Genomic DNA, 120,905 nt, shown 5'->3' on the forward strand with positions numbered 1-120,905 from the left:
CAACTCTTTTCTTCCCGTTTGGGATTTGTGCTGGACCGAGAAGGCTGCACCCACCGCCTTCCAGACGCTCGCGATCTCGTTAGGACCCTCTTCCCCCACCCCCACCCTCCCCCAGACACCCCACTCCAGCCGCTCAACCCTGACATTGTTTGCAAACTGGAGGGACGTTTAGGGCAATTGCCTTTAAATAAGCAATTGAAGTAAAACGCATTCATTGCAAAGGGCTTCCGTTCTGGGCGGGGGTAAGGAGTTTGTTAATGGAGGATTAGAGGAGAAGCTAGGGGAGAAGGAGTAGACAGGGAAGGGAATAGGCCAGCTTCTTTTTGTCTTTCTTTTTTAGATGTATCATTCTGTAAAACACCGGGAAACAGTACATAAAGAATCATCGCTATTTAAGCAACAATATGGCTCCTTCAGAATTGGTCAGGAAGTTTTGTGGTCTTTGCTAGACCTGCAATGGAGAGGCCGCGTCAAATCGGAGGCTTTGAGCTCTATGGAGGAGCTGCAGCCGTCAGTCCTTCCCGGAGTTGTGCTAATGGCAGTTCTAGAAGACAGCGAAAAGACCCGTTCAACACGGGCCAATTGCATCTTCTTTTTGAGAAGGCTTATCTGAATCAAGTGTCTGTTGTACAGGCCCGAGACTGGGGAGACCAAGGGCGCAGAACAGGATGTGGCAGGGTGTCTGCTACTACGCTCGTGGTCAGTGTCTGGGCTAGAGAGCTGAGGTCGTGGGAGCGCGCTGTCCAGGCAACCAGAAACGTCCCCTGGACTGGCTGGGTGAAGGCACTCTTTGCAGCAACCCAATGGCCCTGGTTAATTGGCACAATCCAAGCGTCAGAGAAGTCCCCAGATCCCGCGCAAGAGAGCACAAAGGCCAATGGAGCCAAGGCCTGAAGGAAAGAACTAGCTCGCTTTGAGATCAAGATCCTGGGAGTGGAGGTGGAGACTGACATTGTGAGGGGTCTTCAGGGACAGAGATAGCTGCCATCAGGAAATGCGGAGTTGCATACATGGTGGGGGTAGAGTGGCAGGTACAAAATTTCTATACTGGAGGAACCAGGAGCGGGTGATCCAGATAGAGAAGCTGGGGAACTAGTCTCAAACTTGCGTTTACAGATGAAGCCGTTTTATATGGCGTATATGTTTGCTTAGAGGAGCTGATGGAGATTAAAAGAAGCCACCCTTTGGCGCCAATGAGCAAAGCGTCTGCCAAGGGGAAGAAGCCAAGAGATGGGCCTCTCAGAGAGGGCAGAGAGTCATGCTGTCCTGGAGGCCGGTGCCAAGGCGAGGAATCGAAAGGAGTGAGGACTCCTCACTGCGTGCCTCAGTCTCCCCGTTTCTTTCACCTCTGCCCCACTTCCCGTGTGAATGCAGGCCACTAGCTCTGACCTAGACCTAGGCATCGTTAGCTTTTCCCTTCCTTCCCTCAAATCCCCTCCCCCCCATCCCCTCTCCCTTCTGCCGCCTGAAAGGGTTAATCTCTCCTGCGGGTAAAAACAGGTCCGCAGAGTCTCTAACTGGCGACAGATGGGCCACTTTCTTCTGGCCACAAAGGGGCCGGAATGGAGCGCTCCGCGGCATACAAATGGGCAGGTCACGTGGTTCCCGGCTCTTGGCTGGACCGGGAAGACCATATGGCGCATGCCGGGGAGGAAGGAGAAGGGGCGGGGGTAGGGGTGGGGGGTGAGGGGAGCGGTTGCCGGAGGAGGGCGGGAGAAGAGCAAGGCTCGGGGGAAGTGGGGAGGAGGGGAGAGCAGGGAGCGTGCAGCCTGGACGCGTGCGCAGGCGCCCGGCGCAGAGACCTGCTAGCCGCTCAGCCCGCGGCCCCGCCCGCGCTCGGCATCGCTAACTCGGCTATATAACCTGAGCGCCCGCGCGGCCGGGACACGAGGAATTCGCCCACGCAGAAGGCAAGGCGTCCGGAGGCCCCAGGGTTATGAGACCATCACTGCTCAGGACTTGCTAACAACAAAGGTAATTACAATCCTTTTATTTTTTGCTCGAGGATAAAAGCAATAATTGAAGACCCCATGCACCTACATATTCTGTATGTGCGCGTTTGTGAGCGTGTGTATGTGTGTTGAGAACAACATCCCTCCAGGTAGTCGCCCACAAGTACTCACACATAATGAGTCGTGTCACTCAAGTACCCCTGCAGGCTTTCTAATTTGATTTTTAAAATTTTTGGTTTTTCCTTTTTTGCTAGTCTAGGAGCTTCCTGGGTTTTTTTTTTTTAAATACACAGTAACTTTGATTATTTGCTAGTGGTGATTTTAAAGTTCTAAAAGCAACTAACTACTATACTTTTTCACTTTTTCCAGTCAGGAAAAAAAAAAAGCCCAAGCTGTATTTTGTGTGCATGTATTTTATGCGTATTAGGAGTGTCAAGTTATGTTTTCAGTGAATGAAAGGGAGGTGGATACCTTGAGTATACATGCCCTGGAAAATAAATCAGGTTCAGAGATAGTTGACGGGGAAAAGTGCAGAAAGGGAGAGGGACCCCACTCCTCGCACTCCTGCTACCTGTTACCGCTCCAGAGGCGGCCAAGTCCTCCACGGCCACTACTGGAGCCAGAAATTCAGTCGTTTTACTAAAGGTTTTTATTTTCCTTATTAGGAGCGGCAACTTCGCCATTGCCAATCGCTGACCATTATAATTACTCAATCTTTTAAAGGGAGGTTTGAGGCGAACTTTGAAAAGCCCCAATAAAGAGCGGGCAGCCCTTTCAATGGGCTGTTTATTAGAGAGGAGCCTTCCGCACCTGATCCCCGGCGCGTGGACGAGCGCTCTGCGCCGCGCCCCCAGCCCTCGCCCCGCAGCCAGCGCTTTTGTACAAGGTGGAAATTCGCGGCGGGATGGGAGGCGAGAAAAGAAAGGCGAAGGAGGGATGGAAAAATCCCTGCCCATTTTTGTTATCAAATGTTATGTTAATGGTGACATAATTTTGGTTGAGACTACTTTTCCTCTTTTCTGCATTTGCTCTTCAATCTCTGGTCGGTATAATCTTCTTAAAAATCACTGCCAGTATTAGTAAATTACGTAATAGCTCTTCAATTTAAATCGCTAAGTACTCAGAAGCCAGGACAGAAATGGGAACAGAATGTACGATGTTTCAACTCATCATTTTTGTGGAGTTGTGAGTGAGTTTGAACACATTTGGGTAAACATGAAGTCGCTGAAAGGTACACTCATTTCCACACACTTTAACGTGCTAGACAATCACCATGAACACATTTAAGTTCGTCACTAGGAAACACACACGCGCGAGTGGTGTGCACATATACACACTCACTGCCCTCCCCCACCCCTGTCCTCTCTCCTACGTACCAGCCGGGCACACGCACGCCATTATAAAACACTGCATTTTAACTTTTTCTCAGAGGCATTCATTTTATAATGAACTGGCACTTCTCATACATTTGTGTAGGTTAGGATGTGGGAGCTGAAGGCTATGTAGTTTTTGAACATAGCGGTTTTTTTCCCCTTTCTTTCTGTTTGCCTCTCTCCCCTGTTGAATGTAGGAAACCGAAACATGACCAAATCATACAGCGAGAGCGGGCTGATGGGCGAGCCTCAGCCCCAAGGTCCTCCAAGCTGGACAGACGAGTGTCTCAGTTCTCAGGACGAGGAGCATGAGGCAGACAAGAAGGAGGACGACCTCGAAGCCATGAACGCAGAGGAGGACTCACTGAGGAATGGGGGAGAGGAGGAGGATGAAGATGAGGACCTGGAGGAGGAAGAAGAAGAGGAAGAAGAGGATGATGATCAAAAGCCCAAGAGACGGGGCCCCAAAAAGAAGAAAATGACCAAGGCGCGCCTGGAGCGTTTTAAACTGAGGCGCATGAAGGCTAACGCCCGGGAGCGGAACCGCATGCACGGGCTGAACGCGGCGCTGGATAACCTGCGCAAGGTGGTGCCCTGCTACTCCAAAACGCAGAAGCTGTCCAAAATCGAGACCCTGCGCTTGGCCAAGAACTACATCTGGGCTCTGTCAGAGATCCTGCGCTCAGGCAAAAGCCCCGACCTAGTCTCCTTCGTTCAGACGCTTTGCAAGGGCTTATCCCAACCCACCACCAACCTGGTTGCGGGCTGCCTGCAGCTCAATCCTCGGACTTTTCTGCCTGAACAGAACCAAGACATGCCCCCACACCTGCCGACGGCCAGCGCTTCCTTCCCTGTGCACCCCTACTCCTACCAGTCGCCTGGGCTGCCCAGCCCGCCCTATGGTACCATGGACAGCTCCCACGTCTTCCACGTCAAGCCGCCGCCGCACGCCTACAGCGCGGCGCTGGAGCCCTTCTTTGAAAGCCCCCTGACTGATTGCACGAGTCCTTCCTTTGACGGACCCCTCAGCCCGCCGCTCAGCATCAATGGCAACTTCTCTTTCAAACACGAACCGTCCGCCGAGTTTGAGAAAAATTATGCCTTTACCATGCACTATCCTGCAGCGACCCTGGCAGGGGCCCAAAGCCACGGATCAATCTTCTCGGGCGCCGCTGCCCCTCGCTGCGAGATCCCCATAGACAATATTATGTCTTTCGATAGCCATTCACATCATGAGCGAGTCATGAGTGCCCAGCTCAATGCCATCTTTCACGATTAGAGGCATGTCAGTTTCACCATTACCGGGAAACGAACCCACTGTGCTTACAGTGACTGTGGTGTTTACAAAAGGCAGCCCTTTGGGTACTACTGCTGCAAAGTGCAAATACTCCAAGCTTCAAGTGATATATGTATTTATTGTTGTTACTGCCTTTGGAAGAAACAGGGGATCAAAGTTCCTGTTCACCTTATGTATTATTTTCTATAGCTCTTCTATTTAAACAAGAAAATACAGTAAAGTTAAAAAAAAGTGCACCACGAATTTGGTGTAGCTGTATTCATATCATATTAATTATCTGATCGGGATAACAAAATCACAAGCAATAATTAGGATCTATGCAATTTTTAAACTAGTAATGGGCCAATTAAAATATATATAAATATATATTTTTCAACCAGCATTTTACTACTTGTTACCTTTCCCATGCTGAATTATTTTGTTGTGATTTTGTACAGAATTTTTAATGACTTTTTATAATGTGGATTTCCTATTTTAAAACCATGCAGCTTCATCAATTTTTATACATATCAGAAAAGTAGAATTATATCTAATTTATACAAAATAATTTAACTAATTTAAACCAGCAGAAAAGTGCTTAGAAAGTTATTGTGTTGCCTTAGCACTTCTTTCCTCTCTAATTGTAAAAAAAAGAAAAGAAAAGAAAATTGCACAATTTGAGCAATTCATTTCACTTTAAAGTCTTTCCCTCTCTCTAAAATGAAAACCAGATCCATAACACTCAAGAGAATAAAAAAAATCAAGAGATGCATTCCCTATCAAAACATATCAATTCATTACTTGCACAAGCCTGTATATACATATAAATAAATGCCAACATACCCTTCTTTAAATCAAAAGCTGCTTGACTATCACATACAATTTGCACTGTTTATTTTTAGTCTTTTACTCCTTTGCATTCCATGATTTTACAGAGAATCTGAAGCTATTGATATTTCTAGAAAATATAAATGCATGATTTTATACATAGTCACACAAATGGTGGTTTGTCATATATTCATGTAATGAATCTGAGCCTAAATCTAATCAGGTTGTTAATGTTGGGATTTATATCTATTGTAGTCAATTAGTACAGTAGCTTAAATAAATTCAAACCATTTAATTCATAATTAGAACAATAGCTATTGCATGTAAAATGCAGTCCAGAATAAGTGCTGTTTGAGATGTGATCCTGGTACCACTGGAATCAATCTGTACTGTAATCTTGTTTGTAATCCTGTATATTATGGTGTAATGCACAATTTAGAAAACATTCATCCAGTTGCAATAAAATAGTATTGAAAATCAGAGCAATTGTTGCATTTTTTTCTTAAAGTGATTTTTAAAGTATAAAATATTCCTGGGGAAAATATTTTCTTTATTTGCTGAGTTAAAAAAAATACTAAACACTATTTGTAGAATAAAAGAAAAGAAGAAAAGTTTACTTTGTCATATGCTCTAATCTGTTTATCTTGCTTGGAGAGTCACCAGCTCTTTGCAGATAATGAGAAAACCTAACTGATATTTCATTGTTTGGAATATGGGGATAGGGGCTGGGACAAACAGTTGTATTTTTGTCTTTCTTTGTTTTAAGTGGCTTTACCTTTAGGTTTTTTTGTTCACATTCTTTTAAGTGATTGTGTTGAATGTTTTCTTCTATTTTTAGAAAATATGAATTTAGTTAATTATTAACAAGCAAGTACTCTAGCTTAGTTTGTCTACACACATAAAACATAAAAACTTTACCATTTTCTTGGTGGTCTGTTACCTGTACATTTTCTTGAACCAAACAGGTTTCTCTTATAAACCAGTACTGTCCCCAAGAGAAAGTTACAGACCTTTTAAAAATACCAGAGGGAAATGAGTTAATTAATTTAAAGAATCCAAGCAAAGTGGCATTTTATAATCATTCTATAAATATCTTGCAATGATTTCAATAAATTTCCTATCAGAAAAGGTAATGAATTATTTGTACTTCAGAGCATACTATTTGTAATATAATATATTTTAGGAAGGTGTAATTATTTCCCTCTCCCCTTTGGGGTACTATTCTGTTGATTCATGAATGCAAATCACAGGAAAAACTTATAGATGATTCTGTCTATTGTTAAGTCCACTTTTAAAAGAGTTTGGTGTTTCTCTTCCTCTGGATGTATTGAGTGACAGTCATAATTCCTAGGGAATATCATCTTGGCACTTGTGTCCTGGCTCTACTGTGGTGCTCTGATTACTGTCATTAGTAACTCCATTGTTTCTACTCTGATTCGGATGCCACATTGGATGACTACCCCCCTTCCCAAGCTTGTTCCTTTAATCTCCTTCTCATTGGTGATTTAGGGGTTCCAGAAAGCTGACCTCATTTAGCAAGCTGCTCCAGAAAAATGTGAGTAATGTAATGGACGGGAACAATTAGCCATACTAATAACATTGCCAATGGGGCTGCGTCAAGCTGTGACAGTAGCAGTAAGGAATATTTCAACATTAAAAAAAGTTCGAGTGCAATTTAAAGTACATCATCTTAACATGTTTTCTATCAGGCTTCATCACATGACAGAAATACTTTTAAGTTAGTCCCAACTTTATCCAAAATGCAACAATCTCATTCCAAGTGAATCAGAGTTGTTATTTTGGAATCAAGCTGTTGCTTCCTATATCCCGGATTGTTCTCACTGTTCTTACTTTAAGAGACATAATACTGATACGATATTTGAATACTAACAGCTTTCCAGCATACGAGACCATGAAATGAACATTCAGATCTATCTGATCAGATCTATTAAGCTCAATTTCACCTGTAATTAAAATTAGACATCTTCATACAAACTAAAAACTGTTGCTGTAGTAAACAGATGAAATAAGAGAAGGACGTTTGAAGAATTCCAGCTTTTAAAACAGCAAGCAGGGAAATCTAGACTGGATTCTTTTGTAAGGTAGAAGAAATGAAGACTGAAAGTTAGGTTTGGTTTCTTTTTTTCCATTTTGCCTATAGAACTTCATTCTAAAACATAGGGATTCTTTCAGTCAGTCAAGGAGTAACTCACATGCCACCATCTTTTATTCAAAGGCAGGCACAGATGTTCCTTCTGCAGGGGAGGTTTTAATTTATGAAAATGATATTGTTTATGCATGAATGAACTGCATGCACTCTGCATAACACATAGCACTTCCATCTGATCAGAGAAATACCACAGAACCAGTGCCAATGTCAGAAACATATTCTACAAATTTACTCACTTAAATGTTTAATGAATATTTGGAAGGCATTTTCAAACTGCAAGAAACCTTTTAAATGATCTTTTCCTTTTCTTTTATGAATTGCTATCCATATTTAAAAGAGATTCTTATAGTTTTTAGAGTTGGCCACTGCTTATATACATCTGGTAAGAAAAGAATATGTTTTACTAAGTGAAAACCAATGAAAAAGAAGAAATGCTGGGAACTTTGGCTTCAATGGGGAAAATATTTCTTCTAGTTTTGTTGTATAATGCTTGTCAGGAGTAATATCTAGGGTTCTATGTGTTCCTTCATCTTGAGCAATTACTATTCCTATCAATAAGCTGCTTAGGTCTACTTATTTAATGTGAAAATTCCCTGAAGAGTGATTTCCAGAAAAAGCTGATATTTAAAATCAGACAATTTCATAGTTGGAGATGAAATTTGGCTAAATATCTTAACTGATGCATAATTCCTATTGAACAGGAACACTCTACATAAGTTAGATTTTATATATATCACCACATGCAGTTATACAGTATGATCTATGTATCTACTTTTAATTCTTAAAAAGACAATTATATACAAATAAATATGGAGGATTATATCTTTAAAATGTGCTAATTTTTAATTTATAATATGGTATAGTAAAATAACATTTGAAAACAAATTTTAAGTATTCTAATATATTAATCTTAAAATCTCCCTATGTTTTTCACATTTGAAAGTCTATATGTTCTCACAAAATTAATGTATTTTCTGAAAGAAGCTAGCAATTACTAAAATGATGTATGGATCATTAGTTAACAGTTTGAACCAAGCTGTTTTAGTTCTATAATTATACAAGAAATTTAAAGTGAAATATCTACTAAACAATTAATAAAACTAGGTTTCAAAACATAGGCTGATTTTGTCCTAATGGGAAATGTAAAACAGCAAAGCTGTTTCTTAAACTACCTTCTCACTTTTCCTTTTCTCTTCATCCACCGCTGCTGATTTCCTGAAAACCATCTAAATAAAATCTTTAATTCCAGGGTCTGATAAAGAATAAAAGAGCCAATGCAACATCTTGTGGAACACCAGGACTGAGAACTCTTGTTGTTACCATTGCAAAGAGGCGTTCTGGCGTCAGATGCACAGTGATTTGTACGGTGGCATAATCGTTGGCTCCTGGCCAGGCATTATGTTTCAGAGGACACTATTGTCAAGAAGCATTCAACTAGAAATCTGCACTGTATGCACTCAAAAGTTGAGATCATCTGCCTTCCTATGTCAGGAAGAATTCTGTGCTGGCAATTGACTCGTGGACACTCTTCACAGACACTAACACTTGGTTCAATGGCTCTGATGGAATTAACTGTACAGCCAAACTAGTGGCATTGTCAAGACGAGGCCACAGTCTCTGGAGATTTCTGGTTAAATTGCTAATTTTAGAATGCCTCTAAATACAGAGTATTAAGTTAATGCTGGACTAAATCTTCAGATAGGTTGAATATGGATTTGGCCATCTAAACTTCATTATGTTATTTGCCTCACTAATTTAGAGGTAGATAGATAGTGACAATAACCATCTTCACAGATACCCAGATATGGAGCAATTCAAAGAGATGGATCTGATTGTGAAAAGACATTGAGAGATAAAAGAATAAGTTTAATCTAGCATACATGAGGTAACTTGGTAACTTATTTTGCTGTTAACAAGATTAAAAGCTAACTCTGCTTGAGACTTTCATGTCTAAGGACAGCTAGCCAGAAACATGGCCTAATACTAGGCCAGTGCTAAGTGCTGTTCATTCACTTACATATTGCATCATCAAAGCAGTTGTGTGCCTTATTTTACAGATGGGGAATCTGCAGGAAGCTGAGTTGGGATACCTAGATATTTGCATTCCTGACTTACTTTCTTTATTCAGGTTCTTGTTCCAATGTCACTTCCTCAAAGAAGCCTTTCCTAATCCCCATCTAAAATAGTAACTGCTTTCAACCACACCAAAATTGCTATTATATTACCTCTCCCTTTTTTTTAGAGCACTTATCAAATGTTATCTTGCATATTTATTTATTTAGTTTATTTTTTTATCTATTTATCTATCTATTCTACCTGGTAGAATGTGGGCTTTCCAAGAACAGGAACCTCATCTCTTTTGTTCATTGCTATTTCTCTGGTGCTTGGAAGACCTAGAAGATCCTCAATAAATATTAACTTTCCAAGGGAATCAAATCACACTAATATAATGCTAATGCCTGTTGCCTTAACCATTATGCTATAAATCAAATCAGAGAATGGAGAGGACCACAAATTATTCTCAGCCCAGTGAATGTTATAAATATTCATTCTATAAAAAGAGAACAATTGAAGCTAATTTCTTATGCTATTGTATGGCACCAAACTTCCCCCTCCATTTCTGAAGAACAGTAATCATGACTTATCAGTTGTATTTTCTTTTTATTGATATCAACTGGTTAAATATAATCTGGAATTGGAATAATAGGAAAACTAAAATATTATGGATTCTTTCCAGACCATGAATTTTTTTACATTCATTAAAAACTCTCTTGCATGCATGGTTTTTCCTTTCTGTTCATCATTATTTCAGCAATTGTTCTTATTCTATTTTTAGTGCTATGTAAAATTACTCAAGCTCATAATTTCTATTTTAAAATGTTCAGTGTATAAACTTAGCATATCAATCCTATTTCTTTAGTGTTCTCTCTCAATGACGTCAGTTAAGAGAGCACCACCACTACAGTGACGGCAGTGAAGGGGTATTACAATGCTTAAGAGAACTGTTAATTCCTTACCACTGATGTCACTAACAATTGTAGTACTTGTCTACTCATAGTAGGGAATTATAAGTTTATAATCTATGGTAGGTTGCAAGTACATGACTAAGTAATGTTAACATCAAAGAATAAAGAGGATAATAGAGTATTCTAGAAAGGAGATTTGGGATAACATCATTTGTCATTGTTGACAGATAACTGAATAATCTTTATTCCAGCCAATGACCAAATATACAACAAACAATAAATAAACAATAGTAACATATGCATGTAAATTATAGCTAAATCTAAGTAGTGAGATTTATTACAATCTTTCTTTACTAAAAGAGTTTCTTAGTTAATAAAGGCAAGTCTACCTGTTTACATATTTTAAAATATCAAAATGAGATTTTTGGATAAAGAAACTATTTTAATATTTCCTTGAGTCTGATTGGCATATTAAAAATGTTAAGCAAAGAGATCTTTTACTTCCCAAAGTTGTATTCTTGCCTAATTAATAGTGCATTTATCTTATTGAAAGTATATTATCAAGGAAAATAATTGTTATATTTATATATAAATGTATATATGAAATATATGCTGTACTTGGTTGAGTAGTGTCCCCTTCCCCCAGCCCTCCCCTCATTTATGTGCATCCAGAACCTCAGAATGTGACCTCATTTGGAATAGCTGCTTTCCAGATGTAATTAAGATGTGAGATGTAAATTAAGATGAGTTCATGCTGGATTAGGGTGGACCCTAAATCCAATCACTGATGTCCTTATAAGGAGAGGACAGAACATGGAGACACACAGCACACAGGGAGAATGGCATGTGAAGACAAAGGCAGGGACTGGAGTGATACATCTACAAGCTAAGGGACCCCAAGGATTTCAGGCAACCACCAGAAGCTAGGAGAGAGACAGGAATTCTCAAATTCTCCCTCTGAGTCCCTAAGAAGGAACCAGCCCTGCTGATGACACCTTGATTGCAGACTTCTGGTCTCCAGAACTGGGACACAATACATTTCTGTTGTTTTAAGCTATCCAATTTGTGGTGATTTGTTGTGGCAGCCCTAGCAAACTAATACATAAAGTCTATAATTAATTGATGTTAACTCTATATAAATATAGGATGGTTCATTTAAATTCTTCTGAAAATGTCACCATGAACTTTTAATGACATATAACTACTGGTATATTTAGTTAGTATCAGGTTTGATATTTGAATGAGGTGACAAAAAATAGCTATATAATAAGCATTTGAATTGTATAAAAGTTATATTTTTTATTCATGTTAATAAACTTAAACTGACATCTAAATTTAGTGAAGTATGAATGGATCCAACCTATAAACTAAGGGTAATTTTTTAAAAGTCTTACCCTTGAATTCATAAAAAGTATCAAATATTAACTATTACTTACTCTTCATATAAAAAAAGGTCACATTTATTTGATTCATGGGACAGAATATATACCAATAAATAGAGGCTCTGAAAAAACAAATGTAGCATTTCCTTGCTTTCACAAACACTGACTTAACACACAATATTAATTGTAAAATTATATAATCTTTATTTTTAATCATTATGGTATAAATGAATTCAAGTGACATGACTTCTAAAAGCTCTACTTCTATTTTTGGGTTATGTAGAGCCTTGATCCAGTATTCCTTTTTTGAGCTTAAAATCCAGAGGCTAAGACTCTAACCTTAGTTAGTTGACAGGTTACCAGAATAAGAGGAGCACACTCAAAGAGCCACATCCTTGAGATACTAAACTTTGCATTGATACCACAATTGGATGACACTTGGGGGGCATTGAAAGGAAGTGAGGCTATTTTGCCTAGGGGAGGGAAGTTAACCCCTGATAACCACACCCCAAGGGTGCACTGTGTTAGCCTGTCTACAAAGATGGCTGCCAACAATTCTTTCTGTTCTCATATATGTGCTCCTTTATGATGTGACACCTTAACCTATCCTCAAGGAGTGGGCTTTAGTTCCCTTTCCCCTTGTAAGACTTGCTTTGACTAATAGCAAGAGGCAAAAGTGATACTATGCCTGTTCCAGGTCTAGCCCTTAAAAGGCCTGGCAGCTTCTGGTTTGGCTCTCTTGAAATTCAGTGTCATTTTTAAAAAGCCACTAAATTAAAGCCACAATGGGGATATCACCTTACTCCTGTCAGAATGGCCATTATTAAAAAGGCAAAATACAATAGATGCTGGCATGGATGCAGAGAGAAAGGAAGGCTTATACACTCTTGGTGAGACTGCAAATTAGTACAACCTCTGTGGAAAATAGTATGGAGATTCCTCAAAGAAATAAATGTAGACCTACCAATTGATCCAGCAATCCCACTTCTGGGCATCTACCCAAAGGAAAGAAGTCATTTTATCAAAAAGACATCTGTACTCATGTTTACTGAAACACAATTCACAATTACAAAGATGTGGAATCAACCTAAGTGCCCATAAATTCATGAATTGATAAAGAAAATGTGGTGTGTATACACACACACACACACATATGTATACACACTGCAGAGTACTACTCAGCCATAAAATGTGATGAAATAATGTATTTTGCAGCAACTTGTGTGGAACCGGAGACCATTATCCTAAGTGAAGTATCTCAGGAATGGCAAAACAAATACTACATGTACTCGCTAATGATTGGGAACTAAACAATGGGCACACATGAGCACAAAGAGATGTAAAGGACATTGGAAACTAAGAAGGGTGAGGGGGTGAGGGGTAAAAGCTTACTTATTGTGTACAATGAACACTACTCTGGTGATGGGCACGCTAAAATCCCTAACTTAAGCATTACACAAGGTATCCATGTGACAAAAACATTTGTACCCTCCTAATATTTTGAAATAAACAAAACAAAGCTAAGACTAGTCTATTGAATGTTGAAGGACCACATGAGAGATAGGCCCATTCCAGCTACCACAGCTGAAATGCCAGAAATGTGAATGAAGCCATCTTGATGTTTCAGCCCCAGATGAGCATCCAGGTAAATGCTGGTGCATCCAGTGGATATTCCATGGGTCAGAACTACCCAGGTGAGTTCAGCACCTCACAGGATCATAAGAAATAATAAACTGTCATTGCTTTAAGTCAGTAAGTTTGGGAGTTGTTTGTTATCCAGTTAATAGATAAATTATATAGCCTGAAAAAAAAAAAAAAAAGAAGATAGGGCAGAGTTAGTTGCCTCACCAATAGTCATCCCAACTTCTTCCATGCTGGTAGCTCTCACTTCCCATCTGGAAGCTGAGAACACCTTTCCCAGTCTCTCTGGAAGGTAGAGCACAGGCATATTGCCCAATTCTAATCAATGGGACCTGGGAGAAAATCTGCTGGGTGAGATTTTAGAAAACATTTACTTTTCTGGTTAAAAAAAAAAGCAAAGAATAAAAGAAACACCCCAGCAAAGACTTCCCCTTACCCTTACATTCTAGCTTGTGGACATTTTTGGGGAGAGGATATGACACTTAGCATCCCTGTAGCCATCTGAGAGCCACCAGTAGAATCCTTGTTGCTACCTGGGTATAATGAACCAGAAAGTTGCAAAGCCCTTGATTTCTTAACGACATCACATGAGATATGCCAATCCAGGAATAGCCTGACTCTGGACCTCTTTTGATGTGAGAAATAAAATCTTATTTTGAAACCAACGTTAATTGTATAGGTTGTTGACATAGGCACTGAAGTGCCTTAAAATGGTGACAGATAATGAAGGAAAAGTCAAAGACGGAGAGTCCAGTACTAAATTCTGTGATGCTATGGGTAAGAAGCCTGAGAACAGTGAGCTATTTTTAATAGTGAGAAGGGACGTTGCCTCTTCAGTATAATGCCTTTTTGGATAGATTTCTGATTTAAACCACCTATTTCATTTGTGTGCCTGGTTATACCTAATTTAATTCTACAATATAGCACTCCTTAGCAGTTACAGTGAGAATCTTTCAAGCTCTCTTATTTGGTGGAGATACATTTCCAATTTGGGGCTTCAAGGTTTGTGAATATCAGAACCTACCTAAAAAGGGGCTTCAAAAAACTCCAGGACAGGTAAAGAGAGGGCTACACTTCTTCCCTGTGTTACTTCTTTTCACTGCTGATTGAGGTGCTGGGAGAGCACATCAGATAAGATGTGCCCTTGAATACAACTGAGCAATCCATTTTAAATCACACTTCAATCTGAGTACAAAAAACAGGCACATGCATATAAAATTTGGTATTCTGACTTGGTGAGATTCTAGGATTTGTTCTATTTTTCTGTAATTGTTACAGGAACATATGGCCCTCTACCTTTTAGGCAGCAGGAACCAGAGTAACAGGAACATTCTGACAAAATCTCTGCTCAGCATGAGAGGGAAGTAGTCCTATTGACACATTGAAAATGTGCCCATTTAGCATCAGAAATGACTGAGAGGTGTACACATTAAAACTCTCTTTATACAAAATATATGTTGACATGGAAAAATAAACATGGTCGGCCATCATCAATCTTTTATTTTCACCCATGAGACATAATGTTAAATAATAGCAGAAATTAACATAGGAATTCAATTTTAAAAAGTAAATTTACTCATTCATGTATTCAGCACATTTATTGAGCATCTATTATATTAAAAGCTGGCAGAAGAGATAGAGTTATAAAGAAGCAGACCAGGTCACTGTTCTCACTGAGGTACTAACCTGATGGGAGAGAGTAGACAGACAGAAATAAGTAAACAAATAATTCAACTACATACTTTTACATAGTGTGAAGTACTATGAAGAAAATAACTTTGAGTAGGAGTCAACTTTTGATTGGCTGGACAGGGAAGACCTTCTGAGAAGGTGGCAGGAAGCTGACCCAGGCACCATACAAAGCTCTGCTGTGGTGAAAAAAGTGTTCCAGGCAGAGTAAGCAGCAAAAGCAGAGACCCTGGAAGAGAATGAACATGGCTTATCTCATTTGTTCACAAAGAAGGCCAGTGTGGTGGGACACAGGTATGGTAACAATGGAAGAAACATTAAAAAAAGAAAAGTTGGGTTTGAGCAGGTGGGCAGGAATTGGATCACGCCAGATCTCATAGGTCATGGTGGGATCTTCAGTGAGCAGTCCTTTAAAAATATATTCTATAAACTGCAGCTATAAGCTGCAGTTTAAAAAAGAACTATGTTGATAGTAATTTTATAACATAGGCACTCAATCATTTGTCACATAAATTCTAAACTTTGAAGCTAGCAGAGACTTTGGGAGATGAAATGAAGTGACATAGGATTACCCACTGGCCAAAATTCAGATCCATAGCAATTGGTTCTAACTGGAATTAGACATCCTTGTCCATTACCCCCATTGCAGTGGATCTGAATGTCTCTATTGGCTGCGGATTCATTTGCCTCCATCGGTGGCATGGAGAAGGTGGCCCAGACTTCAGGAGGCTGTCCCGTCAACCTATGTCCCTGGGATTTGCCTTGCTTCTCCTGGAAGCTTGGATATTTGTTTTCAGAGCATACTTAATGGCGTCCTAAAAATAATGTTAATAATAGCAGAGTGTTTTTCATGGTCTTCTGTTCAGACTTGGATTTCTAAGAACCAGGGATGAAGACTGTATTTCTAGATCTAGCCAAATCCTTCCCAAACATAAAGCAACTACGTGACTGTTAAGCTAGTATTCTTACTGTTTAATGCTCTGGAAACAAATACCCAAGCTTTAGCCACAGTAGGGAAAGCAATGTTTAGGAAGCTTACCGAAAGTTTTTTGAAAGCAATTTTCATGTATTAGCATTTTATATATAGAAATCACTAATGAGACAATTGATTTTCAAGAACTAAGGGGGAAAATGGAGGTAGTTTGGCAACATTGTTACTGATAAATGTTTAAGGAGTACATTCATCCTTTGAGATATTTATTGAACATTTACTATGTACTAGGAACTATGCCAAATGGTAGGAATTCAATGGTGAACAAAATAAATTCTCTGCTTTCAAGGAGCTTATATTCTAACAATAATACCACCAACACTACTTAACACTTACTGTTTCTTATATTCTAAACTGTTACTAATTGCACTAACTTATTCAATGCAGAAGTTAGATAATATGAAAGAAGTAAATATATAATAAGGAGTAATAATATAATAATAAGTGCTATAAACAAAAATAAAGCAATGGTTGAGAGGTTAATGGCTGTCTGAAGAGGTCCAGAAACTGTGATTTCCAGTACCTGTGAATATGTAACCCTACATAGCAAAAGGGCCTTACAAATGTATTTAATAATGAAGCTAAGGATTATCTGGGCAGGCCCAACATAATCACAAGGGTCCTTAGAAGAGGGAGAACAAAAATCAAAGTCAGAGAAAGAGAGAAGATATAAGGATAGAGGCAAAGAGGAGAGAAGATGTTACATTGCTGGCTTTGAAGATGGAGGAAGGGGCCAAAAGTCAAGAAATGAAGGTGACCTCTAGAAGCTGGAAAAGGCAAGGAAATAAATTCTTATTTAGAGCCTATAAAAGGAATGCAGGCCTGCTCACCGCTTGATTTTAGTTCAGTGAAACTGTTTTTGGATTTCTGAACTCCAGGAATGTATTATACAATAATACATTTGTTTTATTTTAAGCCACTAAGTTTGTGGTAACTGGTTACAGCAGGGGTAGGAAACTAATACACAGAGTGACAGAATGGTGACTGATGGAAGGTACTCAGGAATGGCCTCGTTGAGGAGGTGGCCTTTAAGCAGAAAAGTGAGCAAAGTGAAAGAATTAGCTGTCTGATTGGCTGGGGCAAAAAGCATTTCAGTCAGAGGGAACAGCAAGGACAAATGCTCTGAGAAGGGACTCTTCTCAGTGTGCTTGAGGACTAGTGAAAAGCCTTGTGTTAATGAGCAAGCAGAAAAGTGTTAGTAGGTGATCTTGGAGAGGGAGCCAGGAGCCAGATATGTAAGGCCTCTAACCTTGCTAAGCATTTTGATTTTATTTCAGGAGTGATGGGAAGTCATTGGAAGGCTGTGAGCAGGAAGTAGTATGCTCTTGTTACTTCTTAAAGGAGCAATATAACCACAAGGTGGAAAATGAGCTCTAGGCTGGTGGTACCAGCACAGGGGAAAGAGAAAGCAAAGAGATGGAAATTGTCCAGCTGAGAGGTACAGAGGTGCAGACCAGGATGAGAGCAGGCTGGAAGGAGTATATTTTGTAGATGGAATGGACAGGATTTGCTGGAGGTTTGGATTTGGAACATTCTGGGAAAAACAGGTTTATGATGGGAACTCAGGAGTTTGGTTTTAGATATGTTTCAGATGCTAATTGGACAACCTAGTAGAGATGTCGGGTAGGCAGTTGGATGTAATCTGAAATTCAGGACAGTGATTGGGGCTGGTTTACATCATTTGCAGAGCCCTGTGAAGCATGAGACAGGGTGTCCAGTGTGTGTGGATAAGGCCTGAGTACAGAGTCCTGGGGCATGACAACCTTTAGAACCCTGGAACAGGACACCTCATCAAAGGGAAAGAATGAAACATAACCTTTATTACTTCCCTTCAAGACAATACAAAGCCAATGTTTTTGACTGCCTGGCCTTGACTGAAGCTTGAAAAATGGCAACTTGCCCCTTTGCGAAGGTCCTAAGAAGTAGCCAATGCCTCGGCCTGTTTGCCCTTGCTCTCAGTGAGGTTTTAAAATGCCAGTGAGCTCTAATTGTGTTGATTGCCTGACAGCTGTGAACACAAGATGCTGAATCCACAACTGCAACTCATTCTTCCAAGGGCACCATCCCTCTCCCGCTAATGACTGCTGAGCAGAGCCACCGGAAGCTTGCCTGGGGTTTAGCAGCAGCTGCACCTCTGCTCTAAGAAACAGCTTGCTGCAGTCAGACCAAACTGAAGCTCTTGCTTGATTTCCCTGGAAGCTTGGGTATGTGTTGTCAGAGCATTAAACAGTAATTGTCCTAACTTAACTGGCACACAATTACTTTATGTTTGAAAGGGATTTGGCTAGGCCTACAATCTGAGCCAAGAACCTTGAAAAATCCCTACTACGCTTAGCTCTTCTGACTTCGCAGTGTGACAAGGGATGAGGGCAGAATGAGAAGTGGCTGTCTGTCTGATGGAATTGTTTAGGCACTGGCACACTGGAACTAGATGAACAACTCTATGAATTTAATTTCCTCGTTACCTCCACCACTCCTAACTTTTTCTCAATATAATGAGAAAGATCTTATAAAAAGCCTTCTGCTCTACCTCCCATCCTTCCCGAGGACTCGCTTTCTCCCTGTTTCCCTGTCAGTAGTAGTCAGCTCCTTATGTGATTACCCTGCTTACCACAGCTTTGCTAAACAGCCTTGGCTAAACATTGGAATTACCTGGGGGACTTTTAAAAATCTGGAAGTCTCGGTCCCACCTGGAGATTCCAACTTAATTGTCTTCAAGTGTGGCCTGGACCTGTGGGTTTTAAAAAGCTCCCCAGGTAACTCTAATGTGCAGCCATGATTGAGAATCACTGGCCTCCAGACCTTCTGTGCTTTGCAAATTAACAAGCAGCTAATTTTAGGAATCCCAGCTATCTCGAGAAAGTTAAGGGTGACTCCTCTCCTCCAGCCCCCAGGGCTCTTCAGAGCAAGCCCTGCTACTTCCGGTCTTTCTCAAGGGAGTGCAAAATCCAGGCAAAGAGAAGACTGCAGAGGAGCTGACTTGGGGAAGGTAGGGCCCTAAATACTTACACCATGGAGGCACTTTTAATACTAAATTTGTCAGATGCAAATTTGTCTATGCAAACCAGGGTTTACCTCTGGCATCCCCTCAGGGGTTTTGGGAGATAAGCTCCCACTCTACCCTGCGGTGTACAGATCAGCTGTTGGTGGCTTGCGAACACAGTGGTAAAGCAGTATCTCCGCTCCCCAGGGGAGCCCGCTGGAAAGGAGGTGGAAAACTGGCTTCGGTCCTTGAAACTCGAAGTGTGTTCCTCGGCCAGCGGCGTCCAACTAGTAGCTTCTTAGAAATGCAGTATTTGGGGTCCCATCCCATACCTATTCAATAACAATCTGCATTTTAACAAGATGCCCAAGGGATGTGTATGCGAGTGAAAGTCTCAGGGGCGCTGGTTTATACAACTCTGGGTATTGCAATGCGCTAAATCCTACTGAACAGCAGGGACTAGGCAGGGGAGCCACTTATTCCCCCTTCCGGACGTGGGTCTCTGTGGTGAGCGGCGGAGAAGCGAGGCTGCGGGCCGAGGCGCTGGACCAGGCCCGGGGCCGCCCCGCCTCCCTCCTGGGTCTCTGCCCTGCGCGCCGTTGCTGTGGCAGCGCGGGACGCGGCTAGAGCGGTGGCGCCCGGGCCTCCGCCTCCTCCAAAGGCCTCCCCGGACCCCCGGCTGGAGCCCAGCGTACTGCTCCCCCATGCACCGGAGGAGGCGCAGGAGCCGGGTGAGTGCCCTGGAGGGCTGCCGGGAGGAAGAGGCGCCCCCGGAGGCGGCCGCTGTGCCCCCGGCGCGGTTAACCTCGGTGCAGCAGACCGAGGCGGCGGCGGCGGCGGAGCGGATTCTGCTCCGAGGCATCTTCGAGATTGGAAGGGGCAGCTGCGACGTGGTGCTGAGCGAGCGGGCCCTGCGGTGGCGGCCCATTCAGCCCGAGCGCCCGACGGGTGAGTGCAGGTCCCGGCGCCCCCGCCTCCCCCCGCGCCTCCCCCCGCGCCTCCTCCGGCTCCCCCGCCCCGACAGTCACCCCTCCTCTCCCCGCCCGCCCCGACAGTCACCCCTCCTCTCCCCGCCCGCCCCGACAGTCACCCCTCCTCTCCCCGCCCGCCGCGACAGTCACCCCTCCTCTCCCCGCCCACCCCGACAGTCACCCCTCCTCTCCTGCCCCGCCCCGACAGTCACAGCGTCCCGAAGCCGCCGCCGCCGCCTCCGCAGCGGGGACCTTCCCCCCCGCAACCGCAGGGTCCCCCGCTCCCCCGCCGCCTCCCGCCTGGCTCCCGGCCTCCGGGTGCGTTCCCGGGACAGACGTCGCAACCTCTGCTCTGAGTCTTAACAGAAAAACTTGAGCCCCAAAGGGGAGGTGATTTACAGAGGCGGGAAGGTCACCTGCTCTGCCCCTTCAAGTTGAAGTTTTAACCCACCAATTTTTGACGATACACCGAAAGTATAAGCCTTTTACAGAGTATGCCTACACATGGTTCCGAATCCAGCTTTCATTTTGCTGACCTCTGAAAATTTAACCCCAGAGGTTTGGGGTCTTTCTGATTTTTCCAACCCTCACATTTCTTGCCATTGTCTAGAATCAAGGCTTCTTCAGGGTCAGTCTAGAAACGTTTGATTTTTAATATTGACTCTAGAATATTGAATCACAGTTTTGCGATAGTTACATCATGCGGTTTGCTTGCGTTTGCCTCTTATTGACATAAAATTTTAGTTAACCCAGAACGTGTTATAGTGCTGTAGTTTACAATAGAAATATTTCAAGTCTTGGTCTATTTTCATGTCTTATTCAAATAGTCTTATAAATAGACATAAGTATCTTATAAAGATCTTACAATAGCCTTATAAATAGACTTTTAAATAGTCTGATTTTCAAGTCTGCATGTGAGAAATATGCCCTGTTGTTGAATTAGTTTCGATGTGAGTGGTGAAAGACAGATGACAGGGAGGAGATACTATGTCCAGGGTACTGCACTTGGGAGGGGATGATTTAGGGGAAACCTTGGAATGTGGTACACAGCCTCTTAGCTACATACAAATTTATGAAATTAAAAAATTACCTTCCCTGTTTGAAAACAAGATACAATGTGCTTTTTGTCTTACAGAATAGAAAAAAGTCGCTGTCTTAAAGTTTCTTGTTCAAAAGTCTAACAAACTGAAACCAACTAGTCAGGGACCCAATACTGGTTATGACAGTGAACTCTGGTGCTGCATATGCCGTGCTTGCTCAACTAAGACTAAAACTCTTTGGCCTTAATTAAAATGTTATCAGGTGTTTTGAAACTTAAGGTGAAGTATTTTCTTGAACCTGTGAAATTAAAAGCTAGGATATAGATAGAGTTATTGTGTTAGTCTTTAAGTCAGTTTGAGTTGTGGGATGTAGAAGTTTATAATTAGAGTTTAGATTAACCCAAAGAGCCAATTTAACCTACAACAAAGCTAAAATACTATAAAATTAGTAAGAAATGAGACATTGTGCAATGAGAGATCATACAAATCAACATTGCAATGCTGGTACACAAAGAACCAAACAATGATACGGAAAAAGAAATGCTGTTTTGTATTGACAGTGGTGATTGAGGAAAAATAGGTTTAATTAGCATCCCTGGCAGCAGAATTTTAAAAGATATCTTGACAGTTTCATAACTCTAAAGGTTGCAAGTGACAATTCTTTAATTTTGCCTTAAAACCCTTTGGTTTTCTTTTCCTTCATACAGGTGTACCACTTTTTCTTTGTAAGTAACACCTGGTATTTAAACCACTTTGGGCCTCTAAAACTGGGACACACTAGTAAGTAATTCTACTTATAGAAGTAACCAAGAGATGTTTTATTTAGATAAAATAATACGAGTGGAGAAAGAGAGGGAAGTATTAAGAGATGATATGTTTAAATGTGAGAAATACTCCCTGTTGTTGAATTAACTTAGACGTGAGTGGTGAAAGGTGAATGAAATGGAGGAGAAACCGCATCAGGGTTACCATACATGGGAGGATATGGTGTGGTACCATATCATGAAGGGCCATGTCCATTGCTGGTTGGCAGGTGACTGGCTGTCCCAGCAAAGGATGGGGGAAGTCACTTGGCACTGTTAGATCATATATATGAGATGTTTGCCTCATAGTGCCTTACTTGTTTTCACTGATGAAATAAAATACCATGTGATCTTCCTCTAATTTTCCATCTTGAGTAATGAGCAAAGACACTAATGTGTTTATGAGGGCTATCACTGCCAAAATTGGGACTAATTGATGGTCTTGTTGGCAGGGTAAATGAGTATAACCACAGTGATTATAGTTGTCTTTATTGGGTTCAAGGGTGACTTGGAATAATGGATGTGTTAACCTTCCCTGCAGAAGTGAGGCTCATGGAAAAGAGCCTTTAAGTCAAGATGAAAGGCACAAAAGCACTAGCACTATTGTCTTTTTTTATTGGAAATAGAAAAATATTTTAAATCAAATGTATGATATAGTGTTATACATATGCTTCTGTATTAATTCAACTAGATCCAGCAGTTAGTCTAATAATTCTTTCAAATATTTTGATACATTATAATTGTACATATTTTAGAGATACAGATTGATGTTTCAAAATTTATATCACATAATCCAGTTAGGGTAGTGTATCCAATCACTTCATGCAGTTACCATTTCTTTGTGGTGAGAACATTCAAGACCTTCTAGCTATTTTGTAATACATAGTATTTTACTGTTAACCATAGCCGCCCGCTGTGCTTTAATAGAGCACCAGAATGTATTCCTCCTATCTAACTGAAATTTTTTACCCATTGACCAACCTCTATTTATCTTCCCTCCCCTCCCCTTTCCAGTCTCGATAACCATTGTTATACTGTCTTCTTCTATATCAACTTTTTAAAAAAAAAATTCTACACAAGAGTGAGATCAAGGCATCTTGTCTTTCTGTGTCTGGCTTATTTCACTTAATGTCTTCCAGGTTCATCCATGTTTTCACAAATAATGGGATTTCATTCTTTCTATGACTGTATAGTATTCCATTGTGTGTATATACCACATTTTCTTTATCCATTCATCTGTTGTTGGACACTTAGCTTGGTTCCATATCTTGGCTATTGTGAATATGCTGTAATAAACATAGGAATGCAGATATGTCTTCAACATATATTTTTGGGGGATATGTTTTAGGGAATATGTGATTTTTCTGTTTTTACTTTTCTGAGGAACCTCCATACTGATTTCCATAATGGCTGTACTAGTTTATAATACCAACAGTATGTGTTTCTTTTTCTCCTTATCCTCACCAACACTTGTTATCTTTTTGAGAATAGTCATTGTAACTAGAGTAAGATAGTAGATCACTGTGGTTTTGATTTGCATTTCCCTGATAATTAGTGATGTTAAGTATTTTTTATATACCTGTTGATAATTTGTATGTCTTTTGAGATGTGTCTATTAAGGTTTTTGCCCATTTTTAAAATCAGATTTTTGTGGGGTTTTTTTTTGTTGTCGCTGTTAAGTTTCTTATGTATTCTGGATATTAACCCCTTGTCAGATTTATAGTTTGCAAATATTTTTTCCCATTCTACAGTTCTCTTTAGTGTTAGTAGTTTCCTTTGCTGTGCAAAAGCTTTTCAGTTTGATGTAATCCTATTTGTTTTTGCTTATGTTGCTTATGCTTTTGAGGTCTTTTAAAAATCCTTGCTCAGTTCAATGCCATGAAAAATTTCCCCTATGTTTTCTTCCAGTAGTTTTATAGTTTCAAGTTTTACATTTGAGTCTTCAATCCATTTTGAGTTGATTTTTGTATATGGTGAGAAGTAGGAATCTAATCTCATTCTTCTGTATGTGGATATTAATTTTCCTAGCACCATTTTTTGAAGACCTAGGAGAGAGTAAAATCCTGAAGAAATGAAAGTGATCAGATGAGTTTTTTTGAGGTCAAATGTAAAAGGTCAGACAAATCTGGGTCACGGGCAAGCCAAGGCAGTGCAGTGCCTCCGTGGGGCCAGTCCCTCCTGTGGTGCCAGGGCCTGGGTATGAGGTGCCAAAAAGCAAGAAGAAAGCACAGAGAGGGGAGGGGACACGGGCAGACACCACAGAATAATTTGTATATTTCATAATTTAGCCTTGTGGTATTATCAGATCAGATATTTTCAGAGTTCAGTATTTTCAGAAGCATCCTTGCTCACCTATTGGCATTGTCTTAAACCTCAACCACGGGCAAACTTTTATAGGACCGTGTACTTAACAAGTGGCAAGGTTTTATTTGAAATATTAGATTGAGGCAGAAGATACAAGGGTTTTTGTGCATCCTCAGAGCAAGATTTTATTGTCCTATGTGACTAAATATATTGTCTTAACCTATTTCCCTCATACAGGAAATGCTACTGATGGGAAGAGTAAGTAATGGGTAGGATTAGACAATATTAAGCTCATATTTTAGTATATTAAAGAATGATCAATTTAGGGATCTCTGTACAGAAATGCCAAATGTCCACAATGCTATCTCACACTGGGAATGCATGTCTCCTCTACTCTTCCTTGGTTCTCTGAAATGATGGCCCTTTAGGGATTGGTAAATACTATACACATTTCTATGCTGATATGTGATTTTCCTAAAGTGAAATTTCACAAAACAATTCTTAGCATTGCTTTGTGAGAGTCACCGTATGATCTGTTTTCATTACAAGCGAATACTGATTGCGATTCACTAAATTAACTTCATAATTTCCTAGTGGATAGATAGCACCTTGAAGTATGAAAAGCACTACAGGGTGTCTTACAGCTTCCCTTCTCCAGCTGTCTGTAATCTGCTCTCCTTTGTGGTGTAGGAAAGGTTTCAGGAGTGGGCACTGAAGGTCCTGAGGTCTTGTCTCAGCAAACAGCGAGGTGTGTAACTGACTTTGGGCAAGTCATTTAACACCTCTGATTACAGGTTCAGTCACCTGCAAAATGAGGGGTTTATATTATATTGTCTCTATGTACTATCAACTCTGATCACCTGTGAAGTTTCATTTTAAAGAAAATATCTATTTCTATGGACTTTAAGTGCTAGGGCATTATGTCAAATTAAATAATTCTGAGTAAGTTTTGAATGGTCAAGAGGGCCTACCCTCTGGTGTGTGTGGAGGGAGATGTTGTATTTTACAGCAGGAACTTCATAGTCCTAATGAATTTCTAATTAGAAGAACCACATGGGAAATAGAGGCCAAAGCCCCTTGCTTCCCTTCTACACCCTCAGGGCACAGTGATGAGAGGTGGGCAATCGCTTTGGCACAGGTCTCATCTTTGGAAAGGAAGAAACCATTTTCTGGAAGAAAAGAGTTGGTCAAGGCTTAGTTGTAAGCCGATGTTTCATTATGAACAAAAGAATTAGCTCATTCTTTCATTTCATACTTTTGTCAAATTTTTGAGCTGAGATTTTATGTTTGATTAGCATTTGAATTTTCCAAATATGTTTAAAGATGAGAGTTTCAAATGTTAATCATAGTTTACTGGACTCTATTTTTTATATGCTTGTTATCTCAGGTTACTAACTTCATGTTGTTTTTTCCAAAGGGTATCCCTGACTCAAGTCTAAGCTCAGCTGAATTAGAGCAGCGACTAGAAAATCTGAGAAGGCTGGGCTTCAAAATAAGATCTTGAAAGTGTTTCTTACTGTTATAGGAGAGTCAAAATCATTTTCTTGAGCCCTATGTTTATATAAACATTTACTTTCTGGAAACTTAGCACCATGAAAAGTAATGTGGAAAAATGTGAAAAGGAGGGAAAAACATTTTAAAACAAGAGTTAGTGATTATGTGGGACTTAGCAGAACAGAGTATATTCTAAGTAATAATCTGCGTAAGCTGTTTGGGAACAGATGTACGTGAAACAGATACCCGGTGTTCTGTTGTGTACATCCAAAGTGAGACATCTGTTGGTGGACTGTGTGGTCAGGAATAATGGCAGCTAGGGTTAAACCCCAAAATGACCTGCTACTCATGTGAATTATTGAAGGACTGATTACTCAATAAGCCATGATGCTTTGATTCATCAGTCTACACATTAAGGAGAAAATGCCTCTTTAGAAAAATTTAGTATGTTTCTACACTGTCAAATTTAAAGGAATTTTTAAAGATGGGTGTGAAGATTAAAGTTTATCTGGTAACTGCATATACTATCTGCTTGTAAAGTTTTTACATGTTTTGATAAGTCCATTAATCTAGCATAAAAACATTCTCAAAGGTTTTAGCTTTTTATTAAGGTAAGTTGGTCCTCACAGAAAAACAAACGTACAGTGAATGTTCCAAAGCAGGACTGTCCGGTTAGACTTTCTGAGGTGGAGAGAATGCTCATATCTGAACTGTCCAGTGTAGTTGCTGCCAGCTACATACGGCTATTGAGAACCAGAAATAATGACTAGTGTGACTGAGGAACTAAAATTTTAATTATATTAATAAGTTTAATACCTACATGTGGTTAGTGGCAATTGCATTGGACAACACAGCTCTAACATATGGAGAGTTGAAAATGTTCATTTTCTTTATTCCCAGACTTTAGCTTTAATCTTTATTTCTATATATAAAGGAAAGTATAGCTTATAAAAAGTTAAACCTAATGTAGAACTGATATGGTCATACAATTTGAGATATCTAAAGATAAAGCAACTGAGTCCAGAGATGCGAAAGTGGCAGAGCCCTATAACATATTTTGTGTGTACAGAGAATGTATTTGTGAATTAATTGGCTAGGCAAAGTTAAAGCCTTGTCTATAAAAATCTTTGTATCCTCATGGCCATTGTGATTTATTATAGGCAAACTTATTCTGTTTCTTACTATGAGAATAATATATTTGAAATGGTAACTATCCTAGCTTATGTAAGCTGACCCCATGAAAGTCTGCAAGTTAATGTTATTTTAATATTTCTAAATATGCTACAACCATGTGGCACCATCAGAAGGCAAGTGCAATTTAAAACTGATCTACTTTTGTGTTCCCTCTCTTTCTCCCTTCCCTTACCCTTGTAGGGCCCCTTGGGGCTGGAATTGGCACAGAATTATTCCCCTAGGAGTGGGAAACAGTATTCTCACTGAAGCCAAGGGATACGCAAATTGAGAGTCTGATAGGCTGGGCCAAGGTCAGTAAGCCAGAGAGGGTGACCCGAATGGGACTGTCCAAAAGCAAGAGGTCCTGAGGTAAATTGCAGAAAGCTAAACATGATGAAGCTAAAGGATTAGAAAGCCTTGGCAATGGGTATTGGAAACAACAGAGCAATTGGGTCTGCAGGGAAGATATTATTGCCTAGACTGGACATTTTTGTCCCCAGTGCAATTTGGGAAAGTGGACCATCCTTGTTTAAAGGGCCCGGGGATATAGTAGATATAATTCAGTGCAGTTGTGTGATCTCGGCACCAGAATACTCATCAGAACCTTGTTGCTTGTTATCCCACCTACCCTGTTACTTGACTGGGTTATTAGATTACATTTCAGACATTGACAGGTCTACAAGCATCTCATGGAAGTCCTAACACACACCTCTCTAAGGCCTTCTATATGATTGTATTTCTGCCCAAGTTTTAGAAGTAAAGTACTGATGATGGGGATAACAGATAATGAACAAACGAGTCCTGTGTGTGTTGAGCAAAGGGAAAGATCTCCCAGTAGCTGTGGCTTTTTATATGCTTTTGTGTTTTCTAAAATCAGTGTGTGTTGGAGGAAGTCAAAAAGAAAGTGGGGAGGAGTGTGGAATTGAAGGAAATTACACCTTCTGCCAACTTTTGTCATGGGAACTAGAAGTTGAGGGATCCTAGTGTAATAATGACTGAATGAAGAGGTTGGCTGCCAACACAACAGTATACATACAAAAAAAAAATTAGTAGGTAAGGTTTTTTTCATCATTGTGCTACGGACTTATGGTAAGCCTAAATATAATTCTAAAATAATGTACCAGCTGGCATCAGGGAATTCCTATGTACATTCCAAGATTTTCATCAGAAACAATGTTCTGGAAACAACCACTGCTGCTACACGATAGTGCCCAGCACTTGAATAAAAATAGTAAACACTTATTGGTGTTTTACTCTGTCAGGTCCTGTGCTAAGTAGCTTATCTTGCTTAACCTTCCCAGCAAGACTAGTCTAGATAAGATTTTATCCTTGGGGCCCAGAGATGTTAAATAACTCATCCAGGGTTATGCTAGAAACAGAGTTTCTAGGATTCAAAGCCAGGCAGGCTGACTCCAGAGCCTGTACTTGGAGTGCTTTCACAAGCAAGAATTCCCCCTGTGGCCTTCAGGGGTCTGTCTGACATCTGAGTTAGTGATAGTTAAGCATTTTGGTCCAAATCAAAAAACCTTGAGACAATATTATCTGACTTCTTTCAGGTTTTTAAGACAGATCTATCATAGACAGTTCATTCATTTCTTTGGCCACTTCTAGTTTCTGAATAAACAAAGAAAACAGGAAGAATAAATGAGAGTTTTAACAAGTTTTTCTTAAAAACCTAGTTCTTTATTATGGAAACACCAAACATACCCAAGTGTAAGAAGAATAATAAGCCTCCACATACAACTCTAAGAGGGATGAGGTTCTATGTGTAACACACTGAGTTTAAACAGTTCTCAATTTACAGCCAGTCTTGTTTCATCTATGCCCTACCCATTTCCCTTCTTCTGGTATAATTAGAAGCAATTCCTAGGCATCAGATAATTTATAAACATCTCCGCATGTATCTCTAGGAGACAAAGATTTAAAAAATAACAATACTACTCTTCCAATTTAAAATAATCCTTTATATCCTTAAATATCCGGTTAGCATTCAGGGTCCTCTGATAGTTTCTCTCTCCTTGTCTCTTTTTTATGTAAGTCAACATTGAAATAAGGTCCACATTGTAGTTGATTGCTATGTCTTTTAAATATTTTAATCCACAGATTCTTCTCTCTTTTTCTTCCTTCTTGCAATTTATTTTGTGAACAAACTGGTTTGTCTGGCCTGTAGTTTCTCAGAGAATATGAAATATTTATTGGGGGAAAATGTCTGTGAAAAACAAAAGGGAGAGGAAGCAGGTTGGGCAGGGAATAACCTTCAATCGGGGGTGTTAGTGTGCGTCCTGTAAAGGGGCTGAAGCAGGCTGGGGCGGGGAGAGCCTCGGACCATGATGTAGAGCTGGCAAAGTCTTTGCTTACCTGTGGTCAGCGTTGGGAGAAAAGACTGCCTGTGAGGAGTCCTGCCTTGGGCAGACATGGCCGAGCCTCAGCTGTGCTTGGCCGTGGGCTGCGGGCTGCCTGGGAAGCAGCTCAGCTCTGAAGCTGAGGTGGAGCGTGAGGGTGCCAGGAACTTGGACTGCTGTAGTGCTAACTAGTCACCGTAGCAGAATGAGCAGAATGGCAAGTTCCTCCTCAAAGGTAGATCCCAGCAGCCACAGTGACCAATAAGATATTATCATCATCATTATGAACTCAGGGATTTAATCATGAAATGTATTTCAATTCACAGCAATGACTATTTTTACTGATTTTCAAATCACTATTTTGAATTTTTGGATCAATGGGAGCCCCTTCAACTTGATTTGAGTCCTTTTGACATTCCCTCAGCTGTCTCTGATAGCTTCCTTGCTTTCTGGAATGGCAAGATATTCTAGACTCATCCTGAACATTTCATGCCTCAGATGTAAGCCAACCCTATCACCAAAGAGACTGAGTTCCTGTCATTGGGTAGTGGTATGTTTTTACAGACCACAATTTGAGCACTAAGCATACTCACTGCTGAAACTTCCCCTGTGTGGCCCTTGTTACCAATGTTTTTCAGAAAAGCTAGGAAGTATGTTGTTTTTTTTTTTTTTTAAATAAAAAAATGTATTATGGGATTATGCTGATACTTTCAATTCAAGTTCAGGACTAAAGTATTTTTTACTTTGTTTCCTTTCTCCCACCCTTAAAATCCTGATTTCTAACTACAGCATCATTACTCATTTGCTTTGTCTTGTATTACATATACATAATAGAATAACACCACCAATGCTACTGTCAAAAATACAATTACCGAAAGCCCTTTAAGAACTATAATTTTTTTATTCATAGAGTGTACATTGCTAGGGACATGTAGTCAAATTGTGTTTTAAGTACACTTGGAATAATTCCTGTCTATGAAGTTATACCTCCGACTTATTTTTCTCTGAATTGTTTCATTGTGTTTTTCATTTTTAGGCATTGCTTTGTTAAAAAACCAATTTTAAAGTATTTGTATGGTTCCTAAGTCAAATCTACCAAACGAGCTCTATCTTATGAAGTATGGCTTTTATCTGTGTCCCTTCTACCCCCTTTCCTTCCTTCCTATTATAGGAAAGCTTATTTGTTCTTTCAAGTTTTGGGTTTATTTTATTTTTAAAATATAAGAAAACATGTACATATATTTTTTTACCCTGCCCCTCCCACCTTCTTAAATGCATGGTGACATACCATATATGCATTTTTCCACCTTGATTTCTTCTTCAATTAACAATATACTCAGCAGATCACTCTGTAGTACTATACAGAGAAAAAGTCCTCATTTTCTTTTATATCAGTACAGCAATCCATTGTGTACTGTAGTTTATTGAACTCTGTCAAAGGATTTGAATTTTTCTAGTCATTTTTGCTAAATATAGTGGTTTAATGAAAAACCTTATTTATCATTTTGTATTTTTTCCCAGTGAATTTTTGGGATTGATTCCTAGAAGTGAGATTGTTGAGTCAAAGAATAATTGCCTTTATACTTTTACTCAATATTACAAAATTCCCTCAGAAAGTTTGTTTTATTTTGCTTTTCTATCATCACCATATAAGAGCATCTGTTTCCTGAAAATTTCTCCAAAAAAGCATGTTGTCAAACTTTTTTTTTAACTAACCTAGTAGGTGAGAAATGATATCTCAGCATAGTTTTAATTTGCATTTTTTTATTAAATCATTTCTGTTTTTAGTTTATTCTTCCTAACATTTAGTGAGCACCCATTATGTGCTGGGGTCTTTGGTAGGCTGTAGCATGCTACAATCAATTTGACACAATTTCTGACTTAAGATATTCACAATCTACAGGAAGACATATCAGCAAAAGAATAACTAGGTGATCTATTTTGTGTAATTGAGGTATTACAGAGCATTATAAATGGTCATGGACAAATAGGTAAAGGAGAAAATCATTCTGTTGAGTGGGCAGAGGGAGGAGATCAGCTTATGGAGGATTTGAGGGTAAACTTGCATGTGGGCCTTGAAGCATAATTAGGAGTTAGTAACACAGACAAGAGTAAGGAAACCATTCTAGAAAAAGAATATTTTGGGAAAAAATTTCTCAGAAGAGACTGCTTTAGTCTATTTGGAAAATAAGACCGTAGTCTTTGGGGAGAGCATATGTTTATGGGGGGAGATGACAGTGCTTTGTAATTAGTCAATAGTTTGTACAGGGCCTTGACTAGCATGCCAGGAAGTTGGTATCTCAACCTGAGGGTTGAGTTAAGGGGTGACAAAGGCTGGGTGTTAGCAGAGATCAAGTGTTTTTTTTTTTTTTTTTTTAAGGTAAGTGAGTTTGGGTTTTTGAAAGGCAACCATGGTGGCAGAGTAGAGTTTAAACAGGCTCCACATTGAGGAGCCCAGTAGAATGGCCCATATACCGGAAGATCAGGAGGCAGTGTGTACAAGGCAGGGAGGAGGGAGAGGCGAGCCTGGCTGTAGGGGATACTGGCTAAGATAGAATTTGGAGGATGTGGTCTTGAAAAGGAAACAGACAATGGTGATGCTGAGATTTCTAGCTTGGTCAGTGAATGGATGGATAGTGGACACTGCTAAAAAAAAAAAAAATTTTTAAATCAGAATGAGAATCATCTTATTTGAAATGTATTCTACCAAGCCTTAGCATCAAATGTGCCAGTGACTAGCAAAATGTCTAAACAAGAGGCAAATAGTGTGAAAAATGCACAAACTGGAGAAGTTGCTATGGAAGGACTGTAAGTTGAACCCTATCAAGCCTACAATCTGTGTTTTCTATAAGCCTTAGGCTCTCTCCTGTATCATGTTTCTTATTACAGTAGAGGCTACTTAAATATCATAGTTTAAAGCTTTCTCTTTTCAGACAAATATTATTCATTAAATGTTAATAAATTTATAATCTATGTACATTCAAGATATTCAGGTGGTATTGAAATGTAGAAAGTTCATGAAATAGTAATTTGTAAAGATGTCTATTACTTTCCATTAAATGTGGAAAATAACTGTTTATACCATTTTGAACTTAGAAAAATTATTTTAAATCTTATAATCTTCATGTTGGTATTTTTTTGTCTAATAAAAATATTTACCTAAAATGAAGCTTTCATATTTACTAAATGTTACACATAAAGCACTTTTTAGTGTCCATCTGTGCAGGAAGCATAAGATCAATAAAGTTGAGCAGCTGTTAGTGTGTATTGGTTTCTTTATATTTTAAGCATGTTTTCATGTTTTCAAAATGTAAAGGGATTATAGTATGGTTGTGGTTTTCATTATACAGATAAAAACTTACCACAGTTAAAATCTTGGTGGATTTGTAATGCGTTTTTTAAAGTCATATTCATAGCCCACTTAGATAATATTTAGATACTTATAGTAAACTAAACACTGTGGATACATTTTTGTCATGGGATTTGATTTATAATCTCTTTTTCAATAAAAAGCAATAAATTTTTCTCGAAATTATATTTATTAATCAAGCATTTTTCATATTTTTGGGAAAAACACATCTTGGTACCCTGGCTGCTAAACTAAAGACACATGTATCATTTTCCAGGTTGTCTGAATGTTTTACATTGGGACGAAACCTACTGTTATTGGAAATAATTCATGCATGAGCTTTATTTTTGTGAAATCTTCTTGATACACGAACACCTGCTTAGCTATATGTCAGACTCATCTTGCATCCAATTCTTCTGCATGAAAAATATGTACATTGAAAGGCCAAGTGCTTTTTCATTTCAACATTCTTAGAGTATAACATGATTCTCAATGATTTGTATGGAAAACTATGGAGTACCTTTTGGCTTTGACTTTTCAAAAACCAGTCAGTAACATTTAATTAACATCCATTGCGTGCATTGTACACTTTTGGGTGATATGATTAGTTCCAAAGGAATATTCAGGAACTTAGCCTTCTAAGATTGAAGGTGATAATATACTCACTAAATTATGTGCTGCTTTACATTAAAATGATGATTCAGCAGTTACTTATTGCTTAATTACTGAGTATAGGACACCAGGTTGAAACCATTAATTTTTGAAGTGAAGAATTCATGTTCTAAACTAACCAATTTATTAGCATTAGCTTTGAGAATAACAACTATCTTCTCTATTATTCATGGGTGGACTGGATAAATCAGAAAACCCCATGTTGGAGGTCCCTATAAAAACTTCAATATTCTTATTTGGTTAGTGTTCTGCCTTTATAGGAGTCTCATTAAAATCAGTTAAATGCAAACTCTGAAAATTCAGCATACTGTCACATTCAATTTACTGTTAAACAATACTATGCACTGGAAAAAAAATTTTTTTTTTCACCTTGATGAAAGCACTGGTCATTACTGCTGACACTGATGCTCTTTTGTCTGCACATACTGTTGCAACATAATGTGTTGTGCATTTGATACGGATATTATCATATTGCCATAAGGAGCTGCTATTATTTTAGACACCAACTGATTCCATGATAGTGTCAAATTTCTTTAACATATGCTTATGTTTTTGTACAAATGACCCCAAGAAACATCTGCTAGTTTTGTGGTGGTATCTACTGTTTTCTTTTTAGAATTTGACCTGTCAGTTACTTTTTAATGTGAATCTACAATATTTCCTTAGAGTAGGCTGCCTTTCTGGTTTTTATGCTATTGATATTAAGTAACAAAATTGAGTTAGAAGTTTTATGGCACGATTCAGAGAAACCGAATGTCTGTATAATTTAAAAAATAGCTTTTCGTGATTGTGCTTTTAACTTTTTGTCATTGATTGACACTTTAAAATAGAAAAGTGCCCTTTCAATGGATCTTCCAGCATTCAAATTTAAGTCCAAAATCGCTTTATGTTGATCCTTAAATTACTCTTTGAATTTGACAATGTGTGTGGTAGTTGTGTTATACTATTGTTCAGTTTATATCCTGTGGTAGTTGCTAATCTTCCTTAGTATCTTTGAAGGGCAAGCAAAGAAGAAATGAAGTTTCTATAAAGTTGTAAAATCTTTGCTCTATGGAGATGAGAAATTTCTAGATAATAGATGCTGTTGATTATAGTATAGCTGGGATGCCTTCTTTTCCTCGCCTTGGCATGATCTTGACTGGGAAGCAGCAGTCAAGGATTCCCGTTGTCTGACACTCCATCTTCTACTTTCCACTTTGCTTCTCCTACATTTTTAAGGACATTGCTCTTTATCTAAAAAAATAAATAAATAAATAAAGCAACATGACCTTTTATGTATGGTACTTAAACCTGGAACATCAATAAAATAACAAAACTTTCTTTGAATAGCAGTATTTGTCCATGCTTTTCAGAGGAAAATGTATAGATTCTTTACAACTTTTATTAGAGGATGTTAACAATAAAATTTTGTGTTACCTACACCCTCGATACCAAACCTAAACCCAGTGTAGTAAGGATGCCTAAGAGGTCTAGTCCTTAACCACAGTACATACCTCTGTTAGGATAATAACTGTTATTTCCTTCTCATCTGCTTTCAGTGCATCAGCTGTTGTCCTCCTCAGCTCTAAACATGTCATCATTTACATCTCCATGCTCATTCATTCGCCTTGCTGCTCTTAGTCCCCCTCTGTCCCTTGGGTGACTTATGTCATTAGGACAACCTTCTGTCCCCCTGCTTGCCACCACTTGGCTGACACTGAGCCGAGGCCCTTGCCAGTTACTTTAGTTGCTACACCTCTTGTGGCTCAGCTTTGGCCTCTGTGATATCTGCGCACCTTCTACTCCAAAATTTAATTCTGCTGGGGATGGCAGGATTACTGAAAGCTTTAGTTTCGGTGATAAAACCCAAGCATGGCTGTGCGGAGTGCCTAAGTAGCTTTTCGTTTAGGTCTGCAACGGGAGAGCCAGGCGCCTCTATGTCCCTTGAGAAAGAGGAATTTCCCTCAGCCCTCAGGCCCCAGCACTCAACAATTTAAGTGGGCTGGATTCAAAGGGGAATGTAACTCCCCGAAATTGTGGTTTCGTTTTCCTCTGTGTATGACTGCAGTAGGACCACATAGGGGAAGTTCCTGGGGACTCTTCTTGCTTTGTGAAGAGCAGGCCATTTACTTTCAGCCATAACTTCCCACCCCTTTGTCCCCACTACCCTATCCCAGGTGCCCAGGGAACCATAGGATGGAGGAGGACATTCATGCAAAGGGTCTTCAGGTACTGGGTATAGCTGGAGTAATATTTGAAGTATAACAGACGATTTAGTGATTTTCGTTTGATAACTTATTACTGCCTGTACTTTTTGTTGTTAGTGCAGATAAAATTCACTGTACTAGAAACTGTCATGGGGGTGAGGAAAATAAAAAGAAATATATTCCCATTAACTGTGTATGTTGCCAGGTATGATACCCTGAACAGGTGGGCCCATAATTGTTTACTTGATGCTCTTTTTAATAAGTCAATTATATCATGGGAAATTGAAGAATAGCAAAATTAATTTGTTTAAGCATTCTTTAGGAAATCTTGCATGCATGTTCACTAGAGAAACACTGGGCTTCTGCCTTAAAGGACAAGGCTTTGTTTTGTTTTTAATAAGACACACTCTTTATAATTAAAACAAAATCCCAGTGTTAAGGGATTACTGTTTTAAATAATTGGATTTCTTTTGTTTGTTTCTCTGATCCCCACATATGAGAATAAATCTAATGGTGTCTTAGGATAATAAATATTTTCAGATTAAAAAGTTCTCTTAACCACTGAAATTTAATAATGCTTTTCAAAGTTTATGATAGAAAAGAATGTAAAGTCAAGAATTTATATTTGGGAAAGATAAAGATACAGAACCTGGTTAAGGACAACAGAAGCTGTGGAAATACTCTTTTCAAATGGTCATATATTTTTCTTTATACTTTTGAGTAACTTATTGTAAATAAACTCAGTATTTACATAATTTAAACCTGTCCTCAAAATGCTAAATTTGGTGCTCTGTATTTCTTATTTCAGATAAATGCTTTCCTAAAATGGTATTTTAATATCTGAAGAGATGGTTTAGTTTAAAAAATGGTTGGAGTTACAATGATATAGGGAAAAGCAAAGTGTAAATGTCTAGTTTTTGTTACTTGTACAAAAACTTTCCAAAGAAGCTCTGTTGACTTTTTCTTCTCTTTCCTCATTCCATACTGCAGAGCCCTTTTCTGAGGGCTCATGTGTGAGCCCTGGAGAGGATAAACATCAGGGTGGGTGGTAAGAAGGGGGAGTGCTTTGCTTGAGGCAAAGTCTTCCTCCATCTGGGACCTTCTTAAAACCCTCCAGCCCCTTAAATCGGGGCTTGAGCTCCCAGGGAAGAGGCTATGTTGGGAGCAGCAGCGTTGGCAGGAGGGGAGGGAATGAGATGTGCAGGTGGTTAAAGGGACATTTTCCATTTGGTCACTTCTGGGCTTTGATGAACCTTTTCAAACTGGTCTGTTTCTCTACTAGTCAGGGTCTTGACAAATTTCCAGATGTAGCTATGCTATGTCCTCCTGGGTTTGCAAGCCCAAGGAGGCACTGGTCCTAGTTCCAGCACAGGACTTTTGAAGAATTAGTAGAATTCCGGGAGCAAAAATATCAAGGACTTTTGAGAGATTTTCAACTTGATCCTTCAGGCAGGCAACATGAGAAATATTATAAATGGTATTTTGAAATCTTAGCCTTCATCTTCTTAACATTCATCTTCCTCTGTACCCCCTAGACCATATTGCATCTTAACTAATTCTCACCTAAAATAATTTAATGACCTCCCAATATAACTCTAGCATTCTAATTAATAATCTATGCAATTATTTAGTTTTTTCCCCCTTTGGTATTAAATATTCTTCAGTGTTCACATTTGGAAATATTGGAACATATTTCCAATATTAATTTTCCTTGGAAAAAAAAGAAATGATCGTTTTCTGTTTTCTGTGTTTTCCTTGAGATGGTAATCAAAAAATAGGTCACTCCATGAAGAAAATTCAGAGATGCCAAAGAAGAAATTAAAACTGAAGACAAGTTGAATGAGGACGGTGTATTAGTCTGCCATAACAAAATACCACCGACTGATGGCTTAAACAACAGAAATTCATTTTCTCACAGTTCTGGAGGCTGGAAGTCCAAGATCAAGCTGCTGTCAGGGTTGGTTTCTGGTGAGGACTCTCTTCCTGGCTTGCAGATGGCTGCCTGCATGCTGTGTCCTCACATGGCCTTTGCTCCCTGCCTGTACTGAAACAGATCTCTGGTGTCTCTCTTCCTATAAGAACACCCGTCCTATCAGATTAGGATCCCACTTCAGTTACCCCCTTAAAGACCCGATCTCCAAATACAGTGACACTGGGGTTAGGTTTTCAACATATAAATTTGAAGAGGACACAATTCAGTCCACAACAGATAAATTTGCTATAGTACTCCTTTAGCTACATTTTTTCCCAACCTTGAAAGTGGATTGTACTCCTCCCCCCAAATTCCTGTTAACAGGTGAGGCTTTTTGTTTTAATTTTTAATACAATGATTAGTGTATGGTTACTTAAAAATGACATAAAACACCAAGAAATAAGAATTGTTAGGAGAGTGAAGTGGCTTAGAAAGATGGGTCATTTTGGACATTTTTAACTAGGTTTCTTCAACTCTAAATGTCTGTGGAACTTGGTCAATCTAATCAGTCTCAATGCAGCACAACCACCACCTTCTACTTCTTTCTACAGACAGGAGACATGGCAGCAGTAGCCTCTCTCAAAGGTAGTAAAATACATCTGAGTATCACTGACATTGTCGTAAGTTTGCTGTCCTTCTAAAGTTTTCTGGGAAGTACGAATAACTCAAAGCTGCATCTTGTTGGTCGAGATTATTAATGTTTGGGGAGAGTGCTGTTTGATCCCCGCTGTTTATTAAGTGTTCATTTCATATTTTTGCACTGAAATCGGTGTTCACGTATCTCCATGTCTCCCTGAAAAATCTTTCCAATAAATACCTTGGATATTGGGATGTTCTTAGACTATCAGGCTGTTGAGGGCAACCTTAAAAGGCCGTGCAGAAAGTGACTTAGGTTGTTATAGCTCTGCTTTATTCAAGTCTGAGCAATTTACTTTTTTAATGCAGTCAGAATACTGACCTACATTTAAAAGTGCAACATTGTCCTAGCTGTTATCTAAATCCACGGTGCTGGATTTAGGAGAGTAAAATACAGAAAAGAGGCCACCGGTATTACTTTCTCTGCTGTCTTTGATCATAAGTGATCACCTTCTTTTTTTTTTTTTAATTAGGGGCTCTACTTTAGAAAGAAAACTGAAATAAAAAAATTCACTAAGATTCTTATATGAAATCGTAAGAAAGACAATTTTCAGGATCATGGAGTCATGTTATTGAAAAATGCCAAAAAATGATCTAAATAAGTACTAAAACGAGTTAATTTCATTTGGAAATAGTTAAATTAGAATTAGCTTCTTTTGGTGAATCCTTTTTTTTTTTTTTTTTTTTAATCTTCTGAATATTTGCACTTTTGCTACAGCCATTCCCCCTAAAGTAGACATGAGACATGAAACTGTGTCCTTATCTTGGTTCAGGAAGGCTCTGAAAATGCAAAGCAACAGATGTTATACCCAGGATAATTATATGTATCCTGGAAACATATCTTTATTGAGTGGAATTTGTTCTTTGGGAAAACAAAAATTTGGCAAACAAAGGGCATTAACTTGCTGATCTCAGCAGTAATTACTTGGGCTAGATTATAATAATCTTGTGGGGGTGGTAACTGCATGCATGTATTGGAAAAATATAATTATAAAATATGTACATTAAAAGGAAAACTAACCTGTATAAACTTTAGTTCATTTATCCCCTTGAAGAGCGAAAAAAGAAAAAAGCCCTCAATTTCAGTTTTTGGAAGTTTTTTCAACAGCATTTTGGAAGAAGTTTCCAGGATTCCAACTCCTAACATATGTTGATACTGAGGGCTTTGCCCATATCCTCGGTAGGTTCTGCCTTTGTTTTCTTAATTATGCCCACTAAAAATAGAGCATTTTAAACAAATGAACCAATCACTGATCTTCAAGCATCACAGTAACTCTCTGAAACAAGTCCAGTTATTTGTACCAATGACTGTACTAAAGCAGTGGTTTGTATAATTTTTGATCTTTTCATTCCAATGGCATCTTAAACACCTTCTTTCTCCTCTCCCAAAAGAGAAATCAAAGCAGAGCTGTTTAGGTCCATGCCATAGAAGAATTATCTGGAGGTCAGTTTGAGAACCACTGTGTAAACCATTTCTTAAATAGGTACCTACAAAATTGTGAGAGTCCTTACAAACATTTCTGAAGTTGATGGTGTTGGTTTTGGAATCTGAAGTTTAAATAAGAATTTGTCAGTGGTCAAGTTCCAAATAGCTGGTTAGCACCAAGGTCATCTAAATGTAGAGTAGTTTGTTTTTCACAAAAAGATTTAGAACACAAACATTCAGGACAAGACATTATTTATATTTTAAGATTATACAAAATATACGTGACAATTTCAGAATATCTTAGATAATAAGCATGTATTTTTGTTGTTGGTGGTGATCTTATAGATATGCCGTCACCTAGTTTCACATTCTTAGCAACTCTTTCACCTGTAAACTGTTACTATGACATAGTTTTTCACATTGTTGAGAAGCCGCGATGGTGGATAAAGAGTGGCACGCTTCAGAGCTGGTGAGCTGCCGCAACGTGTTTTATGCTCACGTCAGGGATGTATGCAGTGTCCCTTCCAGTTACAGAGCATGAGAATGTTTTCCTCCTCCGCAACGTCTGTGTATTTCCACAACAAAACCCAGGATCCAAAGAAAAACCGCTCTATTAAACCAGGTGTTTGTGATCAAATATCTGTTCCACACTACATGATCATTACTTTTTGTCAAAAAGAAAAACAAAAAGCCATCTCATCCTGGAGTGGAATTGATAAAGAACTTTGCAGATAACACTTTTTGGATGAATACAAACTGAATTTGGTACATTTCCAAAAAATGTCTGGGAAGATTTGTGCCTAAATAGGAACGGTGACAGTAGCAGTAGTGCATGAGTCAACTTCTGGTAATTGTTTCCTCTTACTCTTATTTCAAATGTATCTTCCCATTATTGTCTATATCTTGCAATTCCTATTTTTCTCCTCCTAACCTATTCCATAAATTGCTTAGTGGGACCTTTTTACAAGGGAGATTTCCTAGTCTGCTTTAGGGAGGCCCTTAGGATGCCCGCTTTTGTAAGGCAGTAATTTGGAAGTAGGAATGTGGTGAAGTTCCACATGATGGTTAGCTCCCTGCCCTGCTTCCGTTCCCCAATATCCAATATACTGAACTGCTACAGGGACAGAACCATATCTAATCATCCTGAAATCCTCAATATTTCTCAATACTCTATCTAGTATACAGCAGACACTCAAATTTTGAAACTAAATAGATTAGTGATGGAAGATATATTTCCTGTCTCTACAATTTGCAAAGCAATATGATCTCCAGATATTAGAATGCTAGGTGAGATACTATAAGAATAATTATTATAAGAATAATTCTTCAAAATGAAAAATCCAGTTACTATTGTCACCATTCTCTGTTGAAAGCTAGGGAAGATAAACTGGTTCCCAGCAAGGGAGGGTCCATGTGTGCCTGGTGCTGGCCAGAGATCCCTGATGCAAAGGGAAGAGCAGACCCTGGTCGTCTACTGAAGAGCAGAGGGTGACCTCAGTGGCAGTAAGCACAGGCGACTCATCTCTGTGTCCTCTCTCCTCCTCTCCTTTCTGTACGGATTTCATCCCTTTCCCCAGAACCTTGTCAAAAACTGGTTTCCTTTTTAATACTCCAAAACATGACAAAGTACCTAGATCTCCTTTCTGAAATATTCAGGGAGCGTGTTTACTAGAAGTTTTGCTTCTCAGTAGGGTTGTTAAACGGACAACATTTGGGGGATTTGGGAGAGAACGGGAGAAGCGAGGCCCCTGTGATAGAGCAGCCCTGGGGAACTGCAGTTGACCAGGCCTGTCACCTGTCCTGTACAGTGGGCACGTGGCCCCTAGTGGGTCACTGACCAAGTCACCATCTCGGGGGCTATTCTCTTTCCCTCCTGTGCCTTCTCATGTTTCTTTTTTGTTCATGTTACTTCTCTACATTGATTATTTTTCCTTATTTTTTTCTTTATATTGCTATTCACTCCTACTGCAGTTTCTTTCGTTGTTCTTCTCTTTTCTTTCTTACTCTGCATTCATTGTTTCCCATTTGGAATATTTAGAGATCCATCAAAAAAAGTGAAATAACAGGAGAGAAGTAAACACCAGTAAAATGAGGTATTATAATAGTATATTACTATACTCTTGAGAGTGGTTGAAACATTGGTTTCTGGAGTCAAAGCTATTGATTAGAATTTGGGCTTTGCCATTCCCTGTGAGACTGTGGGGCAAGCTATTTAAACTTTAAGCTTATCTGCCCCTCCTTCCAGGCTGTAAAATGGGATATAGTAATAGTATCCAGTTTATGGTGTAGTGAGCATTCAGTGACATAATGAATCTAAACCTCTTTGCACTACATAGAACAGAATTTTTTGTCTATTATAAAGAATTATTATAGCATTTTAGAGGCTAGGTACAGTGGCTCAAGCCCATATTCTCACTTTGGGAGGGTGATGGAGGGGGATCACATGAGGCTAAGAGTTCAAGACCAGCCTGGGCAACATAGTGAGACCTCATCTCTACAAAAAATAAAAAATAAAAAAATAAAAAATTAGGCAGTCATGGTGCACATGCCTGTAGCCCTAACTACTCAGGAAGCTGAGGCAGCAGAATAGCTTGAGTCCAGGAGTTGAAGGTTTCAGAGAGCTATCATTGTGCCACTGCTCTCCAGCCTGGGCAACAGAGCAAGACCCTGTCTCCAAAAATAAAAATAATCATTATTATTTTAGAGCTGGAAAAAAATTTTAGATTAAATTAAATAGAATATTTGTCATTTTTCTTACTAGAGGGCAAGTTTGTTTTGTTCATCACTGTTCCTCTAATTCCCAGAACAATGTCCAGCAAATAGTGACTCCACAAATATTTGTTGAATGAATGAATGAATCTATTCTAATCTTATTTTAGGGGAATGAGCTATCAGACTCAAAAGTTAGAACATTTTCCTGAGGGTTGGTGACAGAGTGAGGGACTAAATCTAAGGCCTTCTAATCCCTGCAGTATCCTCTCTGGGAACACTGTGTTGTTTTCTCAGTATTTGTTTAGTTTATGTGGTAAATGGATAGGAAGCGTGTGGTAGTATATTAGGATAAACTTTGATAATGAGATATACTTGAAGTTCTTGTTAAAAGTCATTGGCACAACCTTTATCTTAATTTCTGTATCCTTATCTGTGAAGTGAGATAATTTCTAACTCATAGCACTATTATGAGGATTCCTGTGTCTTCGTAGAGCACTTGGTCTCATTTCTTTGCCCGCCCCACCTCCAACTTTCTAGCTAAACTTATTATACATTCTCTTTGTTTCCTATTCTTTCTTGAATGTTCTATAATCAGGCTTTTGATTCCCATCACTCCACAGCTCACTTGTGTCAAGGTCAGTCCTCATCTGGCTTGACCTGTTTGACAGGTAATCACACTGTTTTCCTTCACTAACTTTCTTCACTTATTTTCTAGAATGTTAATCTTTTGGTTCTCTCCCTACCCCACTAAGCTGTTCCTTCCCAGTCCCCGTTATTGGCTATTCTCATTTTCTGGAGCCTGTCCTCTGACCTCTTATTATCTCTGTTTCCATTCTCTCTCTTGTTGGACCTCCTGTAACTTCTGACATTAAATGTCTAAATGCTGTCAACATGCTGATGACTTTCAAATTTATATCTCTAGTTCAGACCTCTCCTCCAAATTCCAGATTTATCAATCTAAATGCCTACTTAAATATTAACTTAGAAGTCTAATAAACTTCTCAAACTTATGTTTCACAACAAACTCCACATTCCCCCCGAACCCTCCCAATATGCACCTCTTATGGAATTTCTCATCTCAGTCAATAGAGACTTCATTCTTCTGATTGTCCAAGCCAAAAACACTTAGCGACCTTCTAGATTCTACTCTCTCTCTCACCCCATATCCAATCCATCAAAAAATCCTGTTTCCTCTTCATTTGAAATATATCCTAGATTGAGTAGCATCACTGCCATCTTGGTATTACACACTGCACTAAGCTAATATGGGGTATATATGATATAACACCCACAATCGGCCTGTAGTAGCATCTCATAATCAAACATTAATATTTTTTAATGGAACACTAAGAATACCCATGCTAAGAGGGTTAAGTAAAGACTTAGAAACCTCCTTGTCAGTTCAGGCCCAATTTGGCTGAAGAATGAGGTCAGCTCAGGTTTTATTTACTGCCAAATGATTTAAGAAAAAACTTTACATTTTCAGAGCTTTGGGGATTTTGGAATTGCAGATGAGAGATTCTGGACCTGTACCTACATGGCTTGCTCCCATATTTTTTTCCAATCTTTGTTCAACCATCATTTATTGGGTAGTCAGAGGAGATCACAATCTAAAAGGCTTCTCTCTGTAGAACAAGTCTGGCATGTGGAAAGTGGCCAGTTAACAATCGTTGAAAGAAGGAATGAAGCACAAATCATTTTTCACTCAAATATGTGTTATTTAGAAGACAGTGGCCAGTTTAAGAACAGTTAACCATTATTGGAAACAAAGTACTATTTGATTATCAATAGTTAAACACTTAGTATTAGAAATATCAGAAATACTTAATGGACGAGTCATCTGCTGATACAAACCCATTACCTATTTTAGTGCCTAGTAGCGTTACCAGTTGGACTCTGTTTCATTGATCTGTTATTGATTTGGCATGTAACTTTAAATGTCATTCTAGTGTAATTAGATCCTTTTCTGATTGCCCTGTGTCTTTAAGCATTTTCAAACTGTTGATCAAAGATATTATTGTTTTAATCTACTTAAAATTAAAAATTTTAATAGTCATATCCATTTTATGTATCACTTATAGAATTAATTGAAAATAAGGGATAGTGAAAAACTTATAAAGATCACCTGAAATTTTAACATTAATTTATATTTCTTACATAAAGGAACTTATTTCTCTCTAAAGAAACTATGAGTAATAATATATTGTAATGATATTTGTCTTAGTTTTGGTTGAGTATCCACAAGAGAAAGTTAGACGTGAGTAGGAATTATTGTACTACAACTTTCTTAAATGGCTCTCTTTTAAGAATTGTGTACTTCCAGAAATTAATCATTTTTCTCTTCTTTTGAGCTTTGGGACCATAATTGTATTTAAATTGCTTATCTATTTTAAGGATGCATAATAAATTATTTAACATTTATGTTCGATCAACTTTGTAATTTGTATGATTTTTTCAGGAGAACATTTACAAATTTTAGGAAATGAGAAAAATAGAAGTATTATAGTTTTACTGTATTTAAAATTGGCACGTGATCTACTGACTGAAATCCTTCAATCATGAATTTTTATTGTTTTTCTGTCCAAGACTAGATATGGCAGAAGTGATTTTATTTTTTTAATTCACATTATGAAGAGAATTTTGTTTTTGGTGTTCATGCAAAGGCTTTTATTTATTATGGGAGTGAAACTTCAGTTGCATAAGAAAATGCTCTTTTAAATACAAGTGATGATTTGCTTGCAGCCCTACAGTTAGCAAACATGCCGTTAAATAGTCAGTATTTTTGAAGGTCTTTATTTATCTCTGATTGCAATGGCTTATATTCAACAGCACTCCTATTAAATGAGATAAAAATGAATGCCTCTTCTGCCACAGAGGCACAGGTGGACATCTTGGTGGCAAGCCCCATGTGGTGTGACACATGGCACTACCCAACATGGGGGCAAAGAGCATGCAGCTTGAGCTGGGAGTCATTTTATGGCTACTTTACTGTAGATTTGTGTTTTTCTGTGTAACAGCCATATTTGAGACATTTACATAGTATGGTGTTTATTTTTTTTCTAATTAAATGTTTATTATAATTTCTTAAATAGTCAAGACCTGATTAGCAGAACCTATTTAGAAGCCAAAGTTCCTCCACCCCACCCCTTGCTATCTATATAAATGATATTTTTGACTCTGTCCTTTATAATGTTGGCACCCTGTGCATATTAGATGTAATCAGGGCTGAAAGGAAACTTGAATCCATCTGGAAGCAATAAACTTTTCTAAAAGACTGCACAGTGTTATTTAATCCTGTGACTTCTTACTGTGAGTGAAATTAAGGTTTGATGCAGTTGTGTCACATCGTATTGATATCAAATTTATCTTTCTAAAAAAAACCTGACAGTAGTATTTCAGCACAGAGAGGATGGCTTGCTGTAATCCTATAAGCTATTTTACGTTGATTACTACATGCTGCATAGTGTAGCTAAATATATAAAACAACTTGATCCCGAATGTTTGTTTTCTCTAACATTTTCACATTATCAGGTAATATTTTCTCACCTTCACCTTTAATTTTGGCCTCTTTTAGTGCTATGTGGTAAAAATTATGATGAGAGGCATGGAGAAGAAACTATTATTTTAAAACCATTTAATATTGGTAACATACTTGTATAAATACCATAATATGTAGAATGCCGAGCTAAAAACATTGAGCTTATTTTAATATGATACCTTTGAATCAATTTAAGGCTTTTTCAAGAAAAATTTGACTTCTAATTTCTACTCCAAAATGGCTTTTAAAATTTGGTTTGACTTCAAATACATAGGTAGGGTATCATATTTTTTGTGACTAGGATCCTAAATTATATCAGCTGACTAGTATAATTTATGAAGTGTGTATGTTTATTAAGACATGTTTTTATTAAGACATAAAAACTTATTTTATTAAGACTTAGTTTTTTTTCTTACGTTTTTGCCTAAGTCCAGTTGAAAATAGAGTGAGGAAATTTGACTACATTTTACAGGTAACTTCCTTGCAATTTTTCTTTCTTATTGAATCACTTCTTACTGGATTTACTTAACTAGCATTTTTCAATGCCAAAAACAAAACAAAAACCAAACATATCTGTCAACTGTATGCTTTTAATGATGGAAATGAAATAAAGGCTTCTATCTCCCATTTGCCTAGCATATTAAAAATAAACATGAACTTTGTCTTGAATGTTATTAAGTTGGATTCTTTAAATAAAACTATGATAAGCTATATTAAAATTGCTTATCATTTTGCCTTTGTCTCCAGTAAGTCTAGGCCTAAAAATACTCATCAAATGAATAAAGATTTACAAATACTTTTGAGAACAACTTGCATTATATGTATTTGTTTGAAGTTCACTTTTGGATGTTCAGTATATGTAGCTTCTGACAATTTCTCTTTAATCCTCCCTCTCCTCCCTGCCACCCCTGACCCTGCAGTGATCCCTGGAGCACAGTTGTGGTGTCTCTGGCACCAGGAAGGTGGACTGATAAGTTCAGGTGTCCTGCAGACTGATGAGGGGAATCTCTTGTAGACTTTTTCTGGATGGTCAGGATTGTGGCATTCTGTTCCTGGTGACTTTGGCTCTTCAGATGAACTTCTTTCTGGTCTAGTCTTCACCAAGTAAAAATGACTACTGGTTTAATCTCTCGGGTAATTGTTCTGCTCCCTTCCAACAACACAGATCTACCTGTGCTGAGCTCACAGACCCTAGACTCTGAATGGTTATTCTGAATACTCTCTTGTCGTCTTGGATCAAATGATGAGAGTCTTGAGGGTAGAACTGAATGGGAGTGGTATAAAAGTGAGCCTTTTAGTATGTCTGAGTAGCAAAACCCTTTGGATAGTCTGGAGAGCTGTGTGATGTCTCACTGTGACTCCTGGGTGGTGGTGGGGGATCTGACAGTAATGGTGGAGGTGAGAGCAAAGTGGGCGAGACCACCCTTGAGCTCCTGAGAAGAAATGAGAATCAGTGAATTGTTTTGGACTGTAAGACAGAAGGACCTTTCCTAAGAAGGAAGCCCGTGCTCAGACATTATCCTCAGACCATGGTGACAGAAGACATCATTGTGACTTAGATCTAGTCCTATTTCCATAGTCCAGCAAGTTCCAGGCCACAAAACATTAAGAACTTTTTATCCTCTGTTGCCATAGAAACAGTTGCCCTGGAGGTTCAGTTACATTAATTTTAGCATTTTAATATTCCCCCAGAAGTACCTGGAATATAGTAGGTGTTCATGTTTGTTAAAAACAAGGGGTAAACTGAGCTTACCCTAAACTACTACGGTCTCATTCTTTCTCTTCCCCTTCCTCACCACCACGATTTTCAAATCACCATTTAATTAGTATGGGAAAAATATATAACAAGTTATTACAAAGTTTTCAAAGAGCTTTGTGCCCTTACCTTCTGGTAAGTTAGAAACTACTAATATGTGACTAAATGTCAAGCAAGTAGTAATGGGCCTTAAGAGTTCAAACAGACTGAGAAACAAAGGTGATTTCTTGGAAGAGTGGCTCTATGTGCTTTGACAGTTGGTTAATATTTGAAAAGACTGGAGTCCATTCTCCAGTCTTTCCATTTGCTGGGAAATGAAGGAGCAAAGATTCAGAGGTAGAAATGCATATAGTGTGATTAAGGTATCATCTGATTGATAGTAAATACAGTCAGTAACTAACTTATTGGAAGCCTAGCCTGTGTTTGAAGCATGGAGCCAAGTGCTGGGATATGGAGATGAGAGGTGAGGATAACGATGAGGATACTGTCAAAGTGAATTGCTGAGAAGCTAGAGAAAGGAGGACCAATTACCGTGCTTTGAGGCTCATGAGGAATCTGTACAAAGATTATCTGGTATGATACATATGAACTTTATATACAAACTGACAGGCATATCTGAACTGATAATGCCAAAGAAATGGCTAGATCTTAAGATGAAGATAAATCCATTAAGGTTATATTTTCTGTTGGTGCCATTATCAAAGACCCCCCTGACCCATATATAGATATTTTGCCTGAGGGATTGAGATAAGAGTGGACATATAAAAGGACCATAATTAGATAGTAAAGTCAGAGAATAAATGGTCTGAACAAAAGTAACACATTAGTGCTCTTCCTGAAGGGAAAATGACAAAATTCAATAAAGTCAGGGTAGAGAATATGAAATACTCTGAGTTGCCTTTTTATTCCATTGTGTTTCAGATGTAATAGGGACTTGTATGGATAGTTTAAAAGTAATAAAAACAAAATCTTACAGCTATTTGATACAAGGTGATGAAAAATATAACTCGTAATGCCATCTTTCCACTGCATTTTCTTATGGTTATGCCTGTTTTAGCAATACTGTATACCAGGAATCCTCAAGATTTTGGGTCTTGAGACCCTAAAGGGGGATCTCAAGGGGGGTTACACTCTTAAATTATTGAAAATCACAAAGAGCTTTTATTTAAGTTATACTCATTGATATTTATTGTATTAGAAATTAAACAGATAATTTAAAATATTTACTAATTAAAAAGAGTAAGTCCAAGGCATGTTATCATAAATAACATTTTTATTAAAAATATTTTCTAAAATAATCAGAAAAGTAATGCCACTCTTCTCATTATTTTATATTTTTGCAAATCTCTTTAGTGTCTGGCTTAATAGAAGATAGCTGAGTTTTTAGATTGCTTCTGCATTTAGTATATTGTGTATATGTTGTTTTGGTTGAAGTATGTAAGGAAAATCCAGTTTTCCTTATTGAAACTTTGGTTGAAGTATATGAGGAAAATCATTTGTAATTGGAAAAGGAGAAGTCTTTTAATAATGTTTTCATATAATTGTAGATATTCTCTTTTGACAAAAACTTGTCAAGGACTGATTTCTTAAAGGCTGGTTATAATATAGAATACGAAAACATATCAATTTTTTTTGTAGTTTGCTATTTGAAAATGTACTGGTCTGTCTTGGACTTTGAATCAATATTTTACCCATGCATGATTTTATAACATCCTGCATTGGCCATGTGGAAAATTTGGTGTACTGATTTATACAGAACTTCTAAATGCTAACATATTTTATTATATAATATTTTAAAAAGTCAGATAGTAATATCACTACAAATCTCATCAGAAAATTCTTTAAGACCGGGAAGCTGTCAAGCTCACTGTGGCACTTAGAAGTTTTACAAAATTCTAATTTTACTTGAAACCTTGTATTTTATCATTGCTGATGCTCTCAGTTGCTTTTCTTGAGTGACTGGTTCACTTTGCTCATTTACCAGAAAATATTTGCCAAATATTCATGCCTAAATACCATAGTCACTTGATCTCTCAAGTAAAAAATGGTGTTCTATGAAAAACAGCTAGTTCATCTGTAACTCAAATGGTACAAATGCCTTTCCTGGAGAGAACCACCACTACCGTTTGAAGCAGGATTGCTTTATGCACACTTCCCGTGTCATTTCCTATTATATTAACAAGAAATGTCCTGAAGGGTAGAAATTTTAAAAAAGTGTTACTGCTTCATCAAGAACAGTTAAATGAAACTGACTTTTTTTTTAAACTGAGAGTTTGAAGTAGTGAAGAATGCAGCGATTATTAGTAAAATTCGGTGCCACTGCCTTGATTCATACTGACACCAAGAGTTTAACCCACTATTGCTTTTGCATTACCAGTACAAATGTCAACGTGGTGGAAAAGGTAAATAACATCTTTAGTATTAATAAAAATTGTTTTGCCCCTGTACTACTCCAGCAATTACATCTTGAACTGCTGATGAAGGTGTTTTGGTTCATTTAAAGCATTTAAGTGATTTACTTAATTTACCAATTTATCCTGAATATTCGTCTGTATAAAACAACTCTATAGGTGTAGACATACTTTTTACTCATGGTAAAGATTTAGGAAAAAAATGAATTCTAAGAACTAGCCAAGATATTTGGAACATGAATAAATTATATATCAAGAAAAATGATTTAGAACCGAAGATTGCCTATGATTAGAAGTCAAACTGCTCAAACTTTTCTATTATACTGTTCTTTTTAAAAATATCAATTTTATGTAGTATTTATGATTAAACATAGGCCGCATAATTTAAAACTGTTAACATCACTTTGTACATGGTAGGTATTAAATGTTTTTCATAATTAGCATATTTATGTTTTAAAATTCAAATCAAAGAATAACACTTAAATTTTCTTGATTTTTTTCATTAGTTCATTTTGCACTTCATGCAAAAATACCTGTATATCTTCAAGTGCTTAAATTCTTAGGAAGCATCTGAGCTGTTTATACATGACAGAAATAACTAAATAAAAAAATTGTAGACAGAAATTCAATATTAATTTTTTACTTGATAAACATGTGACATTTGGGCATTGGATTGGCAATTTCTCTATCTCTTTCTGAAAATGATAAGTTGAAGATTTTCTAATTCTTTTACTAGATAAGAAGGCTGTTTCTTCATTGTCACTCTTGATATATGCATGTATTTAGGAACTTAAGCTTTTCTGCTAACAAACGTTATGTCTTGATTCTTGAGGATAGTAATACATTGTGATGCGTTCTCAGTTAACTACAGGAGCAGCCCTATTTGTTTAAACCCTAGTTTAACCTGATTATTAACAATTAAATTGTGTTTTCTTCTTACAATTAAAGTGTATTCAAATTTATTGGTCCCTTGCTTCACAGATTTATCTCAGTATGTGGTGTATTCAAACAGAATTTTGTATTTTTAATTAGGGGATTAGATAACTAATTCTGAAGAGCCAAAAAAAAATTGTTAGACATCACATTGCTTAACCATCTAATATACCATAAGTGTGTGTACGCACTATGTTGTGGGAGCCATCTACCAGGCAGGCCTGTTTTTCAGGCAGTATTTTAAAAAGTGGACATGTGCAGAAACTGTGAGCACAATTAGCGCCAAGCAGATAAATCCAGCTCTAATCCTGTTTACGGTCTGCATCAGACAGATGTGCCAAGATTGATTTAGACAAGCCCTAGGCTTACAGTAATATTTTTAAAAGTGCCATTCCCTGTTCTATTTTTGTTAAACCTTTGCTAAATATTCTTAAGTGTTATTGGTTTTGCTCTTCTTGTTGACCACCGTAACCTACTTCAAGCAGGTCCTGCTTTGCCCTCATGGCGACAGGGTAACCTGCCAGGAGAGGTTATCTTTATTCCCTGTAATTAAATTGACTTTTTCCCCCAAGAAAATACAACAATAGGAAGTGGGTGCTGAATTAAATAAATAGCATGATATCCAATAGACGTATACTTAAATCCCTTGCAAGAACAGATGGTCCCCAGTATCTCTGTAAGTAATGTGAGAGGACAGTTAATGTTCTGAAACAACTAGCTATAACCAGTATGATACTAATGAACCCATAGACTTCAAATAATAAACCACATGCCACAAAGCAAAATTACATATCATTCATAGGGATCTAATGCTTATAACCTGCAAAACAGTGTCTATAGATTTCCATATTTTTATGTACTGATATCAAATACAAATTTATGAATAAAGTTTTACTTTACCTTTTTTACCAATAAAGGTATGTTTTAACATTAAGGTAAAATTAAAGTTATATTTTAAAATACATGCCCCAAAGTATGTGGTGGTGGTGGTTCTTTTTTAACTCCTCTTTCAATATACTGTCTGTGTATGTTAGGTTTGTATATGGAAATGTGGCTTTTGCATACAGTTATGGAAACAATTGCTTTCTTTGTGGCAGAAGCTTGTACTGTATAAGAGATGGCTAGCATGGGAATCAGAGCAGCTATCTTGTAGATGAAAATTTAAGCAGAGATATAAGACCTGATTTTTTCAGCACTTACAAATTTATAAATATTTTATAAATAGCAATATTTTTTGATTCATATTTTTTGATTCATTCAAATGAGCCTGAGTCATTAAGGTAATATCACAAAGGGGTGTAGATAGGTAGTCTATTTTTATCAACCCAAAACAATAGTCTAATCTCAAAATGGTTTATTCTCTTTAATCATATTTCTTATAAATATTTGTATTTTCTAAGACTGCAAAGAGTAAGTGTTTTGAAGTAGGGAGATGGGAGAGGAGGAGAAACAATGACCTTCTTAGATTTTCAGCTTATCTTATCAGATGATCTCCAAATCTGTCAACCTTCACTGAGGTTAGCCCCAGGGCTTTCCACCTAGAAACCTGAGGACCTCAGCTCTCTTTCAAGTCTAGGAAGCCAGTGTCCTGCTGCCCCACAGAGCTAGCTGGTCCACTGCTTATATCTTAAGAACTTCAAAAACAAAACAAAGACATAGGGAAGCACCACCTAATCTGGTGACTGATTAAACAACATTTAGATGGTTCTGATCCTTTAAATACAACATTTCAAGTTCACAGAATTCTAACAAGTTTTATTCCTGAAGACCACATCCAGAGTGAGAAAATAATTTTCCTTAAAACTCATACTCATATTCCTAACATCTTCACATATGTTAGGAATTAGTTAGATTCAAAATCAAGTGAATCCTATGATTAGAACTGGACAGATTTACTCATGTGACCTAAATGACTAACATTGCCAAAATGAGCAATATATCAGAATTTCTACGTAGGATATTGGCACTTGAGAGATTTACTGTATATTTCTCCTGAGAAAAACAGTGGTGTAGAATGTTTCCTTATTGTTAGAAATTTGTAAAAATTGTTTTTTTTTCCACAAACCAATTATCCTTATTTTCATTTCAAATAAAAACTAAATATTCCAAGTCTAGCTCTTCTTAGCTTCTTGTCACGTTGGCAAAAGACCATTCATGTGAAAACCTCAGATTTTAGTCTGTGAGCAAATGCAGGAGAAGAGATTGGAAGCCTGAGCAGGGAAAGCGGGAAATACCATTCAGATTGTCACAGGGATTTTCAGACTTTTCACTTCTAGGTGTTCCTGGTTGCTACAATCTAACATCCCATCTCCTTGAAAGCCACCTCAGTTTCTGATGAAGCAGTACTCAGTTAATTTATACCTTTGCTGTCTTGCTGCTTTCCTAAGGACTACAGGCAGAACTATGATTCACTGACTGTTTTAAATTTGATTGGACTTAAAAAGAGATGATCTTATATTTGTATGTGGAATTTAGAAAGAGTGGAGCTCATAAAAGCAGACAGTAGAAATGGCAGTTGTCAGGGGTTGGGGGAGGGGGAGGTGGCTAAAGGGTACGAAGTTTCAGTTAAACAGGAGGAGTAAGTTCTGGATCTATTGTATAGCATGGTGACTAGTTAATAGTGTATATGTGAAAATTACTGAGATGAGATCTCAAATGCTCTTACCACAAAAAAAGTATGTGAGGTAATGAATGTGTTAATTAGCTTGATTTAATGATTTCACATTGTATACATATATCAAAACATCATGTTGTACACCATAAATATATATAATTTTGTCAATTATACCATAATAAAACTGGGAAAAAATAAAGCTATAATTTAAAAAATATTCTGATGAAAAAAGCAAATGGTTGAAGATTGGGGAAAGTGGAACTAATAAATCCTCCAAGGAGAGGCATACAGTAGCTCTTTTAAAAATAACACTATCCTTCATTATTAATCTTATTAATATGGGTAATTTCTTGACTCCCATTAATCCAGTTAAATATCTGAGAATGATATGGGTAAATCTAAAAACCTTAAAGTTGAGTAAAATACACCAGACACACAAAAGCACATACTTTATGGTTACATTTATATGAAGTTTTAGAAAAGGCAATAAGCTATAGTGATAATCGAAATCATCATGATTGTGAGAGATTACCTGGAAAGTGGCATGAGGGAACTTTCTGGTATAATGGAAAAATTCTGTATCTTTAATGGGATAGTGGTTACGTGATATGCATATAAAATACTACACATATGTACTTTATAAATATATACAAAACTAATGGGAATGTGCTACACTATTTTGGACACTTTGCTAGTCAGTTATACATTTTGGTAGCTGAATAGCACTTTCCATTATATGAATATATTTTATTTTGTATACCCAGCACTCTATTATTGCATATTTGTTTCCAAGTTTCACTAAGATAATGCTTGGGTAAGCATTCTTTTAGCTAAATTATGCATATTATTTATTCTCTTAGGGTAAATTCCTGGAAGTAAATTGCTGGATGAAAACCATACATATTTTAAAGCCTTTTCCTTTTCTATACTTTAAAAAATTATAACATGTAATTCTGATAAGACGAAGGGAAAATTATGGAGGTTTATAAGAAAAAAATTAATCTCATATTCCCTATCTCGTATCTCTTTGAATAGGTAACCAACGTTAAGTTTGTTGTGTTTTCTGCTGGGGTTTCTTTTAAATTCTCCTTTTAATAAAAATGGATCAAATTCCTCAGATTACTTTGTAACTTGTTCTTATTCTACTTATTCATATCTCTTAGCATGAATGTCTTTCCAGACCAGAACAGAGATCTCACTTACTCATTCATGAGCTGTAAAAGATGACTACAATTTATTCAGCTATTCTGATATTGAAGAACATGAATATTGCTTCAAATATTTTTGCTGTTATAAATATTACTGCAATTAACATTTCGAAATCTTTTGATATGTATTCCTGACTTGTTCTCCAGCAGTTACCATTTTTGCATTCCCACCAGCACTGGGAATGCTTCCCTTTAGCTGCACCATCATTGAGCATTATTTTTGATCTCATGCCAATCTAAAAGGCAAAAAATGGTATCTTGTTGTTTTAATTTGCATTTCTTTGATTACTAATTAGGTTGAACTTTTTCGTATGTTCATTGGTCAATTTGCATTTCTTTTGTGAAATGCCTGCTTGGGTCTTTTATGTACTTTTTCATTAAAGTGTTTCTTTTTTTGATTAAATAGATTATATAACTGTCATATGCTGCAAATACTTCTGCCCATTTGACCTTTGCTTATGACTTCTCTTTATGGGTCTTTAGGACGTTATAGGCATTAAATAATTTTTATATTCAGTATTTTGATGTCTGTATGTCTGCCTCTCCTGTCATGCTTAGGGCTTTTCTAACTTACAGTTTTATAATTTCTAATCTAGAAATATTGGTATCTATTATGAAATAGGGCTCTATTTTCTTTTCAAAAGATTAGACAGTTCTAAATCATCTGTCTATTAATATTTCCCATGGAGCTTAGATCCCACCATTATCACATTAGTGAATTTTTAAATGTCTGTAAATGTTTCTCTGGTCCATTCACTTCTCTATTCCTAGATGTTTTAATGATTATAGCTTTACCAAATATATCTGATAGGGCATATACTTGCCTTCATTACTTTTAAAACATTTTCTCAGTTAATATATTATTCCAAGAGAATTTGGAAATCATTTGATCAGGTTCCTTGCCCCTCCCTTACATCAAAGAAAATAGCACTGAGATTTTGATTGAAGTTATAAGTAGTTTTTAATAATGAGAATACTAGGATGGAAAGTATGTAATCTTGGAACTTGGTATATCTCCATTTATTCAAGTCTTTGTCTCAGTAAATTTTGAATGGCTTTTTTCCCCATACAAGTCCAGCACCATTTTGCTAAGTTTATTTCTGGGTATAATATGCTAATTGATATGGAATCTCTTTATCCCCATTATACTTTCTTGGGTATAGACATAACCAGCTTCCTTACTGCATATTTTTTTAAGTTGAATGATTGTAAGTTTATTTTGGATTTTACAAACAAATTGTGAGATCATCTATAAATAGTTACGGTTTTTAGCTCCCCCCTTTCTCTTACCTCCATCAATTGCTGTCTTTTATTTAATTTTCCTTATGTATGGTGTTGACTGGAATGTCTAGAATAATTGGGAATAGTAAGAATGATAATAGGTATTCTTGCACTGTTTCTGGCAATTCTTCTGGTTTACTACTAAGTGTGTTGTTGACTATTGCCTTAATATCTTCAAATTTACAACTCATAGGACATTTTAAATTGAAATATTCATTGTTAACCAAAGTAAAGCACACACATATTAAAGATTTCAGACTGTAGTACAGGAATTCAAATGAAGAGTGAGAAGAATTTTTTTCATCCCTTCTATTTTTTCTTTCCCTCGGTGGTGGTTTTTCCTTCCCTCCCTCCCTCCCTCCCTTCCTTCCTTCCTTGGTACTCTTATTTGTTTTATATTTTGCTACATGAAAAAACCTAAATTTATGTGACACAAGGTGATAACCAATATTATAAGATTAGCCTAGAAGAAGTTATTTGCAATATATGTAATAAAGGACTAATTTCAAGATTATTTGAAGGACTCTAAAAATTAATAAAAATAGACAAACCACCAATAGAAATTGGAAAAGCATGTGTAGACTCTTAAAAAAGCATGTGCAACTCTTAAAAAATATAAGTACAAATGAGCCGGGAGCAGTGGTGTACACCTGTTGTCCCAGCTGCTCCAGAGGCTGAGGCAGGAGGATCCCTTGAGCCTAGGAGTTCAGGGATGTAGTGCACTGTGATCGCATCTGTGAATAGCCACTACACTACACTACACTCTAGCTTGGGCAAACAAAGAAAGACCCTTTCTCTTTAAAAGTGCAAATGAAAAAGAAATAAATGAAAAGATGTTAAATTTTACTAATTGTTTGACTAACTGGTTTTTGGAAAGACACCCACAGATTTAACCAGAACTACAATTTTCTTTAGGTAGGTGATACAATTTGTCCCTATGCATTTGGCAATATGAAGCGGACACCCAGCAGCACCCCCACGTGGAAGACAAGTGTTCTTAAACTTCACAGGCCACTATTTACCATCTAGTCCATTACACACCGTAGGGTGAGGATTTTTCCTTGATAAGCCTGCCTCCTTCCATTCTTGAGGGTTGCGGAAGAGTGTAAGATCTCCTTTGGTTTCTCCCAGGTGTTCTGGAGGAAACCGTGGCCATATGCTTACCTGCTCAACAGGTACAAATATATTACTGATGATTTACTGTGAATGAGTTTGGCTTCCTTTATATATAAAACCATAGTGTCCAGATATTAGTTTTTCATATATTCTTCCTCAAAAGGAACCAGGACTCCTTGAAGAATGCCGATGAGCTTGAAACACTACATTGTTATAAGCAAGAAAGGCTATTTTCAAAGACATCTATAGGTTGGAACAAAGCATCCAGATTGGAGGGATGCTTCCTGGTTAGTCGGTGACAAGTTTAAGTATTAAAATGGAAACAACAATTTTATTTAATTGAAATGTTGAATCAGTAAAAGGGCACAACTTCATAACATGATCAAAGGGAACAAACAATCTCAATATGTTAAAGTAGCATTTTCAAAGTGTGATTCAGGGGCTCTTTCAGAGACTTAGTGAGGTCAGAACTGTTTTCATAATATTATTATACTAAGAATGTATTTCACTGTTATTGTCTCCCAAGCATACAGTGGAGTTTTCCAGAGGCCATGGGATACATGGTGATACCCTTGCCCTAATTGGAGTATCTACTTTTAATCTTGTGCTTTAAAAAGTGTTGGTTTTAATTTCTAATACAATAAATGTAGGTAGATATTACCCACATAAACCAAAGTTCTCAATCTTTAAGAGTGCAGAAGAGGCTATGAAACTAAAGAGCCTGGAAACTACCATACTAGAATCTTACTAGTGTAGGTTAATCAGTTAGTAGTTACAGAAAAGGGATAGAGTGAATCGTTCACTTTACAAAGGCACACGGAACACTTTGGCTCAAATACTGTCACTCTATTGATTAGTTTAAGTGGTGATTATAGTAATGGTGATGAATGTTTGGTTTTCTAAGGCATATGAAATGTTTTGATACTCAAAGGGAAAAAAAAAAAACCTGTTGAAGTGATACTTTAAGGCTGTTGCTAGTTCACTGGTTGATTCTAGAAGTGGACTCCAGGAAGACCCAGAACCTGAGCCTTCTGAGAAATGACAGGCCTGAAAAATGGACTTTGGGTTCACCCCATCCCACTATCGTAATCATTGAGAAAAAGGGCTTTTATTCCCCTTTCTTTTTTAGTGGTCCATTTACCTTGTGAGCAATCAGGCTATAGTTTGCAGAATGGTTGGGCCAAAAAACCAGAAAGCTCCCTGAGAATGCAGGCCAGAAACATCTTAAAGCACCTGAAAGTCCTTGCTCCAATCTGAGAAGACCATTGTGCATAATTCCAGGGCTAAAAGGCTGAGAGAGGTCTCTGCTTTCTGTTGTTTTTGGCACTCAGTCGTTTCTGCATCTTTCTGTGCATTTCTTTTTCTCTTCTCATGCACCATATATTTTTCTAATAAGCCTCTTTATTGAGGTAAGTTATACATATATAATATATAATTCACCCTCTTTACCATTTTTAAGTGTACAGATAAGTAGTAATACATTTATATTCTTTCTTTTCCTTCCTTTCTTCTTCCCTCCTGGGGTTTATTTTTCTGCTTCTTTGCATACCTAGTAACTTTGGATTACATGAGAGATACTGTGAATCTTATCATGTAGAGTTGCTGGATATTTTTGTATTCCTGTAAATTTTTTTCTTTTTTCTTTTTTTTTTTTTTTGAGACAGTCTTGCCTTGCTCTGTCACCCGGGCTATAGTGCAGTGGTGTCACCATAGCTCACTGTACCTCAAACTCCTGGGTTCAAGTGATTCTCCTGCCTCAGCCACCCAAGTAGCTGGGACTACAGGCATGCGACACTATGCCCAGCTAAGTTTTCTATTTGTAGAGATGGGGTCTCACTCCTCTGGTCTCAAACTCCTGACCTCAAGCAATTCTCCCACCTTGGCCTCCTGAAGTACTAGGATTACAGGTGCCAGCCGCTGCACCTGTGCTCTTAAGTTTTGTTTGATGTGCTCACAGCAGCCTTCAGTCGGCTCATTAATGAGACAATACTCTTCTAAACACTTTCCATAATGTCCCATGAATTTTAATGTTTTTCTGCTTTTGCTGGTAGGAGCATGTGGGTGATCTCTGAGCATTGTTCAGCTAATCCTTGGAGTATTTCTTATCCTGGCCTCACACATACGCTGATCAATGCTCAGCTGAAGAATCAAGGGGGACCTCTGCAAATCTGCACAGTTTACTCTCTGAGTAGCCTTTTAGTCTTCAGTAAATGCACAGTGAACTCTGGTCACCTTGGCCTTCCTAGACCCCAATTCCTCCCCAACTCAGGGAGAACACCAGGGTTCTCCTGCCTGCACCGTGGCCTGGAAGCTCTCTCTAGGCAGTAGGTTGGGGCAGCCTTATGGTTCACTTTGTTGGCTTCCTCTCTCTTAGGGATCACTGTCCTAGGCTACCTAATGTCCAATGCCTGAAAACAGCTGTTTCATATACCTTATGTGCTTTTGTAGTTGTTTTGGGCAGAAGATAAAACCAGTCCCTGTTATTCCATGTTGGCCAGAAGCAGAAATTTTGGAAGTCTTTTGTTTCTTTGTTTTTTAAATCTAAACCACTTTTACTTTGAGAGTCAAAGTTGAACTGGTCTTTACCTCAATTATTTTTTGCCTGTGTTTAACGATAACTGATAAAAATTTTACCACAATTTAAAAAAAAGTCAGAATGTGGTAAGATTCAGGAGGATCTTTCTAGATTGGCAGGAGTTCATGTTTTCTACTCACAGTAGTTGTACTTGTGCTTCCTTTTTGCTAGTGTGTTCATCAGGAATGTACATTTCCTTTCAGGTGTCTTCAGCAACTTGTTATAAACTGACTTCTGTTGATGAATTCTATTTGTTTTCCCATTACTTTACTTTTTCTCTATTAGTATCAAGGAGCTCCTGTGTGATACCAATTTATTATTACTGATATGTTGCTTTGGTCTTGGAATTCTTCATACATTGAATATCCTCAGATTCTGAATATTTTAGGCCTGTGTGGCAAGGACTTTCTTTCATTTATTTTACTCCCCCTGTGTTCTTGGGGAAAATAGACTCAGATTTTTTTTTTCTCTTTCCCATCTCAAATAGGGGCTGACATAAAGGAAAATCCATAAAATTACAAATGATTTTGAATTTTAACTGTTATTCATACACGTAAGATACGGACACAATGGTTTTGATTGGAAAATTTAATTTCTTTTCAGGTGATTCCAAGTATGACATGCTATGTAAGGAAGAATTTATTGAACTCAAAGATGTATTTTCTGTGAAACTGAAACGGCGTTGTTCTGTGAAACAGCAGAGAAGTGGCACTTTATTAGGTATTACACTTTTCATCTGTTTGAAAAAGGAACAAAATAAACTGAAGGATTCTACACTTGATCTTATTAATTTAAGTGAAGATCACTGTGACATATGGTTTCGACAATTCAAGGAAATTTTGGCAGGTAAGTACTCCTCATGGGAATTTTAAATGAGCCTGGTTTCCTTGATGTAGATTATTACTCTAAGTATGTTATATTTGAGTACAAACAACCTTTGATTATGTTGAGGTAGTTTCCTTCTATTCCTAGTTTGTGTTTTTTATCATGAGAGGGTGTTGAATTTTGTCAAATGCTTTTGCTATATCAGTTGAGATAATCATATTTTTTTCTCCTTCATTCTGTTAATGTGGTATATTACATTGATTTGTTTCATATGTTTAACCATCCTTGCATTCTAGGAATAAATCCCATTTGGTCATTGTGAGTAATCCTTTTAATATGCTATTGAATCTGGTCTGCTAGTATTTTAAGGATTTTTGCATCAGTATTCATAAGGCTTATTGTTCTGTAATTTTTTTGTAGTGTCTTAGTCTGGTTTTGGCATCAGGGTAATGCTGGCCTCATAGAATGAGTTAGGAAGTAACCCTTGAATGACTACTTTCATGAAGAAGCTTCAGTGATCTGAAATAACACAGTTCTGAAATACTTTGGTTCACTTAAGAGTGTTTGGAAATATGTTTCTATTAATGTATCTCTTGAGTTTATATTAGAATTTATTTTCCTTCCACTCATACATTGATGGCAAGTGTGTATATGTACTGGACAGCTTCAAAATAAATTTTTAAAGATGATCTTTAAGGGACCATGCTTTATGTGCTGCCAGTTGAGAATTGTCTATTTCAGCATAGATTTTTCTAAAGGTTAATATCCAGAGAAAAGAGAACATGTTTATTAGAATATATCTCCTAATGAATTCAGTGTATTTGAAATTTCTAAATGACATTTTTATATTTTGCATACAAATAAAATCCATAAATACAAATATAACACAATTTGGATTTCTAGAAGTTATCTAGTTAAAATATAATCTGAGCCAGGACCAGTGGCACATGCCAATATTTCCAGCTATTTAGGAGGCTGAGGGGAGGATTACTTGAGTGCAGAAGTTCAAATCTAGCCTGGGTAATACAGTGAGACCCCATCTCTTAAAAAAATTTAAAAAGTAAACATTTAAAATATAATCTAAGTTTAGGGTTGATTTTTTTTCCTTGTATGTTTGCAAATCTTGTTTTCCTTTTAGTCCATTTCTTCTGTTTGCCAGATTGATCAGGGCAGGAGCAGCTGATGTGGTCAATGGCACAGTTTGGAGTTTGATGGCACAGGACAGAGATGGGTGCCAGATGTAGAGCAGGCACATGGTGATGATAGAAATTTCCGGGTTTGGCATCATTGATCAAGAAGACCATGAGGACCCACATTGGCCAAAGGCCACCAGCTGTTGAGATTATGCTCACAGGAGATGAGCTGAAGTGTCATCACATTGGAATTGGAAGACCCTGTTACAGAGTAGTCCCATGCTTCCTTGTTAGCCCCTTTGGGACCTCCAAGGAGACCTGATTCTGTCAAGAGGCAAGAATCCACAGAGGCCATAGTTTAGCTCATTTCTCTGAAAATAGAGAATATGTATAATTAACTAAAAGTGTTCCACTTTAGCAGTGGAATTTTCATTAATACAATGTTAGTTCAAATTTATGTCAAGGGATTAAAAAAAAGTTAAAAATGAAAAATTAATTTCAGCTGAATTAAATTTATTAACATGGCCAGGTATTCATAAGGCTTATGTGGTCTATAAAATAAGACTGTGTCATTTGATTAGGAGAGCCAAAGCTCTTCCTTGCACTTAAGGTCTGAGGAAATCTTCTCCCATAGGGTTTATGAAGGGCTGGGCCGAGGCAATTTCCTCAATATATGTCACCCATAAATCCAATAGCAAGTAAGCAGACGGCATCACAACAAAGCTCATTTCAGTAAAAGCAATTTTATAGGAGTAGAGGGACTGTCAAAAACAAAACACCAAAAAAACACTGTCCAAATATTTATTCAGCTTAATGAATAATGTTTTGGTTTGGTCCAGGGTTAAAATCTAGACAAATTACAAAGATGAATAAAGTATATATATTTTTAGGCTATCATCCTCTGAGAATATTACTGAGCCTTTTTTTGAACCTGTGATTTTTTTTTTTTTTTTTAAGTCTAGTCAAGTGCAGTAGTGAGAAGAGGAAGGAGGAGAACAAATAGTCTGATCTGTACCTGACTTTAAACAATCAACTGATACAACTCACTATCTTCGGGCCAGCCTAAACTTCTGATTTTGCGGAGAGTTGGAGACAGTAAAATATATGGGTCATATTCTCTAGCATGGTCCTGGAACACAGAGTGATTTTGTTGATTAAAAGCAAATAGATTGACTTTTAAAATCAACCAGCACAAACAAACAAAACATGGTTAAAATCCTCTAATGAAAATGAAGGACTCAGAGTCCTACAGGACGTGCCGCCTCCTTATCCCCACTCTCCCAGCAAAGATAGTTCTGGGTCAGCTTCATCATAAACAAATGAAGGGTAGAGGCTCCAAAGCTCTCTGCCAATCATTGTCATGTTGGCACTTTCCTTTTAAAATTGCAATCTGAACAAGTTTTCCTTGAGGTTTCTTTCACTTTCAAATCCATGTAATTCCGGTGCTCATTAAAGTGCCTATCACCTGAGAATCAAATGCAATCGGCTCAAACCTCATTCTGTAAGTGAAGAAAGCCCCGTGTCTTTCTCATTCTCTCTGGGATGAGGTCGATTGCTAACGTTTTTCTGGTCCTTTGTGGCTCTGATTGCCGTGGAGTTCAGTCTATGTGCGAATTATCTTCTTGTGTCACATTTGCTATCTCTATCTTGTCCTATACTGCATCAGATTTGGGAGATGATGATTGTTCATTTGTGTCCAAACACACACAAAAAACCTACCCAAGGCAGCTTGCTTAAGTTTGGGAAGTGATGGATAGAAGTTTACCATCACAAAAATATAAATAACTTGCAGTTAAATATTAGGCATCCCTATTTTAAGTCCAAAGATCTTACTTTTAACTGGCTCTGCTGGTAAAAACTGATAGAATTTTAAAAATTACATTGATTTATTTTGAATTTTGCCTTTATTCAAAAATTTTTTTTTTCCTGTCAGCCTTTACATCTTTCCTATTTTTTTCTATTAAGAAAAACATGATAAAGCCATTAAAGCCTTAGGTGGTTGGTCTTTTAGTCTAATTAGTCTAACAGTTATAATTTTAGTATAGTTTACATATTAAGGGTTGTTTTCAAATGTGCACATTTATATTTTGAATTGGAGCAATGAATAAGATGTGAATTTTCAAGAAAAGAACAAATTTGCAGCACAAGGGGGACGAAAGGAACTCTCAAATACTTGAGATTCTAAGACTAATTGACAAAGAATTATCAGATAATGTGGATTTATAAATGTGAGCCTTAGAACTGTTTCTATTTTTATTTGAAAGTGAGTTAAGTTTTTTCACATTCTAATGTTCTGAACACAGTTGAGCACAGTATAATTTTTTATTCTTAGTAATGGAAAAGTCACCGTAACTTTATTGACTAATAGGCAACATGGGTTAATTTACCTAACACATGGTTTGTATCAGGAACTGTGCTAAGTGCTGGAAATATAAAAATGAATGAGATATAATCCTGTATAGAACTCTTCTGTCCTGGAGACAGATAAGACAACTCATTATATTATAAATGTGTTAAGGGCCACAATGAAGATATAAATAAACTGACAGTGAACACAACCATTGATCATTGATTAAGAAATTCAAATCTTTAAAAAATGAATTGAGGATCGCTTAAGCCCAGGAGTGTGAGGTTGCTGTGAGCTAGGCTGACGCCACAGCACTCACTCTAGCCTGGGCAACACAGCAAGACTCTGTCTCAAAAAAAAAAAAAAAAGAATTGATTAAGACCAATATGTAGTCATTGATAAGCCTAATATGAAGTCATTGTGGCAAAAGTAATCTAACACAGTCTTTTGTGGAGAAAGTCAGTGAAGGTCTTAGCAGTAGTCTGTAGATATGAAGAAAAAGATTTTAAAAACAACAAGAAGAAAAGCTCTAAAGCCTTATGTTCAAGTAATGTGGTTACAGACGTGCGCTATCAGTGCCTGGGTTGTTTTTTTTTTTTTTTTTTTAATACTCCTGAGCTCAAGCGATCATGCATGAGCCACTGCACTTTGCTAGTTTCCATTAAATTCTGAATGACTACTAGCACTGCTTAACTCCTCAAAGGATGTTAACATGTTAAAAGAAAATCTTATAAAACCAAACCTCCAATTTTATCAAACTTAAAACTAAAAACTTAAGTATATGGAAACATAGTTATCATGTAAAATTTGCTTAATAAAGGAATAGGAAAAATTACTATTTATCTTAAAACTGGAGCATGCTAGTTTGACATTTTGAGCCATTTCCTTTCCAGCAGGTATCAGTATGAAAAACTTACCACGAGTGAATGTCTGCAGACATAACAAACTGTAGCATTGAACACTCAAACTTTACCCAATAGAACAAGCAGAGAATATTGAAATGATCAAACAAAAAAGAGAAATTGAAAATATAAAAGAATAGAGTACTATCCAAAAAGGATAGCACTGTTATGAGTATGTATGTGTGAATTTCATTTTAAAAAAGTTCATCCTCCTTAGGACTTGTTCCTTAGTCTGAGAATTGAAAGGCTTTATTAAATAGGTCTGGGTGGGCCCCAGGCCTGGATTTCCTTTAGAAGTCCCTTCACTTATTCTAAGGTGTTGCCAGGGCCAAGAACCATGGACGTGCAAGATGTGAGCAGCACAGTTTGATTTAATGAACATGTGCAGAACCCTGCATGCCACACTTACCAAAGACACCTTTGCAGGGATTAATTATAGGTGACAGAACATTCTATGTTCTTGTAATTTTAAATATTCTTAAGGATTAACCAGGACCTATTTCTGAGTTACATAAAATTATCACTTATTTTCCATGAGTTTTACCACACCACTGGTTCAGACGATCCTGGTGAAGGTTGACAGAGGCCTTCCAAGGTTTCCCTTACAGTTTCTTTTCAACTATTAATAACATCAGCTCCAACTCACAGTTACCGCCCTTTCAGCAGAGAGCAAGCTAGAATTATCTCTTTAGAAACAATTCATTCTGTTTATTCTTGGGAAGTGTGATACCAGACAGTCTTCCCATGGGCTTCTCACTGGCCTCTGTAGCATTTTTAGCCTAAGGGAGGTATATATTTTTGAAGGTCGTTACTTTTATATCTAAAAAATAATGTCTCATATAAGAAAATTATATTTCTGCTTCAGTGGTTGACATAATATCTTCAGAAGAGTAGTTAAGTGTATTCATTGTCAAGTTATTATATATTTCAAATCCTTCAGCTAGAAAGAAGCCCTTTGACTGTTTTGTATAACAAGACTTGTTTGGAGAAACAATTTAGGTAGCTTTGTCAGATCTTATGTGATTATATTTAAAGTGCTAAATGAAGATTTGCTAAATGTTTCCAATAAAATATTGAATTAAGTTTTCATGCTGTTAACATTTCTTCCTTTACCAAATTATAGAGCAATCATTATTTTTAAAACTTAAATCTTAATGATAATAGCTGACATTTATTAAGCATTTACTATGTGCCACTTTTATAAGCAAGTTTTATGAATTCACTCATTAAATCCTCATAATGATAGCATCAAGAACTATGAATATGTTTTCATGTAAAAGAATAAAATTACTTATGAGTTTTGTTGTAAGGTTTGAGGAGTGAAAACAAAGCATGACTTAGCACCTAGTAAAATTAAGTTAATATTATTATTATAACCATCAACATCTCTTAGCATATACAACAGAAAATTAAGGCTTAAATAGTTTAAAGATTTGTTAAACTAGTCAGTGGTGGAGAAAATGGGAACAAATCTGTATGTGTCTGAATCCAGAGCATGAACCTTTAACTGATGTGCTATTCCCACCAGGTATTGGTATACTCTACAATACTTAAGTATCTCCTAGATAGGTTATTAAGTATGAAATATCTGATTTCCTTAAGTACTAAGTTTGACAGTTGATGTCTCTGACGTTTCACTTTGACACTTCTTGTTTTATTTTTATTGTGAAGGTACATCCTCAGTCTTTCAAACACACATTTTGGCTTGTGATTATCTTTAAAATTTTTTTTAGAGCAATTTTTGTGAAACCATGGATAAGTCAAAAATTCATGTTATTTTCGAATATGAGTTCCATTGTGGAACCAACGCAGCACAAACAGCTTGAAATATCAGCAAAGTGTTTGGGAAAGATGTGGCTAATGAATGAAAGTACGTGATGGTTTGAGAAGTTCCATTCTGGTGATTTTAATCTTGAACATGAGCCACGTGGGCGACCTGAGACTAAAGTGGATAATGATGAGTTAAAAGCTGTAGTGGAAGCAAATCCATCTCAACGTATGTGTGAATGAGCACCAAGGTTTGACATTACTATTCCAACAACAATGGACATTTGAAACAAATTGGCAAGGAAAAGAAGCTGGATACATGGGTATTACGTGAATTAAACAAGTGTCAGAAGAGAAATCGCCTCAAAGCTTGCCTTTCTTTGCTGTCACAACATAAAGGTGAACCATTTCTATACTATATTGTTACATGGGATGAAAAATGGATTCTTTTTGACAGTCGCAAGCATTGAGCACAATGGTTGCATAAAGATGAAGTGCCGAAACACCAATCCAAAACCAAATATTCACCAAAAAAGCTAATAGTGTCTGTCTGGTGGTCCAGTGCTGGTATTATCCATTACAGCTTCGTGAAACCTAGTCAGTCAATTATAACGGATGTCTACTGCAACCACTTGGACGAAATGATGAGGATGTTTGTCAATTAAGCAGCCGAGATTGGTCAACAGGGACAGGCCAATCCTCTTGCAAGACAATGCTCCACCATATGTCACACAAACAATGCTGCTCAAACTCTAGATGCTGGACTTAGAAACTCTCTGTCATCCACCGTGTTCACCAGACTGACTACCACTTCTTACAGGCTTTGGACCCCTTCTTGCAAAGAAAAATATTTAATTCTCAACAAGCTGTGGAAAATGCCTTTCATGATTTCATGGCCACTCGCTCTCTAGGCTTCTTTGCTGCTGCCATAAACAAGCTACCATTCAGATGGCAAAACTGTGTCAATAGTTTAGGCACATACTTTGATTAATTGTACTGCTTCTTGTTTGAGATACAATAAACTAAACTTTTGATTCAAAATAGGACATTTCATATTTAATGACCTAATATTTACTGTACAGTTGAGACTCTACCCGGAACAAAGGACTTCAGGCATTTGTTAGGAAGTATCCCTATCATCTTGTGTGACAATCAGCCCTCTCTAGTGTTCTTTTCCCAACATTATGATTCAGAACTTTAGACTCTTGAGCCAGGTGATATTTAGGGTGAGCAGTAATACTATAATGCATTTCTCAAAAAAAAAAAAAAAAATTCCTCACGATTGTCAGATTGTCACTATTAGAGTTTTCTCCAATGCCTTGGGATCAATTGGATGTGCGTTATGGAAAAGATGACAGACATTTCTTTTTGTTAACCTAAAGGAATTTTAAAAACACATATAAACACACTGGTTTGTAACTGATTACCAGGCTTTACGTTTAGCAGAATGTCCTAAGCAAAATACAAATTCTGTAAGCCTACAGGAGAAATTAAAAGTTGAATCAATCCTTAGACACGAGTATAATGGATTTTCGCTAACAACTTTTGTCACTGAAAAGAAATGAAGTAAAAAATAATAAAGCAGCACTCTCACAGTATGCGCAAGGAGGAAATACATAATATTTCATACTAAGCAACAGATCATTATTAAGCCCCCTGGCATTCATTAGACTACCATTAATGGTAATGAAATTGTGGTATTTATACAGATATTATATGTAACTCTAGGAATTTTATTATAATCTTGTATGAATATATTTGTTGCTGTTTGAGGCAGGTAGTTGGATATTTGCAATGGCTTCAGCATCATAATCAACCATTTTTTTCCTCCTTATTTATCATTAAAGCAAACGTCTATTTTTTACATTTAAAAAATGCTTATGTGGAAAATTATGTATTTTGAAAAAGTACATTTTCTGTTTCTACTGTTTATGTACCTTAGTTCTTTTTCCAATGAAAAGAGAAGAGATGGGCAAAGGTGAAGCCTGTTTGTGTGGTCAGATTCCTGGGCCCTTTGCAGCATCCAGTGCCAGGCTTTGGTCTCTTGTACCTTGGTGCCTTCCCACTTGCCAATTAAGTCACAAAGCAGGGAGCTTCCTTTGACCTATAGTGCCCCTCATCTCTTGTTTGCCCAGTGAAATCCAGTTTGAAGTTCAAGGTCTGGTACAAACCAGAGAATCCTCTGCAAAGCTGACTGTACCACGTAGCACAATCAGGCCACTTCCTGGCACTGTTCACGCTCTGCACATCATCATTTAAATTCTAATTGTGAGCTCACATAGTTGATACTTTACTAGACTGTAATTCTTTTTAGCACAGAGATTGTTAAGCACTTGGAATAGGGGTTCATGTATAGTAAGTGCTCGATAAATGTTTATTAGTTTCTATTAATATACCACTTGGCACAGTGCCTGACTCAGCAAATGCTGGGTGAGACAAACTGATTATTTTGCTTGTCTGTATTATTTTAGGCATCGTCTTAGTTGCTTTTGACATAAACCAACTAACTCATTAAATCTTTATCACAATAGTTTTATTGTGGTCAAGATTTTTTTTTTTTTGATCTCCATAGATGTCTGGCTAAGGAAACAACTCTGAGAGATTGGTTAAGGTGGGTCAGGTGGTTATAAAGTACTGAGCCAAGATTTAAATCAAGGATTTGCTAATTCAGAAACCCATTTTTTTTTTTTTTTACTACACTGCACTGCCTCTCAGCAGAAAGATTTAAACAATCTTTTTTTTTTTTTTTAAGAGTAGTATTGTTTTCTTGAAAGGCAGGGTGTAATGGACTAGACTATATATTTGGGACTAAATATATTGTCCAGTACATTAAAAAAGGCTGTGGTATCACTTGAAAGGAGTTCATCAAGGAGCCATGCAGGCTGAAGAATTTCTAGAAGTTAAGAAGTCGATGGAATTGGTTAGTAAGGAAAGCCAGCTGGTGGTGAAACTTTAATGTTGGCAAAGGAGAGGGTCCCCTGAAATCTGATAGGACTGATAGGCTCCAAACCGGTCTGATGCCCAGCTTTTACCAGTGTGGTGTTTTTTGTTTTTATCAAAAGGAAAAGTGTCATTCTTTAGACACTTCTAAATTATCTGCATGTCTTATCAAAAATAAAGATTTCCAATTTTATAATACATAAAGAATCAAAAGACTCAAGTTCAAACTCCACAAATTGTTGTTTTGAGGCTTTTTAAATTGTTCACCACATATATTAGTGACTCTGTCAGCAGTGGGGTGACTTACTTAGCCCTGGCCCACCAGATGTGTGGGAAAGATGTCACCCTAGATAGCTTGGCTAGGTTCTCTATTTATCTCCTTTTACTTAAATGAACAGAAAATACATTGGTGGGTTTATGAATGAGTCATTGTGACTGATGGGATTTTTATTTGGATAAATCTGAGTTTGGTTCCTAGCTTTTCCACTTATGAATACTTAGCTGTATACCTTATCTTCTGCAAACCTTTGGCCTCCTATCTGTAAAATTAAGTTGATAATGTCAGTCTTGATAAATTATTAATATACTTAAATATATAATGTATATAAAATAGCAGGTACTCAATGAAGGGTAACTCTTACTATTATTGCATAACTATCCAAGTTTTTGTTGAGCTTTGATAGGACCCATAGCCTCAAACCCTTTAGCCCTTCAAGACTAAGTTTAAGCATCATCTTTGCAGAGGAGAGGGTGAGAGGGATTTTATATTAATAGAATTAATCATTATCACCATCATTGTCATGATTTCTTGGTGTATCAGGAAGCATACCAAGTGTTTCACATACACCAACAGCTGTTAATTTCACAACATCCCAGAGACAGGTACTATCATCACCATTTTACAGATGGGAGAAAGGAGACACAAACAGGGTGAAGAATTTGTTCAAGATCATATAGCTAGAAAGTTGTGGAAGTGGGATTCAGACTCGGGGGGCAATCTGGGCCTGCAGTCCATGTTCTTAACCCACCATGCTCTCCTGACACCTTAAAAGTTAGGAGGCATGTTCCATAGCCAGTAATGTTGCTGCAAAGAGAATCTAATTTTAAACCTGGTGAAATCTACTAGCTGCTATCTTTGGTATATTGGTCAGATTGTGCTACCCTTTTAACTCATCCCTTGGTTGCTTATGTAATTGGGCATCAAATATATCAAAACTCAAAAAGTGATAGGTGTCAATAACATAATTTATAGTTAATACAAATGTGATCTGTGTTCTGTGTGTTTGAGGGCTGGTTGGTTCTAAAATATTGTTCTATTATATATTTGACTTTTAGTTAAAACAACAACTCTAAGCTTTGCTCATGTTCATGTTACACAGATGATACCATTCTCCTATAGTTGACTGGCATGTTCATAAGTAACGATTGAAATTAATTTGACAGTTTTAGAGCCGTCAGACCCAGGAGATGAGAGAAAAACATTAAAATGTTTATATCATGAAATCAGCTGAATCAAGAGAAAGAGAATGATGACTCAGGTTTCTTATGCTGGTGGATTTGAGAGCCTGGAACAGAAATAAAGGAGGGGGTTTAGGGAGAACAATAAGGAGTTCTCCTCTGACATAAGATGAATTTAAGTTTCCTTTGAGGTATAGAGGTGAAGACACTTTGAGAAGTTCCTTAAAGTTGGCTCTTGTGTTTTTTCAACCCATTTCCATTAATATGGGAGCACTTCTTCATTTTTTGGCATAATAGGATTTTCTAGGCTTATCTCATACCTTCCCTGTACCAGTCCTGGAATCAGCCATTTCTCTAAGGAATTATGGTTTCTTCTGGTGGGCAGTGGTATTGGGAAACCAAGATCTGGAAACTAGGTATGATCATTGCTGTTCAGATGTCATAACTTCTAGGCTCATGTAGCAGAGTTAGGAAAAAATGGATTAGGAAACATGAGTTTATATTGATTTCTCTAATTTCTATCCAGTCCTACAGGGTGCTTCCTATTTCTTTCCTCCCTATTGTGTCTCCCTTTGTCCATAGGGAGAACTATGGCTCCCAACAACACATCTGCCCATTTGCTCAGTCATGTGATGCACACAGACTAATTTCAGAATAGTGGTGTCTATATCATTATGAAAAATAAACCCACTAAAATGGGTTCAAGATTTATTGGCAGTTCTTTTTTTTTTTTTTTTTTTTTCGCCCCCTAGACTAAAGGTATATATTTCAAGTATGGTGCTCAAAAGTTACTTGGATTAGCTTTTATTCCCTTCATGATAGTTATATTATTCATTTGAAATACAGTTGGCTTTGTTTCTATTTGTATTCAGCTTTCATTTTTTTTCTCTCCATCATCTTCATTGATTACATTATAAATGTATTTTTGAATATGTAGGACATTAACATGTTTCCAAAAGAAAAAAACACTTTTTCCTGTATCATTTTCACCTCATCCTTCTTACCCTTTATAAGTAACCAATTGCATTGGTTTCTGGTTTATCTTACTTATATTCCTCTTTGAAAAATTACCAGATATATGTATTTTTTAAATTTTCCTTCTTTCTTATGCTAAAAGTAATATATGTAGATTTGTTGCCATTTTGCTTTTTTACTTAGCAACATATACTGGAAATAACTCTGTATCATTTCATAGAGAGCTTCCTTATTTTTTTAACAGCTGTGGAAGACTCCATTATGTTGTCCATACCATATTTTATTTAACACTCTCCCATGTGCGGACATTTTGATAGTTTCTAATATCTGTGATTATAAAAAATGCATCAATAAATAATTTTGTGCATATTGTGTCTTGAGGGTAAATTTCTAGAAGTGGAATTCTGGGATAAAGCTAAGTGCATGTGTTGTTGGTTTGATATTGACAAATTCCCTTCCATGGAATTTATACCATTTTTCATATTTACCAGCAATGTATAAAAGTATCTGTTCCTTCACAGCCTCAACAAGAGATTGTACTTTCATGCTTTAGAATTTTTCCAATGCAATAGGTGGAAAATGAATCTCAGTATGGTTCTAATTTATGTTTTAAAAAGTGAGCAGAGTTGAACATAGTTTCATGTGTCTAAAGGCTGTTTTTGATATCTTGTGAATTGTTTTTATATCATTTGCCTATTTTCTATAATACTTTTGGCCTTTTGTTCCCTTCACTTTTTACAAATTCTTTATATTTTATGGATATTGGTCCTTTTCTGTGATACATATTGCAAATAGTTTTCTCCCAACATACAACTTCTCTTGATTTTTCCTAGTGATTTTTTTCATGCAAAGTTTTAATTTAAAACCTTCTATGTAGTTAAATGTACTCATTTTCTTTATTGCATCTGAATTTTGAGTCATGGGAGAAAGACTCTCTTTATACCTAGTTTATAGATAAATTCACCGATGTTTTCTTCTAGTACTTGTATAGTTTAATTTTAGATCTCTAATCTATTTGAGGTTTATTTTGTGTGTGGTATAATGTATTGTCCCCATCTTTTTTCAAATAGTTATCCAGTTGTCCTAACACAATTTATTACAAAGTCTATTTTTGTCCCAGATAGACTGGGACAAAATGGATTAAATATTAAAATATTAAGACCTGAAACTGTAAAACTACTAGAAGAAAACATAGAGGAAAAAGCCATGCCGTTGGTCTGGGTAATGATTTTTGTATATGAACCCAAAAGCACAAGTAACAAACGTGGAAGTAGATACATGGGATTACATCAAACCAAAAAGCTTCTGCACAGCAAAGAAAGGAATTAACTGAGTGAAGAGATAACTCAGGGAATTGGAGAAAATATTTGCAAATCACACATCTGATAAGGGGTTAATATTCAAAATATGTAAGGAACTCAATTCAATAGCAAGAAAACAAATAACCTGATTGTAAAATGGACAAAGGACCTGAACAGACATTTCTCCAGAGAAGACATACTAATGATCAACAGGTACATGAAAAACTGCTCATTACTAATCATCAGGGAAATGCAAATTAAAACCACACTGAGATATCACCTCACACCTGTTAATAATAGCTGTTATCAAAAAGATAAAAGATAACAAGTGTTGGCGGGGATATGGACAAAAAGGAACACTTGTACACTGTTGGTGGGAATGTAAATTTGTACAGTCATTATGAAAAAAAGTATAAAAGTTCCTCAAACCATTAAAAATAGAACTACAATAGCATCCAGCAATCTCAGTACTAGGGATATAGCCAAAGGAAATGAAATCAGTGTGTTGAAGTGATATCTGCACTACCATGTCTATTGCAGCATTATGCACAGTAGCCAAGATATGGAATCGCCCTAAGTGTCCATCAATGGACGAATGATAAAATATATACAATGGAATATTATTCAGCCTTCAAAAGTGGGAAATTCTGTCATTTTCAGCAATGTGGATGAACTTGGAGGAAGTTATGCTGAGTGAAATAAGCCAGGTATAGAAAGACAAATATCACATGATCTCACTTATATGTAGAATGTAAAAAAGTTGGACTCATGGAAGTAGAGAATAGAATGGTGGTCACCAGGGGCTGGGAATAGTGTGGGGGGTTGGAAAGATGTTGGTCAACGGATACAAAATTTCAGTTAGAGGATAAGTTCAACAGGTCTATTGTACAACATGGTGAGTAGAGTTAACAATATACTTGAAAATTGCTAAGAGTGGATTTTATGTGTTCTGATCACAAAATGATAAGTAAGTGAGGTAATACATATGTTAATTAGCTCAATTTAGCCCTCCTACAGTGTATATATAGTTCAAAATGTGTTATACATGATAAATATATGCAATTCTTTTTGTCAGTTGAAAAATAAAAATCCTCTGTAATTGGTCTTTAATATGTATTACTGTACGCAAATCTTTTTAAGACTTTATTTTTACAATGGAACATATGTTCTTGGAAAAAATCAGTGCTTTTTTTTTTTGAGGCCCTGTAGATAAGTAAAAACTTCTCTTAAAAGTAACAATTACTTATATATGATCCAGAAATAATACTTTGCAAAAGCTTTCTAACTGATAAGATCATTAAATTAAAACATATTCATGAAATTGCTCTCTAATATTTTGTAGTTTCATAGTTTGTGAAGGGTTAAATGTATAATTATTTTATCACAAATTGGAGTTTTTATGAAGTTAATCATATTTAAATGCTAATTATTTTAACTAATTCTGTACTTCTGAGTAGGAATATTTCCTAAAGCTAGTTACATATATCTCTTTTCAGTCTGGATTTAATTATGAAAAGTGATATAGTTAAATAGATCTATAGCATCTTCCAAAATGAATAAGAATTTATTATATCATGATAAAAAAATGTTAAAGATAAATGGATGGTATATTTGGCTGAATTTTATCTTTGCTGTCCTCTGTGCTTGTTCACTCTTGCTCTGTCTAAACAGTCTCAGCTCCTTTATTGTTTAAATTCTGAAGTATTGAGCTGATTATTCTGGCAGCAGGTGATATTTTCTACTAATTGCTGTTCAGTCAGTTTCAGCTATTAGAAATAGAGATATGTTTACACTGGTGGACTGTATGTGAATTTAGAAGGTTATATGGCTTTGTTTTTACTTTAAGTAGACTATGGCATTAAAATTATTTTCATCAGTATTTGTAAAGATCTGCATCAATAAGCATTTGTTGATACTAAAGTGGAATTGATGCATTTTAATATAAATTGCCTGACATAAAATATCTCCAACTCTGAGCTCTACTGGGAAGTTGTCAAATCTTATGTATGAAAGGCTTTTACCATCACTGTTACACATTAACTGGGCGTAGTTTAATATTAATAGCCCCTGAGGCTTGTGCTTAACTGAAGATTTTATTCTTATGTTTGGGTTTTATCTTTGCAACAATTTGGTTGCTTTTCTGTGTAAAAGAGTTGTGCATATACACAAGATTATGACAAGGTTCTGGGCTCTTAACTTTGATGAACACCATTCCATTTCCATCGTGCTGCTCTCAAAACAGCACAGATGTGAGTCTGGGAGTGGCGTCCCTGCTGCTCTCACGAGCCTTTGTTTGGAGAACACCCTGATTAACCCCCACCCTTCATGGTTCATTGACTCACTGATAGATCAAGTTTAAACTAGTACATATTAGCACATTTGTTACTAACAGAGGAACAGTTGGCCATTCTGTTTTACATTGCTGGTTCATTGCAAACTGGCGTGCTAAAAAGGTCTATACTCTAGAGTATGAATTGGGAAGTTACCAAAGGACTTAGAACCAAGTCATTTGCATATTAATGTCAAATCATATCTATATTTTAATCTTGGGTTGTCTATTTGGGGGGGATGCTTACACTATTGTAAAGTTATGAATAAATGATAAATACCACTTTGAAATTCATTTTTTTTCAAGGAGTTTAGGGGATTTAGGTGTCTTGATATAGGTTTCATATCAAACAGTTTGTCATAATTGGATGAGAGGAGAGAAAGTCATGATTACCTGATACCTTGTGTTGTCTCATTTTAAAAATGTTTTTCGTAGAGCGTTTTGTAGCTAGTGATTTTATGTTAAGTCCTTACGGTGTGATATATTTCTATATTACGTGGAAATGTTTATTGTTTGGATAAGAGGGCTGGAGTGTGTGTGTCTGTTTTCTCATAAAAAAAAATTAAACTGAGCCCTCTTTATCAATTTTTTTTTAATACCTAAAGAACTTTTTTTTTCTTTCTTCTTAACCTAGTTTTCAAAGTCTCTAAATGCTTTTCCTATGGTTATAGTTCTTTTCATGGGAGATAAGTTGATTTAAGCACTTGGCAGTTTCAACTGGTGAGTTTTGTCTTGGCTTCATCTTTCCTTACCGGTGTGTTCCCTGGGCCACCTGCTTCTTTGCATTTTCCTTTCTCTTGCGAGATGATGAAGCTGAAGTGCCCCAATGGGGCTGAGGGACGTTACAAGTCCAAGCCTAGAATAAAGCAATGAGGTTGCTTTTCAAAACACACTAGTGTCACATAGACTAAAGACTGTTTCTTTCAGGCCCACTATCTGATTTTTATTATAACTGATTTGTTTCTGGAAGGCAAACTGATTAAAGTTTGGAGCAAAAGAGTCACTATTTATTTTCAATGTTGATGTAAATTTAATTTAGGAACTTAATTTAGAAAAGATTTTACCAGCTCTTAAATATGATTTTTTGACTGACTTTAAGTCTGTAGATACAAGGAGTAGGTATGATATATGTATTGTATTACTTTTTCTTTTTGTTAAAGCTTAACCTGGAAGTAATATAAGAGGTTGTTAGTTTTTTCATGCTAAATGTTTTTTTCCAAAGGATTTAGATGTCTATCACAAGACCTACTTTCATAAATCTTTGGTTCTTTATTAAGTATTTTCCTTAGCTTTTTTGTTTTATTTTAGGAATTAATATAAGTGGTTATAATTTTGCACTTGTTTTATGTTACAGCAATTTAAAGAAAAAGCTTTTTGCTTAAATGATTATTTGGCAATATTGACCTTTTGTTTTCTTTAATGCAACTGAAATTGCAGTTTTATGACTTATCTTTAATTTTTGTGTTTTTAAGGAAAGAATATTATAATAATTCAGTATGTATATTTATTGGAAATCTCTGTGCCAGACATTATTATAGGAACTAGTAAATGTAGCAGAGAGCAGAATCAGTTTTTGACTTCCAGGCTCTTATATCCTATTGGCAGAGGGGGAATTAAAAAAATCAAATAAGTATATTTTTATTATGTCAAATGATGATGTACTACCAGGCAATGCATGAAAATATTTGCTATTGAATACAGAGTGGTCAAGGAAGGATTCGTTAACTGTGGAGTTTTAGAAGAAAGCTGAAAGTAATGGCGAAAGGGAACTATTAGTACATGGATATCTGAGGAAAAAAACATTGCAAGCAGAGGAAACAAAGTATAAAGAATTGAGCAAGAAGGGCATGTTCTACAGATTCTACAGATGTCAGTCAGCATTGTTGCAGAGCAATACTAGGGCTTTGCAATGGAGGCATAAACAAAGTGGCACTGGTGCAGGGATGGGAGGAGTACGTAGGTTTAATAAGCACTTCTGCTCACCAAGGCTGAATGGACTGGCACCATTGCCAAGTGTTCTAACTACAAACAGATCAACCTTGAGCCCTGAATATGGCACTATCCCAGAGCAACCAGCCAACTACCTGGTGGCAGGTTGATTACATTGGACCCTTTCCATTGAAGGCCAGTGGTTTGCCCTTGCTGCTTGGCATGCTTACTCTAGGTATGGATTTGCAGTCCCTGCCTACCGTATTTCTGTCAAGACTACCATTGGTGACCTTACTAAAGGCCTTGCTCAATAAATTGACATCATATACGATATTGCTTTTGATCAACGGGCTCATTCACGTGAGAGGAAGTGAGGCAATTGAATGACAACTATGAGATTCACTGGTCTTAGTCCATGTTCCTATTGTATCATACTGTATCTAGCTGGGAGATAAAACCTTGTAATATTAAAGTAGTTCCAAAAACAGAACATAGAGGTCTATGAATCAAAGAATGGAAGTAGAAGTGTCATCTCTTACCTTCAGATCCAATGACCCATTAAAAAATATTTTTACTTCCTACCTCTGCAACTTTGAACTCTGCTGATATAGAGGCTTTAGTATGAGGGAAGAATAATTTCACATGGGAACATGACAACTGTTCAGTTGAACTGGACATTTAGAATAACCTGGCCACATTACTGAACCATGTAACTGGCCCATCAAATGAAAACAAAAAAAAAGATGCTATGCTGGCAAGGATGATTAGTTCTGATTATTAGGGGAAATAGTGTTGCTACTACCACTCAGTAGAAGGACTACGTCTAGAACCCAGGAGGCAACCTTGCCTGCCTCCTAGTAGCAGGATGAAATGAATGAGTATGTTGTCTAGGAAAATAAAAATGGCTAAACTGACCCCAGAAGACAGAAAATCTAAACAGACCAATTGCCATGAAAGAAACTAAGTTTTTTGTATTCCTAAAAAAGTACCAGACTCTGATATTTTCACAGGGATGTCTACCATACCTGTAAGAAACAGGAAACTTCAATACTATTTAAATTGCTCTAGACCATAGAAAAGAAAGGAAAATTCCAGATTTTATTTGTAGAGCTTGCATGAAATTGATAACAACATCTAACAGTGCAAGTTCAAAAAAAGAAAACTACAGATCAGTCATACTTATTAATGTCAAGCAGCTCTTAATAAAATAAGAATGGATGGATATGTTAATTTAAAAGCCTACGTGGAGAAACATTTGAGGTATTTTCACTGGATTCTAGAACTGACAGGAATGTCCTTCATCAGCACTGTTAGTCCCATTCTTCTGGTGGGACTGACCAATGCAGGTAGACTAGAGAAGAAAATGACAATTGGAAAGGAGAAAGTAAAACGATCCTTATTTGCAGATAAAATAATTGTAAACCTGGAAAATCCAAGAGAATAAAGGGAAAACCTACAATGAACAATAAGAGAATTAAGGAAAGGGTTATGTATAGAAATCAATAGTTTTGATACACATGGTTAATAATATGAATCAGGGGAAAAACAGCAGCAGCAGCAACAAAAAAGATGATAAACCTAGAATTGTTTAACATTTATCTAAAAAGGGTTCAATATGCTCTTGAGGGACACAGGAAATTTAATTATATGGAAAAATATACCATGTTTCTGTACAGAAAGATTGAATGTCATGAAAGTGTTATTTATCCTTAAGATAACTTTTATTTAGTGCAATTTCAATAAAATACAAGGAAAATTCTTTAAACTAGACAAACTTATTTTTAAAGATCATATGTAAAAATAAGCAAAAATAGATGTGAAAAATTCTTTAAAAGAAATAAAGGAGAGACCAGCCATCTCTTACCAGCTATTAAATCATGGTATAAAACTATAATATTTAAAACAGGGTACTGGCATATGAATAAACGAGAAAATTTCAAACTAGACAATTCAGAAAGAGATACAAATATATTCAGAAACTTAGTACATCTAAAGGTGGCATTTAAAATCCATGGAGAAAGATGGATTATCCAATGAATGATGTTGGGACAGGTAGCCCTCTAGATAAAAGTGAAATCCAATCCCAGTTTTATACCTTTTATCAAAATAAACTTCAGATAGGATTAAAGAAAAATATGAAATTGAGACCATAAATGTATTAGAAGAAAGCTAGATTTTTAAGTTTCAAAAGGGGATTTTTAAATACGACACAAAACCCAGAGGCTGCAAAAGAAATGATTGACAATTTCAACTGTAGGTACATATAAGTGAAAACTCTCAGCATGGAGAAAACACCATAAATAAAATTAAAGGCAAATGACACACTGGGAAAAATATTTGTGATTTATAGAAAAAATAAGGTAAATTTTCTTACAGTATAAAGCACTGCCATAATTAATATAACAAAATACAAAGGAAGAATTGGCAAGTAACATAAACTGACAGTTCATGGAGAAATAAAAGTAGCTCTTAAATATTTGCAAAGTTTCTCAGCCTCCCTTGTAATGAGAGAAATAGAAATTGAAATTAGAATGAGATGTGTTTTCACCTCATTTGTCAAAGATCAAAAAGTTTGAAAATACCTTGGGTTTATGTTTATGAAAGTTTAAGAAAACAATCTATGTTCCTGGTAGAGTGTAAATTGGTAGTAGTAATACAAGGTAAACTTATTGAATACTTACTGGTTCAGGCACTTTTCTAAGTACTTTACATTTACTTATTTAGTCATCACAATTACCTTATGTATAAAGTACTATGATTAGCCTCCTATTACAGATAAAGAAATTAAAGAAAACTTAGACAAGTAATCCAAAGTCACACAGTTGGTAAATGGCAGTCAAGATTTAAGACCAGTTACTATTACTCAACTATCCAGTTTTTTGGATCACAACTCTTAAGTTGTTTCTATTCTGAGTCATTTAACAATATATGATAAAATCTCAAGAGTGCATGTCCTTTGATCCAATGACTCTACTTCTAGAAGTTTGTCCTGCAGTTTATTTTGCATCAAATAGATGGAAAATTACATTCATTGCAGTGTTATTTGAAATAAAGGACGATTGGAAACAACCTAAATATCCATCCCAATGGCTGGTTAATTAAATTGTGGTTCATTCATACAAAAGAATACTAGGTGCTTTTAAGTAGAGTGAGATGGCATTCTATGTAGTGATATGGAGTTGTCTTTAAAATGGAATAAAAGGAAAAAGTAAGATACGGAACAGTTGTAGGGATGCTACTGTGTATGTGAAAAGCTATAGAACATATATGCATGTCTATATGCATAGAATATTTCTAGGATTCTCAAAGTGATATCCATGGTTGTTTCCCAAGAGGGAAACTTGATGTCAGGAAATGGGTTGAATAAGGAGATTTTTAATTCTATATCTCATGTATGTTTTAACCTGTACAGAAAACAGTCAAGTATGTGGTTCTCAAATATAGAACGTTGGCACTGAGGTTTACTTGGTGAAGAGCATAGCCTGGGGCCTCAGACTGACAGAGAAAGGGGCTTTGGAGCTCCTTCAGCTCCAGGCAACGTTGCTCCTCCCCTAGCTTTGACACTGGATGGAGGGAAGACAAGTTCTTAGAGCTCTGTGTCCTCAGGGCAAGACACCCACTTCCCCTACCCACTGCTCTACTCTCCAACCCTAACTTCGGCAAACCTTATCTCTTTCACACCTTGTCACTGCCTAAGGCCCTTCATCACCTGGATCCCTATCCCTCTAAGGCTCTATGTGTCCCCTAACCTGACACATTCCCCATTCTTCTCAACTCCAGATACCATTTTGTTTTGCCCTTTGGAATGAATGGTCCATCATTAGCAAAGTCTCCTGTATTTTCAACCTTTTCCTAATGTTCCCCTCACTTTTGTGCTTTAGTAGAGACTAAACTTTCACAGAGGCTCATGGCTTCCCCTGCAGTCCTTTCAAGTGGTGACAGTTTTCTCTGCCATATATCTCACACCACTGTCCTGAAGGTGTTGTCAATGTCTTAATATCTTCCGTCCATCGCATAGCTATTTTGAGACCATTTTCTCTCCTTATTTTAAAACTCCTCAGCATTGAAGCTCAATCTGTTTTCTTTACTTCTTGAAGACTAAAGCTCTTATCTCATTGTCACTGTCTTTGGACACTACTCTTGTTATAATTTTATATGTTTTTGTAGATGTTCTCTCAGTTTTTGGTCTCCTGTCTTTTAAGGGTCTTGACCTGCACTTACTTTATTTCATTCACATCCTCCATAATCATACTTCTAGAGCAGTGATTTCCAGAGTGTGTCCAGACCAACATCATTGACATTTGGGAACTTGTTATAAATAAATATGAATTCTCAGACCCCAGCCAGACCACTGAGCTCAAAACTCTGGGGCTGGGGCGCAGAATCTGCATTTTAAGAAGCATTTCAGATGATTCTAATGAATGAGCCAATTCATTAGATTTTGTTATTGTCATTACTAATAACTTTCTCAATCTCAATTTTAAGCATCGTACTCTCCACCTGTTGCCTTCTGTCTTCCTGGCTTACCTGATCTGCTCCTTCAATTCCTAAATCCTTCAACCCCACTGAGACCACAATTTATTAATTCTACCACTTTTTCACTAGTTCTTACCCATCATAAGTCCTCACTTTCCCCTTATCCAGCTACACATTTGAGTACTCCTTGGCTCTTGTTTCGCATACTTTATTCAAACATTCAATAAATCCTGCCAGCTCTACCCTCAAAATATATCTAGAATCTAACCTTTTCTTTTCTTTTTCTTTTCCTTTCCCTCCCCTCCCCTCCCCTCCCCTCCCTTCCTCTCCCCTCCTCTCCACTTCCCTTCCCTCCCCTTCCCTTCCCCTCCTCGTGCCCCGCCCTGCTCTCCCTCTCCTTCTCTTTCCTTTTTTTTTTCATACAAGGTCTCTCTCTGTCACCCAGGCTAGAGTGCAGTGACATCATCATAGCTCACTGCAACCTCAAACTTCCGGGCTCCAGCAATCCTTCTGCCTCAGCCTCCTGAATAACTAGGACTATAGGCATGTGCCAACACACCTGGCTAATTTTTCTATTTCATTGTAGAGGTGATGTCTTGCTATGTTGCTCAGGCCAGTCTCGAACTCCTGGGCTCAAGTAATCCTCCCATCTTGGCCTCCCATAGTGGTAGGATTACAGGTGTGAGCCACTGTGCCCAGCCTAATTTTTCTTATAACCTCTGCTGCAATCATTCCAGTCTAGGGACACTTATTCTCATCTGGAATATTGCATGGTTCTTATATTTGTCAGCCCTTGGCCCTACTTTCCACATAGCAGCCAGAGTGTTCCTTTTAACATGTAAGGTTATGTGACAACTTTGCTCAGAATCCACCATGCCTGTTCTCTTATTCAACAAAAGCCAAAGTCCTGGTATACGCTGACAAGGCTCTAGGAAATCTGACCTTCCTTGGCCAGGGGGTCACTCCCACCTTTGCCTTCCCTCTCTCTCACTACTGATCTTTATTTTTGTCTTTAGAGCATATCACCACTTGACATACTCTAAATTCTCTGATTTCTTTCTCCTGTGATTAGAATGGAAGCTTCATAAGGGCAGAGAATTTTCTTTTACACTGATAGAGCCTCAGGTTCTAGAACCCTGCCTGGCACATAGCAAGCAGGCAATCATTTGTGAATAAATGAATGAGTATAGGAAGAAGGAGAAATAAAAGTTGGTTTTTATGATAACATCATCTTTACTGGGACTGCCTCTGCTTGAGAAATGACACACAGTATTCTTTTTTTTTTTTTTTTGAGACAGAGTCTCACTTTGTTGCCCGGGCTGGAGTGAGTGCCGTGGCATCAGCCTAGCTCACAGCAACCTCAGACTCCTGGGCTTAAGCGATCCTACTGCCTCAGCCTCCCGAGTAGCTGGGACTACAGGCATGAGCCACCATGCCCGGCTAATTTTTTTGTATATATATTTTTAGTTGGCCAGATAATTTCTTTCTATTTTTAGTAGAGACGGGGTCTCACTCTTGCTCAGGCTGGTCTCGAACTCCTGACCTCGAGCGATCCACCCGCCTCGGCCTCCCAGAGCTAGGATTACAGGCGTGAGCCACCGCGCCCGGCCCAACACACAGTATTCTGATAAATTTACCAAGGAAAGTAATTAATCTGGATATTTAATCTGATTTTTTGCCTTTGGGATTTAAGCAAGTTTCTTGGTCTTGTCATGTTTTATTAATAGTAAAAGTAAGCCCTAGGTTTGCTGCTTATTTCTTCTTGGCTAAAGGACAGCAGTACTGTCCTTTACAGTGTTTTTTTTTTTTTTTTAAATCTAGAATCAGACATTGAATTTAGTTGTCATCTCTTTAGTTCCCATTAAAGGATGTTACCCTTTGTAATTATAGTAAAGTTAAGAGACAGGGTTTAAGAATATATAAATATTTTGTCCCCAACTGCCCATCACTGGATGGTTTTAGCATCCATTGATGATTCTTACCTGAATCGTAATTATTATAATGGCTGAAAACAGTGATTTTCTCACTCTAATTCCCCCATATTTATTAACTATCATTCTACCATAGGACAGAATGTTCCCTACCTGTCCTTTGTTTGTTTAGTGTCCATATTATTCATGGAATTGAATGTATAGAAAATTCAATGTTGTATAATATATAACTGTTGTAATTGCATTTTGTGTTGTCTCAGGGTTGGCCAGTGGAAATCCCAAGACTTTCATCAGAGGATTTTTGTATAAATGACATAAAAATAGATAACAGAGGTACCTAGAGTAAGGTGGGAGCAGAAAAGCCAGAGAGGTGAATTCTGTTGGTGATTTGGAAAGACTTCAGTGAGGAAGTGGTATTTGAAGTGAGCTTTGAATAACATTTTGACAAAAATGAGGATGATGTAGAACAGAAAGGAAAAACTGCCTGAACAAAGAAAGGCCTGTCAGATTTGGTATTTGGCAAAAATACAGTGGGTCCAGACCATGATGAGAAAGTTGAAATGGAATATAAAAACTCTGCAGTTTCATGGCTTCGTGTATTTCCCAGGCTGGTCTCACTGTCTAAAATTTCTATCCTTGCTGTTTTGCTAAGGGGTGGGATGACAGGTAACAAAGGAGAGAATTTTCAGTTGTGAAAACAGCATAAGCAAGAGCCTCACTCAAATATTCCCTTCTTGCAGCCCTTTCCAGATCCCTAGTAAGAATTAACCACCCTCCTCTCATACAGTCCTGTTGTGCTTTGCACGGCTTGTTAACAAGTCTATACTGTCTTGTGTTTATATTTGTGGATATATTTTCCTCCTTTAAAGCATGCACCACATCTTAATCACTTTGCCCTTCTTCCCAGTGCCTAGCACAAATGCTGAATAAATGTTTCTCAAATGTGTGTGACAGAGAGAGGAGATGAGATCAGTTTGGACTTGGGAGAGGGAGGGCTCTGAATGTCGTCTTAAGGGGTTGGGGCTTGCTCTGCAGGCAGCAGTGAGCCACAACTGCTTTTGAACAGTGCGGCACTGAGTACAGCTGTGATGCCAGAGGATGCCATGGAAGGGGAGGCAGCAAGGGCGCCCGTGCGGTGGCACCGAGTCAGAGGACAGCAGCGAGAGAGGGTAGAGGGCATGGAAGCAAAAAGCTACTGCCTTGTGAACCTGGGCACTCACTCGAATGTGGGAATTGGAAAAAGCGAGGCATCGAGCACGATTACTGGGAATGTTTAAGGAGTTCACCATGGCCCCATCTCTTCCTCATCCAAAACTCTCCCTGAATTCAAAATAGTATGTGCTGCTGAAATATTTTTTTGTGTTAAATATGATGAGACATGAAATATTGTCTCTACTTGACGGATGAAACACTTTCACGTAGTGGACAATTTTTACTTATCTTTAGTAATGGTTTTATTAAAAATGGATGTTAGTAACTGCTTTTGTAATCTTGAAATGTGGCCCTCTGAGAGCGCTTACCATAAAAGAAACGGTTGTCAGCTTTCTTTTGGCTCCTCTGTCCTGCCCCTTCCTAACAACAGAAAATTTGCTTTGCACCTGCTCCAACTGGGTTCTAAGTGATAAGCATCTTGCAAACCCAGAAAATTGTAGTATCAAATCTCAGCCCCAACTGTGAGGCAGCACTATCATCGAATCCCTGTGGGGAGGCGTTGCTTTCCCGATTCCCGGAGGAGTTCTTTCTCCCCTGTCCCCTTTTCAGGCTTGAACTCTGACCCAAGCCCTCTTTTTAGCTACCAGCATGCATCGCTCTGGGTGCTGACACTGACCCATCCCTGCTCACTCCGTTCTGCCCTGGACTCATCAGCAGGTCAGGCGTTGGTAGCCCTGGGGTCACTGGGGTGCCCAGTTCCAGTAATGAGCACATTTAGCTAAGGAGAGGAAATGTACCCTTCTATTTGTCACAGTCCATTGCTTTTTTGCAGAAACAAATGCTAAAGGAACATTTGATAAATTATCTGTGATTTAGTAAATATACATAATCATTGCCTAATATTCACAAAGTTGCTTTTTTTAACATCTTCCTTCATAAATTAATTTTTTTTATAACTCATGAGTTATTTTAAGAGGGATATGCCTATTTAACTGCTAGGAAAACATAAATGTTTTAAAATGTCATATTCAGGAATACTCATGCAAAAATTTCAAATAAAAATCACAAGTACTATTTAAATGTGTATAACATTCTAACAGACTTGTGTGTCATTTTGAAGGAAAAGAAAAAAATGCTGACAGAGACTCTATAACTTTGTCTTTATGTTTTCTTAGGTTTTTCAAACAGACCAAAGTCATTAAAAATACTCCTTAATCCCCAAAGTCACAAAAAAGAAGCTATCCAGGTCTATGATGAGAAGGTTGAACCTCTGTTGAAGCTTGCAGGAATAAAGACTGATGTAACAAGTAAGTCATTTTCATAATATAATTTTGCCATTTAAAAAACACACTCATGGAAGCAAGATAAACTGAATTTATTCTCAGCTGAAACTTGGGAAGCTACTCGTAATGCCTAAATCTTTTTTATGTCTTCTATAACCTACAGCAGCCAGCTCCAGGGTTATAATTTAATAATTTTACTTTCTTTTTTATTGTGTTATTTTTACTAGAATATAAACATTTTCTCTTTAGACCTTTTTCAGCCTTTTTTTTTTTCAGACACAATTGTTAGGTATGATTTTAAAGGGCGCTGTGTACTTTTTGATATCTTCATTGAGATGTTTGCAATTTACACATTATTTCTGCAGTTAGGCAAGAAATTGATTTTTGCTCGCTTTTATAGTTGATGTCTTTCCATAGAATCTCTCCTTAGGTTGTTTTTGTTCTGATTCTGACCCCTGCTGGTTAGGTCAAAACTAAGCAATTAGTTGCTGGTTATAGATGGTTTAGAAAAGCCAGAAGCTTAAATTCGTCGTCTAAACTAAGAAATGTGCTTAGGGTTGTGCCAAGGAAAATAGAAATTTGCTAATGCTAAAATTAATAGAAAGAGGGTTAATAATAGCCTTTTTTATTTTTATTTTGGTGACCAATTTCTTTGTTTCCTTGAGACTTTTATTTTCCTGTGGCAGGGGACTGAGAAGAAGAGTTGATGCTATCAAGAATTACAACTATTCTAGCTTTATATCTATGTATCTTCACTAACACATAGTGAAAAATTTTAATCGATGAAGAATATTATAAAACAAGGCTACTCAGGAGACAAACCCAGAATGCAATTGGAATCTCCTAGATTCCTGGGGAAGGGATTCAGAGTGACCTGGCTTTGCTCAGCTGGAGCGAAGGGAGATGGGTCTCACAATGTAAATGAGGTCATTGAAGCCGACACCTCCTGACTTGATGGATTGGGGTAGAAGGAATTCCACCCCCACCAAAAAAGAGGGCAAGCTTTGTGGGAAGGTCAGCCACCCCAAAAAGCATCTACAACAATAGAGATTCAAAAGAAACTACCACAAAAAACTCAAGAGGAATTTCTGAATTAAAATAAAGTTGTAGTGAAGAAGTTAACCTTCCATGTTTATGACTTTTGGCTTAGTTAGAGGCAATTGACAGGGAAGAGAGAAAATTCAGATCTGTTGTTCCTTTCTACTGAAGAATTTCAGATTGGCTGAAGGAAAAGTTTGAGATTTGTATTAGGGTGAGACAATTAAAAACTGAATAAAGTTATGGGCAAACTCAATAACTATTTTGTGTCATTGATTTAATATGTGAATACTACAAAACAGTTTGAAATGGATATTACTATCTACCATTCAGTTTAAGAATCTCATGTGGAATGCTTGCTCTGTGTTAAACATTGTGCAGAATGCAAGATGAATAAGCTATCATACCTGCTTTTGAGTGACTTTTAGGTTATTAGGGATTCAAATGGATATTTAAAACTATTATAATTGGGACGTACATAAAAGAACTATGGCATCTCAGAGGTGATATTAATCTTGATCAGGAGGCTCAAGGAAAGCATTTGAACTAGACAGTTTTTAAGAGGCAGAGAAGGCAAAAAGTGAGGGAAGGCAGGCGGGCTAGTGGACATGAACAAGTTGGGCGAGAGAGAGAGAGAGAGAGAATATTATACCTGTAATATCTTGGGACATTTGTTCCATGACTTTGCTCTACCTTCCTCAATTTTGACTTCATGAAATCTTATTCTATCATCATTAAACATCTGCCAGTGAATTGGATCCTTTCTTATTCATATCTAGTGGAGAAAGGTGTATGTGAGAGAGAGACTCAACATGCTTTAATTTTGAAGATAGATTAAAATTTATTTCCTTTCAGTTGACTGGACTAATATAGTATCTATGCCCAACCTGGAACAATCATTCCTTTCACCATCAAGACCCTTTCCAGGGGCTGAGGTCAGACCCCCTTTGTCCTGAAGGCTGAAGATGCTGGAACTGAATCTGGATTATGTTATGAAGGGCAAAATGGCTTCTGGGAAGGCTCCCAACAATGTATACTATAGGAAGTTTTAGTCCATGTTATGGATCAGTCTTTATGCTACACTCAGCAGTTTACTCATCATGCATTGATCCACAGTTGGTATAAATTTTTTGGAATCTGATTTGGCAAGAATGACTCCACCAGCAGAATAAGGATTAGAAAGAGAGGGAGAGGGGCAGAGAAAAAGCATCAAGATGTGCTTTCCTTTTTAAAACAATTATGTTGGAAAAAAATATGTTCTAGGGTTTTCCCCCCTAAATTTGTAAATGGTAAGTATTATATTTAGTTTAACATGAAAACAATAGAATATTACATAAAGCAAAATTAGAATTTGCTTACATATTTGTGCAGAATGGCTAATTATTAGCTGCCTAACACTCCTCCTACAGGCAAAATTATAAATTACATCCTTTGTTTATAAAACAATCAGTATGTGTATTGGCTAAATGTTTATATAAAATATTTCCTATTTTGTGTGAAGGGCTGAATAAACATGCAGATATTTGAAAAGTTTTAGTCTTCTGACTACCTTACCGTGTTGTTTAGGGGTTCAAATAAGATAATATATTTGAAACTACTTTGTATATTATAAAGTGCTATAGAAATATGGTCATAATGCTCTTAGTTTCAGTTTCATAAAATTATGTACTAAGATTCAATTCATGCTTTATTTGAAAGAAAAAATATATGAAAAAGGAAAGCAAAAAGGGTATATATCTTCTGCATATTCAGTGAGACCATTGTTTTAATGTTTCCTTATGTGCATTGGTATGTCCAAATGGAAATGAATTATAAAATACTATATGATGATGAATTCATTAGGAAATAGTGCTGTGTAAATATGAGGCATGACTTGAAAAATTACAGCTAGATATATACATTCTAAAGTACTGTAATTTTTTAATACATTTCTTTTAAAAATGGATCTTACCACATTAATAAAAATATGCATCTTTCATTTTAGCTTGTGCTGAAACCCTGAATACTTCTGAATATAGATCAACATCTTTTGAAATATTTGAGCTAAAAATCACATCTCCCTTCTTCTACCACCACCAATGTAATATCTTATTTACTAATAGCATCAGAAACACTTCCGGAAGAAACTAGAAAGAATTGAGTTATTTTTCCTAATAACATGTTGGAGCACTAATCAAAGAAGAGCATGAATGATAAGCCTACGTTGGCATATGATATTATTTCTTTCTCTTGTTCCTAACATAAAACAAACTTTAGAGATTGTACCATTAAAGGTATGAGAGGTACTTTTAAAGATCATAAATTCATAGGATAATTCTTAGAACAATAGAGTGAAAAAGTAAAGGCAACAGAGAAATTAGACTGAAAAGCACATTGGAGGCCATGTAATTCAGTTTCTTCCATATGGGTGGAATACAGGTGTGTGGTACTCCTTGTGGGTAACCACTCATCCTTGGCCTGGCCACCTAAGTTAGAAGCAGAACATGGTGTTTCTGGACAGTACTGTCCAGCATTCTTATCTTGAGTTCAGAGTCACTGTGCCTTTGTGCAGATTAGAAGAGGCACCTCTTCAGTGTTGAGTTCCAAAAAGGTGTTCTTTCTTCCTGGCTGATTGAGCCTAGGGTCACCTGGCTTGTTGATCAGGAGCACTGGCTAGATGGCAAATCTACCCTGTCTCTTTGCCCAAGTGCCTTTGTGCTAGGCATAAACTGCACAATTCAGAGAACTTGTGAGCTGATGTTTCCTTCCTTGTAATTTTTATCTACTAGAGTGAATCTTACCTTTTGTAGTAATATAAAATCTGTCCCATCTAGTGTATAAGAGTCATTGAGATATTTGAAGACAGATTTCCTGTCTGCCCTTGATCTCTCTTGTTCCTGATAGGCACACCCCTCTGCTTCTGTCACTCTTTGTATTAACAGAGCTGCTAGAACTATTCATGGTCCTTATCAGTATCATGGTCAGAGAAGCTTATCTGAATGCAACTTTGATCTCTGCCAGCTTAGGGCCTAAACACCAGATAATTTTACCTCCAGGGAAGAATTGTAAGAAAGTGGGGTTTTTTGGCATTTTGCTCTTCTTTCTCCTACGATCATGCTTCTAACTTTTGACCCTTTACCAAGTCTCTTTGTATTGTTTCTCTTTGGCTATTTTGGGCTTTACTTGAAGCCTTCCATTTCTTGGAAATACCTCTTACCATTCCAGATCCCACCCAGAAGAAAGCTAGGCAATCTGATAAAACTGTGTCCCACAAGAGGCTGGTAGTCTGGGACATTACTCCTTCCTGCATTTCACCTGCATTTTAATAAAAATCTGCATAGTAAATGTTCATGCATCATATGCAGCTAGAGAGAAATAATTCTGGGTGAAAGGTTTTTTTTTTTTTTTTTTTTTTAATTACCTCTTAATATGGCCAGTCCTATGCCCAACACTCAGCTGTGATTTAGGAAGTTGGAACTTTACACCTGGGGACAATGAAGAGTCATGAATGGGGTTTATGCAGGAAAATGATATGATTAAATATGTATTTGAAAAAGGTCATTCTGGCTAGAGTGGGAGAGAGGTTGGAGAGAAACAGGAAAAAAGCTGTGTTAGTACAGTTTGAGTATCCCTTATCTGAAATGCTTGGGACCAGGACTGTCTTGGATTTCAGATGTTTTTGGGTTTTGGAATATTTATGTTATACTTACCAGTTGAGTATCCCTAATTCAAAAATCTGAAATCCAAAATGCTCCAATTAGCATTTCCTTTGAGTATCATGTTGGTGCTCAGAAAATAGATTTTGGAGCATTTCAGATTTTGGATTTTGAGATTAGGGATACTGTATACAGAAAGATGATTAGTGACCAGATCTAGGGAATTGGCTGTGAGAAATGGAGGGATGCTGCAGTATAATTTAAAGACAGGAACAACTGGCCTTGGGCCATATGTGGTTATGGAGAGTGGATGAGAGGGATAATCTAAGAAGTCATTTTCCTGTCTTGGAGTGGACGATGGAACACATTAGAACAATATATTTGAAGGTGGACATGATGAATTCTGTTTTGAACTTATGAAGTTTGAAGTGACTATAGGAAAGAAAATGACATCTCAGCATTCTATTCTGAAAGAATTTTATCACCAGATCACAAAATGTTTTCCTTATGTCCAAATCAAATCTCATCTGATTTTATTTCAGTCTATTTCTTCTTCAACATGCAGTATCAACCTCAAGACATTATTCTCCTCTAGTCTTGTCTTAAGGAGGTTATATTGGCACTGAAGGGGAGGGAGGATGCCCTTAGTGGAAACAGTGTTCAAATACCTGTAAACTGGGGGGTTTCTGAATCTCCTATATAGAAAAGGGCACAGGGTGGTGCTCTCACAGGGAAAAGGAAAGTAGAGGAAAGAAAAGGCGAGGTTACATGTTTTGAAATTGCATTTGTCTTGCAGTCCTCTCTGTATGTTTATTTGGAATGAGATGATTTGAATCTAACTCTCTGATTCCAGGGCCCATAATAGCCTGTCTAAATACATACTTTCTTCTTTCAACTGTACCTAAATAGTAGTCCAGATCACTCTTTATCTTTTGTCTTACATTATTTATCTTTGTAATCACTTATTACTACTTCATATTATATATTCATTTTTTAATTACTATACATTGTCTAGCTCCAGAGTGTAAACTCCCTGAGGCCAAAAATTTTATTCATTTAATTCACTCTACTAATATATTTTATAGATGTGAGTTTCCTTCATCTTTTTTGTCTCTATCCAGATACTTGATTTTATTTAACTTTTACAATGTTACTTAAAAAATTACTATCCTTGGACAGTTTGTATTAGTGTATAGTCAAATTCCACCCATAAAATCAAGGGAAAAAATAGACTATTTCAATTTTTTTGAATAAAAATAGCATTAGGCCATAACATAATTTTAAATCTCATTTGCATTGAATTTGAAAAACTTTACTAAAGTAAGCTTTGTTATAAAAGCAAGACTTGGTAAACCTATTCTCAGCATAAATATTTCTTCATAATATCCTTAATTATTTTTAATGTGTATGTGTGAGACATTTTATTATTTTGCATTTTAAGGTTGCAACTACCTGCTGTAGTTATAAATGATGAGCACAAATCTTTTATAACTTAACCTTTCAACTTTATTAATATTAATATTTTATATCTAGTTTTATAGCTTTTTTTCTGATTAGAATTTAACATAGAGAGGTTTTATTCATGTGAATGTTAATGGCATTTTGAGTAAGCTATGGGAGAATTACAATGTAACACTGCTGGATACAGAATGATTCTTTTAGACACCAAGACTAATAATTTTGAACAATATCTAAAAACATTGTAGGAAAAGCTTGAACCATGCTGGCACCAGGGACAGACAGGCATGAAAGATTAATGTAATCTTGCATATAATGATGCACATTCTTACACAAAAAATCCATCTGCAATGTCATGTCAGTCAGCAGAAATCTTTGATGGGTGGATACAGCTGGGCTGCCTCTTCTGGCAGAGCTGCCCTGGAAAATGCAAAATGTGGTTGTGATGCTTGGTGCCATCTGCAGTGTGCCCATTTATCCTGTCTTCACTGGCATTTACAATACTGCATAGGGCATCAGTGACGGTGGAGACAGCGATACGGAATGACAGATTCATTTCCTCAGAGGACCCGGGCTCTGGTGGGCTTCCGTGCCACTCTTCTCGGGGCTGGGTCTCTTATCATTGGTGTTGGCTTTACTTCATGTTTTCCCATCCAACTCCTCCTCTTTTTAGTCTAGCAGTTCCAGATACACATTCTTCTGGTTTGTAAATCTTACACTAACCTTTCAACTAATTTATTCATGTAAGGTTGCCAAAGCGATTTAATATCGACTGTTTGATGCCAGCTAATATGCCTTATTTTCAAAATACTGCTGCTCCTAAGCCTCTGACTTAAAGGACATATGTCTTATTTAGGGAATACTAAACGGACAGGCACCAAGATAAATTCTCTAACCACTATGTGTGGGATATCCCCAAATGACTTGTGCAGTTGGAACAAATATATGACCCTCTTTTACATAAAGCTATAAAACACATCAGGCAACTAACACTTAATCCTCTTTTCCATGATTAAAATATAAATATTCAAGAATAAATGTTGTTTTATGACTTGACCATATGTGTATCATATTATTTTGCCAAACCAAGTTAAAAAGTGTAGATCATTATTTAAAACTTTCACTTTGTGTTTTTTAAAATAGTAACAGAATATGAAGGGCATGCTGTGTCGCTGCTTAAGGAATGTGAACTCCAGGGATTTGACGGGTAGGTCACATTATTAATCTATATGGATCTTATAGTTCATGTTATTAAATTTTTTGTTAGTTTTTAGCCACATATTTGGGAACTAAAATTTTTAAATATTTGTGATATGTATAATTAGGCTCTATTTTATCCACGTCTATGTAATAATCATTAATGTTAATATAACATCATCTACCTCAGGATCTGGCATAGGAAAGCAAAAGGAGGAATCCAATTATAAGTACTGGCAAATCACAGTGTACTACCCTATACTCACCTAATGTGCATATATTTGCATCTATAATTCTTAATTCTTAGATTGTATTGTGTATCTAGGAAAGCACTGATGGGGAAGATATATTGGTCATATGGCATTACTATGCTATGATTCTCTTTTGCACATTTACTGATAATTTTAATAGCTACTCATTGATTAATTTATCTGTGATTGGGGGAGATATTTTATATAAACATTTTCAGAATGAATAAAAGATACTAATTTTAATATCTCATAATTTAGTGACGACAGTATAAGTGTTTTATTCATAGTAGGCACTGGAAACCATTGTTTGCAATACAGTGGAGTGTGCAAAGATTGTTCACTGGCATCCAAACATTAGAACCAAGGCAAGTGACCTAAATTTAATAGCCATTTTTAAAAATTAGGGAAATCAATTTGCTAAAGTGCTAGATTGATATGTGGATTAAAACTTATTATATTCCTTTAAGGAAGATTTTTTTTTTTGAAGGGTGGATATTTGAGTTTAAAAAGTTGGTAAGTGTGTGAATTATTTGTGTCGCATGGAGATGAGCAGGGGACAGCAAAAGACAGATAAGGTCAGGAAAAGCAGCTGGGTCTTCACTTCCACCAAAGTGAAAGGCTTTAACCTTTTCCAAGAACTAGTAATGTACGGGAGGGAAGTGATGCAATAACATGGAGCATTGGCAGGGCTATTTTTCAGAAATGCTTAATATTTTTTTGATGAGGAGAAAACAACTGGTAAGGAAGAAAAAAATATACTTTTTCAGGAAGCAATTTAATTGAGGGAAGTAAATCTAGGTAGCAATATAGAAGTACTGAGAATCAAGAACATGAGTTAGGAGATTACTTTAGAACTTTATACGTAGAGGTAGACAAAAGGAATAATAGGCTACATTTAAGAAACTATCTTGCAAGTATGCAAGTTAAGCAAAGCAATTGGGAGAGTCATGCCCACTAACTATCTACGTTAATATGCTGGACAGTCCCAAACCAGAGCTTATGAGTATATGAGGGTGGCTGCATTGCAAATGAGTCCTTGCTTCAAAACTTGATTAGATGAATAATGACAATAATAGATATCACAGATATTACACCTGTTCTTATGCACCAGCATTATGAAGTGTTCTGCTGAATGTGTTATTTACAATGTTGTATTGTTAATTATACTATGGCAAGGATTAAAAAGACCTTTGCAGAATGAAGGGTATTGTTTAAGTGTGGTATGAGTATAGTAATATTTTTCTCTTTACTTGAACATATTTCTTATTTATTTCTCATGGCAAGTATTGTCATTTTGCAATGTGGGGCTAAAAGATATATAGATCTTTCAGTTAGAACCTGATTTTTTTTTTTAAATTAGTTTGGCCTCACCATTATTTGAATTGAGTTCCATTATTTAACTGCTTCTAAATGTTACAGCATGCTGATTTATTACAGACTTAACAATAATTTAAAATTTCCAGTGAAAGTCATCTGTGTTCCAAGAGTTTTTACATAGCTCATTTATTCCTGTGGGTTCAATTTTTTTTCAGTGGAAGCTGATAATTATCTTATAAAATGGTAATTTTATGTCATTGCACTTAGAATTACATAGAGGAGTATATGAGCAGAACAATAGAAACAGTTTCTTTAGGTACTTCAAAAGAACAATTCTCTCACTGGTAAAATTGTTTGAAAATAGAATATTGTACATTGGTGAGTTTCCTATGCCTGAACCCGTTCAAACAGTGGCTAAAGGAACATTTTCTGAGAAATTTATATAAAAGATTTAAGGATAGGATAAGGTAACCCCTAGATGCTATGTCATTTTGATGAGAGACAAGATCACATTCCTTGAAGAACTGAAGCCCAAAGCATCTCTGCCCGACTCTAGCAGAACTATTGATAGGAAGTGATAAGAAATCACCTAATGGTTTGGTTTCTAGATACAAGCTGGAGAGATTGATCAAGAAAGGTTCTATATATAATATTCCATAAACCAAATTGATTTGGTAAATAATGTTTAAGAAATGTTATTTCCTAAGATTTTGGAGTTTTTAAAAAATGAGTTACATAGGTTTCTATGGAGACACATTGTGACATATTTCTAAAGTCAACAGAAACAGTGTATCAGTACTCATGACAGCTGGTGCCCCACTCCAGTGTGTTCTAGTGATCCACTGATAAAACTTGTAGGAGCTTCAGATTCTATATGGCTCCCTGTTTACACTGGGCATGAATAGGAAGTTTTGTAAAGGATAAGGAAAGAATGATAATCAGCTGCATAGACTTGAAGCAATACCAGTTGTGTATATGATTATAGTTTTAAAAATCCGTAGCTTTTATGCAACTGTAAATATAATTCTTTGCTGTTTCACAATTTTAAAAAATATTGAATTATAGGGTTGTTTTGTTCATTGTACCATTAACTAGACTCATAATAATCTAGATATTATTTGGATAATATTGATACTTTATCAGATTGACTATGATATCTGTATTACTTAGGTAAAAAACAATCTCTTTTCAAGAAAAAAAAACAACTCTGAATTGAAGACCCAATAATATACTCTACTTTTCATAGATAATATTGATTGATAGATAAATATACAAACACCCACTTGACAAATCTTTCTTATCAATCTTTAGAAAGGGAAATAAGGCGTTAGCACCCAGTTTAACATTTCTAGACAGAATCATTCTGTTTGGAGCCATAGCAAGGAGTTTGCTTCTAAAAACAAGATTTGTCACATGCAAAGAATTAGTTCCTCTAAGGTTTATGTAGAGTAACTCTTAAGTGTTAAATTAACTCTATAAAAGGTTGAATATTTTGGGGTGTTTTTTTTTGCCTTTTTTTAATAGTATTCAGACTCTTGTGATGTTTTTGTATTAAGCACATTCCCTATATTGTGTCACTGTATCTGAACATGATTTTAATGATCTAATAGTTGTCAACATAAATAAATATATTCCCTCCTAACTCATTCAACTTCATATTGGTTCTACTGGAAAACTGATTTTCAAAATAATAAAATTCTCATAGGGCTATTAGGCTTCATATATAGAAATGGAGTGTAATGAATAATAGTGCAGTCTCTATGGCCAAATTGTCTGATTTCAAATCCCTGTTCTATCACTTACTAGTGGTATGACCTTGGAAAAGTTACTTAAGCTTTCTATGCCTTAGTCTTCTGATCTGTAAATTGAGGGTAATAGTATCTATCACATAAAGTTATTGTTCAAATTAAATGAGTTAATACATGGATAGTGCTATGAACAGTACTTAATATACGTAGTAATTAGTCACTAAATGTGACTAATTCTTTATTGTTATTATTTGTATTAGTTTCAAAAGATTTAACATAGAATGTGTTATTACAAAATTTCAAAGGTTTTTGTAACAAAAGATGCTCATAGAAAGTCCGTCTCTACTAACTCCAGCAATGAATTAACATATAAATGATGCTATAATTGTATGCAAGATTCCAGGAGTCAAGGGTTGCCATCCTATGTAATTATTATTAGTTCACATATTAGTCCTTTGGTGCTAAATTAGATTTTTTTTGGTGACTGCCTGGTCCTTTTAGGTCACACCCATATGTCAGCATGTAGACAGGCTTGCATAGGGGGTTATACTTTATACTTATTCTGGAAATTTCATGGAGATTTTTGAAATCAAACAGGGTAAGGTTCAAATCAAACTATGGTTGTCCCACTTATAAAGGAGATATTGCCTATTTCTCCAAATTCTGAGGATTTAATATTAATAGAAAAGAGTAGACATATCTAATGTATAGTTTGTCCTCAGTAGATATTATCCCTTTCTTTGAATCAGTGGCCACATTGTGCACTCCCAGAATCAGTTCAGACATAAAAATAATAATAATGCTCCTAATAAAAAATGACCTGGGTCTTATCCTGCATCTCTTCTAACCAGAGTGGACCTAGATGGCCCAGGCTACGTGGAGCCATAGGTCCTAACATCAGCTAGGTTAAGGGACTATAGGAGGATGAGAGGAAGGTAGAGGGAATTGATGGAAATGATACTTGCAGCCTCTCTGGTCACCACCCTCTAGAGCTTCCTAAACTTAGGGAACCAGAAACTCCTGCTGATTACGGCCCATAGGCTCTTTTGTTTGGCACAGAGAGGTTTTAAATGTACTAAATGCTAGTTGCTAGTATTTACAAATTTGGAGACTCACCCTAAAATCAGAATTTCAGACTTCTGTAGAAAAATCAGAACCGGCTCTGCTAGGCCTCCCACACGATGTGAGTGGGCCGTAGCTGAGAAGCTGCTGGCCGTTTAGACTAAGCATGTTCTTCCATTCCTGCTGGGCCCTTGTAGGCTTTGAGTTGTGACACCTGCTTTCAATATGCAAAATCATCCTCCTCTTGGGTAAATTGATGACATTTTGATGGTTAAGATTATTCTGTATCTTTTAAATACAAATGATTATGAAAACAAATTTCTGATACCTTATGTATTTCTTTTGTGGATCCCTCTGCCCATAGTCTACTTACCATGAGGTCATATAAAAACATTAGCAGTACTGTCTAGGATCAAAGGGTAGTAAAGCTAAATTTAGAAGTGCCATATACCAGCAATGTTAAGGAGATGAAAACCGGGTTATATTTGCAATTACTGCATTCATATATTAATGATGATTAGCAGTTCCTTAAATTAAAGCTTCATATTTTACATGATTTTTATTGCTGTCTGTCTTTTGAGAGCTTTATTGAAAATTAGGATTTTATGACTTTGGTTGGCATTAGTTAAATGAATTACATATGATAGTATTATTAACATAAACAAAATGAGGATATGCTTTTGGATGTTAACCAAGCAAAATGCAGGTCTGATATGAGTTAATATGTTCAAATGCTTTAATGCCTCTCAACTCTATATTTTGTCTGTTGGGAAGTATCTAGGTATCAAATTTGTTCAGTAAACTTTACCTGTGCACTGCTTGTGTCATCTTATCCATTGACACATACTAGCATGCTTGAAGGCGCATGTGAGTAGTCATGCATGTAGAGTATATGAGATTAGTCAAATATTTTGAAGTCTAGATTTCATGAAGTATTACCAGTCATTCTGATATTGTGCATCTTTTGCTTAACTTTTTTCCCAGTGTTGTCTGTGTTGGTGGAGATGGATCTGCTAGTGAAGTAGCCCATGCTTTGCTTCTTAGAGCCCAGAAGAATGCTGGAATGGAAACAGATGGAATCCTAACTCCTGTCAGAGCACGGCTTCCACTTGGCTTAATCCCAGCAGGCAAGGGAGCGACCACAGAGTCCTTAATTTGATCCTCCTCCATCTTTTCCTTTCTTACTTTCTAACCTAGACAGAGTTAAATGTACAGACTTTCAAGTCTGAAAGATCCAAACTTCTGGCATCTTGCTAGCAAATGTGAGATTTGGGATAAGTCATTTAACTTTGTTGAGCCTTATTTTTCTAATCTATAAAGTAGGGATAACACATATGCTATTCACTTCATTACAAGGTTATTGTACTAAATTAGGTGGCGTGTGCAAAGGGTTTAATACGTAGTTAATCAATAGATGGGATGATTACTATTCTACCTTCCCATAAGAATGTCTAATGGTCACACAGTACCAGCCAGATAGGAAGTTTCAAAACAAGGCCGCTCCAGTCAAACTGCTTACAATTCCACACGAGGTAAAATGTCGTAACTTGCATAACTGAAGTATAAACAGATAACCTTGAGAAGGCCAAAAGAATTCCTTCTGACTAGAAGGAGGATCAGAGTGCTGGAGGGCAAGCTCCTTAAGGGCAAGGCTTTTTAGTTTTTCATCCACTGACATTTCTTCAGCACCTGGAATAGAATTTGACACAGTGCATGTTCAGAGGCGCTTATTAAATGAATGAATGTAAGGAGGACTTCATATAGTAAATGACACTTGGATTAGGCCTTAAAATGGGTAGGATCTGACTTGAAAAGATGAGAATATGTTTTCTTGGCAGCAAAAATAATAAAAGCAAAGGCAAAACCCAGAAATGTTTGAGAAATAGAAAACAGGCTATTCCATGGGAGATGATGGTGTCAAAATAGGTCCAACCATGGAGGCCCCTGAGCCCACAGTAGGGGATCTGAACTGTATTTGATAAGCAGTGGGGAATATAGGATGTTTCAGAGCAAGGGAGTGACTTGATCGGAGTTTGTTCTAGGAGGATGCATTTTGCAGCATGGTGCAGAATGATTAAGTTAAGGGGGCAGGAGAAAGCAGAGGTCAGAGCCAGGGAGAATGGTTGGAGCAACACTTTGGTCCAGAAAAGAGGAAAACATCTTTCACAAGTTGATAATGTTATATATTCACTTATCCTGTAGTATTTCAACCAATGATAGTGAAAGGGGGTCATCATTTTTTTCATTTTAAAAACATCACACATTAGGGCTTAAAAAAAAGCAGAAAATGTATGTTCCCCTACTAAAATAGAAAATAATGCACATGGTCAGACAATTCAATGGCTATTTGATAATCACATTCATCTAGTATGAATCTTAGTATATTAAGTATTGTTAAATTGAAAAAAAATCAAAAGATATCCAAATGCCCTTTTATAGTATAAAGTCTTTAAGAAAAGCAAGAATTTAAAAGGAGAGAGATGCTTGGATTTATCCTTATACTCATGAAGTATATATAGAAAAACCTATAATGGTTTCTAAGTAGAAGACAGCAAAATAACCTTGACTGAAAGAAAAAAAAAAGATGCATTTGGGGCCATCTTTACATACCATTTTATTTTTTTGACTTTTTGGTGTCATTTTAGTAGTTCTGACTATGATGGTGGAACCTTTCCAAGATTTCTCTCCATGCAAAGTGTACGTGCTTAGGTAACTGTTTCTCTTCATTAGTACTTACATTCCTGAGGTCATTCATTAACTGCTCTGCATCAGAAGTGGAAAGACGGATGTCCCCACAGATACGCACTTGACATAAAGTGGGTAGTTGGCAACAAAAACTGGTGGTTATGCTTATGTTTTTCATCTGTAACTCAGATTTTATACAGGAATAGCACTGCATTTTATCACTGTTATAATTTATAAGAATGTTTGTGATTTTGTAAGCATTCTGTGTATTCCACAGATATTTGTAGAAATGCCATTTTAACACTTTTTGTTTTGAAGACACAGTACGCTGCCAAAACTCTAGTCATTATATAGGAGTTCCAGCTTTCTAATTCCACCTATTGGAGGAGAAAGTCATGTGTGGGATATGTTTAATATAAAGATTCTATGCCTAGTCAGGGCTTTCGATAGAGAATGGGAACGAGAGCTAGGCAGGAAGTTTCCAAGCTGAACATGTGAGACAGTCTGCCTTTGAAGCCATTTGCCTCCTGGAGAGAGACATCCAGAGGGAGAGTGTTTAGGAAATTACTCCACGAGCCAACAGATGAAGCTGCTGAATTATGGTCAGACTCAAATGGATCAGATGTGGGGAAGCCTGTATTTGAACTGCTGGCCATTAGGAATGGTGTTTGTTGCTATGGGAACTGGTGCTAAGGAACTATACAGAGAGATTCCGATTAAAAGGGGTGGGGGGTGGATAGAGAAAAAGCCTGAGAGGACATAAAAATAAAAAAGCAATCCAGTTGTTGTAAAACAAGGCTCAGTCCACATACTGATGGCTGTGAACCATATATTCCTATAGAGTTTACATAAATAAATTCATGCTTTCCAATTAATTTGAGGAGAATAAAATATTGCCGAGGGACTGTTAATTTCTATGATATTTCAGGCAAAGAACCAAAGTGTAGGTGCTGTTTCCATGAGAATTTTAGATATGCTTGACTAGGAAGTCATTACATCACATTTATCTGTTTGGATGTGGGAGACATTAACAGCCTTATGAATATTCATGGTGTCTGGTTAATTAAGTTAATTGTTCTGCAGAAGTGCTTGCACTTCCAAGGACAATTTTTTTTTCTTTCCTTTTTTTTCTCCCTGCCTGGTATTTCATTAGTGATGCTTTGCGTGAGCTGCTACTTCTGGCCTTACTTTCCTGTACTTGGAACATTTCACCAGTTCTGTGGAAGGAGTGGTGGGCAAAGTTGCTGGTTGTGTTAAGAAAAATAACTTTTCAGGCTAATTAAAATGTTTACCTTGAGGTAGAACATTTATAGCTTTTGTGAGAATGTTAAAATTACACCGTTGTTATTTATGTGAGCAGCATGTTCTTTTGGCATGTAGATATCTTTTCAAATAGAGTACAATTTCCTGAAACAAAATGTGATCCATCTTCTAGATTATCCAAACAAAATATAGAACAATTTATTGTTTTACAATTTTACCTTACACTTTCTCTTAACTTTTTTTTTTCCACAGTGTAAAAAACCACATTTAAAGACTAAGACATACATTCAATAGATGATGACTAAAATAATTTCCTGACTTCTGGTCATTCCTGTTAACACTGCCAAGTTCTACAGAATAAAAGAAAAGTTGCAAAGTTGCAAAGCTGGAGAGGACATAAAAAAAAAAAAAAAAAAAAAAAGCCATCCCTGGTACTCTAAAGGAATTTGTACTTCGGCACACTCAGGATACTTTAACTCACAGGGAATAAACAGTCTTTATTTTCTTGAGTCATGATATGTGTCATTCTCTATTGCATGTGACAACATTACATTATGTATTTTAATAGCCTTTCTAGAGGAATGCTTTTATGGTCTACTCCTAATTAACCATGGTAATAGAGGAAATGTGTTTCATGGATTTACTGTAATCCATCGATAATCCTAAATATCTCACTCTAATTATGCGGCCTCTTCCAAAACCTTTACCATAAATCTCATTGGGAAGAAAAATGGATTGATTTGTTTCTTCTTTTCTCCAGCACCCATTCCAGATTAATTAGCAATTAGATGGCCAAAGGACAGTCTGTAGAGGGCCAAAAGATCACTGGAAAGGCCTGGGTAAAGATCCACCCAGTAACAGGTTTCTACACAACCACTACTTGTTCTCAAATCTTAGGAGCTTATATGACTCACCTTGAGAAGCTGCTAAAACAGACACCTGAGTCCCCCCTCCACACATACACATTCTGATTCCATGACTTGGAGGCAGAGCCCAGGAATTTGCATTTTTAATAAGGCTCCAGGTAATGATGCTGCTGCTAATCAGTGGCCCATACATTCTAGAGTAGTGCCTCACCAAGTCTGTGCATCACCCAGCCACCCGGGGACCTTATAAACTGCAGACTCTGATGCACCATGTCTGGCATGGGGCCTGAGAGCCAACGTTTTTAAAAAAATTTTATTTTCATTAATTATTGTTTTAATACACTTTATTCTTGTTTTAAAATTGACAAAAATTATACATACCGTGTACAATATAATGTCTTGAAACATGTATACATTGTAAAATGGCTAAATTAAGCTACTGAACATATGTATATAATTGACATACTCATTTTATGGTGAGAACACTACACAAAATCTACTCTGTTATCAATTTTCAAATACATAATACATTGTAATTGATATTAACTATAGTCACCATGTTGCGTAATAGATCTCTTAAACTTATTCCCTCTAACTGAAATTTTGCAGCCTTTGACCAAGATTTCTCCAATCCTCTCCACCCCCCAGTCCCTGGTAACCACCGTTCTACTCTGTTTCTAGGAGTTTAACTTTTTTAGATTCTACATATAAGTGAGATTATGTGGTGTTTGTCTTTCAGTGCGTGGCTTATTTCACTTAGCCCAATGTCCTCCAGGTTCATCCATGTTGTCACAAATGACAGGATTTCATTCTTTTTTAAAGCTGAATAGTAATCCCGTTGTGTACATACAGGTTGAACATCCCTAATCTGAAAATCTGAAATCCAAAATGCTCTAAAATCTGAACATTTTGGAGCACTGACATGATGACACAACTGGAAATTTTCACATCTGACCTCATGTGATGGGTCACAAAGTTCAGCCAAAACTTTTTCATGTAAAAAGTTATTAAAAATATCACATGAAATTATCTTCCAGCTATGTGTATAAGTTGTATATGAAACAAATGATTTTATGTTTACACTTGGGTCACATCCCCAAGATATCTCATTATGTATGTGGAAATATTCCAAAATCTGAAAACATTTGAAATCTAGGACACTTTTGTCCCAAGCATTTTATATAAGGGATATTCAACATGTAACGTATTTTCTTTATCTATTCATCTGTTGATGAACACTTAGATTGATTCTATATCTTGGCTATTGTGATCAATGCTGCAATGAACATGGGAGTGCAGATATCTCTTCAACATACTGATTTCATTTCCTTTGGATTTATATCCAGTAGCGGGATGGCTGGAGCATATGGTAGTTCTATTTTTAATTGTTTGAGAAACAGCCATACTATTTTCTATAATGGCTGTACTAATTTACATTTCCACCAACAGTATGCAAGGATTCTTTTTTCCCCCACATCCCCACCAACACTTATCTTTAATTTTTTTTGATAGTAGCCATTCTAACATGTGTTAAGGAATATCTCATTGTGCTTTTAATTTGTATTTACCTGATGATTACTGACATTGAACATTTTTTCACTTACCTTTTGGCCATTAGTATGTCTTCTCTGGAGAAAAGTCAGTTCAGGTACTTTGCCCATTTTAAAATCAAGCTATTTGTTTTCTTGCTATTGAGTTCCTTGTATATTTTGGATATTAATTTCTTATTAGATGTGTGGTTTGCAAATATTTTCTCCCATTCCATAGGTTGTCTTTTTACTCTGTGGATTGTTTTCTTTGCTGTGCAGAAGCTTTTTGGTTTGATATAATAGCTATTTGTAAAATAAGGTATCTATTTTGCTTTTATTGCCTATGCTTTGGGGGCAAATCCAAAAAGTATTTATCTAGACAAACGGCACAAAACTTTTCCACTATGGTTTCTTGTAGTAGATTGAGGGTTTCAGGTCTTACATTTAAGACTTTAATCCATTTTGAGATGATTTTTGTGCCCAATGTGAGATGAGGGTCTAATTTCATTCTTTTGCATGTAGATATCCAGTTCTCTCAATACCGTTTATTGAAGAGACTGTCCTTTCCTCATTGTGTTTTCTTGGGACCTTTGTTGAAAATCAGTTGACCATAATTACTTGGGTTTATTTCTAGGCTCTGTATTCTCTTCTAGTGATCTATGTATCTGTTTTTATGCCAGCACCATGCTGTTTTGATTGCTATAGCTTTGTAGTAGATTTTGAGGTCAGGTATTGTGATGCTGCCAGCTTTGCTTATTTTGCTTAAGATTGCTTTGGCTACTTGGGGTCTTGTGGCTCCATAGAAATTTTAGGTATTTTTTTCTATTTCTGTGGGAAAAAAAACCCCATTGGAATTTTGATAGGGATTGCATTGAATCTGTGATCACTTTGGGTAGCATGGACATTTTAACAATATTAATTCTCCCAATTCATGAACATGGTATATCTTTCCATTTGTTTCTTCAATTTCTTTCATTAATGTTTTATAATTTTTAGTGTACAGGTCTTTAGTATCCTTGTTTAACAGATTGACTGCCACACTAGAAAAAAAAAATTTCCCTGGGGCCATGGTGTTTCATTAAAACAAAACAATCCTTTCTAATTTGTTGTTTTTTGTTTGTTTCCTGTGCATGAGTCATATGTAACACAATCCACATTTTTAGATTTAAAACGTCAATATTATGCTGAAATAAAAAAATAAAGAAAATGGGGTATATCCATAAAAAATAAAAAGATAATAAATTGTCAATATTAATTGTAACAATAAGAACATCAACAAGTAAGATTTTAACGAACCAATTGCAGGGTTTTGTTTCATGTGGCCCCGGAGTTTAGCCTGAGTTAAATACAACTCCATGCCAGTCAATGTGTTAACTTTATTTCTAAATATTTTATTTTTTTAATTGCTATTGTAAATGGGATTATTTTCTTGATTTCTTTTTTGGACAGTTTGTTGTAATTATATAGAAGGGCTACTGATTTTACATGTTGATTTTGTATCCAGGAACTTTACTGAATTTGTTTATTAATTCCAACAGGTTTTTGGTGGAGTTTTTAGAGTGTTCTGTATAAATAAGGATCATGTTGTCTGCAAACAGGAACAATTTAACTTCCTCCTTTACCATTTGGATGCCTTTTATTTCTTGCCTAATTTCTTTGGCTAGAACTTCCAGTAGTATTCTAAATGGCGGTGGTGAGAGTGGGCCTCCTTGTCTTGTTAAGAAACAAGACAATGTTCCCCAACTCGTGAGAGTCACCATTTTAAGTGTTGCAACACTCAAGTGTTGCAACTCCTGCTTGACTGTGGCCATACGCTGAGCAACAAGTGTCAGAGTATAACTTGCCTTTTGGCAGATCATTTGGAACCAGTTTTCTAATTGGTTAAGGTGAACTTTACTTTTCTTTGCGTTGTAATTACTGGAGCTCTGGCTTATGTTTATTTATTAATAATAATTAAATATGCTTTTAAATAATTATTAAACAATACTTAGATATGACTAATAATTATGATTTTAATGACATCTTGGTTGACAGTGGCTAAGCTGCCTCAGCTTCTGCAACTGAACAACCCCAGCACATATCAGTACAGAGTAACATGGGTGATTACGTATGACCATGTAACAATGCTTCTCTGATTAACAAAATCCAGAGCCTAGCCTTTGCCTTGATAACTGGTACACACCACATCCATGCTTTCACAGCTCTCAGCTATTATGGGACTTCTTTCCCATATTCTTTAACTGAAGAAAAATTGTAGCTTTATTCACTGTTAATTTTAAGCCCTCTTTAACCTCCTGGGAATGAGAGGGACACACTGGTATTTTTCTCTTCTGAAGCAGGCCTGTATCCTCGATTTCAGTCACACATAAACATTATAGGGGCCCGACTCGGGGAGCTCTTTCCCTCTGTAGGCCAGTGAGAGAAAGCCATGTGGGTCTTAAATTATCCCAATGACTATGAAAATCAGAAATCATAATGTCACAAGTATAAATCTTCAGACATGGTAAATACTGTGGAATGAAACATTTTCTTCTTCTAGGAGAGCATTTGTCAGATAATAGGATTCCCATTTGGTTGAGAGCTTATCTCTAAGATTTATTAAGTGCCTTTAAAATGCCTTTTGGACTTTATAGTGATTTTCTATTTGTTCATAGTTATTACTTGGATTTTTCTTTAATTGTGCATTTGTCTCTGCTCTCTGGAGCCACCCCTCTACTGTTGGTGCTCATATTGGTGTAGAAGTGAAAAGCCCATTCATTAGAGTTAGCATTTTGGGTGTGGGAAGTAGACATTTATGATCAAAAAAGCTGTAAGCAGATACTATAAATTATTTTTAAATTTTTAAGTCATTTAAAGATTCAACAAATAATTCTGCAAACATATGTGCATCTATGCTGTGAATGAAAACTGAAACTTCAATTCATATTTTCATGAACTTTTCTGACTTTATAAACTTTATTTTTCATCTGCACGTATATAGTGACATCTATATAAAGTAAGGACAAATGTTAATTTAAAACATATGCTGTACTGATAGTGCATGTTTTAAAATTGCCTTGCCAGGATCTACCAATGTATTGGCACATTCTCTTCATGGAATCTCTCACGTGGTAACTGCAACTTTGCACATAATAATGGGTAAGAATTCTTCCAAAGAAGTTGGTTTTATAATGAAGTTTTTATTTATACAAGGAAGGCTATTTTATTTCCATCATATTTGTTTAAGGAAAGGCAGATTATCTCTTAAAGCAGAGAAATGTTTGACGAAAGACAAAAGTCAGTTAGACAAATCTTCACTATTTGGACTGCCTATCTTAAAATACTTTGTAGAGAGCAGTGAATGAAGTTTTACCATAATCTTGATAGAAAAAAAATATTGTAATGATACCCAAAATCATAATTTTACAACCAGATGAAGAAAATCCATGCATACTATTTAAGTGTATCTAACATTGATGTTTGTAACAAGACTTTAGGACCAGGATTATGTTATTAAATGAAAAAAGTATGAGAAGAAAATCTCAGCAAGTATATCTTCATAGGCATTTTATCATCCCACTCGATGGAAAGCAGATAAGCTCAGATAATTCCAATGCAGAACTATTGTTAAATCTGAGTTTACTTTGTACATCTACTTCAACTTCACTTTCTTAACCATGTTTTATATGAAATTGCAATAAGCTGCAAAATATACTGTTTTGTGTGTCTTCACTTGGTACCTGAACAAGTAACAAATGGCAATTGCAGTAGTTATAGGTAAAGAGAGCTGAAGAGAAAGTGAGGGCATTCATTATGGTATACAGTACCTTGAGATATTCTCCTATAAATAAATAAGCTCTCTTATGTTTGCTGTTTTGACAGTTAGCCCTACTTGAACTCACTGATTGACTAATATTTAATATAATATTCAAGGGCACATACAACTGGTGGATGTCTGCACCTTCAGCACCACTGATAAGCTTCTTCGCTTTGGGTTCTCTGCCATGTTTGGCTTTGGTGGAAGAACTTTGGCTCTTGCAGAAAAGTATTGGTGGATGTCCCCTAACCATCGGAGAGACTTTGCTGTGATGAAGGCACTGGCAAAACTTAAGTAAGTCTTTTTCTTAAACCAAACATTTTGTATCCTAGGGTCAATGACTATTAATAACCAGTGTCACTATATTTCAGGCCAGAAGACTGTGAAATATCATTTTTACCATTTAACAGCTCTGAGGATGTACAAGAGAGGTGAGTAAAAATTCAAGGTAATACAGATATCTGTATCTTTCTTTAAAGTATAAAACATTTTGACATAAACAATTTACCAGAATTGTGATCTTTGGTTATTTTCCTTACATACTAGTACAGAATATTAGAATCATGGACTCCTACAGGTCCTACTAAGCATGTAATTTGGCTTCTGTCTTTAGAAACAACCATTCATTCATTCATTCATTCAGTAGCTGTTTGAGTGCCCAGTATATGCCAGGCATTTTAGATACAACAATGAGCCAAAAACCAAACAAAACCCACAGTTTTTATCCCTCATGAGAATTTTAGTCATGTGGAATACAAATTACTTTTTATTTCAGAATATTACAGGGGTACAAATGTTTAGGTTACATACATTGCCTTTGCCCCGCCTGAGTCAGAGCTTCAAGCATGTCCATCCCCCAGATGGTGTGCACTGCACCCATTTGGTGTGAATATATCCATCCCCTCCTCCCTGCTCCCACCTGCCCAACATCTGATGAGTATTATTACTATATGTGCACATATGTGTTGATCAGTTAATACCAATTTGATGGTGGAGAACATGTCGTGCTTGTTTTTCCATTCTTGTGATACTTTACTTAGTAGAATGGGCTCCCGCTCTATCCAGGATAATACAAGAGGTGCTAGATCACCATTGTTTTTTTTGTGGCTGAGTAGTACTCTATGATATACATATACCACATTTTATTAATTCACTCAGCTCTAGTCTTTTAAAAATATAGATAATCATTGTTCCTTGTAATACTATTTTTCCTTTTTTTATTTTTTAATTTTAAGAGACAGGGTCTTGCTTGTTGTCCAGGCTGGTCTCAAACTTCTAGAATCAAGGGATCCTACCTCAGCCTACCAAGTAGCTGGGACTACAGGTGCATGCCACCTCACCCAGCTTCTATTTTACCTTTAAATAATCAACACATTATAACGTTGGCAGTAACAAAATTGTTCACATATTTTTACTTACTAATTTAAGAAAGTAATGTATGTAATGATGAGTTGTCTAATTTTCTCATATTTAATAGATGCTACTTTTTTGTGTGACCTGTTTTTGTTTCTTTGTTTTCTTGTTTTTAGGAGGGCACATGGATCTCCCAAATCTGGTGAGTCCAAAAGTATCTCCTTGAGAACTGAGCCAGGCTCTGTTGACATTTTGCTCTGGTGAGGGAAAGTAACCAATCACTTCCATTACCTTTAGACTGTAATGATCAATGGCAAATGATCCAGGGTCAGTTCTTGAATGTCAGCATTATGGCAATTCCTTGCCTGTGTTCAGTGGCACCTAGAGGCTTGGCACCTAATACCAGGTTAGTAAGCGTTTTTATTGAATCATTGATACATTTCTTATAAACCAACTTTTTTTTCAAAATACCCAAGTAACTCTTGACTAGAAACTTATTAGGAGATAGTCCCTCATTCTATAACATCAGAGATTATAAGGGATTTGTCATCACATGTCGGTTGAGAACAGCTGAACTAGAAAAATTATCAATCACTGATGTTTTAATATCACTGAGGATAAAGAAATACTCCCTAGGCTGTATTGACACAAGTTTGTTATTTTATGCTTGCTTTGTTTATTTAGTTGTTGAGAACATTATATTAAATTCTGATATGTCTTGTGAAAGTCTCTGCTTTCCCACTTTAATGTAAACATAAATATCTTTAGCATGAAAAGCAGGCATGTGTGTATATTTGATACCTTTAGTTAAAGAAAACATTTCAGTTTTATTTAATGTGAATAGTGGTGCTTATGAATCTACTCCCCACATTTTCAATCGAATAAGTCACGAGACACTTTATATGTAATTTTATCCACAGAATATAGACATTCCTTCTCTTGCACATTCTTTTTAAGCAGCTGTCCATTATGGGTCTGAAAATACTTCCCTTCTAAGTCCAATCCCGTAGAGCAGTGAAAAAAGGATTGTGAATGTTGTGAAATATGGGCAACTCTAGATTTTCACTAGAAGTGGAATAAAAGAATGACTTATGTACTTTGGCAACTTATAACATTTTAATGATTAATTTCAACTTCCCTGAAAAATATTTAATCAGAGTGATTAACAACCAGAAAAAAGGATTGATTTTTAATTTCTTCTTTGGCAATTGATATGAAAGTAATAAACAGAAACATCCAAAGTTAGGGGGGAAAAGGGAGAAACTACGAACTTTGATATTAAAAGCCCAGATGGCAGAGTCCACATTAATTATGTCCAGTGCTGCAACTGGAAAAGAGTATTTTGAAGGTTGTGTGATTTAGAAATTGAGCCTGGTTGTTTCCTCCCCACACCCTCAGAAACCATGGGTAGCTGTGTGTTTCCCCAATGTAGTTTCCTCCACTGAGCGTGAAGACATGGCGAGCTGACCAAGGAGCTGGCCGGTGGGACTCCAGGCAACGTATATCTAACCCTGCTTGTTCAGAAACCTTCATGGGAGGTAGCCCTGCTCTTCTGGGAGCAGCTGAATCATAGCTCCTTCAAAGCCGCTCCATCAGTGTTCAGCTTGCCTGGAATTCCACTGCTGACTCTTTGGGTACAATCAGCATTGATACATTTTTCACAGAAAGCTAATGAGAGATGTCTTCTGTGGATTATAATTACAACATACCATCTTTGCAAAGGCCTTTAGACCAAGCTCAGTTGAGCAGAGATTTTTTAGAGATGTAGCTTCTGAATGATTCAGGATAATTGAATAGGAGATTGCACTTTCAGCCTTTTTTTTCCACCATAAAGAATAATTTACTTCAAATACTTAATAATTTACTTAAAATACTTCAGTGCAAATTGCTGATAATGTACTAATATTATTCTATTCTAAGATTAAATGTTTCAATTTTGTGAAACATTTAGAGTGGTGCCAGGCACATAGGGGTTATGTTAACATTACTAGTAAATACTGGAAAGCAGGCACAGGGTCAAGCTTTTCATGCTTATACAATTATGCAATTTTTAAAAATAAAAGATGCTTGATAACACTATCCTGAATGTTTTGGTACTGTTAATTTTCAATTGCGAAGAGGAGGCGTAATGGACAGAGGGGTACTAGGCCTTGGAAGTTAAGAGCTTTGGTGTGATGATCACTTTGTTTTTCTCTGTGTGCATTTGAGCAAATCACTTGAACTTGGGGTTGTCTTTTCCTTCTACATGAAATGAATGAATGATGTAATAATCTCTAAGGTCCCTTACAACTCTAACCTGAGCTTCCATAAGAGTTCAAGAGACCTGTTTTATGTCATCGTTATTCTTGGATTAACCTTAGGTTTGCACTGAAATCAACCTAGAAGTCATTTGTATGTATTCCTGCAAACTAACTCCTATGGCTTGATGCGTTTATGAGTGGCTGTTTGGCACCTCTGAATTTTGAGTCTCTTATACTGGGTGGGACAGTTATGCAATATCAAAATGCTCAGTCATCTAACTGAACATGTGTGGCAGCATTTGTCCACTCCATTTCTTCCATCTATCCAAGGGCCACTTTGATTTATTTTATTTCCTATGTCACCTAGACCTTCTGCCGATAAATATTTAAACCACACGTTAGATTTTAGAAAATGTCAACCTATTTGTTATACTACTTGTACATACTATTTTATAATACAACTTTTAAAAAGTTTCACATTTATAATTCCTAATTACACTGGATTTTAAATTATGTCGATATTGTGAGTAGAATGCATGACAGTTTGATTTGTAAATAGTTCTAATATAAGAGCTTGTTGAAAAGGAAGCCAATAATTTAATAAAACTAATTTGAAAGGCTGCATCATTTAAAAAACAATACAGCAAGACACGGTATGAAAATTTTAGGTAAATTCACTGTAATAATTTATGTTTCTTGGACAATATTTCTAGTAAACAGTATATTTGTTATAAAGAACAATGTGGAAAAATTTTTGATGTAATCTCTTAATAAACTTCTTGATGTCTAATACAAATATTTAATTTCAGATTAAATAATGGAAGCATGGCTCTTATAATTGCACGAAACACTTCTCGGCCAGAATTTATAAAACACCTGAAAAGATATGCCAGTGTGAAAAATCAGGTATGGTAAATTCTTTTTGTTACTTATTTGCAAAGCTATTAATCATGGAGAGAGATATTGCAAGAGTTGACATCAAATCCTGCCTCATAAGAAGGCTTATTTTCCTCTGAACACAGTAATATTTTTTTTCAATTTATTTCATTCAAATTTTGAAAAACATCCACCAGTATTAATATAGATTGGCCTTTTTCGAGCTATGGGTTAGTAGTTTTATATATATGTGTGTGTATATAAATATATATTTGCACAAAGATAACATAAAAATGTATTGTTACATTGCAATGTGAAGTAAGTTAAAGATGAAATTACATACTCAGGCTGTTGTTCTGAATAAAAAGTAGTGAAATCTGAGATTTTACCCTTCTTAATATTATGGCAGATGACTCTCTAAAGTTATGATCTTTAGATTTTCCTGAAATTTGTTTGCAGATATGCCTGTGCTCACTATTTGAAATAGATTTGCAGATAAATATTTAAAAACATACCACTGTTATACAGACATTTTATTCAAAACTAGAATGTGGAGATACATATTTCTGCTTGTGATTTGCTTTAAGGAGAAACACTAACTACCAAAGGCCATATTATTTTGGCAAATACTTTGACCCAGTTATTAGAAAACTGATCCTGGATTTATGTGCATTTCTGAAATTGTGAGTCTCTGAAGTACGTAGGTATGAGTGTAAAGCCCTATAGTTGCACAGATTCTTAAAAGTATAAAATGATGCTTGGATGGAGTTGGGAGAGAACAGATGGGAGGAGGGAAGAGGAAAGTAAACCCAGCCAATGACTCACAGCTGAATCTTGCTTACGTACCTTAGCCATTGCAAGGCTCTCAATTTTGGTCTCACTATAATTTTAAACTTAGGCTATCCACATGAAGTTTGAGTTCTCTTCTGCCTAGTACATTATTTGATCAACAGTTATTGAGCAAGTAACTGGACTTGTTTGGGAAATTAAGTCCTAAAAAGTAGATATAGTCCTACTTTCCTTAAATGTAAACCTCTAAGAAGACAAAGTAGATGAGCATACATTAATATAATGTGGATTGTGAGCCTAAGTAACAACTTTATGTATGTGTGTTTTGGGGAAATCTAAAGATTTATTGATTTTTTTCTTCCCCAAAGGAATGTATGCCTTTTCAGAGTCTACTAGACTTTTAAACATTAAGACCAATTTTATTATTTTTCTTAATCTAAAAGTAGTACATGGTCATTGCTCTTTTTAAGTCAGAAAATAGAAACAAGAAAACTATTTAAAGCACTTGAAATTCCATGTTTCTGGAGATAATCAGTATCATTGCCTTGGAATAGATTTTTCCTAATCCATTTCTTTTAAATCCTATTTGAGAACTTAAATGAGTACTAACCTATTAGGGTAGCCCTCAGAAGCACTGTATTTATTTTAGGGGGACATCTATTACAAAAATTGTTTACAGGTCTCTTGCCTAAGGGGCAAGTTTTTGTAGATTGTTTTAATGAAAATAGCTTCTGATTTTAAAAGCAATGCTTACCTTAAACATAATAACATACAGAATATAATGAAAATAATTCTATGTCTTTAGGAAAATGTTTTCTAAGCGAGATCATATTATGCAAGATCTATTTTAACCTATTTTTCCCATGTACTCTACCAATCATATCTTGCTTTTAATGTAAGAAACTATTGCCTATGTGTTTCATTAGATTTAACTCTGATTGACTTATCTATTTTCAAAAGTTAAAGTCCATGCTATTGTTCTGTGATTTTTTTGCAAAAAAAAAAAAAAAAATCTAGAATGTTTTGCATACTGGTATACAGTGAGAATAATTAGATTGATTCCCAAGGTGACTGCTTTCAAGCAATGTAAATTTGACTTGCTAAAAATTATTAAAATACACACACACACATACTTGTGTGTGTGTGCATGTGTATTTAGTCTCTTTCCTTCATGGTGACTTTTTAAAAATGTAAATTTATGTAGATAATGTAAGATTATGTAATTTACTGTGTATTGCTGCTAGTAGTGCTGGTATTTAGGAAGGAAAATGTGGCACTTTAAGGAGAGCAACATCTAGTTCTCTGAACCAGGTTGAACGAGGGATTGTTAATATATATTCACAGTTGTAGAATATTGGGGGTTCGCGACATCCCTGATAAAGATAGGGTCCCCAGGCAGAATGTGTTGTAAGAGATGAAAGAAACACAGACACAGAAATAATATTTAAAAGAGCAGGGAAATCAGGGGACCACCAGCGCTCTGGTGCCAAGGTGGCAGTGACTGAAACCCAGAACCTGATTTTTATTCTCTTTGCCATGCTGTAAAATACGATGATCTCATGTGAAAAAATCATGGGATACAATGATCAAAGGTCTCGGGGCTCCCCCCAAATCACAAGGTGTCCTAGCTAATTTCCTTCTCCTTTCTAGAAGTGAAAAACACATAATTCTTTGGTAGGCACAACCCTTTTGATCAAGGTAAACTAATTAATTTATCCCAAGCTCAAGCTATGTACATGGATATCAGTCTTTTAACTTCAGTAGCTGCAACCCATTTGATCAAGGAACAAAGAAACTACATGCCTTCCACTGGGAGACTAGTTTTACATTAACTGAGGGATTGTTGAGAGAAAGGGAGAGAAGGAGCTTGGCCCGGTGTTCTAACAATGGAAGCCTTAAGACCCTTCTCCCAGGCTGACATATGGCAATCTACCTCTACAGCCATGAGACGTTTTCATGTCAGGCCGCTCTGCAGCTTTTTAAGCATGAGACCCCTTAGGCTCTGGGGTTGGAGCATGCTTTGCTGTACTCCCAGATCGCTGGTATATGTCCCCAACTAGGCAGTTAACATCCGCCCTTATTTCAGGCTTCTGCTCAGGCAATTCCTTCACCTCCTTTCCTCCCACAGCCTCAGACATAGCATCCCTGAGTCCCAGTGGTCTTAATCCCAACAGTAGAACAGATGAAAAATCACCATTTGTGGAGTGGCTCCTGTTGCCTCCTCCAACTCTGTGTAAAACAGAGGGTAAAAACTGCCCTTCCGAGTCCCGGCAACTCCTCCTGTTGCTGGCCCCCCTTCACTGTCCACACATTTCTCCTTCACTTTGACCAATTTAGGGAGTTTGAAATCCTTAAATGTTAGTGTTTCCACCCGGTACTTGTTTGCAGCCCCCTGTCTTCTCAGGGTACCCTCTCCTGGGTGATCTCATTGTCCCCCGTTGTTTGAACCAGCTGAGCATCATATACTCTCAAGGGTTCTATCTTCTCTTCTGGGCTGCAGGACCAACTCTGCCTTCTTGTGTGCCACAAAGGGTATAAAACTCACAGGCATCTTGCGTCCAGCATATCCATAGCTGACCTTAACTTTTTCCTTCAAATTGCTCCTTCTGTGTTTTCCTACCCCGGTCAATGGCACCACTTTCTACACATCCTGAAGCTACCCTGGGTCCGCCCTACCCCTTATTCCTCCCAACCAGTCTACCCACTAGTTCTGTTGGTCCTCCCAACTGCTTCTGAAATTTCTCCCTCACTTTATTGTCAGCAAGAAGGAATTACAGTTTGAATTAGACTCCTTCTGGCCTTTAGGCTCTCCGGTCTTGTCTTTCATATGTTTGTTTGTTTGTTTTGTTAGATTTCTCTCCTGCTGAATTCATCAGGCTAGGTTTTGCAGCCTTAGTTCTCTCCCCACCCCCAGATTCCCTGTGTTTTGGTCTTTAATTGTCTAGGGCTGCCATAACAAATACCACAGAACGGATAGTTTAAAAAATGCTTTTTTTTTTTTTTTTTCAGACAAGGTTTTGCTCTGTCACTCAGGCTGGATTGCAGTGGCGAAATCATAGCTCATTGGAGCCTCAAATTCCTGGGCTCAGGTGATCCTCTTGCCTCAGCCTCCCGAGTGGCTAGGACTATAGGCATGTGCCAATATGCCCAGCTAATTTTTCTATGTTTTGTAGAGATGGGTTCTCACTATGTTGCTCAGGCTGGTCTCAAGCAATCCTCCTGCCTTGGCCTTCCAGAGTGCTGGGATTGCAGGCAGGAACCACACTGCATCTGGCCAGCAGCAGACTTTTTTTCCCACAATTCTGGAGGCTACAAGTCCAAGGAGGTGTCTGTAGGTTTGTTTTCTTCTGAGCCTTCTCTTGTTGGCTTATGTCTGCTTTCCCACTGCATCCACACGTGGTCTTTCCTTTGTGTGCGTGCCTGGTATCTTCCCATATGTCCAGACTTCTTAGGGGGACACCAATCACGCTGGATTAGGGCCTACCCTAAAGATCTCATTTTAAGTTCATCACTTCCTTAAAGATCTTATCTGCAAATACTGCTCCACTCTGAGGTACGAGGGGTTAGGATTTCAACACAGGAATTGAAGGAAGGGGGCACAATTCTGCCTGTAACAGTCATGCTAAAATTTTTGTAGTTGCTTGACCATGGCATACCTCTGTACTTTTGTAAATTACTCTTTTCCTTCTGCTCCAGGCTAACTTTTCTGTGTTCTTTAAGGCTCCTTTTTTATTATTTTTTTTTAAGCTAACTTTAAATGGGAAGCTTTCCCAATGTCCTCAGCCTGTAGGCCTCTTCTTGTTTGTTGCACTGAATTCCTTGCTCTGTATCACAGCTGTAACTGTTCATGTCTCCTTCCACGTCCCAAACGTACCCTCACACATGCAACTAAGCTACTGGCTCTCTAAAGTCCCATTTAACAATGCCTGTGGCTTCATAGTACAGTGTAGTGGATGGCTAGAGCGTCATTTTGTGAGGAGTGCTCATGAAGACTGATGACTGAAGATAATAGACATACTGGTGGGGGCCAGCAATTCTTGGCTCACAGCTGTATCACTTCAATCTTTGACTCCTTTATAAGAACATCAGTCATATTGGATTAGGACCTACCCTAATGACCTCATCTGAACTTGATTACATCTGCAAAGACACTACTTAAAAAGCAGGTAACATTCACAGATACTACGGGTTAGGACTTCATACTTTTCTTTGGAGGGGGCACAGTTTAACCCATAACAGCCAGTTATTAGTGACTCATTTAAAATGAATGATTATGTAGAAATTTCTACAAGTATGAAGTGTGTACCCAAGGCTTTACACCTGAGGGGGGAGGCTAATGCAGTTACTGTCAAACAGCTTTACAGAGCACTGCTTGGAGCCCTCTGACTCTGCATCTCAATCAGAACAGCTGATGCCACCATGTAAGCCACTGTGTAACTCAGTATATTATACAGTGTAAACTGTGACATCTGCCGGACCTTGGTTTCTACATATGTAAAATAAGTATGTTTAGAAAAAGTTTTGTATCAACTTTTAAAATATGCTTCATTGAGGTTTACATGTGGAAGAAAGGAAAAATTATGTAGGTAGTATAATTAGGAATAAATCTCATGCCATTTATCTGAAAACTGAAATGAGTAGTTATTGTGTATTTCCACTAAAGTTATTTGGCTATCTTTTCTTAATTATTTCAGAGAAAATACATAATGTTGTTTCACTAGAGTTTCATTAGGCAAACAAGAAAAATTGCAATTATCTGTATCTTGTACCATTCTAGATTGGACAGTAAGTAAACAGTGATCTTTCAATTTATGTTTATTCTTAAAGTGGGGATGAGGCAGGCAAACACCTGTGAAAAGTCACATGTGATTGGCTTTAAGTTTAGACCTGTGTTCTTCCAAATTAAATTTCAAGTGTGAAAGGTACATTTGCTAATGTAGTTGACAAGCTAATAATCAAGTTCAAGGGATTGTGCCTTCTGTATGAACAGACCAGTATTAAAGATTAAACTACACTATCATTACTAGAAGATTGCCAGGAAAGCTTCAGAAAAGAGATTCCTTCTTCCAGAAAAACTGGGGATCCCTATTCAGTTTCAAAGCTATAAAAATGTCAGCATGCATATTGATATTTACTTGGGAGAGGGCACAGTGGACTTTGATTTGTAGTAGCAGAGATAAAGCAACTATTGTTATTATTTGCATTTGTTTTATTTAGTTCAATTTTCCATTTGTTGAGACTTACACTGTTGCAGAAGTAATAGTTCATCCAAGGAATAATTCCAGCAGATACAATCCAGGGGAGGAGGAGGAACCTCATGAAACTGCTTCAGAAAACAGTTTTCCTTGGAATGTAGATGGTGATTTAATGGAAGTTACATCAGAGGTCCATGTTCGGTAAGTCCAGTTATTTCACTGCTTCCTATGTCCATCAGTAGACCCCAAACTAATAGTATTGATATAATGAAAGCCTTCTTCTCTCAACTATCAGAGCAGGCAGTTGGTTAACTTAAAAAAAATATCAGGGAAACACAGAAAGATACATGTATAACTTTTAAAAAATATAACCTTACCTTCATTCACCAACTGTTACATAGAGCTAAGGCATTTTCTTTGGTTATGTGTTCTCTACATTGGCATTCTAAATTATAATGCATGTTATACTTTCCATTTTGGATTTTTAAAAACTGATTAAGATCTTAAACCTAGTGAAGCCCTCTGAGTAGTAGATTGTTAAAATTTAATCCCTTACTAATACTGTGTGTTCAGCAATTTTATTAAATCTTTACACAGACTTCAACTTTAACATAAGAACCACTTTACGTGTTATTTAGTTGAGCAACTGGTATAAACAGGTTTGGGAACCTGCAAACTCATTCTTGGTAGGCATTGTGACTCAAGGGGTAGAAATGTGCAGGGCACCCACTAGACGTGTTCTATAGACACAACTGACTCGCTTACAGAGGCAGTAAGAGCACTAGTCAAGGGAGAAAGTAACATCAGTAATTAATGGTGTTATCAGGCCCCCTGTTTTCTAGACTGCAGCTCTGTCATGAATGTCTTATCAATTTGTACCATGCTCAGCTGTATGTGTGAAAAACAACGATAGGTTGATGAAATAATAAATTATATATATTCTTTTCTTTACAGATTACATCCAAGACTTATTAGTCTTTATGGAGAAAGCATGGAAGAAATAAATGATTCCAAAGTAACATGTAATTGTTTATAAAAGAAATGTGCAAGGTAAAATTTTAATATGAAGGAATATGGCCATGTTTTCAACAGATTTTTAAAGAAATTAATATTTTTGATGTTACTTAAAATTAGCTTCTTTGGCTTTAAAAATCAAGATAAAATATGAAATAGACAGCCTAAATTGTTTTGTATATTGGAACTGAAAAATAAACATTTAATGTACTTCAGCATCACCATGGTATGTCAATATTTAACCTAGATAATTGCAAAGTGAAATAATTTGGATTCTTTCATTGTTCAGTTTTTGAGCCCATCAATTCTAATGCTAAATTTCCTATAGCCTGGTACAGACATCCAGAAAGGTTAAATTTCAAAATCACACAGCTACTTAAAGATAAAACCAGAAATACAACCACTTTTTCAAAAAAATCTCTCCAATACCTAGACTTCTTGTCAACATTTTTTTTTTTTTTTAGTGATTATGGTACCAATTTTGTGGTTTTAAAAATTCATACAAGTAATAAACAATGTAACATTTTGTCTCCTGAAGAGAATGGAACCAAATTTAGAGATCATCCCTGAGAAGGCAGTTCTAAATTATTAGGGCTTTTTTTTTTTTTTTTCACCAGTGATCTTAAATATTATCCTGAAAGAACTACTTGGCTTTTTATAATGATAAAAGCATAACAAATATATCTTTGGCACAAAAGAGTATTCTTTAAAAATATTATTCCTCACCTTCCACCAACCAATCACAGACTGAACAGATAAAGCTTATGAATCAGGAAATCTGAGAGGGATGGCTGGTGCCAGAGTCTTCATACAAAGAATTTTTTCCATAATAATAAAGACTATCCTAATTTGATTATTTCCTATGTCTTTATAAGAAAGCTGTGTCCAAATTTTGAACAAGTCCAGATGAAACTATTCTACAATTATCAGCATCTAGATCATATGTATGAAATAAATATTATAAAAATGACAAGTATTTACATTATTTAATGTCAGAAAGAAGCTATTTCATTTTAAAAAGAACCTCATATAATATGAACTAAAAAAATTTTAGCTAGCACTGATGTCTCATTTATAGTCAC

At 36.7% G+C, this 120,905-nt stretch overlaps 2 protein-coding genes across 3 annotated transcripts; both read left to right on the forward strand.

The window, feature by feature from the left end:
- Nucleotides 1-1,876: 1,876 nt before the first annotated feature.
- Nucleotides 1,877-5,905, forward strand: NEUROD1 (neuronal differentiation 1). Its single transcript, XM_045559314.1, has 2 exons — nucleotides 1,877-1,974; nucleotides 3,523-5,905. Exon 2 carries the CDS (start codon nucleotides 3,534-3,536, stop codon nucleotides 4,602-4,604), a length of 1,071 nt encoding a protein of 356 aa, XP_045415270.1. The 5' UTR covers nucleotides 1,877-1,974; nucleotides 3,523-3,533; the 3' UTR covers nucleotides 4,605-5,905.
- Nucleotides 5,906-19,877: 13,972 nt separating this feature from the next.
- Nucleotides 19,878-112,818, forward strand: CERKL (ceramide kinase like). Of its 2 annotated transcripts, XM_045559317.1 has the most exons (10): nucleotides 19,878-20,199; nucleotides 60,367-60,609; nucleotides 86,404-86,535; nucleotides 93,786-93,849; nucleotides 99,202-99,344; nucleotides 107,624-107,698; nucleotides 108,473-108,650; nucleotides 108,728-108,787; nucleotides 109,886-109,911; nucleotides 112,759-112,818. In XM_045559317.1, exons 1-10 carry the CDS (start codon nucleotides 19,956-19,958, stop codon nucleotides 112,761-112,763), a joined length of 1,170 nt encoding a protein of 389 aa, XP_045415273.1. In that variant the 5' UTR covers nucleotides 19,878-19,955; the 3' UTR covers nucleotides 112,764-112,818. The 2 variants fall into 2 exon arrangements, with proteins under 2 accessions (XP_045415273.1, XP_045415272.1); XM_045559316.1 differs by lacking the exon at nucleotides 112,759-112,818 and having other exon boundaries at nucleotides 109,886-110,075.
- Nucleotides 112,819-120,905: the final 8,087 nt, after the last annotated feature.

Source organism: Lemur catta, chromosome 8 (genome assembly GCF_020740605.2).
Source record: "Lemur catta isolate mLemCat1 chromosome 8, mLemCat1.pri, whole genome shotgun sequence".
NCBI lineage: Eukaryota > Metazoa > Chordata > Mammalia > Primates > Lemuridae > Lemur > Lemur catta.

Excerpts from the sequence above, each read along its gene's own strand:
- CERKL (XM_045559316.1), top strand. The coding sequence starts at position 19,956 with ATGCACCGGAGGAGGCGCAGGAGCCGGGTGAGTGCCCTGGAGGGCTGC. Across the intron at positions 60,610-86,403 it reads ATTCAAGGAAATTTTGGCAG|GTTTTTCAAACAGACCAAAG; the intron begins GTAAGTACTCCT and ends ATGTTTTCTTAG. Across the intron at positions 86,536-93,785 it reads AATAAAGACTGATGTAACAA|TAACAGAATATGAAGGGCAT; the intron begins GTAAGTCATTTT and ends TTTTTAAAATAG.
- NEUROD1 (XM_045559314.1), top strand. The coding sequence starts at position 3,534 with ATGACCAAATCATACAGCGAGAGCGGGCTGATGGGCGAGCCTCAGCCC.